Here is a 123,303-nt window from a genome sequence, read left to right as displayed (position 1 = left end):
AGCTGCACCCATCCCAAGGCCTACCCTAAGTCAAAGTTTATCTTTACCTTTCAAACTCCTGATTCCCCTTTGACTGCCTCTTCTTCTGGTAAACTCTCTCCACCCCAAAGATTCCCCCTGCCCAGCTGGCTGTCCAGTCCTGTCCTCCACCTTAGATTCAGAATCATAAGAGGCGTGTTGGAGTCCAACTCTGATACCCACTCTCTGATCTTGAGCAAATTATTTAAACTCTCTGAACTGCAACCACTTCATCTGCAAAATGGGCAGTCTCCTTACCCATCACTCAGGCTTATTGTAGGAGCAATAGGATATTGGATTCAAAAGCACATTATGAATGGGGGGTCCTGTTTATTTATTATATGCTGAGATGCTTACTGTTCCCAAGCTTGCCCATCCATCAAGATATAGCTCTTGTATAACAGATTTCCTCAGGGTCCCATGCCTGCTTGTGTGCTTGTGTGTTAACTCAAGTATTCACTGAACATCTACTACAAACCCAGCATTTTGAGGTAGGGTAACAGAGGCTTACCATGTTATCTAGACTTAGGGAGGGTATCTATCATTTTGGACAGAGAAAAGATACAACCAGTGGTCAGAAAATATAATAATAATACAAGAACATAAAACAATAAAATGCTGCTTTATTTGGTTTTAGACAATTTTTTTTGAGGTAGAGTCTCACTCTGTTGCCCAGGCTGGAGTGCAGTGATGTGATCAGTGCTCACTACATCCTCGACCTCCTAGGCTCAGGTGATCCTCCCAACTTAGCCTCCCGACTAGCTGGGATCACAGGCACATGCCACAACACCTAGATGATGATGATGATGATGATGATGATGATGATGATGATGGTTATTTGTAGAAATGGTATCTCTCTATGGTGCCCAGGCTGTTCTCAAACTCCTGTCCTGGGCTCAAGGGCACCTCCCACTTTGGCATCCCAAAGTTCTGGGATTACAAGTATGAGCCACTGTACCTGGCCTAGACAATAATTTTTAAAGCAAGGAAATAATCCTGTTTTCTGAGGAATTAACTAGATTGTGTGTATAATATCAAGAATTGTCCTTCCTATATCTAGAAGTACCCAGGCCTTGCACAGCCTAAGACTCAATATGCTAATAATGAAAATGATAACATAAAACTTCACTTGAGCCCCCAAGGGGCTTTAATAAGCAACAAAAACCGTAGAGAATATTTTCAGTAAGAAAATAACATGAGCTAAGATTTGGAGGCAAAAATGAACACAGAGTGTGTGAGGGATGGAAGAAGAGTCATTCCATGGGAACAGAGTTCATGATGGTGGGAAATGGTAGCCATCGGGATCTTGCTCTGTAGAACCTTGCCTGCCTGGCAGACGAGTTGCTTTTGACATATCATACGTGGACTTATTTTTTTTCTGACACTGATCAAAATTAATGCTATTGTTTAAGTTTGGAAATACAGTATTTGAGAGTGTTTCTAGTTCTTTTCAAAGACACAACTTAGACACAACTCTTCCTGAGGAACAGTGAGAGAGGCAGAGAATCCTAAATGCATGGTTATTTGGGAATTCTTTTTTTTTTTTTCCACTCTTCTTTGTACATGACAAACTCATCTTGCAACTTCACACTTTACACATATTTTCCCCTATATGTAATTTGTGTTCCCTTTCTTCTCAGTCTATCCAAATTCCACTTAACCTTCAAGCTTTTATCCAAAGTCTACATCCTTCAGAATATAGAACTGGCTCCTTCAATCACTACTAAAATACACCTAGGAGAAATTAATCCTGCTTAATTTCCTTAATTCTTCCTCTGGTTTACCTACACATGAGTAAAATAACTTTCAGTTCATAAAGAAATTAGAGGTACCAGTGCATAGTATGGGATCATTATCATTATTTTGTTGAGGTGCTATTTCATCATTGATACAGAATTACACTTTTTGCTGAAAACAGGCTATAGCAATGAAGCCATCATAAATATTTTTGCAGAACACTAACTGTACTTAAAATAATAAATGCAACACATAGTCATGACTGTATTTGTTCAGAGATGTGTTTTAGAGAATTTCTTTTTCAGTATTGAATGTGCCTGAATTACCTTTATCTGTATTGAATGTGCCTGAATTACCTCATTGTGTAAATAAAATAGAGTCATTTGTCGATTCTTTCCCTCTTTTACCTCCTGTATTTGAAGATTGCCTACCGCTCACAGTAGATAGATGCTGTCCTATCTGCCTTCCCAGGTGGTCAGGACCCTGAACACCACATTCCCCAGTTCCCTGGGATGGCATCCTGTGATCAAACCAATGGTTCCAAATCAGCTGCATAGCTGAATCTCTTATGTACTTATTTTTTATTTTTTATATATTGTTATTGTTGTATTTTGTATTGTAGCTACTCTTTAGGTACTGTAGTCTGAGTACAACTTCCAGAGTCTATGATATCATTTCCAAGAGGATCAAATTGTACTCAGTTTGTCGAATTTTGTAACCATGGAAGCTTTCCTTTCTTGCACAATATTTCATGGCACTATTGTTGGGGAAACAACATATGCGGGTTGGAGGAAAGTATCCTGTTTAAAAGTGGAGGAGAAACTAAATGACTTGTCAAAATTTCTGCTGAAGTTACGATTCTGTGAAAGATATAAATGAAATTTCTTGGAGTAAGTTGTATGTGATTATTCATGTTAGCATAATCCTTTAAGCCATAAAATATACTCCACTGCTCTCACATCTGCTAATCAATGGTCTTTTGGACCATGAATAAAGCTTCCTAAGACTGTTCTCATAACAGCTTATTACAGAAAAAGCTGAAAACATCCCCACTCTTCATCACCCATAAAAGTTTTTAATATCTTTTGAGTTACTAGAATCAGCCTTTTAAAATCCTCTATTATTCCACAATAAAAAATTAAAGAGTATCTTTAGATGTAGCCATAAGACCTCATGTCCGAACTGAATGGACTTACAAAATAGGTACAAGCAGATATGGGAAAAAGAGGGGCACAGGTTCCCCTCCTAACAGGAAATAAATGCAAGTTTGTATCAAAAAACAGAGTCCAATTCTGTTAGGCTCTATCTAGTCTGAAAATTATCTTCAAAAAAGATTTAGCATTAAATTTCCCATTGACCTGCTAAATTTTCCCTAGTTTAATGCAGGAAAGACCAAAAAGCATGGGCAGTGTGGAGAACCACTTATGTAAAGTATCTGACAGCGTCCTGCCCAAAATGGTCTTCCCCACTGGTCTGCTCTGGCTTCTGAAACTTTTGCCATTTTTTGCCTGAAGCATTATCACCAAGAAATTTCTTTCTAGGGATATATTATCTGAGAATATGAAATCTGAACCTACCAGAATCCATGAAAACTTCAACCTAGTTTCTGAAATTAGTTACTTGAAACCTAGTAGAAGCCAACAGACCTCAAAATAGGTGTGAGATGGTGCAGAGGAGTAAGTTGGAAACAAACATCGAAGACCTGGAAATGTCCAGGAAGCTAACAAAGAAACAACCACAAACTAGAGAAAAGATGTCCAAGAAAAATAAGCAGTTAATATTCAATAGCTAGAGCTAAAATGTGCTCAGTGTTAAGCCTGATAAAATGTAAGTAAGGAAACATAATTTACTAAAAATTTAGAAATCCTTTAGCTGGTTTACATAGGTCTTTATCAAGTGGGTGATTGTCCACGTCCGCTACTGTGTAAAAGGATTACCCACAATAAACCTACAGGAAAAAGAGTTTGTGGTCAGATTCATATTTATACCAACTTCAGAAATTCAGCCCCCAGGCTGGTGTCTGATGATAAAGACCAACTATTCAGGACTAAGCTTCTTTCACTCAACCCCAGTGAGTCAGCTGTCATCGGCCATGATTGTGTGCAGGGATGACCACACCGAAGACCAGCAAGTTTTTCTGACCGTCCAGGGATGACCACACTGGAGACCAGTCAGTTTTCCTCTGACTCCTTCTGCATGCTAGCCTCTCTCCTGTCTCTGTCGACCTTAAGATTTGATCTCCCCATTTGAGCACCACAGTGGTTTCAAGCATCTCCCCTTTCCTTTCCCATCAAACTGTTCTCTAAAAAAATGGAATTGATAAATCTCGTTGACATGGTACGATATTCATAATACACTTTGCGGAAAAGCACTAATTATCAAAGAGTTATGAAGCATTTTTAAGCGAGAAAAACTAGAGAAAGATACCTAGAAATATATATGCCAAAGGGTTAAGATATATTTTTATTATGTATAGTGTTAGCATGGTTATGATGTCTAATGATGTTAGGAGTAATTCTTTCTTTACTTTTTATTTGGAGAGTGAGGATACTTGGTAATAAAGGCACTTTTTAAATTGTTTAAAAATGGCATATTACTTTTGCAATATTATCTTTATTTTTAATAAAAATTTGTTACAAATTATAACATTAGTGAAATTGCTACACCCATCCATTTATTCGTTCATATATTTATTTACCATAGATTATGTGCAGGCCCCTACTCAGTCTATAAATTACTTCCCTTGGAAGTTTGCCATTAATGAGATGGCTTACAGAAGCTGAAATTGAAGGTTTTTCTGCGGAAGACCTACTCACAGCCCTGAAATCTCCCCACATAGGTAAGCAGCTCACACCTGTGCTCTAAGCATGTGCTAGCACTGCCTCGGATGTTTGTCAGCCAGAGGTCACAGCTTAAGGATTTTCTTCCTAGTAATTGTGTCTCTTCTTGCTCACGAAGTGTTCTATAAATTCAATATATTTAAGCCATGCTATTCATAATTATTTTTTTCTGTGTCAGCATCTACATATGCTTAACATGCAATAAGCCATAATGATACCAATACTGATATGTCATAGATAAATTCTATATTCCAGTGAAAAGATTTGGATTATTTTTGCATCTACTATATAAGGATATAGTGTTTTTCTTTTATACATGAAAAGAAAAACCTGAAAGCACCTTGGCATGCAAAATAGCAATCAAGAAATAAAATCAATAGTTTGGGGTCTCAAATACCCCAATCCAGGTCTCCAGAGGGGTAACCTTTACCTATTAGCTAGTGCTAATGAGATCCTTGCCTTCTCTACAGGGGAAATGTTCACAGCCACAAAGAAAACTAGTAATTAGCTGTCAAACAGAAATGCACATACACTTTTCGGGCTTTTTCTGCCATGGTTCAATGTGATATTAGAGGAGAAAATAAAAGAGTAGTATTTTTTTCAACATACTTAACTAAAAATATGGCAGAAAACATGGAAAAGAAGGGTGGGAGAAGGGAAGGGAAGTAGGAAAGCAAGAATCTTTTTCTCTACAGAACCAAGTCAGCAAAAGAGCAATCAATTCAATTCGATATTTTCTAAGCCATGTAAAAAGCGGGCAGAGTTGTCTGTTGAGAATAATAACCTCCATGCCAATTTATTCCTAACCAGTTCAGCTTGAAACAAATTGACAAATCTAAGGTAATAGGAGAATTATGAGAAATAGACAGACCTGCTCTAATATTTTCTTAGATTGATAATATTTTAAGTGTCAACTGTCATGTAATGACTACTATTTTATCCAGCTTCTGAATAGTAAGTTTCAAATTAGTTTATGCCCACACTCTCTCCAACCCACTTTTCTGAAGCAAAAGGGATGAGGTGTAAATTTCATATAACAATTACTATTGTAATTTCCAGGCCTCAATATTTCTCTTTCTCATAACAAGAGGTGCTTCCTACTCAAGTACTAGACAAGGTTGCCCACCTCCTGGCATGGTGTCCATTCTTCTATTTATCTCCCAGGGGGCCTTGCCTACATCCAAAAGTCCTTCTTAGCAAAGCAATCAAGTAACCCAATCATCTGCTGATAATGAAAGGGGCCACCTGATCTAAACACTGGCCTAAGAACATGCGGGAAACCATAAACCCCAGAGATGAAACCAGAACCACAGAATTCCCCACCGCGTTACCAAGGAATACCAGACCTGCAAATCCTTCTCAATCTGGAAGCATCTTTGGACACTGCACTTATTGTAGACATTTTATCTCCTCCTCAGCCCTCAAGAATATAAAAAGAAACTTGGACAATAATGATAATAACTTTGAAAAAAAGGGCTATAAATCCCTTAATTTACATCTCAAATTCAAATACTCCAGCTCCGAGCTCCTATATCCATACAGATCATGTTAGCTATGATTTATAATTATCAAGTTGCCCTTAGTAATAATAGTCAACATGAAACACGTGCAGAATGTTCGGCAATAGGATCTGTTCATTCCTCATCAAAAGGAAATATACAAGTTTACAAAAAAAACTGTGAGGAACAAATTGGCTAAACACCTGGGCAGAGAAACTCAGATTGCTTCAGAAAAGATCAGAAATTGCAATTTTACAGATTCTCACTATTTTACTGCTGGGTGCATTCTTTATTTTATTCCTGACGTGAAATTCTGCTTCTGAGATGTTTTTTATATGCGTTAGTTGACAGATTGGGCCTAAACCCAACAGGAGGAAAAAAATCCAATTAACATCATTAATTACAGTGGTTTTCAGAATAAAGGCTCAGAGAGAATAGCTTTAACTTGCTCTTAGTTCTCACAACTGCAAAGAAAAACAGAGAAATAAATTCCCTGAAAATGAATTAAGAATCATTGTTTATTTGCCTCTTGAATCATGCATAGGCTATCCTCATAATTCCTTGTAAATGACCATTCAATTCCAAGTCCTATTTTCCAGACAAGCAATCTCAGAAATTGTTGTTTCTTAGTTGGTTTAGCCCCTTGTTAAAACTCACCGATTTAAGAGCCTGCCAGGGGAAGTTTCTTTCCCTGGGCTTCTGGCTGGGTTTGCTCAGGTCTTGCAATGCCTTCCTATTGGTTCCTTCCAGAGCAATACTCTAGTTACTTTGTGCTTCAGCTGATTTTGAACATATAATGTTTACAAAATATAGTGAAAGGTATTCATTTGCTAGACTTCCCTGCTCTCTCCACCCCTTTGGCAAAAGGACCAATCGTATCTTTGGAAAAAGCAATCTCATCTTATTGAATTATGAGGAGAGATGCAATTTTTGGAAGCTTCACTTATTGGTGATTAAAAAACCAGCAGCAGCTATTTGGCCCTCATATTGATCAGAAACAAGAATAATGCTGTCTGCTGACTGTACTGTAAGACACCATATGCTTGATTTTTTTTCTTTTCAGATTTAAAAGTCTCGAATTAATCATTACATAATTTAGAATTAAATTCTAAAACCTTTATTATATATTTCTGATGTTAGGCTATTTTTTAATCAAGACATACTATACTTACCTAATATAACTGCTTAAGAAATACAACTAAGATAGAAAAAGAAAAACTCACACAGAATTTTTTACACATAAAAGTTAACACTTGTCCTAGCCTGGTTTACAACCCTAAAGGTTTGTCAGGATTGAAAATGCGGTTTTTGTTCTTTGGTATTAAGCCAAAGCCACACGCTGTCATGTCTAGCAGTGAATGACACTGAACCTTTGTCACTGGCACTGTGCTTAGGGTTTCACAGGCATTGTTTCATTTTAGCTTCACAACAATAATGCTGTGAAGAAAGTTACTGTTATTATTGCCGGTTTTTTAACTGACACCTAATAATTGTACATTTCGAGGGGCACTTAGTGATGTTTCAATACATGTAATGTAGAGTGATCAGATCAGGGAAATTAGCATATCCATCGTCTCAAACATGTATTATTTATTTGTGTTATAAATGTTTGCAGCCATAAAGAAAACTAGTGATCAGGTGAGGTTGACTGTCAAACAGAAAGGCATATACACTTTTATTAGATTTAGAGAGGTTAAGTTAGCTGGCACAAGGTCATGCTATTTAGCTCCCAGTGCTATTTCATTATATATTTGTTGACTATATCAATGAATAAGACTTTAACCAACCCATAGCATTGCTTCAAATAATGTTTTTCATGGAGAAAAGAGGAGACATTATATGTATGTGAGAGAAAAAATGTAAAGGGCCAATAAACACAATCACTTTAGGAAAGCCTCCTAAAAGATAGGATTATTTCAGAACAGCCCTCACAAGAAACGTTCCTAGCTTTTCCAATATAATCTCAGTTTTAAATGTCCTATCCCACCAACAGTAGAATTGTGCTTTTCAGATCACATGATCCCACAGTTTTTTAAAGTCTCACTATAAGTCATACCTCAGCTCATCTCCCATTCATTCACTTACCCTCCAACTATAATAGAAATAAGATGATGTGCTTTCAAAAGCCTCAATCTGGAGAACAGATTTATGTTTCTTGAAAGTTATATGATTTCTTTTCTTAAAAAAAAAGTCAAAAATTATTGTTCTCCAAAAAAAGATGCTTAAAAGAGAAAAGTAAAAGATGCTTAAATAATCGGGGTAGCAAATGGAGTCAGGAGGAAATAGAGCAAAGAGCATTGCCTTCCTTAATTTGCATGTGGCTTCTCTACTAATGTCTAGCCAGGCCTGTGTATGAATATGCGCCTGCCATAAAATTTTGTCTCTGACTGTGGATTTAGCAGACCCGAGTGCCAAGATTAATTATACTACTGACTAAGTAAATAATTTTACCCCAAGGTCATTGACATTTTCAACTCCAGTGAACTTTATTTCAACAATTCTCTTCTATGGTCATACCCTAGTCTTATACATAACCTTGTACTGTTCCACCTATGAAACAATAAATTCTAATTATCACACCCACTGGCCACAATGTCGTATTCTTCCATGACACCCAAGTGCTCTCATGCCTGAATCTCTATTGTATCTTAATTGATCACCTTGTTTTATCTTCAATTTGCTTGCCCTCTTTATATATTAATATCTTAGAACCTCAAGGTCTATTGCATTAGTCACTCAACAAGCTTCACAAATTTCTGATATCCTTAATTTCTTGCTAGACCTGCCCTGCAAAACCCAGCTTGAGAATTGTATTGGTCTGTTCTCACATTGCTATAAAGAACTACCTGAGACTGGATAATTTATAAAGAAAAGAAGTTTAATTGACTTACAGTTCTGAAAGTTGTACAGGAAGCATGGCTGGGAAGGCCTCAGGAAATTTATACACATGGCAGAAGGGAAAGGGGAAGCAGGCACATCTTCATATAGCAGAGCAGGAGAGAGAGAACAAAGGGGAAAATGCTACACACTTTCAAACAACCAGATCACTCACTGTCATGAGAACAGCAAGGGGGAACATCTGCCCCCATGATTCAATGGCCTCCCACCAGATCCCTCTGAAAACACTGGGGATTACAATTCAACATAAGATTTGGGTGGGGACACAAATCCAAGCCATATCAAGAATTTAGCTCTTCAACTTCTCTCCTACAACATTTCAGAGTATACTCTATGGAGCAGAGTCTCTACAAAACAGGTTTCTGTCATAAATTTAGACAACGATACTGTCTGGCTATCCCAAACTTGTTTTTCTGAAATATCTAGTTCTGAAACCAGATCTGTGAGGTAGCTTTGATGTGGGAAGGGAAAAGAGAGTTTATAGATATTACCAATTGTCAATTCAAAATAATATGGCCCTTTCTCAACAAACCTTTTTGAGCCCTCAGCTTGAATTGGACATTATCTTAAGTGCTGGAAATTTTTGCTTTCATGGCACTTGCAATCTGTATGAAAAGAAAACTAATGGCCATAGACAGTCAGGGTTATATCCAAGCAGGGGCCCAAGCACTGGGATTCTGAGAAGGGAGACTCTAACAGTTTGGAAGATATGGCATCTTCAATGCAATTTAGTGGTGTCCATATGACTGAGAAGGTTATATTATCTACCTAAAAGAAATCAGTAGGCCGGGCATGGTGGCTTATGCCTGGAATCCCAACACTTTGGAAGGCCAAGACCGGTGGTTGGCTTGAGCTCAGGAATTCAAGAACAGCCTGGGCAACGTGGCAAAACCTCATCTCTACCAAATTTATATATATATTAGCTTGGTGTGGTGGCACACACCTATAATCTTGGCTACTTGGGAGGCTGAGGTGGGAGGATTGCTTGAGCCTGGGAGGTCAAGTCTGCAGTGAGCCCTGTTCACCTGCCACTGTACTCAAGCCTGGGTGACAGAACAAGATCCTGTCTCAAAAAAAAAAAAAAAAAGAAAAAAAAAGAAAAAATGGAAAGAAATCAGTGTATCCACTATCAGCCAGAAAATCTGCTGGGTGCTGAGGATACAACAGTAAAAAGACAAACATAAAATTCATTTAGCTACAATTAAGGAAAGTATGTACCAATAAGCCACTCACAGAAAATAAAACTGTGTCCAAATATAGTGGCAGCAAATCCCTATTTTAAAGATGGACAATAGGCCAAGGCCCTCAGTTATCTCTTCTGCAAGGGGAAAGGATTTGTCATTCTCCTAATTTATTTTGCACATCAGCTTTCTTTGCAGAGACTGAGCTAGGTGCTCCATTTCTCATCCTTAGTAAAAGAGAAATACATCTCACCCAACTGTGCAAAACTGCCTGCACTGAGTCACACCAGCCCCAGACTCTAGTCCTGGGTGCTTACCCTGACTGTCCAAACACAGGGAAAGAGGAGACCTCCTTGTTAAGGATCTAAGTATCTTTAGAAAGGCTTCAAAGCCAGTTATTGCTTCACTAAATTCAGCCTCCCTCTCCTCCATTAGCCTCTCTCCTATGATGTTTTGTTTATCTACTTAGAAGTAATACTAATTGTTGTACCTTTTTTGCAACTACTTATCATTTATGTCTAAATACCATGCAACACGTTAATGATTGTTGAGTCACGTTATTAAATGTATATCAAGTGAACCATTTATTAATGCGTGCATTCATTTAACAAAATTTATTAAGCACTTCTCTTAGTCCTTTTCTGCTGCTATGACAGAATACTACAGACTGAGTGATTTTTGAACAACAGAAGTGTATTTGGCTCACAGTTCTCGAATCAAGTAAGTAGAAGGCCAAGGAGTCACATCTGGAAAGGGCCTTCTTGTTTTGTCATTACATGGCAGAAGGTATCACATAACAAGGAAGGGCAAGAGAGGGCAAGAGCATACAAGACAGAGAAAAAGAGATAATCGAACTTTCACGATAACTAATCCATTTCCACGATGATATTTCTCACAGCCTAATCACCCCTTTAAGACCCCACCTCTTAATACTGTCACAATGGTAATTCCATTTCAACACGAGTCTGGAGTTCAACATTCTAACCATAATAGCACCTGCAATGTACCTGGCACTCAGAGAATGAACAAATGGACAAATAAATATATAAAAAATAAAATGGTCCTAGTATAATGGGGAAAAATAGAGTACAAGGAAGAGAATAGAAAATGCCAGGGGCTGGGCTGATGGTAGAGAGTCATTGTTTTATTAAAAGTGGCCAGGGAGGACTCACTATAAAAGTGATATTGGAGCAGAATATGAGGAAAGTGAAAGGGCAAGCCTGAAAGATATTTGGAATATGAAACTTCCAGGCAGCGAAAGGAGCAAAAATAGTAAAAATTTCAAAAGAGTTAGCTACGATAAAACTTAAAGTTCACACTAATTTATGTATCAAATAATTTGTTATGTGGCAGTAAGGTTCAGAGTAATTCTTACCTAGAGCTTAAAATGATATAGATAAGTTCAAGTTTGTGCCTAGCTAACACAGAGCAGTCCTTTGAAACTGTGGACTGAGGGAGTATAGATACAGGCTAACATCCCAGGGGTTAACAAAAAGCTAGATATATTATTAGTTCCAGCTCAAGTGACATGTCCAATATTTCAGTTTAGTTGATGCACAGTATTTTTGCTTCCTGTATGGAAAGAAATTCATTGAAATGGATTTTTACAATGATCATTCCCTTATCTAAAAGAAGGAGCAATTCTTTATCTTTTCTGATACTCACATTTATATGCGAAGGCCCGAGGAAGCAGCACTGACTTACAATCATCTGCCCAGGTGTCACTGGTGGTAAATCAAAATAACAGACAGAGAAGATTAAGAAAAAATGAATGGACAAAAAAAATCTTTCTTTATCAAATCGGGAATCCAAGGATTAAGCAAGATCTTATATCAAAAAATTCTATTGAAAGATCAGACAAAAAGCACCATGACTAACAATATGAAGAATTTAGAAGCACGAGAAAAGAGATAAAAGTACCTAATTCCAACTCTTTTTTTTTTTTTTCATGAGGGAATGACACACTATCAAGTCTCACCGTACAGGACCTCAGCAATGTCAGCCTTCATCAAGACTTTGCCTACTGGTTACAATGCTAGCATGGAACTCTTCTTCCTTCATTCAACAAATATTTACTGAGTACCTTCTGAGTATGCTTCCAATACTGTGCTTGGCCCTGAGAACACAATTATTGAGCAAAAGATATGGCCTATATCCTAATTAATTTTTCTGTCAGGCAGCTGCAAGTTTTACAAAGGAGAAGTTCAAGATTACATGGGAACAGAGGGAGGGGAACATATATCAGTGAATAAATGGAAAAAGAAAATGTAGTCCATATACACAAGGGAATATTCTTCAACCTTAAAAAAGAAGAAAATTCTGCCATTTGAGACAACATGGATAAACCTAGAGGACATTATATTAAGTGAAATAAGACAGACATAGAAAGAAAAATACAGAATGATCTCACTTATATGTGGAATCTAAAAAAGTTGATCTCATAGAAGTAGAGGGTAGAATGTTGGTTATCAGAGGTTAGGAGTAGGGGAGTTGGGGAGATGTTAGTCAAAAAATTTAAACCTTCAATTAGACAGGAGGAATAAGTTCAAGATATCTATTGAATATCTTGGCGACTATATTTAATAACAATGCTTTGTGTTCTTGAAAATTGCTAATGAATAGATTTTACGTGTTCTCACGACAAAAAAAAAAAAAATGAGGGTAGTACATATGTTGATTAGCTAGATTTAGCCAGTCCATAATGTGCACATATTTCAAACGACATCATGTACATAATAAATATACAAAAGTTTTGTCAATTAAAAAACTTTCAATAAATTTACTTTTAAGAAAAATAAAGAAAAAAGGAAAGAAACCTGGAAACATAAATCACAAAGAAATAAAGAGCAACAGAAATGTAATTATATAAGTAACTATTATTTAAATCTCCTAGAAGTGTAATTGTTCAGGCAAAAATAATAAAAATATAGCATGAGAGTAATAGTGTGTGTGTGTGTGTGTGTGTGCGTGTGTATGTTCACTAAAGTGGACATAACACAAAGGAGTGAAATGAGAAATGCAAGTATAATATTGTGAGGTTCTTATGCCATATATGTAGTGTCTATGTAGACTGTGATCAGTTAAATATATATATATTAATCCCTAAAGCAACAACCAAATTAACAAAACAAAGAGTTGTAGCTAATAAGCCAACAAAGGAAATAAGATGATATCATAAAAGAAGAAATAAAGAACAAAGAATAAATGCTGTATCGGTCAGGGTTCTCCAGAGAACCTTGATATATATATATAAATGATATATATATATATAAATGATATATATAAATGATATATATATATATATAATGTGTTATAGTGTGTGTGTGCTACTTACACAGTGAGCAAGAAAGAGAGACAGAGAGATCAGTTTATTACAAGGAAATGGCTCATGCGTTTATGAAGACTGAGTAGCTCCAAAATCTTAGCAAGCTGGATGCCCAGAGAAGCCAATGATTTAAGTTCCAGGCCAAGAGCAAATCTAAAGGCAGGAGAAGACTGATGTTCAAGCTCAAAGACAATCAGACAGTCTTCCTCTACTCACGGGACGGCCTTTTTGTTCTATTCAGACCTTCACTTAATTGGATGGAATCCACTCCAATTAGGGAGAGCAATTTGCTTTACTCAGTCTACTGGTACAAATGTTAATTTCATCCAGAAACACCTTCACAGACCCAGAACAATGTTTGGCCAAATATCTGGATATACTATAGCCCAGTGAATTTGACACATAAAATTAACCACCATAGATGGGATAAGTAGAAAACAAATAGTAAGATGAGATATTTAAATTTAACCATACAAATAATTACATTAAATGTAAATGGCCCAAACACCAAAACTAAAAGGCAGATATTGTGAGATTAGATTAAGAAACAAGAGCTAACTACATGCTGCCTACAAGAATTGCACTTTAAATATAAAGACATAAAAAGTATTAAAAATAAAGGCTAAAAAAAGAGATACATCATGCTAACACTGATCAAAAGAAAGCTAGAGTGACTATATTAAAATCAGAAAAAGTAGATTTCAGAGCAAAGAAATTTACAAGGGATAAGGAAGGTCATTTTGTAATAATAAAGGGATTGAGTCATCAAAAAGACATAAATGCATAACAAAATATAGAAAGAAAAAAGCTTACATATCAATGACCTAAGGTGCCATCTTAAGAAACTAGAATTTTTTTAAAGGCAAATATAAACAGAAGAAAAAAATAAAGCTAAAAATAAGAATCAATGAAATAGAAAACAGAAGAACAATAGAGAAAAATAAATGACACTGTTAATGGTCATTAAAATATTTCTTGAAAAAAAAAGTCTGTGGAACCAGGAATTCAATGGAATTCTCCTCAGTAAATGATTGAGCCATGGGAATATGCCTGGGCCCCCCTGAGGATTTTTTAATTCAAGTCGGGTTATGTATATTTAAAATACCTCTGCTAACTCTGATGAAAACCCATCCATAAGTAAGAACTATTGACTTACATCAAATAAGACTATATTTGTCCTTGATTTATTTTCATATCAATGTGAAGATATAATGAGACAGAGTTCTAATAAAATCAATAATTCTTCAGAAATGGACATGTGTGAGCAGTGACAAAACATAAGAATAGTGAGAAATCATTAGCACACACAACTCTTCCACATTACAACATGCCCCCAACTACAATGTAAGAGGCCATCCATGACAACCCAGCATGACAATCCAGTGTCTTTCCGGTAATTGCTACAAGCATGATGGAATATGAAACACAGCAAAACATGGTTAGTGATATGTTATAAAACATCAGAAAGAGTCTCTAGGTTTTTAAATAGTCAGAAGAGACAAGTTTCTCATCAAAAGAAACCAAGATTAAATAGCACCTCATGGAGAGATTTATCATTACTGCCTCAAGGAAATGTTTTTCACCCAATGACTAAGATGATAAATTTTAAAACAATGGTGATGATGGTAAAATAACTCTTACTAAACAGTAAGTGGCTACTATATGCCAAACCTATACTTATGTGTGTATAGACATATATATAAATATATATCTAATATAAATATAGATATAAATGTGTATACATTTTATATATTATATAATATAAATTTAGATTACATATATATATAGAGAGAGAGAGAGAGGTGGAGGGAGACTGTATTTGCCTAATAGTGATGTTTACCTTGTAAGTATGAGTAAGGAAACAGCTTGGGTCTCAAAAGCTAAATTCACAAGGCTTTTTAATGCTAGATCAACATGCCAATCACAACCATATCTTACTTTTTTAAAAGTAATTATTTCTTGCTTAGACTCCATAAAACTCCATGAAATACCCTGGCTTATCAGTTGAAGACTTAATGGTGGGGAGAGGGTGGGCAGGAAGAAGGCTGTCCATGTGTTCCCTCCAACAATCCTAAATAAGAGCTTCTAAACCACTTGCAGAAGGGAAAATAAGTGTTTTTGACGTGTCATCCACCCACCTTCACTCTGCAAAGATTCCTGCCAGAATGAAGCAGTGAGGAAGACAGTGAATCAAAACTAGCTGATGTGCGATAGGCCCATTCCTGAGTTCTAGTGCAATTCCCTGGAAAATGTGTAAATGCTGAATGTGGTGATTAAATGACATACAAAGCAGTCAGTTAAAAAACTTGAAAAAGAACTGTGTGGGTGTGTATTTTGAAGGACATTTCTAAAAGTTCTTATCAAATTGGCTCTATGAAGATTTACAGGGGGCAAATTCAGGAATACTTCCTTTCAGCAAAGAGTTGCAATCAGGGAGAAAGTGAGCAAGGTGATAAATGATATTTTAAGACATGGTTATTTTAGTACCAACTGAAATTTCTATTCAGATATAATTTGTGAACCCCTCAGGTGACACTCCCATGCAATGAAATAATACTATAATGACACAATGACAGAATTTTCTAAATCTATCAACCCTTAAAATGTATTTAACAGTGAGCAGAATTTTCCCAACCTCTCTCTTGCCAATTGAGGGCATAAATACGACAGTTAGTCAGCTAGTAGCTGTGGGCATCAGGAACTACTGCATAATGATGTCTGAGCAATATATTTCATTTACAAATCTTATATAAACTTTGTTACAAATTGTTGAATTCCATACAGCTTATGCAAACATTTCTTGTTTCTTTCTGTTTTCTAGTTACATTATTTATATTGACTGTAATAATGTACATTATTAAAAAATGAAAACTGAAAATAGGAATAATCAAGAAAGGTCTCTAAGCACACACATAGATACAAATATGTGTATTACTGAACCTGTTAGATTAGATCCATGCACCTATTTACTCTGACTTTAGACACAGTTCTAACAAGTTTAGGTTTCTGGCTCCCTGCCTGAAGATTGTTGGAAAAAAGAGATTAAAAGTACAACCATTGTGGAAGACAGTGTGGCAATTCCTCAAGGATCTAGAACCAGAAATACCATATGACCCTGCAATCTCATTACTGGGTATATACCCAAAGGATTAAAAACCATTCTACTATAAAGACACATGCACACATATGTTTATTTCTGCACTGTTCACAATAGCAAGAGTTGGAACCAACCCAAAAGCCCATCAATGACAGACCGGCTAAAGAAAATGTGACACAAATACACCATGGAATACTATGCGGCCATAAAAAATGATGAGTTCATGTCCTTTTCAGGAACATGGATAAAGCTGGAAACTATCATTCTCAGCAACTAACACAAGAACAGAAAACCAAACAATGTATTGTCTCACTCATAAGTGGGAGTTGAACAATGAGAACACATGGACACGGGGAGGGGAACATCACACACTGGGGCCTGTCGGGCAGTTAGGGCCTGGGGGAGGGATAGCATTAGAAGAAATACCTAATGTAGATGACGAGTTGATGGATGCAGCAAACCACCATGGCACGTGTATACCTATATAACAAACCTGTACGTTCTGCACATGTACCCCAGAACTTAAAGTATAATTTTTTAAAAAAAAGTAGGCAGCACAATATTTATGTTAAACAAATTTAATTTAAAATTAACATTGAAAAGAAAAAATAAAGAGAAACCAAGGCTTAGAGAGTTTAAGTAATTTGCCCAGAGGAGAAAGGGTATAAGTGGGACTGGAACCAGTCATTTCAAACCTGGGTCAGTGACATTCTTTGGGGAAAAAGAAAAACAAAAAACTAGATCTTTGTCGTTGTTGCTGTTTTCAAAACAAAAACAAAAACAAAGGTAGCATAATGTCCTCAAGGTTAACCATATTTTACCATTTGATAGGATTTTCTTCTTCTAAATAAATAATATTCCATTGTATGTCTATACAACATTTCATTGATACATTCATCCTTCGATGGGCAATTAAGTTCTTTCCACCTCTTGGCTATTGTGAATAATGCTGTAATTAATAAATACGGTAATGCAAATATCTTTTTGAAATCCTGTTTTTAATTCTTTTGGAGAAATACCCAGAAGTGGAATTACTGGACCAAATGGCATTTAAATACAAATACTGCATGATTCCACTTTTGTGATGTATCTAAAGTAGTCAAACTCAAAAGAATGAGAAAACAAAATGATGGTTGCCAGGGACTGAGGAAAGGAAGAAGTGGGGAGTTGCTGTGCACTGGGTATAAACTTTTAGTCATGCAAGATGCGTAAGTTCTAGAGATCTGCTGTACCATTATGTGCATGTAGTTGGCAATACTGACTGTACACTTAAAAATTGGTTAATCCCATATTATGTGTTTTTTCTCACAATAATAATTTGTTTTGTACAGAAGTAAACTAGAGGTATCAAAGGCAGATGCAAGACCTGATTGCAACAGCCACTTTGGAAGACACTTTGGCAGTTTCTTACAAAACTAAATATACTTTTACCATACAATCCAGCCATTGTGCTCCTTGGTATTTGCCCAGATGAATTAAAAACATGCTCACACAAAAACCTGCACAGAAATGTTTATAGCAGTTTTATTCATCATTGCCAACACTTGAAAGCAAACAAGGTATCCCTTAGTAGGAGAATAAATAAACTGTTGTACATCCAGCCAATTGAGTATTATTTGGCATTGAAAAAATGAGTTATTAAGCCATGAAAAAATGTAGAGAAAACCAAATGCATATTGCTAAGTGTAAAAAGCCAATCTAAAAAGGCTGTTCATTATATGATATCATATTACATTATATTATATCATATTAGATTATGTATATTATATTATACATACTGTATAATGCCAACTAAATGACACTCTGGAAAGGACAAAACCATGGAGACAGTAAAAATGTTAGTTATTGCTAGGGTTTAAGGGAGGGGAGAGACACACAGGAGGAGCACAGAGGATTTTTAGGATAGTGAAACTACTCTGTATGATGCTATAATAGTAAATACATGTCATTCCACATTTACCAAAACCCATAGAATGTGCAATACCAAGAGTGAGCTATAAACTTTGGATGAATATAACGTGGCAATGTAGGTTCATCAATTATAAATGTACCACCCTGGTGTGGGATGTTGATAGTGGAGGAAGTTGTGCATATGAGAACTTTCTCTACTTTCCACTCAATTTTGCTGTCAATCTAAAACTACTCTAAAGAAATAAAATTTAGCCAGGCTTGATGGCTCATGACTGAAATCTCAGCACTTTGGGAGGCCAAGGTGGGTGGATCATGAGGTTAGGAGATCAAGACCATCCTGAGTCACATGGTGAAACCCCATCTCTACTAAAAATACAAAAAATTAGCCAGGTGTGGGTGGCGCACACCTGTAGTCCCAGCTACTGGGGAGGCTGAGGCAGGAGGATCGCTTGAACCTGGGAGGCAGAGGTTGCAGTGAGACGAGATTGCACCACTGCACTCCAACCTGAGCAACAGAGTGAGACTCCATCTCAATAAAAAATAAATAAATACATAAAATAAAATTTATCAATTAAAATATATTACATACAATGTATATAATTACTTATACAGTCTACTATATATAACAAAATAAATAATTTTTTTTTTTTTTTTTGAGACGGCGTCTCACTCTGTCACCCAGGCTGGAGTGCAGTGGCCGGATCTCAGCTCACTGCAAGCTGCGCCTCCCAGGTTTACGCCATCCTCCTGCCTCAGCCTCCGGAGTAGCTGGGACTACAGGCACCCGCCACCTCACCTGGCTAGTTTTTTGTACTTTTTAGTAGAGACGGGGTTTCACCGGGTTGGCCAGGATGGTCTCGATCTCCTGACCTCGTGATCTGCCCGTCTTGGCCTCTCAAAGTGCTGGGATTACAGGCTTGAGCCACTGCACCCCGCCAAGAATTCTTAAAAATAAAAATTCAGAGAGACTTAGGGTCAAGATCAATAGCTCTGCATATTGAGATGGACCCTAGGTGAATCAATGTATTACAGGACAATGCAATTATAAATAACTGATATTCACAGTCGCAGTTTTAACTAACCATTACACAAATATGTATTGAGCATTTTCCAGGTGACAAACACTGAGAAGAGAGAAGATGTGGCTTGTGTGATGTCAGTCATAGATAGGTGTTCACCTTTAGCAGCTGTATGGGCTTTTAGTCCAACAACAGCAGAAAAATTAATATGTACAGCACATTACACAATAAGGTTAGAAAATTCCAGTGAGTTCCATATGTATGATTCTTGGGAGCTCAACCTGAAACCACCAAAGACTGCTTAAGGTGAGATAATTTCAAGTGTGAGAATTTAAAGGATAGCTAAGATTTATTTTTTTTTTTTTAATTTTTTATTTATTTTTTTTTTTTGAGGCGGAGTCTCGCTCTGTCGCCCGGACTGGAGTGCAGTGGCCGGATCTCAGCTCACTGCAAGCTTCGCCTCCCGGGTTTACACCATTCTCCTGCCTCAGCCTCCCAAGTAGCTGGGACTACAGGCGCCCGCCACCTCGCCCGGCTAGTTTTTGTATTTTTAGTAGAGACGGGGTTTCACTGTGTTAGCCAGGATGGTCTCGATCTCCTGACCTCGTGATCCGCCCGTCTCGGCCTCCCAAAGTGCTGGGATTACAGGCTTGAGCCACCGCGCCCGGCCAGGATAGCTAAGATTTAAATAGGAGTACACTGTAGTGATTACTAGTACAGCTCCTGAAATCTGATATCCTGGGTTCAAATCCCAGCTCCACTACTTGCTAGTTGTATGCCTTTAAGGAAGTTACTTAAGATTAAATGAGTTAATGTAGACCAAATGCTTAAAATCGTGCATAGGAGAGTTGTCAGAATTTAAAAAGGAGGGCGATGACTGCGAATGAACCCAAAAGATATGTACAAAATGAATTATGTGATCCATGTCATCAGGCTATAGTAAACAAATCATTGTATATGTGCATCCACTCACACATGTCTGCATGCTAACAATAAATCTGACGTGTTGGAGAAACCTCACAAAACTAAATGGTTAAAAAGCAAATAGTGCAGAGACTATATACTTATGACAAGTACATGGGTTCCAATAACAGGTCTAGCTGAGTGAACTTAAGATGATACTGAAACTCTGTTTTCTCCATGAGCCAAATGGGTAACAATATAATACCTGTGTTATGGGGTAGCTGTGAAGAATAAGTGACATTTGACCTGTAAAGCACAGTGCTTAACAAAATTATTACTAATTTTCTGGTTAACTAAAGGAAGAGAATCTCTTTGATTGCAATAATTTTATTTAAAAAGTCCTTTGAAATATATTTATCTACGTCTTAATAGACTTGTAAGACTCAGCTTGCTGTCCAACTATACTATGCCTTTTGTCAGCGATAAGCTTTCTTTGTCTTTTCATATGAGGCTACTGATTTATTATCCTCTCTTTGTCCTCGAAAATCAGGTAAATGTCACCTATATGTAGCATTCCATTCTTTCCATTCTACTCCAACAAACAGAATCATTAGTTTCTCACTCTTTCTGATCCTCGTAAGTCTTTAAACCAAGCTATTATAAAATGTCTGTCACTGTATCTTAGTTAATCCCTTATGCCCTCATTCAATTGCATACTTTTTAAATGGTGAGATGCTAATCTTTGTACATGTCACCCCTTCACCTTTCCTTCTAATAAGCATTCTTTAAAAATCACCTTGAGTAAATAATAATCATAATTAAATTTTTTGTACTATGCAACACACCAGGGTCTTTGTTTCCACTCAACTTAATTTCTGAGGCTTTATCATTGACATCTACATATCATATGCATATTAGAAATTCATGGCCATAATAAGAACTTTGAGGACCTGACTAGTTAGATTTCAATAAAAGTTTTACCTTAACTTCATTTATTTAATTCATTAATAAAAGTTTTAAATAAAAGTTTTACTCCAACTGCATTTTTCTGATTCATTAGATGTGAAAAATGGAAGGTAACATTTGTTGTCCAGCAGCTTCTTTAACTTAATAATGCTTAGAACCCTGAGCTAGTTATTAGCATGATGTCATGGAGGAGGCATTCCTGGAAAGTAATATTACTCATCCTCATCACCAATGTACATTTAAAGGTCGAAATCTGAAGCTCATCATCTTATATGTGGGCAATCACCTTGGAAAGTATTGACTTTTCCCTCTTCCTTCTTCATTCTCAAACAATTGTTCTTTCCTAAAGTAACTTATCAAAGTTTAGCAGGACTCTTGCTTTTATTGTGGCACTATCTTTTGCATTAAAAACCTAAGATTGCATTAGCTGTTTGATTACAGCTATCATTTCAATGAGGATCCATTTAATTAAGCACCTGGGTTCTTTTCATGTCAGATCTGCTTGTCTCTTACTGTTACATTTTAATCTTTCAAAACTAAACTATAAATAAATTTATTAAATGAGCTCTCTCTCTATATATATCCCTATTAAATTTCCTTTGAATCTATCATTCTAAACCATAAAGATCATTCTTCGTCTGTTTTGCAGACTCACTACGTGCCTATAAAGAGAGGGTAACCCATAAATTCAACAGGAAGTAAATGATTAAACTACGGTACATCAATATCATGGAATACTAGAGGCCATTAATTGATATTTATGAAAACTGTAAAATAGCATAGAGAAATACTTATGATGTAATATGATACATACAAATTAAATCTTTAAAGTTTTATAAATGCTTTCACACATAATGTGAATAAATATTTGTGGAAGAAAAGACAGCAAAAAGTTGATTTCAGGTGGTCAAATTATAATTGCCTTTTTTCTTTTCTTGTTCCCTTTTCCCAAAATGTTCTAGTCTTCTACATTGATTTTTAAATTTTAAGAGAAATTAAGAAAAAAATAGATGGAGATTTTAGATTATTATTCAGAGAAATACGAAAAAGAGCAATTTTTCTAAAATTACATGGCTAACTCCTCAGTTCCTGCTGCTCTGCAGTGTTTCCAGCCTCACATGGAGAGTTTTTTTGCTATATATGGCCTCAAATTTGTTTTCCAGCTTCTAAGCTTTAGCACATGTACTTTAATCTGCACAAAAACATGTCTATGAATAGGAAACAATAAGATACCCAGTTCATTGGCCCATAGGTTTTCCATACGAAGTGAGAATCATCTGGAATGTTTTTCTACCATTACTCTTGTTATAATCTTATATAACATTCAAGTTTCATTTAAGAACCACCTCCTCCATGAAATCCTTTCAGCCTCCCCAGCTGGAGGTGTTTTTCCCAGCCTTTGTAACTTTCCTCTGAATTGTAGCCTGTGTTGCCTTACTTGTACATTTATCCCCTACGCTTACTCCTTCATCTCAACACACACACACACGCACATGCACACTTACACATTTAATGCACTGAGTGTGGGCAAGTATTTTGCTCTGGGAGAAAAGCTGCTAGAAGAGTTATTTAGCAGTGCAATTTCTTTGTTAATTTGTAAGATGATTCTAGTTTGTAGAGGGTTAATATGTTTATTTTGTATGGAAGAAAATAAGTTGAAGTTACCTGGAATAACATGAGTAACAACAAAAATAAAATTATTATTTTAGGCTACGCTGTTTGTCAGAAAAAAATCAAAAATCTAAGCTATAAACCAAGCAGTAGGGGACTTGAGCCATGTTTCTCCCCCACCCCACTACGAAGTACTCAGCTGTGAGTTTCATGAGCACAGCCACCCTGACACGCCATTCCCACTTTGCCAACCAATGCTGCTTTTTACCTCGGGTCCTTTCGTGTCTTTTTCCAGTGTCTGCATCCACACTCATCTGCTCCAATACTGTTGACCATTTACAACTCCTCTTCCTACTCTCTTTCAGTCTGTGACATTGACGAGTGACACATTTGTTCCCCCATCCCCCCACCCCACGACAGTCTCACTGTCTTTCACTCTCCATGCAACAAATGTTCCCTCAGGTGACGTAGCTCTTTCAGCCAGTTTTAGATCACTCAGGTCTAAGTAATTTTGGCCTCAAAGAGCAACCCTTCACTCTGAAGTTTCTCTCTCTTTCATTTCAGGGCAGTTCCCAAGTCCTACAGAATATGAGTCTGAAAATCTTCAAAGTGATATTTCCCAGTAGCCTTCTATGAACCCTAAGCCAATCTTCAAAATGAAATATCCTTTGACTAATCGCCATTCAAGAATGAGACCTTGCTCTTCCAGGAGCACAATTCTTCCCTTGCCCTGTATGTATGGGGCCTTACTCTTTCGAATTTCCAAGAACTTGACCTTGAACCCAAGTCCCATTTCTATATTTCCCCTTATCCCAAACTTTCTGGGGACCCCAAAGAAAAACAACATAACTGAGGTCCTGCTATGATGTTCTAGAGTTCCTGATGCAGCAATGTAAACTTAGCCTCTCAACTGTTCAAGGCTCTCTGTAATGCAGATATAAACTGGACTCCTAGAAGTTTGTGGCTATTGTGCATTGATGATTGTAGGAAATTGAAAAGGCAAACACTTGGAGTGGAAAAAAGCCCTAATATCTAGTGAGTTCCCTAACAGATAGGAATGAATTGTTTATTTATTATTGAAATTAGAGGTCCAATCACATTTTTAAAATCTTGCTGAAATGGCTGGGCACAGTGGTTTGCACCTGTAATCCCAGCTACTTGGGAGATTGAGGTGGGAGGATTGCTTCAGGCCAGAAGTTCAAGACTAGCCTGGGCAGCACAGTGAAACTCCCATCCCAGAATTTGCTGAAATGGTGACAATGGGTTCTAGGTACTCGGAGGTTATTTATACTATCATCTTTACTTTTACATATGTTCAAAATTTTCTAGAATAAAAAACGTTCAAGTGCAAATACAGATCTAAATTGTTTACCTACCTTAGTAAACTCCATGTCTAAGAACCTATCATGAGGGAGCAATATAAAATTGTATTAGTTCATTTTCAGGCGGCTGATAAAGACATACCCGAGACTGGGCAATTTACAAAAGAAAGAGGTTTATTGAAATCACAGTTCCACGTGGCTGGGGAGGCCTCACAATCATGGTGGAAAGTGAACAGCATGTCTCACATGGCAGCAGACTACAGAAGAGGGCTTGTGCAGGGAAATTCCCCTTTTTAAAACCATCAGATCACATGAGACTTAGTCACTATCACAAGAATAGCACAGGAAAGACCTGCCCCCCACGATTCAATTACTTCTGACTGTGTCCCTCCCATAACATGTGGGAATTCAAGATGAGATTTGGGTGGGAACACAGCCAAACCATATCAAAAATATACAAAATAGTATGCTATGTATGTTCATCATAGCATTACTTTAAATCATAAAATGTTAGAAAGAAATCTAACTGGGTTCATCCATAGCATTAAAATATGTAGTAGAATAATATTTACTGACATAAGGAAAGGTTTGATTTTTTATTTTATTGCTAAATTTAAATGAATCAGATAATAAAAAATTATATATAGGATTTCACTTAGTGAAAAACAAACTGTATACAATATATTATATTATAGAATTCATGTAATATATTATAATGTATATTCTTTATTATATATTGTATTATATGTTTATATAATACATAATTTTATGTAATTTATATAATGAATTTTAAATATATATATAGTTTTAGACAACAACATACATATTTAGTCAACCTCATATATATCCAGTTTTAGTCAGCTGGAAGTCAGAAATCAGGGTGCCACCATGGTCAGGTTCCATGAGGGCCCTCTTCCTGGCTGGCAGATGGCTGCCTTTTTACCACGTCCTAACATGTTGGGGAGACAGAGACAGCAAGTTCTCTGGTGTCTCTTCTTATAAGGGCACTAATCCCATCATGAAGGGCCCTCCCTTCATAACCTAGTTATCTCCCAAAGGCTCATCTCTAAGTACATCACATTGTGGACTGGTGCTTCCACATATGAATTTTGCAGACACAAACATTCAGTCCATAGCATGTATCAATATTAAAATAATTATCTCTGGAAGATATATTCTTTTAATATTTCTGGGTCTTCTATGTTTACTACAACAAATATACATTTTTTTTTTAAGGGGAATAAATCCACAATAAATGCGCATTTCTATGGCTTGGAAAGGCTTCTGTTTTTGGTTATAATAAGAACCAGTTCTCCCACTGAGAATAACTTTAAAAGTTTGTAAAATACAGAAAAACAATTTAAATGAAGCTATCAAAATGGTACCAAGGCAGACAGGTTTGAGAGGCTAAGATCATGGAAAGAAAACTCAGAAGTGATTCTGACATTTTTCAATGCTTTCCCCTTCAACACATTTGCTAATTCATAAGTAACGTGGACAGAAATGCTAGAAGCTGAGCAAAAACTGGAGAGGTGGAGAAAATTTTCTGCAGTCTTAGCAACTATAAAGACACACTTGGAGTTTAGGGCTGCCAACAAAGTTAGGACTTGAAAGTTCAAGATCTTGTCCAGAAAGGAAGTTTGGAAAAGTTAACTTGGTACCTAGGGTCAACAATAAGTACCTGCTAAGGGCTAAAAATCTAAGCAAGGCAATTTGAAATTTCACTGTGCTGAGCAGAGAAGACATAGAGTTAAATGTCTGCTTATTTGGAAGAATACTGATAAGGTACCTAAGAATTCTTGAAGAACTGCACCCTAGAAATTAAGGTGAAGTGGAACTAGATCAGGGCTTTAAACAGACAGAAGTTAAGCTTAGAAACCAATTAAGCCCTGGTTGAAGTAAGGTGATCTGCTGTTCTCTGGCAGAACAGAATCATGCAGAGCCTATACATTATTTCATATATGATGTCTGATAGTCAATCAAAACCTACCAGGCATATGTATCAAGAGAAAAGAACAAGATAAAGAACAGTTGTTAAGAACAGACTCATAGGGATGCAGGTATTGAAGTTAATAAACAGGGCATTTAAAATAAACTATAATTTACATGTTCAAAATTTTACAACAGGATAAAGAATTTCACCAACTAGAGTTAATAAGAAGAAGTATAAAATGGGAATGGGAACTCTAAAACTGAAAAATACAATAACTAAAAAAAATGCAGTAAGTACATTAAATAGCAAATTAGACACAGTTGAAGACAAAATTAGTGACCTATAATTTCAGTACATAAACGTATCCAGTTCTAAGATTAACACGCATATCTGTGGTCCCAGAAAAGGACAAGAGAGAAAACAGGCAAAAGCAATTTTTGAAGTTTTCAAAAATAATGAAATACATCAAACCACAAACTCAAGACAAATTATGAACTCCAATAATATCAAAGAAATCAATTTCTAGGCATATCATAGGAAAATTAAAGACAAGGAGAAACTCTTTAAAGGAGACAGAGGGGGAAAAAAAAAGACAACTTACTTTCAAAGCAGCAAGAAAGTGATAATGATACTTGCTGTCTCAACAGAAACAATGAAAGTTAGAAAGCAAAGTTTTGTCTTCAAAGTGATGAAACAAAATACTTTCTAACCTAAAATTCTATTCGAAATAAAAATATACTTATAAATTAAAACAAAGGTTTTTTAAAATAATAACAATAATAGTTTCTTGCCAGTAGAATTGCATAAATATAGATACTGAAAGGCATTCTTTAAGAAGGAATATAATTACACAGAAGGAATATAATTATACAGACATCGAATAGTAAAGAGCAATGGAAAAGGTAAATACGGGGTTAAAGCTAAATAAATTTTGTCTTATAAAACAATAATAAAAATGCCTAGTTGACTTTAAAATACATAGAGTGTCTCTATGTTGTCTCAGTTGCTGACACGCCATCCAGAGTGAGAAAGACCCAGAAACTTTGGGGCCATGTGAGCCACCGCCACAGCCTCATCAGCAAACACCAGAAGCACTTGGAAGGTAGTAGAATGCTGGTGGCATGCATCACCACAGGATCAACCTTGACAAATATCACTGGGGCTACTTTGGGAAAGTTGGTATGAGGATTACCACTTAGAGAGGAACCAGAGTTCCTGCTCAACTGCCAATCACGATGAATTGTGGACTTTGGTGAGTGAGCAGACACAGGTGAATGCTGCTAAAAACAAGACTGGGGCTCTCCTACCATTGATGTTGTATGATCAGACTACTACAAAGTTCTGGGAAAGGGAACGCTCCCAAAGCAGCCTGTCATTGTGAAGGCCAGATTCTTCAGAAGAAGAGCTGAGGAGAGGATTAAAGTGTGTTGGAGTGGGGTGGTGGTGTGAAGCCACATGGAGGGAGGTTTGTTAAACGCTAACAACTGCTACAAAAAAAATAAAAATAACAAACCAAAAATATATAGAACATTAAGATATGACAAAAATGGCAACCAACAAAAGATGAAAGGGAGGTGATGAAGTTAAAGCATCCCAAGGTACTAACATTGTTCAGGAAGTGGCAGAAATAGTGACTTATGGTGAACTGTAATAAGTCAAGGATGAATATTTTAATTTCATGGTGAACTGTAATAAGTCAAAGATGAATATTTTAATCTCTACGAAAATGATAAAAGAAGGTATATAACTAAGATCATTGAAGGGCTAAATGATATAATAAAATTAATTTTTTATTATAAAGTAGATGAGACAGATATAAAACAAATAGAAAAAGAAATGTGGCCGGGCGCGGTGGCTCAAGCCTATAATCCCAGCACTTTGGGAGGCCGAGATGGGCGGATCACGAGGTCAGGAGATCGAGACCATCCTGGCTAACACGGTGAAACCGCGTCTCTACTAAAAAATACAAAAAAACTAGCCGGGCGAGGTGGCGGGCGCCTGTAGTCCCAGCTACTCCGGAGGCTGAGGCAGGAGAATGGCTTGAACCCGAGAGGCGGAGCTTGCAGTGAGCTGAGATCGGTCCACTGCACTCCAGCCTGGGCGACACAGCAAGACTCCGTCTCAAAAAAAAAAAAAAAAAGAAATGTAAACCCAAATATTTCAATGATGACACTAAATGTAAAAGGTATCATATCATAATTAAATGAGAAACACTGTAAGACTGGGGGAAAAAATATGCTCCTTTCAAAAGCACCCCCCGCCCCACACCTTAAATATAAGGACACATAGAGGTTGATGGAAAAAAGTATACAATCAGTGAGGTGTTGAAGCAGACTCACACTAGCTCATGAACATCAATGGATCAAATTTTTGGAAATATTGTGAGCCAATTAATGTCATGCTAGAAGCTTGAAATCAGTGCTGGTAAGAGTAGCTACATCATGGAAGGTGACAAATGCCACAAATCAGTGCTTCCCAAGCTTGGAAAGCTAATTGTTAAAAATGTACAACATACATTGTTATATAATGGAAACAAAACCAAAAGAAAACAGATATAGTTATTTTAATATGAGTCAAAGTAGACATAAGGCTAGTACTAGATATAAAGAGGGACATTTTAGAATGCTAAGAAGGCAATACACTGGCCAGGCATGGTGGCTCATGCCTGTAATCCCAGCAGTTTAAGAGGCCAAGGTTGGGGGATCCCTTGAGGCCAGGAGTTCAAGACCAGTCTGGCCAACATGGCTAAACCCTGTCTCTACTAAAAACACAAAATTTAGCCGGGCAATCACTTGAACCTGGGAGGTGGAGGTTGCAGTGAGCCAAGATCATGCCACTGAACTCCAGCTTGGTCGACAGAGCTAGACTGTGTCTCAAAAAATGAAACAAAACAAAAACAGGCAATACACCAGGAAGATAGAACAATTCTCAAAATGTCCATGCCCACTAACATAGCTTCAAATATACAAAGTTGATAGGATTAAAGAGAGGAATAGTTTCCCAATCATAGTAGGAGATCTTTTTTTTTTTTTTTTTTTTTGAGGCGGAGTCTCGCTCTGTCGCCCAGGCTGGAGTGCAGTGGCGCAATCTCGGCTCACTGCAAGCTCCGCCTCCCGGGTTTACGCCATTCTCCTGCCTCAGCCTCCCGAGTAGCTGGGACTACAGGCGCCCTCCACCTCGCCCGGCTAGTTTTTTGTATTTTTAGTAGAGACGGGGTTTCACCATGTTAGCCAGGATGGTCTCGATCTCCTGACCTCGTGATCCGCCCGTCTCGGCCTCCCAAAGTGCTGGGATTACAGGCTTGAGTCACCGCGCCCGGCCCATAGTAGGAGATCTTAACACATCTTTCTATTTTTAATAAAACAAAGGAAAAAATTAATGAGGATATACAACTGTGCCATTCAATATGAAAGCCACTAGGCAAAGGGGACTATTAAGCACTTAAAATGTGGCTAATGCAAATCGAGAATGGAATTTTTTATTTTATATATAATTTTAATTAATTTAGTTTAAATTTTTAAAACTGAAGCACTGTAAATTTTTTTATTGTTAAGCACAATCTTATTTTTTTGGTAGGGCTTCATTTCACTTTCATTATTGAGGACTAAACTCTAATTTTTTTTTTTTTTTAATCTTGCCCAAATTCTTATCTAAGGATTCTGGGGAGTCATGCCCTACAAACCATAAATTAACATCAGATGACATTATTTAACCCTATATATCATGACTTACTTTCCAATCTGACTCCAGCGTAACAGGGAAGATGCAGAAATGAGTAGAGATACAAAAATTAGTACTATAATCAATACAATAACTTTTTTTTTTTTTTGATACAGAGTCTCACTTCATCGCCCAGGCTGGAGTGCAGTGGCAGGATCTCAGCTCACTGCAACCTCTGCCTCCTGCTTTCAAGCAATTCTCTGCCTCAGCCTCCCGAGTAGCTGGGATTACAGGAGTCTGTCACCACCCCCAGCTACTTTTTGTATTTTTAGGATAGACAGGGTTTCACCATCTTGGCCAGGCTGGTCTTGAGCTCCTGACCTCATGATCTACCTGCCTTAGACTACCAAAGCTGATACAATAACTTTTTAAGAAGACTGAACATAAGGATGCTGCAAATTCTACAATGAATGGCAATTTTACTTTTCTGTGACAAAACAGAGCAAAAAAAGCTATTTGTTGTGTAAAAATATTTTTAAGGATTAAAGTGAAGAATATTGTTACATTTTTATCATTATGTAAGAAGTTTACTCTCAGTAGTCAAAGAAAAATTGGCAACACTGTCTGCCTCAAATCAGAATGTAATGTCCAATTTTAAAAAGTTAAACAATATATAACAAGATCCAGCCTTATAACTTAGTCCATCTATGAAACAGCTTGGATTTTGCAGAAAATAGAAAAACATTTTGAGAAAGTAAATTCTAATTTTAGAAATGGAAATTTTGTTAGAAAGTTCTGAGAAAAGTAAAACAAGAAGACATTTTACATTCAATAATCTTGTAAATATCTTTGGTTGAGACACTAAACCAGTGATCACAGATAACAAAACTTTTCTAAAACTACCAAAGATTAATTGACTGAAAATTTGAAAAATTGCAAGTACTTTTCTTTTGCTTTACTTGAGTCATACAGGGTCATTCTTTAGCTTTAATGAGTCATACCCTGCTGAATTAATATTCGGAGTATACAGTGTCTTGGATGTTCCAATTGCCAAAAAAACAACAAACAAAGGTGTACATTTGCAACCTAAAATTTTAATTTTTGGCATAGATATTCTTTAATCTTTTATATCTGTCAAAGAAGAATTTCCACTAGATACAAAAAAAATAGTTTCTATCACAACAGATGGTGCTTCAGTTATTTTAAATCAAAACTCTAGATTTACTAGTATTTTAAACCACAGACTCAAGTTTTCCTCCTACTTCATTCCAATATGTGATACATATTGAAAATATTTGTGCTCATCTTTCTGAAACAGTCTCTATGAAGAGTGTCAAGCATACTGTAAAATTATTCAGTATGTAAACGTAAATGTTATGAATCATCCATTTGTGGAACGATTAAAAGAAATAAAAGACAATGAAGGTAATTGTCTTATGTTCTTTGCCAATTGTTGTTGGTTGAGTTGTGGAAAAGTTTTACAAATATTTATTGCAATGTTGAGTCCAATTCTAGAAAAGTTTTTGAAACTAAAGGCATGTCTGTCAAATATTAAATAATCAAAGAAAAAAAAACCAGTAGTTTGATTTGTGTTTCCTGATTGGCATCACACTGCACATGAAGGAGCTAAATTTTCAAGTTCCAAGGAAAGAAAAAGCTATTGTAACCTACCTAGACAAGTATGTGAATTTATATTAACAGGCAATATTTTATATTACAATCAATAATGATTTTTTTTACATTTTCATAACAAGAATCAATATATAGAAGATTTTAATTGTAATAAAAACTATGCAAATTGGTAACAAACACTATAGGAAATTTGAGTAAGGCTTTCTCGATACTGATAAATTTTAAATTGCTTTCAATTTTCATAATACCCCTTTGAAATTGATATTAATTTGTACATGGTAGTTTGTGTAGCTACTATTATGAGTTATTTTTGTACTTATTTTTATTTTAATTTTACGAATACCCTTTAGAACAAGAATATTCTGTCTTGTCCTTCAGTTTTGTTTTTAATTATTTAAAGCATAAGTTCTTTGACCAGGCTTTATTTCTACCTTGTGAAATGGTAACTCATATATTTTACAGGATTCTATTACAATAAATTCTATTTTATGATACAATGTAAAAAAATTTAGTAAATGTACTTAACTTGTATAGATGACTTTTTTTTTTTTTTTTTTTTTGAGACAGAGAGGAGGAGGAGGTTGCGGTAAGCTGAGATCGCGCCATTGCACTCCAGCCTGGACAACAAGGGCGAAACTCCGTCTCTAAATAAATAAATAGATATTATGTGAAAGGACCTTAGGTTATTTTAGATATTATTATCAATAAAATGGTTAAAGACTATTTTTAAACATGCTTTTTATTAGTTTAGAAAAATGAGGTCTCAGTCTAGTAGTATTTCTGAATAACAAAAAAATAGACACTGTAGCTTGATGAGTAACAATGTAATTTGAACTTTCCAATGAGACCTTTTTCAAGACTCAACTTAATTTTTTTATTCACAATGGTGGGAATTCTGTGTCGCGGTATTTACCCACAAAACCTGGAACTTCCTACCACAGGAATATAATAATGGGATTGACTTTGTAAGAACACCATTATCAAATGAACAATTATGATTCATAAATATATAAAATATACTTTTTCTCAATTTCCAGTACAATTAGTGGATGGTCAAAAGGGATATCTTTTCTTTTCCTTTTTCTTTTTTTAAAATAAAATAAAATAGAAGCTACTTTTAGGAGAAAAAAAAATGAACCATTCAGGTTATTTGGGTTCAATACATGTAGAAACAAGATAGAAAACAAGCCATTATAGAAACTGGCACTCTGCTTTATATTTGCACGTTCAGTACTTGTTTCGCAAAGACTAAGAATGTGTGAATATTGTCCACCAGTTGGCTGATTTAGAAGAACTGTGCTCTAAAAGTCCCTAGTAGCCTAAACTTTTAATTGGACACTAAAAAAAAAATCACTTGCAGTAATCAGAAAGTTCAATATTAGGAGTAAAAAGGATAATAAGCAAGAAGACCTCAAAAAGCTATATTTATTTAAGGAGTAAAGACTAAATTGGCTTGATAGGGAGGGTAAAGTGAATTGCCTGTAAACTCTTCCACACAGCACTACACCCCCATTAAACATGTTGGAAGAGAGTCTTTGTAGGAAGAACCACAGAACACTTTTCTTCTCTCCAAAGTAGGTTTGCTCCCCAAAACTACAGGATGGTGAAGAACATGGATTCCTCAGTTTTCTAAATTTCCCTCTGTCTGACTTTACTGTTTTACCAATATTTGTTCTAGTGTTAATTTTTTTTATTGTCTTCTTGCTTTAAGCAGTCTCAAATCCTTTGTGGAATAGCACAGCCATTCATGAAGAAAAACAATTTTTAAAAGGTTAAAAAATATCACATTTTCTACCTTCTTCATTGTCAAGATCCTGTAATATAACCTGTTAGCTATGTTTCTCAATCGATCATTCTTAATTTCCTTTCTTCTTACCTAGGTTGCTGGGATGGCTTGTGTCTTCATATGTAATGACCAAAATGTCCTGCAAGTTAATGAACATGGTTATCCTCAACCTAATGGCTGGTACCTCCTCTCAGATTCATTGATTTTTTTTTTTTTTTTAGTTCACGAAAGTAGGAGGCCTACTTAAAAGCTATGGAGAACATTGTCTAGCTACTGGCCTCCTGTACTGGCAGAGTGTAAGCCTCCTACAGGCCAGCATATCTGTTGCTTGTCATGGCCACTGAGATCTGGAGTTGGGGGCAGAGGTGAGCATTAGGCCAGAGCTCAATGAATAAGCGGTCATCACAGGTAGACCGATGGAACTGGGAATCATATGCAGAAGAGTTAACAGAACATGGAATAATGAGGCTAATATAAATAGTATGAATTAGTTTAGAAAGAATTGCCCCATTCACAGATCTACAGAGTCAAATGTAAAATTTAATCATTTCACCTCGTTCAAAGCACTAGTGATCTTTATTCATGTACTTGCTCTGAAACATACTTACTTAAAGTCATGGCCAAGTATTAATTTTTGTCTTTGATGCTCTGAGGTGATAGGATTAGGTTGATTATCCTTACTAAAATCTCTGTAAGGTTTTCTAAAGGATGCTCCATAGAGTGCATACAGACATGGACTCACACTTTCCCAGAGGTAGCTAATGGCATGAAAAGTACTTGCTGTTCCTGACACATTGAGCCCATTAAAATCTGATTTCAAAATCTAATACAGATTCCTTCTAGAAGTTTAAATGTAAACAAATCTTGAAAGTTATATGATTTATAAAGATAAATGTGCTGAAATATATATATTGAGTCTAGCAGCCACTTATGGTGTCACTGAAGCCTTGCAAGGAAGCAGCATGCCTGGACTCCCTCCCACAACGTTACTGACATGAATACAGGCTATTTCTATAACAATAATGACATTATACAATTAGCAGCTGACTTTTTAAAGTCAGAGACTTGTTATACCTTATGGGTATTGATAGCATTAGTTTTTAAATAGAAGATAATTTAACCAAAAACAAATAAACAACAAAAAATATAATGAACTTGGAAGTCAGACAGACCTGTCACCTTTCAACCACTTGACTTTGGAGAAGTTTCATGACCTCACTGGGCTTTGGTTTCCTCAGCACCTGATCATTAAACACATTTCCATCTGCTTTATTTCTTCAACCATAAAAAAAATACTGATGAAACTTTTCTGAACTAGCAAGTCATGAAGATAGGATACAAAGTCAAATTATGTTTTTTCTATCGTAGCCAGCTGAAAAATGGCTTCCCAAATATGTCCGTTTCCTAATTCCCAGATCCTGTAAATATATTACCTTACATGGCAAAAGAGACTTTGTAGATGTCATTAAATTAAGCATATTGAGATGGGAGGAGTATCCTGAATTATACAGGTAAAACCAATGTAATCACAAGGCTCTTTAAAAGATAGAGACAGGCAGGTCAGAAAGAGAAGAAGATGTGCTGATGGAAGGAGAAATTAAAGAGCAAGAGAGAGATTTGAAGATGCTATACTGCTGACTTTGCAGATAAAGGAAGGGACCACCAGCCAAGGAATGCAAGTAGTTTCCAGATACTGGAAAAAACAAGGAAGAAATTCTCCCCTAAAGCATCTGGAAGGAATGCAGCCCTGCTAACATCTTGATTTTAGGACTTCTGACATCCAAAGTGTAAGATAATACACTTGCATTGATTCAAGCTACTAAGTTTGTGGTAATTTTTTACAGCAGCAATACCTCTTTCAACACTGATTCCACTCTAACAATTTCAAAGTGGATAATGTGGCATTCTGCCCAGCTAGTGGTAAGTTCCTTGGGAAAAATTGCAACATTTGTCAACAGACTGAAAATGTGTTCATCATTTGACCCAGTCATACCACTTCTAGGACTCAATTACAAATAAACAATGATAAGCTTGCCCAGTGCTCATCCTGTTACTATTTATAACAACAAAACATGAAAATAGCATAACTATCCACTGATAAGGGTGTGGCTGCATAAATTATGCAGCATGTAAATTATGTATGAAACATTATCAATTTATACATGCAATACATCCTCAATTGCATTTTTTAATGCCTGGATAAGAATAAAATGACAATTAATAGAAACTATAACAAAACGTATAAAGAAGTTATCCTCTAGATGGTGAGTACTTTTTATTTTTCAAACCAATATCTTTGTGTATTTCCCAAATTTCTATAAAGATATATATGATTCTACATATGATTCAATTATTAAAAAGAAGTGTTACACTATGTTGGTAACTCATGCCACAATTCAGTATGAAAATGGATTATTAATAGGAGATTCCCAACATAACAGAAAACGATCACCAATCTAAAAAAAAAAAGAAAAATAATCTGCACATTTAAAAATTTCAACATATTTTTTAGGTACGGCAATATCTAATTCATCAAGCAAAAATATGTTGCACGTATGTAACTTTTCTGGATAATTGAAGCCATTCATTCCCTTTAATTCTCACCATTTCAGAGATCTTAATACCAGTATGGTGAAAAATTTTGAATCGTGTGTTACATATGTCTTTCTTTCTTTCTTTTTTTTTTTTTTTTTTTTTGAGACAGAGTTTCTTGTCACCCAGGCTGGAGTGCAATAGCACTATCTCAGTTCACTGCAACCTCCACCTCCCAGGTTCAAATGATTCTCCTGCCTCAGCCTCCTGAGTAGCTGGGATTACAGGTGCCCGCTACCACGTCCGGCTAATTTTCTGTATTTTTAGGAGAAACAGGGTTTCGTCATGTTGGGTAGACAGGTCTTGAACTCCTGACCACAGGTGATCCACCTGCCTCAGCCTCCCAAGGTGCTTCCACCCGCCTGAGCCTCCCAAAGTGCTGGAATTACAGGCATGAGCCACAGCGTCCTGCCTCATGTGTTATATATTTCTACCCATCCTTAGAGCAGGAGTCAACATACACGATTTGTAGGATCATTCGATACCGGGTGCACCACTTAAGATGTGTGTATTTCCAATTCCTTACCTATAAACTAGAAATAAAAATTCATACTCTGGCTACCACACAAAGTGTTTGGGGGGTCAAATGAGATAATATGTGTTTTAAAACCTTCAAAACTGGAAAATACTATACAAAAACAAGAAACGTGAATTATTTTTGTATTCTAGGAAATTCAGAGCTATTGTTGTAAACATCAATATTTGTTGGATGCTGCATTAGATGATGCTGCGTGAGTTGTCTAAATATTCAGTGCTAATTGTTCCTCATTTCATAGGCCAATGTCCCATGTTTTTGTGAATTAAGTCTTCTTTTTAGAATCTATGCCATAATTATTTCTTAAAACACATAAAATGAATGGGGGAGAGAATCTGAATATACAGGACTAAAATGTATATGTATACGTGTGTGTCTATGCATGTTTATATATATATATATATACAGGCAAACACATATATGCACCCTCTTTTTTGTTTATCCATGTTTTAACTGTATTTGAAAAGCAGCAGTTCTCTCTCCTTTTAAAAAAATCACCACTCTAGTTTTCATATAGTTAAGACTTTGGCTATACATCTTAAAATAACCTACCCTATATCCTCATGTCAGGAAAAATGCTCTAACTTCTAGTCCCGTGAGACTTCTTTCCCTGCCACCCAGATTCAATCCTCTAGCCCTTCTGTTTCTTCTATACACATGGAAGATAAAGACCTCAATTCTGAGAAGAGAAGCTATGAGAAAAATGAAACAACCGCTGACTCCTCAGGGTTATTTTATTTGCACTTTCTGAGTCATTTTGATTCACACAGGTAAGAGTCAGGGTTTAAATTAGACAATTTCTGGCTGGGAAAGTTATACTGTTCCTAAAATGGAACGTGGAGAAAGGAGGTGTGACCATAGTGTAAAATGACTCATCGTCAGCCACAATTAGACTCTCTCCATTGCCTGCCAAGTGCCCAACAGCCCTGGGCTCAGAGCTGCACAGTCTCTCTGTTAAAGGCCGCCTTGGCTTCTGGTAATCTTCCTCAGTTACTGAAAATTATCGATCCTGTTTCCACACATCTCAATGTTAATCGGCTTCTCCTGAAGTGTCCCCATGGACACCAGAGACCAGCTTGACCTGTTAAATAAGCAGAGTTGATTCCTATTAATATTTTCTCCTTTTAAGTTGAAGAGTTAGACACCACCAACTGAGGCAACTTTTAATTTGTTCTTAAAATAGGACAATCATTTCTGGATGACCCACCCACATGAGTCCCTATCACTGATAGTGATTCAGCAGTATAACTGGTACCAAGAGAGATGGCGGGACAGGGCAAGCCTAGATGGAAAGAAAAAAAATCGCACAAGAGGTAAAATCATATGGACATAAGGGCTTTAGAATCAAATAATTCAAATCCTTGAGCTATCACTTCTCAGCTATTTACAATTATCAATAAATTGAAATATAAAATATAGATACTCAGTTCTCAAAATAGTCCTCTTAAGAATGCAAAGAAAACTTCCATCATGGGATGCTGGCATTTCTGGTTGCAGCATATATGTAATCTGCATTTAAAAACTAATAAATTTAAAAATCCAAGGTGCCTACAAGAAAACAATACAAGGGAACAAATCAATCTCTATGTTTGCGGTTTTGGTTTTGGCTTTTGATTTGCTAATGCCTTATGAAAATCAAATTCTAGCTCAACAGAAGATAGATTTCAACAACTTCCACCATAGCCTGTGTTCCTTGGGACAGCACTGGCTTTATATCGAATACTTTCCACTGTTTTTCAACTGAGTCTGCTTGAAGGACACACACTGTGCTTCACTGCCTTGTTGCATATCCTGTGGCACCCTGAACAGTGTTAGGCACATAGTAGATACACAATGAATATCAATTTAGTGAAAGAACTCACGATTCTATCATCCTCAGTGCCTCTGAATACTTCCTATGACAGTAATGCAAATGTTTGTCTCTTTCTGCAGATACCATCAGTTAGGTTTGCCCTTTCTAAGGGAACTCAACTGTTTCCTGGAGTGCTGCTATTTGAATTTCATACTTTTCTGTTGTGGAAACAAGATGATGCCCTCAACCCCCATTATTCTGAATAAAGACAGGTGCAACCAACCTGCTTCTCCAGAGATCTCCCAAGACATCAATAATGGGGTCGAAGGAAACAGACACCCTTGAGGTAAGCCCCACTGCCCCACAGAGGAAGCGAGAACTGGTATACTTGCTCTAGGAACACACCTCCCATTGACCTACAACTCTACCTACCCCCAGCATCAGTGTAAAGAGGGGGCTCTAGAAACTCACCCTCTCTGGCCCCCTCTAGTCAGAGGCTCACCCCACCCTCTCCTTTGGATCCACCTTATTCACTTTATTCTTGTTTATGAAAACCACCTCAAAAGCCCCAAACTGCAAAGCCACCCCTCATCTCCCACATTGTAAGGGTCTGCTGACCCCCATTCTGCCCATCTCTTCCACGTTTCCCCCAATCCTGAGATCCTTCCATTGTGCTATTTGGATTCCTAGCAAATCACAGAGGACAAATCCCCCTTATTGTCATCTCTTCTCTGAATGTTCTCTCATTTTCTTGTTGTTCAAACAGAAATCAGGTCCTGAGGAGTCTTGCCACCCCACTAACACCCATGATTCATAGATTCTTAAATCTCGTTGCTGTCCACTGCTCCTGCCCTTCTTGATGGTTTCACTCCCCTCCTTACATAGCTGTAACTCCATAGTTAATCCTTTGCATGTACCCTTTTGCCGTTAACCCTTTCTCATTTGCTCCCACTTCCTTGGCAAACCACAAACTTGGCTAAATCCAACATTTCATTCCCTGAAGCCCACTCTAGCAGTGGTTGATTTTCCCCCAGACCTGGAAGGGAGTAAGTGTCCTCCTTACCTGCCCACAACCTCCATTGCTGCTTTTGGGCTGTTCTCTTTCCTTCAATTCTGAATTTCACTGTAACTGTCATCTGCTGCCCCCAAGTCCTGCCTCCTTATTTTCCATGGGAACTCTTGGTTCACTGTCACTTCGTACTGTTTTGGTGCTAATCCTTAGTCATTTCAATATACGTGTAACTGAGACTTCTAATGCCTGGACTACCCCGTGGTCAGACTCTAAGACTTCATCATTACCATCCTTTACAGAGCTGTGCACCCTTCACAGTCTCAGGTGTGCACATCCCACTCTCTGCCAGCTGCCTTCTAACTGCAACTCACTCCCTCTAATGCCTTATGCCAACTGTCTTTCCACCACACTGACACCCAATATTCATTGATTCTTAAATCCCTTTACTGTTCACTGTTCCTTAGCTCCTTGATGGTTTCACTCCCCTCTTTACACAGCTGAAACTCCATAGTCAACCTTTGCATGCACCCTTTATGCCCTTATCCTCTCTCATTTGCTCCCACTTCCTTGGCAAACCACAAACTTGGTTCAATCCAAATCAGCACCTTTTCTGCATACAATCTCTTTAAATTTGTGACCACTAAATCAAGTGGCCCCTTTTATGCTGCCCAGCAGTCATAAGATATCCCACTTTCCAAAATGACTATTCCGTACATTCTCTTTCCCTCTCAAATTCCACACTTCCTCCCCCATTCTTATTCTCAGCCAATGATCTTTCTTTCTATTTCTCTGAGAAAATAGAAGCAATCGGAAGAGAACTTCCACAAGCTCCCACCATCACTGCTTCCCACCACTAGCATCTATATTCAATGACTCTGGGTTTCTACCTGTTAACCAGAGCTAATCCTCTGCAAAGTCAGCCTTGACCCCTGGGTACTAGATCATAGCTACGGGAAGTTTTACATTGCAACTCATTAATTTATCCTAGCTGCAAGGAGGTTCTAAAATAATTTGAAAAGGACATTTCATAACAGTTTGTCAGTACAGGATATTTTGCTATTATTAATATACACAACAGATCACATTGAAGGAAAGACTTGACTTGGGTGGCCATTACAGCTGACTCTGGGCAGCTGTGAAGTAATGGAAAGAACACCAGTTAGGTGTTTCAATGCTAGTGCTTTTAAAGTGACCTTGGGAAATAATTCCAGAGTTATAACAAACTGAGTTTGAATCATAATTCTGCTACCAACTGGCTTTGCTATTTGGACAAGTTATGAAATAGCAAAGGCCTTTAGTTTCCTGTACGTAACAGCACTGCCTCATATGTTGTATTGAAGTCTAAGCGCATAGAATCATATAAAATGTTCGTTTTTAAATTTATTTTCGAGATGGAGTCTTGCTCTGCTGCCCAGGCTGGAGTGCAGTGGTGCTATCTCAGCTCATTGCAAGCTCCGCCTCCCGGGTTCATGCCATTCTCCTGCCTCAACCTCCTGAGTAGCTGGGACTACAGGTGCCCGCCACCACGCCTGGCTAATTTTTTTCTTTTTTTGTACTTTTAGTAGAGACGAGGTTTTACCATGTTAGCCAGGATGGTCTCGATCTGACCTTGTGATCCGCCCACCTCAGCCTCCCAAACTGCTAGGATTACAAGCGTGAGCCACCGCACCTGGCCTAAAATGTTCTTGAAATATGTAATTTTCATGCTTAGTTTCTTCTTGATGTGTTCATTTTACACTGTTAAAAAGTAAAAACATTGTAATATCATTTCCATGCTGTGGAAGGAAGAAAAGTGACCAAACCCTGCCCCAGCCCCCAAGATGTCCATGTCTGACTCCCCAGAGTCTGTGAATACATTACCTTACCTGGAAAAGAGAGTTTGTAGATGTGATTAAGGATTTTGACATGGAGAAGTTGTCCTTTATTATCTGGGTGGGCCCAGTGTCATTACAAGAATCCTTAAAAGTAGAGGTTGGTGCAGTGGCTTACTCCTGTAATCCCAGTACTTTGGGAGGCCTAGGTGAACGAATCATGAGGTCAGGGGTTCAAGACCAGCCTGGTCAATATGGTGACCCCTCATCTCTACTAAAAATATAAAAATTAGACAGGTTTGGTGGTGCGTGTCTGTAGTCCCAGCTACCCCGAGGCTGAGGCAAGAGAGCTGCTTGAACCCGGGAGTTGGAGGTTGCAGCGAGCCGAGATCATGCCACTGCACTCCAGCCTGGGCGACAGAGCAAGACTCTGTCTCAACAACAACAACAACAAAGTAGAAAAGGTACTCAGAAGAGTGAGGTAGAGGAAGATTGACTACAGAAAAGGAGGTCAAAATGACTCAGCGTGAGAAAGACTCAGTGCATCCTTGCTGGCTTTGAAGATGGCAGAGCAGTGCCAAGGCACGTAGGCCTCCTCTGGAAGCCAGACAAGGCAAGCAAGTGTATGCTGCCCTAGAAGCTTCAGAAAGGAACACAGCCCCTCTGACATAGCCCTGCTGACACTTGGATTTTAGCCCAGGGAGATCCATTTTAAACTTTTGACCTCCAGAACTATAATATAATAAATATGTGTTGCTTTAAGCCACTAAATTTGTGACAATTTTTTTATAGTGCTATAGGAAACTAATACACTTGTGTGTTCAGTACAACCTATGCCTCACCCCACCTTGCCCTGCTCCTAATGGCAACCACATTTACCACTTTCTGCTTTATTCTTCCTGTGGATATATTTTTAATAAACAAATACACATATGTTTACTCTAGCTTTTTTCTTTCTTACGCAAAATATTCTATACTACATACAACAACTCTGCTCCTTGGTGTTTTTTTTTTTTTACTTAACAATGCACATTCTTGTTCTTTCTTTACCCTGCACAGTAGTCCCACCCATGACCCAAGTTTTTGCAATCAAAATGTCTCCAGACCCTGCTAAACATCCCTCCCGTTGAAAGCCACATTTGTAGATGGAATAAATACCTCAATCTAGGGAAACATCTTTATGGGCTGTGAGTACAGAAGAATTTATTTAAACACAACTTCAAAAACACAAACATAAGGCAAAGTGTGGATCAATTTTATGACATCACTCAGGCGATTGTATTGAGAATTAAACAGTAAGGGGATAAGAGCTGAATCCAAAGGACCAACCAGGCAGTTCTTAAACTAATTTGGGGAATCCAAGGCCACACAGCAGGCAAACGGTAGAACCAGAATTCAAACCTGTAGTGTCTTATTTCATGCACACACTCTACCTCTGCTTAATACCTTTCTAGAGTGTCAACATAAGGAATATTGCAGGCTGGTAAAAGGCCTAAAAGAGTTAAGTTGGCTCAAGTACTGTCAAGTTTCCTTAACAATAGGTTATGTGATGAAGTTCAGGTTCTGTATTTAGAGGCTTTATAAAGTTATACATGTTCTGAAAAATTCTGATGGAAAGATCTGGGGATAATGTGAACACATCTTTATACCAGGAGGAAGTGACTCATGGCTGGCGGGAGAATTGAACGTTTTCAATGAATAGCAGAAAATCAGAAGATGGAAGGGTAAAGCTGTGCTTTAGTAGTTGTGTCATATAAAAATTGCAAAAGAGAGGCAATTCTTGGGACCGTCTGAAGAAGGCTCACTTCTTCAGATGTTGACCCTGTTCAAATGCCACAGCCTTCAACCGGCCTGTTCAGTGGACAGGGACGTTCGTGGTGCCTCAGCCAGAGGCCTATATGGCCATTATAAGAGGGGATTCACCATCCTTCATTCTGTCCTGTGCATGCTCCACTACCCTGCATTTTATTTTATTATGGTAATAAACACATATTATAAAATTTATTATCTTAACCATGTTTAAGTGTATAGCCCAGTAGTGTTAAGCGTATTTACATTGTTCTGAAAGAGATCTCCACAAGTTTTTCATCTTTTAGTGCTTGAACTATATATCCATTAAACTATATATCCATTAAACAATTCCCTTTTCCCCTGTTCTCTGGTAACCACCATTCTATGAATCTAACTACTTTCTAGACCTCATATAAGTGATATTTTGCAGTGTTTGTGTTTTGCGATTGGCTCAAGTAGGATAATTTTCTCAAGTTTCATCTATGTTGCAGCATGTGACAGGTTTCCCTTGCTTTTAGGATTGAATAATAGTCCATGTTTATATATGCGTGTATATATATATATATATATATAAAATATTCCATACATGTGTGTTGCTTCTACCTCTTGCCAGTTGTAAACAGAATTGTTATGAGACCCCACTTTCAATGTTTTCAGATATACACCCAGAAGTTGGATGGCTAAATCATATAGTAGTTCTATGTCCTATTTTTAATTTACTGAGGAATTCTCATACTGTTTTCCACAGCAATTACACCATTTTACAATCCCACCAACAATGCACAAGGGTTCCAACTTCTCTGCATTCTCGCCAACACTTGTTATTTTATGTTTTGTTTTATAGTGGTGTAAAATCAAAGAAAAATGACTGAGGCAAGTCTAGATCAATTTCAAGGTTTATTTTGCCAAGGTTGAGGATGCACAAGGGAAAAAGAGACACTAGCCACAGTTGGCTCTGCAGCCCATACTTTTGCCGAAGAAGGTTTGGGGACTTCAGTATTTAAAGGGGAAAGAGCAGACAGTAGAGGAAAGAGGAAAGAAAAAGGAGGACAGTAGATAAAAGTGGTAATCGGTTGCATTCTTTTGAGGCTTTTGATCACTGTTCACTGAATTCACATTTTTACATATGAAAAGAGGAGCTAGAGAAACAGTCACCTACACATTTGTATGGCCTTCTGCTCAGTGAATCTGCATTTCGACATAAGACAAAGTAAATATAGAGTAGAAGAAGCAGTCAAATATGTATTTGTCTCAGGCAAGCAGAAGGATGACTTCCAATCCTGTCCTTGTCCCAAAACTATGAATATAAGTTGTTGATGTACATTGTCAGGGTGAAATTTAAGAAAATTTCTGTTTTAGAGTAAAAATCTTGGAGCCCACAAGGAATTTCATTGTAAGCAAATTGTGAGGGAGGCCTCCTGGGGAGGTAAGTGGCCTTGCATCTTTGTAGCTCTCTATTTGGGAACAAAACAAGAGGCAGTTTTGCACTATTCAGTTTCCAAACTTAATTCTTCCCTTTGGCATAGTGAGTTCGGAGTCCCGAGATTTTATTTTCCTTCCACAGCAGTCATTGTAATGGGTGCAAGATACCTTGCACTTTTGAATGGCCATGGGTGTACAAACAGGCTCAGATTATGTATAGGAGAGGATTAGAGGTGATTTCTGGTTGAAATAATGTTACATTTGCATCATACTTTATATATCAGTTGAGAAAATGTAATTGTCCATAACTAATATGGAGAGAATGGAGATTTCATAGACTTTGTGAGATAAGGTTTGGGTGGAGTGAAAGTTCTCCCAAGTCACCTATCACTGTCAAATGATGATTCCTAAGCAGGTCTCATTGGCTTCGTGTTTTCTGTCATGTGTCCTTGCCATAAAATGCTTTATTCCTGAATGTTTACAAGCTGAGCTTCTTTCTTCATTGTATCATCTGGTGACCCAAATAAATCCTTCCATCTTTTATTTTTAATCATTTAACCAAAAACAATAAGCTTAGTATCATGCTGGGAGCATTTTACTTCTACTGCTTTGGGTAGATGTCATTTCAGCTGTCACTCACTCTAAGATTTCAACCACCAGGTGGCGCCTAAGTGTTTATTAAAATCAATTGTCTGCCCTGTTAGCCAAGTTTTAATTTGCCTAATAAGTTATTTATGACTCTAAAGTCACAGTTACTGTATTAGTTTTGTATCATTGCTGTGACAAATCACCAAAAACTTATTGGCTTAAAATATCACAATGTATTATCTTACAATTTTGCAGGTTAGAAGTCGAAAGTGGGCCTCACTGGATTAAAACCAAGGTGTCAACAGGGCTGCATTCCCTCTGGGTGCTCCAGGGAAGAATGCTTTTCCTTTCCTTTTCCAGCTTCTAAAGGATACATGCATTCCTGGACTCACGGCCCCTTTCTCCAATCTCAAAGCCAGCAGCACAACATCTTTATATCTATCTCGTCTCCCTCTTGCACTTATAAGAACATTTGTAATTATATTGGGGATACCTGGATAACCCAGGATAATCTTACCCACGTTAAAGTCAGCTAATTAGCAAATTCAATTTCATCTGCAACCTTCATTCCCCTTTGCCATGTAACCTAACACAATCACAGGTTTCAGAATATGTCTATCTTTGGGGGTCATTACTTTGTCTACTACTGCTACCATAAGTTCTGGAACTTTTAACTTGTCTTAATTTTTTTATACTCTGCCCTGACATGCTGAAGTCAAACAGCATCAACATTTTTTTCTGGAGTATTCAAAGGATGGATGAATGGATGGATGGATGGCTAGATGATTTGATATTCAGACAAATGTGAGGTATTAATGTGTTTCACACATACAAATCCCATTTAACTTCATGACCTTCTCCTGCACCCCACTTGAGCTGATAGATATGAAGTGGACATCAATTCCAGCTACCATAATTACCAGGCTCAAACATCCAATTCCTAGCTTTTTAATTTCGAAAATACTAGTCTGTGAACAAGACAAAAAGTTTTAAAATAATACTTGACGAATTTTTTTTCCAGATTCAAAATGGGTTTTGGCATTCACAAAATAGGTTAGGATTCTCCTGGCTGGAGGAGAGAAGACATGCAGAAGCAGGAAAACCATTTGCTACTGGCAAAGGTGTCTAAGACAGGTCCTGAGCTCTGAGGTTAGATCCCAGGTTGGCAGAGAGTGTAGGGAGAAAGCAGATGATAAGTTTGGGGGACCAAGAAAAGAGGAAACTTGTCCCCATCCCTACCTGGGATTTTGGAATATGACAGACAGACTCACAAACATTCAACACACATAGTGGCAGGGGGTGTAGAGTGGAAAAGACTGTGGGAGCTATTAGGGGCAGAGGAGGATAAGCAACCTCACCGTGTTTCTCATGACTTCAGAGACACATGAGATACCACCTGTATCCTCTCCACACACTTGAGAAAAGGACATGGAAATTAGGAGAAAGAAAGGAGGAGAAAGAAGTAAAACAAGCCATTTGTCTAGATATATTCATAGAAATCTCAGCAGATGCTAGGACAGAGTGATGACTATCCCCAAAGACCAGATGGTACAGATCCAGGGCAGATGCCCTCATAAATAGAGCAGCCTAAGATTTGAGACCTCCTTTCTGCTGATACACAAAACTATGGAAGTCCCTGGAACTTAAATGGAATCTTAGGAAGAAAAGAGAGGGAGGGAATAAGGAGGACAAATCCTGAACTAATAGAAATTGGCCTAGAGAAAATGAGTTTATTTTGAATGGGCTCAATTTATACATATATATATATATATATATATTTGCTAAAGGTGAAGCAAGGTTTAAAATTAAGTTGAGTTTTTTTAAATTCTATTTCTTATACACATGAGTACATGACTTGAAACTATATGTCTACTAAATACAGATAATGTCTGTTAAATAGACCGATAATTAGAACTGTTAAGCCATATACCTCAATTTTTTGCTCAAAACTATGCAATCATATTAGTGTACTGGGTGAAAAATGATATACTTGAGAAAGTTTCGTGCTTGTTAGAAAACCTAAATTTTGATTCTCAGTCACTAGCCCCAGTTTTCTATCTATAACCTTTACCATCTTCTTCATAGAAATAAGTGTTGATGTTTATGTGCATTTTTCCATATTTTAATGGGCAATAAAGACCAGTCATGAAGTCAAGAAGTTATTTGGGTGAGTATATGTCTAATACCATAAATCTAAAAATCTGAATTATACAATGTATAAACTGTGTAAGAATCTTAATCTTAGGCCTCTCCACAATTGCTCCACTAATAAAATACAAGAAAAACTTAAAGGGTGAATACCAGGATTATCATTTGGGGTGGGGTATCAGTATTTGGTACCCAGCCAAAGACAAGCTTAAGTAAGATTACTAATATTTTGGCTCTCTGATTTGGGAGCTGGGTTCTATTTTGAACCTCTCCCACATAGGAATAACTGCTGGCTTCTTCAGCATAGGAATAAAGCAAGGATTTCATTTCTCCAAAGTTAATTATGACTTAATTTCTAGTTCCTACAGTGACACCATAAGCCTCACAGTAGTGTAGGGACACTAGAGAGGTTCTCAAGGCATCATGGCGGTGCTGGCTGCAAAATAGGACAATAAGGCTTGGAAAAGCTTTTTAACAAACTCAGTCTCTCTCTCTCTCTCTCTCTCATTTTTAAGGTGTTGTTTGTGCACAAAGAAATAAATACAAGGCAATACTAATAAGACATGACTGCTGTGAGCTACAGAGAAAAGAATGAAACCCTTACTCATAAGTTAATCATAGAGGGAAGCTCTCCAAAAACTACATAGTTCCGACTGTTAGCAACTCTGGTGGCATCCACTCCTAACTCTGGCTGACAGCAGAGTGTAGAGTAGTTAAGGGTCATTGCTGAACAAGTCCCAGTTTTAATCTAGTAAAGAAAACAGAAACTTGAGAAATTAGTCAGAGAAAAATACATCCTATGACATCCTAGTTATTCATTATTTATTCAGATAATTAAATGATGTAAGAATAGCAGAACAAGAAAAATAAAGATGTGAGTATTCAAAAACAGGGAGCTGTCTTTATTCATTTAACACTAGATTGTATACATAGAAAAATCTACAACTAAGAGATTAGAAAATATAAGTAAATTTAGCAAGGCTGCTAGATGTAGGAGCAATACACAGAGAAGGGAATTTTTTTTTCTACGTGACAGAAAAACAATTAAAACTGAATACTTTTAAAATAATAAAAATATCAAAAAACACCAAATACCTAAAAGTGAAAAATATACAAGACATACAGAAAACTACAAAACATGTGGAGAAATTAAAGAAAACCCATTGACTAAAAGACTAAGATGGAAGGGTAAACTATGTTATGAATTAAAGACAAAAATTTTACAAAAATATTAACTTCCTACAAATTTAAATTAATTCCAATCGAAATTCAGCAGATTGTTTTTGTGTACATTGACAGACTGTACTTAGACTCATCATTGCATAAGGTTAGGCTTAGGATAGTAAAGTTTTACACTTTGCTTTAAAGTTTAAAGTTTAAAACTTTGCTATCCTATGTGACCCAGACCAACCAACTTCACCTATCTGAGCCTCACTTTCCACTTCTATTAAAGTGGAGATAATAACGTCTCCCTCACGGGATTCCTGTGCAGATAAAATTGGCAATTTAAATAATGTTTTTCAGTGATCTGCTCCTCATATTTCCTATTTGTCTCGCTCCTTCTGTAGACTATAAGCTCTTTGAAGACAGGAACTGGGTTTTGTTCACAATTAAAAGTCTAGTGAAGATGCTCAATAAATGTTGCATCAATAAATGTCTTTTGAAATATACAATAGGAAATAGATGGTATTTCAAGCAAATGTCATGCAAGAAGGAGCTCCTGTAGGAGATAAGAAGGGTTTCCTAGTAAGTGGGCAAGTATGTGATTAAGGTATCTGGGAGCAGACTCCTACTCAAGTCGGGGAGGGATCTGGGAATCAGTCCTTGGGGAAAAGGAAAGACTGGAGCAAGGTAGCAAGGTGAAGGCCCAGATTTATATGGACTTAAAATCAGAAAGGACGATCAATACATGGCACAGAGTCATTATTAGAGCTGGTACAATTTGGAAAGTTGGTTCCAGGAGCACGGTGGAAGCCCCATTACAACCAAGGCATATGATCAAAGTAAGCAAGGAGTTTCATCAGATATTGAATCACCCAGCTCATAATGAAAAAGACTTCTTATACTTCCTTCTGATTAAGGTCAAAATCAGTCCTAAAGCCTAAGGCAAGGTTGATCCTGAAGTTTAAGATGAAGTGACCTTCACTGGGGAAAAACAGAATCATTACATATTGGAGACCCTCATTTACACATTGATTAAAACATAAAATAAGATTTGAAATAATTGGTTTGTTTAACGCTACTGAGGGGACTTTTTATGTGCAGATCTTCTCCACTTAGCTCCCTTTGGTGACAGGGCTGGATAGCAGCAGCAGGGGACGGCAAGGCAGGGGATGGAAGAAAGAAGCAGCTCTTCCTTGAAGTTTTCTGAGACCTCAACAGAGGAAGCTTATGGGAATGAACAAGAAGCTGGACTGAGCTCACTTACCTAGAGGACTGGTCCTATGTGGAGTGAGCAGCTACCCAACTCTCAGAGCCCAGAGAGGCTGAGTAGCCAGGGCTTGACTTGGCCATGAGCACTGCCTAAGGGGTCTAGGATACTTCACAGGGTATAGCAGCCAGACCAGGAGTAGTGATCTCAGGGGGCTGACCAATGGAGCAAGGTTCAGCCAGAGCATGGGACAGCACCCAAGAATGAAGCTGCCCAGAGGAGGTGTGAGAGCTCTGGTCTTATAAGGTACAACTCAGATTAGGACACTAACCACAACATGACAGCTGTTTAGTAAACCAGACCCTGCCAATACAGGAGATAAAGGAAACAACAACAGGCTGAAGACACCCAGAACCCTGGACTCATCTTCAGCTCGCCTAAACCAGGTTGATGGTAGCAAATCCCAGGTCCTCATCACTGCTGTGCATGAAACTCTGAGCATGCTTTCCAAATTATTGGCATTGGCTCAAAAGTGGGCAAAGTTGATAAAAGACCTCAGTATAACAGTGCAGAGGCTAGGAGGTAAGGGCTAAGGTGAAGATTCTAGGCAGAGAGCATGATTCAGAGGTGACTCAAGTAGACTGCAGTAGGAAACCTTAAGCAGGAAACCTTGAGTCTGCAACTTAAGCCACTGCTTCAGTGTCTACAGAGAAAGATTCACTTATACTTGAAACACTTTTCTTTGAAAACAGAGAGCGAAGATTAGAGAGGAAATAAACCAAGAAAGACATGTGACCTTACCCCAGAAAGACAAAGGTGTCCTTGTAGATCCCAAGTGCATGGTCCAGCCCTGTTCACCAAGACTGACTTCCTCATGGGAATATTATTGCACTAAGAAGTCCTTGTGAAAAAGAGACATGATTGAAACATCCCCTCTGCAGTTCCTGTTTGTGGCAACAGCAGATTAGGGACTTGGAGATTCAGGATTGATTGTAGCCCATTTTTCCACTCTGTCCATGGTGACAGGTGAAGAAACAGATGGACAGAAGAGTTATGACTTTCCCTAGGTCACATGACTGGTGGCACTCAGGTGTTCTCAGAGCTCAGAACATACTCCAGAGCCTGATTTATTTCCTGATTTCTTTATGATAAATCACTCTGAAAACCAAGAACACTAGATCATAGACTGCTTGTGCACTAATATCAGAGCTCCTTCAGAAATGGGTGGCCCATTCCTGGGGTGAACAATCATATCTCAAGGTGCATTTATCCTGGGTAGCCACAGTCAGCCCTGTGTTTTCTCTTTACATAGTTCCAGCAGCCTGCAAGGTCACTAATGGGCAGTCCCCTAATAATGGCTTAGTAACTCAAAATATTTGGATCCCAGATTTATTTGGCTGCTATGTGGCTTATTTTTTTTAAGTGAGTCCTACTTCCATTGAGCACGTGTTCTCTAATGTCAGAAAATTTTCGTCAACATACAGTCTATCATGCAAAACATTCAGACTATCAATTACTTCCACTTACTCTGAGCAAAGAATATCATTAGTATACCAATAAAAATAGTTTTCTATGAATGGCGTCCTTGTTCACATTCCCTGGAGAGCAGAATCTGAGATGGAAGTTTAGTTGCATAAAGTTTATTGGGGAGTGTTTCTGTGGGTGAATGAAAGCAGCCAAATGGGGAAGAAGGAAGAGTTGAACTATGAAGCAATGAACAGTGGCCACTGCTGATCCCACAGGAAGCTCTGGAGATGGGTGGTCCTTCAGAAATATTCCAAACTGAGCAAGGCCTTTATGGTTAATGTCATTCAATCATTACATGCAAGCTGACCTTGGCATGATATAGGGAGAGGCAGTTTACTTCAGTTCTTATAGGACAATGCTTAGGGTGTGATGTGGTTTGTCCCCACCCAAATCTCATCTTGAATAGTAGCTCTCATAATTCCCACATGATGTAGGAGGGACCCAGTGGGAGTTAATTTAATCATTAGGTGGGTCTTTCAGTGCTGTTCTCATGATAGCGAATAAGTCTCATGAGAGCTGCTGCTTTTATAAAAGGATGTTCCCCTACACAAGCTCTCTTGCCTGCCACCATGTAAGACGTGCCTTTGCTCCTCATTTGCCTTCAGTCATGATTGTGAGGCCTCCCCAGCCATGCTGAACTGTGAGTCAATTAAATCTCTTTCCTTTAAAAATTACCCAGTCTTGGGTATGTCTTTATTAGCAGTTTGAGAACAGCTGTAAGCCATTAGCCAGCAACACTCCTGGAAGCTGGGGGAATGAGTGACTTGATCCTGAAAGGAAGGTCATGGTAGTGCCTCACCATATCCACTATAATTGGTTTCTTCAAGATAATTGCTTTGAGAATATAAATGGATGGCCATTTTCACAACAAACTCCTTGCAGTACAGCACTGCATCATGTTTGTCTTTATAACTACTATACTATACTAGCTGCTCTCATGCTCCTTGCAAATAGCTAACTTCAACAAATATTTAGATTAGAATTGCCTGAAATAAAATCCACCCTATTATTGGCATATTATTTTGAAAATGAAAATAAAAAATCTACAGTGGAGCTAAGAATAAACTGTTTGTGCAGACTTGTAATGATAATAATGCATTGTATCCACTTTTTGTTCCAAGAAATAAATACATATTCTCATGAAGCATTTCATTCATCTAAAAATATCTCTAGGCATATATTTTAGCTTGCTAGGTTTGTCATAACAAAGTACCACAGACTGGGTAGCTTAAAACATAAATTTATTGGCTGAATATGGTGACTTACACCTGTAATCCCAGCACTTTGGCAGGCCGAGGCAGGCAGATCATCTGAGGTCAGGAGTTCGAGGCCAGCTTGGCCAACGTGGTGAAACCCTGTCTCTACTAAAAATACAAAAATTAGCCAGGCGTGGTGGCAGATGCCTGTAATCTTAGCTACTTGGGAGGCTGAGGAAGAAGAATCACCTGAACCCAGGAGGCAGAGGTTGCAGTGAGACAAGATTGCACCATTGCACTCCAGCCTGGGCAACAAGAGCAAAATTCTGTCTCTAAAAAAAACAAACAAAAAAAAACCACACACATAAATTTGTTATCTTATAATTCTAGAGGCTGGAAGTCCAAGATCCAGGTGTTGGCAGGGTTGACATCTTCTAAGGTCTCACTCCATGGCTTGTAGATGGCTGTTTTCTCCCCGTGTCTCCACATGGTCTTTCCCCTGTGCTTATCTGTCGCCTAATCTCCTCTTCTTACAAGCACATCAATTACATTGGACAAGAGCACACCCTAACAGCTTCATTTTAATTTAATTCCCTCTTTAAAAGCCCCATCTCCAAATGTATGCACATTCTAAAGTAGTGGGAATAAGAACTTCAACAACAGATTTTGGAAGAGACATAATTCATCCCTTAACAACATATAGGAAGGGCTCATGCTTCAAATATCATTTTATAGATAGATAAACCAAGACAGAGATGCTGAATGTCTTGAAGCACAGGTCATGTTACCTATCCCAAAGGCTTATCTTCTTAATTTTAATACACCTGTAGGGACATCACTCCAGCTAGAATTTTAGCATTCAGAGAGCAAGCTTTTACCACTAATCTCCCCCAGAACTTGCTTTGCGTTGAACAATTAAGTTACTAAAATCATTCAAGAATGGAATTTGTCTTCTCCACACAATTGGTTCCTCTGAAAATTAATATTATCCCATATAAGGTTCACTCTCTTGAACCAGGTTCAAGACACAGATATATATATATATATACATATATATATATATATATATTTTTTTTTTTTTTTTTTTTTTCTTGAAGCAGTTCCTTGCTCTGAAACTCTTTCCCTTTTCCTATTCTGAATCAGGCCTAATCACTAGAAGGGCATTTGGAGGTTTCTTCTAACTCTTGCTCTTGAGCCTAATAAAAGTCTTAATACATAAATCCCGGATTCCACTTCTCTAGTACTGCCACTATCCCCTCATCCCCAGAAAAATAGAGATATGGGGAAGGGGGACTAACATTTCTCAGATATCTACCATATGTTAGACATGAGAGCAGATGCTTTCATAGCTTCTTTACTCTAAACCATACCGTAAGGTGTGTTTTATGTTATCATTTTATAGATAAACATTTAGACTAAATATTAGACTCCAAGAGCCTAAATACCTTGCCCAAGTCACCCGTTGGAAAGTGAAAAGGATAGAATTGAAATGCCAGACATGCCTGACTCTCCAAAACCTAGCTTCTTTCCATTGGCCTACAGTGCTTATGTATAATGGGCATCACAGAGACAAGCCCCAATCCAGCCCACTCTCTCCAAAAGTCCCCAGGTCTAAAGGTGTAGATGTTCATAGTCTTTACTCCCTGACTTTCATACCCCATTTATGTGTCTGAAAAAAGGTTCTATCCACTGTCTTAAAATACCCATATCATATAGAAGGGTGGCACTCTTCTGCACATGCTTGTTTCCTGTTTCATGAGCTTCAACATTCTTCATTTGTTTTATCAGTTAAAGTCTTTTCTTTGCCAGCTCATCACATCCTGCACTGAGGGCTGTTAAATCTGCACAGGCCCCCTCCCAGAGGAAGTTGTGGGAACTGGGCAGAATGCAAGCTCCCTTCTCCGATTGCCTCTTTCAGGGGTGCCACTCAGTGACTGACTGTTTCCCCAAGGTCCTGTGACTCTGAAAACCAGTTCTCCACTCCCCAGGCAGATTGCTATCTCTCAAAGAGCTGAATTGCAAAAACAAACCTACATAAAAGCTGCCCCTTCCATTTACAATACAAACTTTCAGCCAGATCTGCCAATGGAATGAATGAAATGAGTAAAGAGGTAGAACAAGATGACAAAATACCACCTGGCCACAGTATGCAGGTAAAAATTGATTTCTTTTTAAAGAATGATATAGTTTAGACGTTTGTCCCCTCCACGTCACAGGTTGCAATGTGATCCCCAATGTTGGAGGCGGGCTCTAACAGGAGGTATTTGGGTCATAGGGATGGGTCCCTCACAAATAGCTTGGTGCCCTCCCCATAGTAATGAGTGAATTCTCACTCTATTAGTTCACATGAAAACTGATTGTTAAAACACACCTGGCACCTCCTTCTCTCCCTCATTTCCTCTCTCACCATGAGACACACCTGCTCCTCTTCGCTTATGCCAAGCTTTCTGAGGCCTCACCAGAAGCCCAGCAGATACTGGCACCATGCTTGTACAGCTTGCAGAAGCATGAGCCAAATAAACCTTTCTTCTTTACAAATTACCCAGTCTCGGGTATTCCTTTATAGCAATGCAAAATGGACAAATAGGAAAGGCTATAATGGAACAACAACCATTGAGTCATTGACTTGTGACATTTACCAGGAGGGAGAAATCCATAGCCGTAAAATTTACCTTCAAATGAGTGGCTCAGGGCTGAGATCTTTCTGCCTAGGGTTCATGCCTGGATACTGGAATCACAGCAAGATAGTCATCCAAGAGCCTGGGCAGTACCTGCTTAACAGATAGCCCCTTCACTCCACCCTGTCATCCTCTCCACATTTCTCTGAGTCTTTGGTTTCCTTAATAAGACTAACCATTGTTCTCCAAAACAGAAAGCTGTGCAGTAAGCAGTATTTATGATCTTTACTGTCACATAGCAGATCCAGCCCCATCACCCCCACCAGGTATGCTAGGCCTTCCAGAATCTGACCTACTCTCCTTCTATGGCCAGGATGGCCTCCGCTTTGGTTAGGCTGCTGTCTGCATGGTCTCCCATGAGTGCCTTCTTTACTCTTTACTTCCCTCTCTGAAGTGCTCATGCTCTCCTCCAGGCCTAGAATAAGCATCTGTTCAAATCCTTTCCAGCCATTAGGCCCAGCTCAGGTTCCACTTGCTCTGAGATCACCATCCAGTTCCACAATTCTCTGATATATTCATTACATCAAGTCTTTGTGTAATAATTCAATATTGGATAAAACTGTTTTATATCATCTTTTTCTGTGGATAGATATTTGGTCACAAGCAGAAGACTAAGAGAGACTTCATTTTCTCCACTTGAACCCCTCAGTGTAGGCACATACAGTAAGAAACCAATAACTATTTATCTGAATTAAACTTATTGAGTGAGAAGTTTCTCTTTCCTCGTTCTTCAACCTAGAAAGGTTTTCTTTTCCCCCCTTTTCAAAGACTAGTTGAATCAGACTCTCTGGGGTTAAGGCTCAGGGTTTCATGGTTTTAGAAGCTTTCTAGGTGGTTTTTAATGCGTTTCAGTGCTGGAACTCACTGTTCTTTATGGTGGTTCACCACGAGATACAGTCAGTTCTGCTATAATGCTTGTTTTGAAAACAAGAATTTGTTCTAACTGGATGGATATATTAGGGAATAATTTGAACATAACATGAATTTCATGTTTGCTAATATGTGATACCATCTTCAAGAAACATTAGGTGAACCCAGAAAACTGTATGTACATGAATTAAGCAATGTAGGAGTATACAAAACATGCACACATGCACGCACACACAAACTTCAAACATCTACCAGCTCTCTCAATTCACTGCTTGTGTTATAAGCTATACCAATTTACTTCTGGTGTTACAACTTTCTATCAATGTCAGATAACCTTCCTTCACAATAACTAACAAGCTGCAACCTTTTTGACAACCACTTCCAAAAGCAAATTTCAGATCTTTTTCAATGAAAAGTATGTGTGTGTGTGTATATACATATATATATATATAGTTGTATTTATATATTTCTTGACCACTTAGCATGAGTAAAACTGTGCTATAATTTTTATTCAGTTATCTTTTTTAATGTGTCTCTGACAAAGTTTTGCATGTGTTATCTCCAATCCATTTTCCCCATAAGCTCTGTGGTTTTTATTGCCTATTTTGCATAGCGAGGTGATTTTTGAAATGCGTATGTGGCCTTATTGCAGAACTGACTGCACCCAGTACTACATTTCTCTTACTATGTGCTACAAAGATGGAAAGCTTTGGAAAATATGGAAAAGAAAGAAGACTAAATGGTATTAGCATATGGAAATTATAGATTTGGCCTTGTTACAGTATCAAATAAATCTACTAAACCAAAGGCAATTATTTGGCTTGGAATTGCATAATGCTCAGGAATTTCTGGATTGAGAGAAATACAAGTTGTTTTTATAGTGGCAAGAGTCAGAAAGGAAATGTGAATCAATAAATTAATGCTAAAGAACTTTTATACATCTAAAAGTTAAATTCATGTCTCTCTAATGGACATTTTATTTTCATTTCATGAGAGGAGAAAAATTTGCAATTGACTGAGAATTTTCACCCTTTAAATAATTACTATTTAGTTTGAAACCAGATCTTATCTTGTTTCTAAACCAATACTACAGATTTTGACAGGAGCCCTGCAAAGAGATATTCATTCAGTTGTTTTGTTGTTTGTTTTTTGAAAAAACATGACCACTAATCGGCTTTTACAACTTGCACAATTTGAACAGAGTGCTCTACCCATGCGCATACCCATCTTCAGTCCTGAATGCCTCACTATAAAGCCAAATTGGTGATAGAAATTTCGTTGAGAATCCCTGAAAGACGCTAGTGCTCTTTGCTAAATATTTCCAAGTTCCCGCCCTGTGAACGCATGGCAGGACTGCATTCTCAGGCCTCCTACAGGTATGGTCAATGCACTGAGGTGGACTGATAGCAGCACTGGTGCCCAAGAATGTGTGGTACCAATGGACAAGCTCATCTCAAATGAACTCACACATGAGCAAGTTGTGAAAGGTACATATGTTCATTTTTATGTCTAAAATAACAAACAGAATCTTCTTTATATATAGTATTTTTAAAAGACACACACACACACAAACACAAATACATGCAGGTAGACTCAAACACACAAATAGTAATACCTACAAGAATTTTTTTTCCTGTTTCACAAATAAGGAAACTCGGATCCTAGAAGCTAAATTAGTTTACTCAAGGTCTAAAATAGACTAAAAAAATCAGCATATTAAACAGTTTTCTTACTTTTCTTCTGTTCCCTATCTTTAGGAAACGTACCATGACTTAACTGTCTCCAAAGCAGATTCATTGTTCCTCCTGCCACCCCACGCTCCCACTCACACCCCCAACCCTACTCCTAAAATTGGATCTAACCCTCACTGTCTACAGTACCCAAGATCCACGCAGAGTGATGGAGGACTGAGCTATGGAGCCACACAGCAGACCTCAAGAGTGAAAGACGACCAAGCCCAGCAGGGCCCCACAGCCCCCAGCTGGCCAACGAGACCATAAAATGGCTTGCAGGTTGACTCTTAATCTAGCCAAGATTGACCAAGAAGCCAGCCTCTTGCAGGGCACGGGTAGGTCAAATGGTCCATAAATCACCCTCCTTAAAGCTCAGTCAGCAAATGATATCCTCAGTTTTTCTTCAGCAGACCAAGAGCTTTGGAGTCACTCCTGACAAGAAGAGAAAGTATTCCAAGAAAGCATGACCATTCCTCCTCACTCCAGCCTGCTTTCCATGTCCTCTTTCTCCCAATCTCCCCACTTGGTCTCAGGACGTCCATCAAAAACGGGGCAGCCTGGGAAATATGGTTGAAAAACAATTAATAGCAAGAATAACAGCTTGCACTGGGCTTTTAATGTGTTAGCTCATTTAATCCTGAAACTGTCTTGGGAGGCCTGTACTATTATTAATTCTGCTTTACAGAAGATGAAATGAAGCACAGAGCCATTGAGTAATTTCCTCAAGGTCACACAGCAAAAAGGCAATGCTCTCAGCTGCAATTTTTTGTGCCTTTGCCTTCCCTGGGCTGCTCCTTCCACCCTAAACTTGGTGCTCAGTGCCCTCCCTCCTCCTCTGCTGTTCGAACTTGGATTCTAGAATGCCTCTGCTGCTGTGAATTTACATTGTAAACCGTGTTGCTTCCCTCGGGGTATTTGCTCAACCAGTCTCATTTATTATTGTGGAGTGAAAAACTCTGTATCCTTTTAGTGATAAACCAACACTAAACAGGCATAAACAAATATGTGGAAGACACTGGAGGAACCCACAGCCTTCCTGGTGCCCCTGGATTCTAACAGCCTGCTTGTCCTGCCTTTGATATGAACAACAGAGGGTGCTGTGGAGCTGTGGCCTCCAACAGAATGTCATGGCCCTCTCTCCCCTGCCTCCCAAGATGGGGTCCTCCAATGAGAATCTATACCCAAAGCTAAGTTCCCTGTTTCTCCACCTATGCAGTCCTCCTTCCCTGACCCTGGGACCACCTGACAGACCTATCTCAACTCTGTTTCTAAGAACAATTCTGACCTGCGTCCATTGGGATATGAGGAGGGTCCCCCAACACTGGAAGCCTCAATTCTCCTTGCAAGTCCAATTCTGACCTCTCAACCCATTTCTCAGATTGAGAGGCTGAGACCAGGTCAGCCTTCAATCCTGTATTCTTCGTGAAGGTCTGGAACACTGCCTTCCCCCATGGTTCAGCCCTGCCCTGGACCACCACCACTCCTGGTGCTTACCAAATTACCCGAGTGTGCCTGGGGTTTTGCCCTGAACCCTGTGCATGGGGCCCCTCTCTCTGCTGAGGGACCCCCCTGGTGCTGCTACCCTCCACTTTGGACTTTGAAGGATGATCTAGTGTGAATTTCTTAGCCCTGTACTGTAATCTTTGTTGGGTCCTCAACACGGTCTACCATGATGCCATCTGTGATTATAGAGCCCTTCTGATACCATGTGAGTCCAGATGTGAAAAGCATAGGACCCAATACTGAGAAAATTCAATAGGCACAGAGCCACCTACAAGGAATATGCTCAAAGAATCCAGTCCTCAGTTCCTCGCCTACCTCTTACAGCTTCAAAAATAGTGCAAGTTGATAGTTAGAGAATTACGTGATGAAGTCTTCATCATGGAGTATTGTAAGGGCATTCCACCTCCTTCCTGGACTTCCTTCTAATACTGGCAGACTCCTTTGTACATCCCCAACCCTAGTTAGTGTAGCTCCTGATCTTGACTTCTCCTGTGTTTCTCCAACACGGACCACAGCCAACTAAGGATCCCCAACCAGCTGGAGATAAGGCCTTCACTACGCACTTCTTCCCTTGAAAGGCTGGACACAGTATCCCCCAAAGGCAGGGCCTCCTCCACCTGAGACAGTTCTGATAAACCTAAAACAAGCGGTTGTTTAATTAGGACCTTAATAGAAAGGCCAGCTGTGTTTTTAATAGGTCATTTGAATTAGTGACTCTCTATTAGTGGCAAATTAAGAAATGTTAGAGAGATGTTTCATCCTGGAGGAAGCTGACAGACTAGGAAATGGGCAGCGAGCAGGAGGATCAACCTTTGTAAAGTTCTCCCATAAAATTCCAAATATGAGGACAATTATTAAGGGTAACAGGCCTATGTTTTCCTCTCCCCATTTTCCCAGCACTCACACATGCCACTCCATGTATACGACAGAGCCCTCCTCCTCTCTCTCCCTCTCCCTGGGACTGTACCTCCCATACCAGCACAGCATATGGTTTGCAGGGTCTGTAACATGGATGTCCCTTAAAGGTTTTTCCAACTCAGAGTGTCTTTGGTTCCATGAGATTCAACCCCTTGTTTTGGCCCGTTGCTCAATATATGGACCATGACTCAGAAAAGGAAAGAAATATAAAAAGGATGTGGCTGCTGCCAAATGGTATTTTGTTTGAAAGTCTGAGACTCTTCTATAACAATGCAGAAAGGCCATGAAACCTCTCCAAGCAAAACCATTCCCAAGGTTGATCATCCCTGCCCACATTCCCCCAGTACCTCTCAGGCTTCTGGCTGCCATTTTTGTGACTTATTCTCCTGCTTCCTGGCTGCCTAATGTGTGCTCTCCCCTGGTTTCACCTGTGTAGAAATATGTCTCAGGGGTTGGCTATGAGTAGGTAGCTAATTTGCCACAACCCACCCACACCCTCTTAGGAATGATTCTGGATTCCACTTCATTAGGAAAGACAGACCTGATGCTTTGTGATTCCAATCAATCAAGTGTTCTTTTTCAACAATGGGGCTATTATGAGTGTTACTACTCACTGACAAGATGGAATTAAGGTATGTGAGTACTGTGGACAGCAGGTGTGATGGGTTTGGTCATGTAAGCTGAGATGACATAGGTTTTAAAGAAAATGTACATACTTTCATTTATGTGCTAGACAATCAAGATGTTTCCATTCTCTGAAAAATATGTCCCCCTGTTCCCCTCCTACCTCATTCTGGCATCACATAGCAGGCAATAGTGTGGTCACAAGGGGCACTGGTGGATTGATACAAATTGCAGGTGAAATTTCTCTTTGTATTTTTAATACTCACATTTCATCCTTGACGATTCATTAATTTAGATCCATTGGTTGGGCTTAATGATGCATTCTAAGTGGGGGAAAAATAACAGTGGTGGTAATAAGTAATGATATTGACTAAATGTATATCCCTCTCTAGAGATAAACATGTGAAAATGAATACATGAAAAGGAGTACCCACACTGATATAGCTACACAGAACCAAATTATCATATTTCACTGAATTGAAGTGTAAGCTACATCATTATTTTTATGTTCTGCTAAAAAATAAAAAGAAACAAAACTTTCCAATTAAACTATGACATGCCATTGAATATAAGATACATTCCAATTTCAGAAACATTAAAAGATGAAGAAAATGCCTACCTTAGAATAGATAAACTATGATACTAAAAGTCACACTCAATGCTATCTAACTATAAATGGTAGTTATCAATGTATCCAAAAAGTTTTTGTTTTTAAGGAAGGGGCTCCTAATGTGAATCTGTAAGTTAAACAAATAACTTCTAATTAATAAAGTAGTATCAGCAATTTTACTTAGTGCTTTAAGAGACTGATGGCAAAGCTCAAAGTCTTCAAGATCTGTAAATACACAGATACTCCAATCCAAGAGAGTATGGTTTACTCAAAAAAGTCTCAAGGAGAATGGAAAGAGATTTTAATGCCAATTGTTCCCTGTTGTGATTCTGCTACTGATTAGCTGGGTGGCCCTGTGCCCATCCCATAAGTATTCTGGGCTTTGACTTCCATACCTGTAAAATGAATGAGTTGGACTAGAATCTCATTTCTAACTCATTTGTCATTTCACAGTTCTCACATTTTACGAATCTATGATCCTGAGTTCATGTGGTCCCATCTTGATGGGTTCAAATGTCAAGTTGAAATACATCCAATATGAAGCATTCTCTTGAAGGGTATATTCCGCTGACCTTCAGTTTTAGCAGAATACTCCAAATTTATCGAATGAAGAAATGAATGAAGTATGCTCTGTTGATCCTCTTTGCCCGCAGATCCTGAGTACTGAGCTACGGTATTTGTCTCTGCATAACTGGTGAGGACACGGACCCTCCAGGCCTGAGACTAAAAGGGGAAGGCTTACCTCAGCTGCTCTTGATTTCCCCTTCAATGAAGACATCCTCATCCTCAAAGCGTCTCTTATCTAAAGAAGCAACGACAGTAAGAAGTACCACACAGATGTTGGAAGAAACGACAGAATGGCCAGGGCTCAGATGCCTGTCCTGAAACTTTAAGACCAGTAACCCTGGCAGAAGCAATATCAGAGGACTTAGCATAGTGACTGGCAAGTAACAAGATTTGGATAAAAGCTAGCATGCAGTTATAATTAGATTTCGGATTTGGTATTAACATTAAAATTGTGATTATGATTTCCATTCTTTTCACCAGCAATACTCCTCCTGTTGACTTGATAAAGAGCCTCCTGTTGACTTGATAAAGAGCAAGAAATGACAGAATATTGGTTTTGTTGTTTTTTTTTTTCCTTTTCACAGCTGATTCCTCAAACTATCCTCACAAACTCAACTCCCCTGGACTATGCTCTCCAATCAAAACTGCTTCATCCTCCTGCTTCCCCCAGCCTCATGCAAATCACTGATAAGGAGGAAGCAAATTCAAATTACCTTGTGATCCATAATGGTTCCAAACAGCAGGATGAAAAAACCCTGTGGCAAAATTCAACAGACTCATGAGGGATGGTTTTTTGAAAAATATCTCAGCTGTTATTTTTATACCACTCTTCTAGATACCTCCTAGGGCAGTTATTGGACATTAGAAACTTCAGTTTCCACTAATGCAGATAATAATGCACTGATGGGTGTTCCTTTGAGTCTGCCCCCACCCTTGGAAGAGGATCATCGCCTGCACAGGAATGTGCAGGAGGGTTATTGATATTTATTGAATGACTACAGATGTAGGACAGTTTTCAGCCTTATGCAGTTATGTTACTTTCTTCCCAAATATAGAGGTAGCTGTTTCTACTCATGATGACAGTAACATGTGACAGAAACTTGTAATTCAAAATCACAATCATGGAAGGTGTCTTAAGAAAATGAAACTTATATTCTAGTCTACTTTGAGTTGGAGTTAAAAGTCAGTAAATAGACAGCCAAGGCCTCTAAGCTGGTGGAAAAAAAAAAAAAAACATTTCTACATAAAAGCAGAGATTTATAAGGCTAGGGTCTTTTCACAATCAATCTAAGGGGAGTTCATGGTGAAGAAACACTCATCAGATTAAAATTTTAGATGTTAAGTCACAGGGAGAGCTTGTTGAGAAAAGAGAAATGTATATAACTAGAAACATTTGGGTATTTTTCTGTCAAGAAGAGAGAAACACAAATGAACTGAAAAAGAAATACACAGCAAAATTTCCTGGGGTTTAATTAAGTTGCAAAGTAAGGAAGGATGAGATCATTACTCACCAGAGTAACTTCAAGAGTGGGGTAATTTATCAAAAGTCCCAGAGGCTTTGATTTAAAAAAAAAAAAAAAAATCCCTCATGTCAAAGATTTCACTGTAAAGCAATGCAACAGAAAGAGTAGAATAAGTGTGCTCCTTAGTTATTATAGAATTATGAGTAAGATATATAATTGATCTGAGTTGGCATTTCTTTAAAGGCTGCTTTCTATTTTGTATCATGCTTTTAAACAGAATAATACTGACATGTTAATAGGAATACTTTGCTGTTTAATTGGTTATATTATTTAAAACAGTAGTGGGGAAAAAATGTACTGCAAAGAACCAAATAGTAAACATTTTAGGCTTTCCAGGCCATACGGTCTTTGCTGTGACTACTCAAGTTTGCTGTTGTAACTCAAAAGCAGTCAAAGGAAAACTGTAAACAAACGAGCATGACTGGCTACCAGTAGAACCCTACTTACAAAAACAGCCTGCAGGCCATAGTTTGCCAACTTCTGATTAAAAGCATAATCAAGAAAATGGACTCATCAAATTTTCTATTACTTGTGGGCATGAAAAGCAGTCTGGTCAATGATAGCCTCCCAAAAGTGTAAGCTTAGTAGCCAAGAGACAGTAAAACAACTTTGAGAGGAACAATCTTGCCAAACCCAGTATGCTGGAGTAGGAAAAGACAATAGAGATCATTCTAGATGCCTATCTTTATTTTACAGATGAGAAAGTTGAAGCCCAGAGAAAAGTGTCATTCCCAAGATCAGGTAACATATGGCAAGATCTGTTTCTATAAACAGATAGCTGTTAGCTGGGTGACCCTGTACCCATCCCATAAGTATTCTGGGCTTTGATTCCATACCTGTAAAATGAATGGGTTGGACCAGAATCTCATTTCTAAATCATTTCTCGTTTCACAGCTCTCAATTTTACGAATGTGACTAGCAGGGAAGGGGTATGAGAACTCCTGACTGGCTAACACCCAAAGTGAGTGGCAAGGCCCATCTTTTCATAATATAGAAAGTGGTTGTTATTTCACTGAATTCCCAAACCACTGGAGAAAGGATAAAAAATGTACCTGTTTTCAGGCATAACATGTAGCTTCACATATCCTTGACCAAACAATAGTCCTCTATAAGTGAAGGTTGGCTTCTTCTAAGATTGAAACTTTAGTAGGGATACAGGTGGATCAGTGAGGAAAGAAGGAAGGAGATTTCCACCCAACTACCCTGGTCAGCTAAATTCAATTTAACAATCAACAGTCAGAGATGCCATAGCCAAATAATCCTAAGATATAAAAGGAAGTGGAGAGAACATTTTGTGTTCTATAATTTCAGATCATAGTCATTTTTTGTGGTGTAGCCAGAGTAACACAGAAATCTCTCTCTTGGAACTTACCTGGAAAGCATTGAGCAAGGCAAAAATTACATGGAACGTCAAGGAAGTGCCTTCTATTAGAGTGGCTATTCCAAAACCCCAGGTTAGTCCCAGCAGTGGGGTGAGGATGGCAACGTTTTTGCTGATCCTCATAATTATGGCCACATCCTGAGACTTGGAACTGCCAATAGAGGGCCTCTGAGTGTTGACGGCAACAACCAAAACCACAATGAGATTCACAGCCACAATGACCAACGCCGGGATGGCAAATGCTAAAAGGGCTTTGGTATTGTCCCAGTTAAGCCAACAGGCCTCAGGTCTCATGTAGCCGTTCCCTGGCTCTGTGATAGCAACTGTGGTGACAGCAATGATCAATGGGCACCCATAGCCAATGGCAAAGCCAATGACCATCATTCGGGCCTTCATCATCCTACGGAAAATGACCAATATTCCATAAATGATAAGCAGTGCTTTGAAGAGCATCCAGAAAAACAGAGAGAGGTAGAAAAAGTGGCTGAAAAATGTCACTGCAACACACACGTTGTAGTCCTGGGCCTTAATGTTAAAGTTAGAGCCTATGATAAACCACACATTGGCAGTCAGAAGGGACACTGCTATATTCACGATGCACACGTGACGCATGTATGATATCTCCGTCACAACCACCCGGGACCACACCGTGGCTTCAACGATCAGGCAAAGAACCAAGCTTAGGATTGAGACACTGAGCCCAATGCAGGTGATATAGTCCAGAACTTTGTCAGTCATTGATTTGGGGGACATTAGAATGGAAAAAGACATCACTGTACTGGTGTAGTTACAGCGGCATTTCACTTCGTTCTTGATATCCAATATCATTTGGCATGCTTTCTCATCCCATCTCCTTTTCTTGGAGTGCCAGCCAACACACTGGGCTCTGGCATTGCGGCTTTTATTGATCTTTTCAAAGGTGAGCACGATTTCTTGCAACCTTTCTGGTAAAATCACTGATAGGACCAGACCATTTACCGGTCTGGGAAGACTCACATTTTGCAAGTGGGCTTCTCTCAGGATAGCTCCCAAGGTTGGGAAAGCTATGCTAATGGCTCGGGATGCATTTGGCCACAGCTTCCTTAGCTCTTGCCTGGGAATCTGTACCATTCCTAAGATATCTTCTGTGGTATTGTTTGTGCTCATGGAGAAACTGAGGCTCTTCTCTGAGGTATTATGGTTGATGTGAAACCCTTTTGTCTGAATGAAGAGTTCATTCACAATGTTCTCAGATTTATTGTGGATGTGGAGGTGCCTGGCAAACAAATTCACTGACTGCAAAAAATCCGAGCTGGCATTTTTGTTGGGAATGAAAGCCCAATTTGAAATGGCTGCCGTGTCCAGGATGTGGTTGGCCACTTCACTATAGCTCTGCAATGGAGAAAGGTGAACGTTTTACTAAGGATTTACACACTGTTGTACAAAGTTGATTTCTAAAACCTGAAATTTCTAAAGATCAAGTTACCCAATCTTATTTGGCATATTTCTCTTCAAATTCCCTGTGTATTAGAATCCCACATTAGTAAGGCCACACAGAAAGAAGAAAAGTAAAATAATGCAAAAAAAAAGAAAAAAAAATCACAACTAAGGTTTGCCTGCTTTATTATTGCACCCAGGGCAGCATCTTCAGACTGCAGTGTGTGTAGAACTCAAGTTTCCCATTAGATTTTAATGATTGTTTAATGGAGGAGAGTGGAGGTATGTTCTCTGGTCATCCAAGCTTGATAAAGACTGCACACCCTGTCCCTATCTCCCCTGCCTTACAAAGAATTCCAAAGTTCATTAGGACATTAAACGCTCTGACAAGTTGTGCCGTACAGAAACCTGCTTAATTTTGTTTAACTCAGAATTTCCTACAACTGATGTGCTACAGATCTCCCTTTTAAAAACGGAATCTCCATTAACATTTCTCAGAATGGTTATGTTCTACAGCAGTGGTCCTCAACCTTTTTGACACCAGGAACTAGTTTCATGAAAGACAATTTTTCCATGGACTCTGGGTGGCGGAGGTGGGGATGGTTTCAGGATGAAGCTGTTCCACCTTAGATCATCAGGTATTAGATTTTCCTAAGGAGCAGACAACCTACCTCCATCTCATAGGCAGCTCACAATAGGGTCCCTGCTTCTTTGAGAATCTAATGCTGCAGCTGATCCAACAGGAGGCAGAGCTCAGGTGGTAATGTTCGCTCACCCTCCGCTCACCTCCTGCTGTGCAGCCCAGATCCTAAGAGGCCACAGCCCGGTACCAATCCACTGCCCGGGTATTGGGGACCCCTGTTCTAAAGAATATAGTTTTAGAAAGGTACAGTCCATCTTACTCACTGCCATCACTAGACTATGTGACATTTTCTTGAAAATGTGAAGTGTGTACAAAGATAGGTATTCAAAATGTTTTAACTTCTTGAAAACTTCCATAAACTAGAATGAATCAATATCCCAAACCGAAGTGAAATGCCTGCTGTTGCTGTGATGGTTGCTGTCATTGTAGTGTTTGCCCTGGAAAGTACATTTGAAAGTATTCAAATGAAAATTTTAAGAGAAACATCATTTTTTAATTATTAACAAAGAATACCTTCATTTTCTCTCGAGTAACATCATCAGACAAGTCTGTAGAAATATTTTTTAATAACTCCACTATAAATGCAATGTTTCCAGATGTCATTTCTGATGATTTCACAACATCAATGATGCAGGCATAATCAAGGGGGCAGTTCTTACGGATTCCTTGAGCCACACTCTCAATGGTCTCAGGAGCTCGAAAGTCTAGAATGTGCAGAGGTATAGATGCTGCTGCTACAGAAAGGCGAGATGCACCAGTTGAGTCCTGTTTAAAACAAAAGTAGTTTCATTAAAAAATGATTAAGTACTTACCATGTGTCAGACTAAAGGAGCTAAAACACAAACAATCTACATGGGGAAGGCAGATGAAGAAGTAGAGTCCTAAAAAGTGGATTTGATGCAGAGTGGGGTGGAGAGGATACAGTGGGGTCAGAAAGAGGCAGAGGATTTCGCTTGAATTAGCAGGGAACAGGATATTGACCTTTACTATTGGAATTTGCTTTCAGGACATTGATTTTTAACTCAAGCATTATAGCACGATAATTTTCTACAGAGAAGGGAAAGAAGAGCCACATGGAATTTCATGGGGGAGTGGATTTGGGAGGTTGGCAGGTCAAACACAGAACGCTAAGGAATTACAATTTTGGACTTTAGAGTTTACTAGTTAGAAGAGGTGATTTGCTCATTTTCTCATTCTTTTACCTAGACTCACTCAGAATGTGACTTTGAATAAGGAAAAGCAATGATTTACTTCCTTTCATTCACTTTTGAGTGTGACCATAGTTGCAAGGACTTCTATGTGATTACCTAGGCTAAGTGACAGAGAAGCCAGCTGCAATCCCCTTGTAAAACCACTGTTAACATTTTAGAAAATGCAGAGATCCATGTGCTTCCATGGGATTGCAGGGGAGGTAGAAGACAACAGTTGCTACATGGAAGGATACAAAAGAGATTTTAACTTTAACTGGATGTGTATGCATTCAATTTCTGTTCCTCTAGATAGAGCACACATCTCTCCTCTCTTTTGGTCAAGAGATTGAAAGTATTAAAAAGAGATATCAAGGTCCGGCACAGTGGCTCACGCCTGTAATCTCAACACTTTGGGAGTACCAGGCGGGCAGATCACAAGATCAAGAGACGGAGACCATCCTGGCCAACGTGGTGAAATCCCATCTCTACTAAAAATACAAAAATTAGCTGGACGTGGTGGCAGGTGCCTGTAGTCCCATCTCCTCAGGAGGCTGAGGCAGGAGAATCGCTTGAACCCAGGAGGCGGAGGCTGCAGTGAGCTGAGATTGCACCACTGCACTCCAGCCTGGAGGCAGAGCAAGACTCCATTTCAAAAACAAAAAAAGAGATATCAAAATAAATTTGATTCTAGACACATTTAGTTGATTAACTGATTATCACAAGAGGCATACAAACCCACCATTAGAGCTAAAACGTAACCTCTAAGCAATCATATGCACCATAGTGTAAATGAGTTTCATGTCTTTGTTTTTTTATTGTTGTTGTTTTTTGTTTTTGTTTTTTTTTAAGAAAAGATTCTTAGTGGTAGAAATAGAGAGTATGTGGAGAGGAGGGAGAGTATCTGAAAGTTTGGGTAAGGAAAGAAGGTCAAGAAACAAATTTAACCCACTCTGTAGATTTTTCTAAATTTAACCCACTGGGTAGGTTTTGCAGATCTGAGACTTTTTGTCATGCTGAACAGATCACGCTAAAAATGCCTCACTTTCTCCTGGGGGATTGACTTCTGTCACCAATAACTTTTGAATGCATCACCTTAAAGAGTTTTTCCACAGAAAGACTTGTACATGTTTCGGTTGATTTTTGCCACTTTTTTTGATTACATGTAAATCCTATTTCTCCACGAAAGTCCTTAGCACAGGGCTGGCTGCAGTTGGAAGGAGAGATGCAAGGTCCATAGCATTTCTCTAAAAAAAAAAAAAGAGAGAGAGAGAGAGACAGGAGCCCAGTTAGGATTTCCATACTCTGACACATGCATCAAATTCATTCTGGAGATTTTTGGATTGCTTCCTGGAGGAAGTGACGTTGAACTGGGTCCACGGCAATGAGTAAGAGCTGCCAGGTAGATTGTGAAGCCGGTGTCCAGGCAGAGTGAACAGCACGTGGAAAGGGGAATTTCACATCACTCAGAAAGACTAGTCTAGAGTACCTGAAGGGGGAGTGGCAAGAGATGAGGGTGGGAAGGAAAGCAGGGGTTAACTCACACAGGGCCTTGAATGCTGTGCTAATGTGGGAGTTACCAGAAGACATGATTGGACTTGTTTTTGAAAGATAATTGATGATAAGATAGAGCAGGAGTCCATAAACTTTTATGTCAAGGAACACGTGAATGGAGTTGCCAGATAAAATATGGGAATCCCAGTTAAATATCAATTTTATTTTCACACACAGTTGATTCTCATTATCCACAGGAGTTACATTCTATAAAGTCACCATGAACACTAAGTGTTCTGAACAATCGCTCCCAGGGTAATGTAAGATTAGGGTCCTACAAGCTTCTGCTTATAGCATATTCATCAACTAATCAATATATGACCTCTTTAATGTGTGTTTCTATATAAAGATATCTTATTTAATATATATTGTTGATTCATTAGCATTGACCTCATGGCCAATAGCACTGTAGCTCATACCTGAACAAAGCTTATCTAACATATGCATTTTCTCCATAAGACACATTCCAGCCTTTTCTGGCTTAGGAATGCTAGGCAGTGCTTCAGCAGTATGTTTGGGGGCTATTTTAAACAGCAAAATCACCAAGAAAAAGCACAAAAATGCAAAAAAAAAAAAAAACTGTGATGTTGTGTAGACTAGGAAAGAACAGTTGTTTATAGTAGGAGAGCAAGAACAAGAAGGTAAAACGTCACCTTGTCCAGCTCCTGCTGAAAACATATGCACTGGACAACTCAATTTTTTGCTGCTCTCTGCATGTCTGTGAATGACCACAAAAGCACTGCGAGTATTGATTTAGGGATTACAGATAAATTTCAGCATTAGGCAAATTTGCAAATATAGAATCTGCAAATAATAAATGACTGTAAATGCTCAGATAAACAACAAATAGTTTTCAGTGTCTGTATGATGCATGCACTATTATTCATTATTTATCTGAAATTCAAATTTAATCAGGCATTCTATATTTTTATTTGCTAAATATGGTAACTCTAGCCAGAGAGTAAATATTTTCAGCTTTGCAGGCCATATGGGTCTTAGTCACAACTACTCAACCCTGCCTTTGTAGTGTGACAGCAGCCAAAGACAATATGTAAATGAATGGGTATGGCTATGTTCCGATAAAACTTTATTTACCAAAACTAGTGGCAGGGCCAAATTTTGCCCATGGGTCACAGTGAAGTCACTTTGGATAGGAAGAATGAGCCTGTTGAAATATTCTCAGGAGAAGTGCCTTAAGATAGCAGCTGGGGAATGGAAAGTAAATGATGCTGAAAGCTATTAGGGTGTTCAAATCAATAAAATGAGGTGACCCGTTACATGCGAGTCACCTTTTGTGGCTTGGACAGCTCTGTGATGACTGCATTCACTGGGAAAGGGAACAAACTTTGCCAAACCTTGTTTGCAAAATTTGCATCAAACCTTGCTTGCAAAATTTGCATCAGTTTTTGCAAGTTCATTAACCAGAATAGTTCTCAGTTTCTTCTTCCATATAGATTGAATATGATGCCATAATGTTGTTATAAATATGGATTGAGACAGCATCTTGTACAACACTTAGATCCGAGTTGTCTTAGATACCCGGTAAATGTTAGCTACCTTTCTCTCTGCTTTCCTTTCTCACCCACAAATAAGGATGTATTTGCCACCTGGCCATGATTGTGCAGAATCCAGTTACTCCCCACTATGTGAGTGAGAACCACATGATTTCACTGAAGTACTATTAGTGATTACCCCCTTAGTTTACTTCTCACTTCTTGAGAGTGACCAGTCTCATCACCCATGATGTCCATCTTACAGTGCTTTAATAGACTTCTCAGCACCAGAGTGTTGCATACATTTAAGCACCCTGAAAATCTCTTTGAACGAAGGAAGGAATAATCTTGTCCTCTTTCCTTTTCTGCTTCCTGTTAACTCATTACTTTGAACAGATTTCTCTTTGGGATTTGGAGATGTACACTTCTCTACTATTCTACAGCATATGTGAATATTTGATAACTCCCTTCATTGACTGTGCCACTGGTAATGGTATAAATGTAAGAAAATCTATGAATACTGGTAAGCATAGAGAACTTACTGGAGATTGCTATTCAGTTGGAAAGCCTGTGGTCTGGGGACAAGTTTGCAATACCAGTGCCCTTCCTTTATTCTTCCCTGTCTTCAAATGGATGAAGACTGTTCTATAGCCACATACCTTGGATCCTTCCAGTCTTGGGTTTCCCTTCAGGGCTTTGAAGTTTATCTCCAGCCTGAAAAATATAAATTCCCAAAGGTCCTCTTTACGGTGGGGCTCTGCTCCCTCATCTCAGCTGAGAGGCTCCATGTGAATATGAAAAGAAAATGCGTTCAGGACTAGAAAGAAAACTGCAGCAGATCCACGTGCTGGTATTGTGGGAACTTGCTGAAGGAAACGTGGGTGAGAGCACAGGGAGAATGCACTGCCCTCCGATGAGGGATAGAACCTTGACGGTGGCCACTTGGCCTTTCTAGGTGAAGTTAGTAAAGATGATACATCTTTCAAGAAGTTTAAGCATCCAGGGAGAACAGAACACACATGAGAATTAAACCACTAATCTGTTCTCTGCCTGTATTAACTGTAAGGATGAAATGAAGTTAATGTGTTCCACCAGACACTGTAGATCCTTAGAAGACAGAAATGAATAGATACTAGGAATAATCACTAGATCACAATAATAGAATCACAAATCTCTTATATCCATAACGATCTATAAATAATATCTTTAAAAACTTCATCTTATAGATAAGGAAATTGGGACTCAGAAAAGTGAAACAACTTATGCAACTACTGGGGAACAAAATTAAGATCTGAATCTCCATTGCTCAACTGCCAGGCGAGTACTTTCTTCTCTCAGCAGCAGTCTATCTACATTCTATCTACATTTCCCATCGCAAAGTGATTATTCTACTGTACTTTCGCTCTCCAGGCAAGTCCCTGCCACCTCTCAGCTTTTCTTTGTTCCCTTTTTTAGAAAGTTACTATCAGCAAGAGTAAAGTTGTAACCATTTGAAAATGTGTTTAAAGTGGCATCTTATTTATCAGAAGTCTTGCCATTGAGGGCAACTGAGAGATTTCTCTTCGGATCACATAGGAATAGTTCAAACTTACTTTTAGGTGAATCTTGGATCTATAGTGGGAACATTCTGTGGACAGAAAGAACATTAAGCAGCAAATCATGGTTGCCTGGGACTTCATTTTCATACATGAGGATCTTTACCTGCAATAGAGAAAGAAGGCATATCCATCTGAAGGTGATACCTTCACGCAACTAATAATACTTATCAGGCTAACCAACTCCTTAGTGAACCCACTGGATATTCTGAGATAGTCACACCAAAGCAGCTGGCCCTGGAAAAGCACACCAATATCTATTTTCAAGCCAGCTAAAATGTATGAAAAAAATTAATTTCTCTCAACTGTTAACTTTTCTACAGAAGAAGATAGAATGATGGAAGAACCAGGAAGGATGTAGTTTCACCAAAGCATCATTCCTTATTATTTAATTAACAAGTTTACATAATAGTCATATTTATCAAGAATATCTATTTGCCAATAACTAAGCACTGTCTTTTATAAACTCATTTAAACCTATGATGTAAGATGCTATTACTATCTTCGTTTTATCACTGGGGAAAGTAAGGGACAAAGAGTTGAGCAACTATGAGCCCAACATCACTCCGATAAAAAGTGGTAGAGCCACGAGTTCAACCCAGATGGTCCAGCTGGACAGCCATTCTTCATCTCTATAACAGGATTTCTCTGTGATGGTGCTGTTGACATTCTGGGTTGGATAGTTCTCTGCTGTTAGGGGCTGTCCTGTGAATTGTAGGATGGTTAGCAGCATCCCTGGCCTCTATCCAATAGATGCCAGTAGCACTCACTACACCCCCTCAATTGTTGTCAAATGTGCCCTTGGAGGAAAAATCTCCCGCAGTTGAGAACCACTGTCCTATAGTGTACTGTCCGTCTAGGAATACGGAGACAAGTAACTTAAAGTGAAATTAATAAGCCTAATTGTCTGCTACCAGAGCAAGCTCTGAGACTCCCTCTTAGCAATGGATAAACTATACAGATAAACTAGATGCACAGGAAGATAACTCTCTATTCTTTTGCTATATCTCTGTTTCTTGCCTTTTCCCTGAGAGTTCTACCTTTCAAGGCCAAATCTCCAAAAAAAAAAATCCTTACAATAGTTGAGATTTATCAACATCATCATGATCATTACTATGACACCTTCATATAGGATAGTGGCAATTCAGACCACTTATTGGTAATAAAGTTCCTTAAAATGATATTCCTGGAAATCCAGATGCAGCAAAATAAAAAGATCATTGGTTTTAGAATCAGCAAGAGCTATACTATAATCTTATGTCTGCTATGGATGAACTAGCCTGTTTTTTCATCCATTTCATAAAATGTAGATGATCATTCATTCTATCAACCAACATTTATCAAGTGTCACTCATTTGCTAGAAATTGTACCAGATGCTGATCATACAGAAATAAAAGATACTGTTTTTCCTGTAAAAGATGTTCAGTGGGTAACATAGACAAGTCAAACCAACAGTGAGAAAAGAGATCACGTACCCATCGCATTCCGTGAACACAGCCAGGCAAAGACTCTCCTCAGCAAACATAAATTCCCTTATGATCCAGTAGAGATGACCTAGGCCCTGATCCAGCTAGGTCCATAAGGCAATCGGTGACCAGGGAGCAGACAGAACTGACTGATCTGACATCAGCAGTATGGGTAGCTGGGTAGCGTCAAGCATAAGATGGACTTTCATGAGTCCAGTGAGCCTTCAGCTGAGATGACAAGCCACAGGCACTTACAGGAATGCTTCCGAATTATCTTTGAGTTTAAAGTTTCTAACCAATGAACAGAGTGGAAAGTATGTTTATTTACAACATCATCTGGTAGAGCAAGTCTGAGCGAGGGAAAGAGAACATGGCAGCATGACAGGCAAGATGTGGTAATGGATTTGATAGGGGTTGGGATTATGAATGCAGAATTGAGGATCTTACAGTGTGGGTAGAAAGAAGTCACCATGTAGGCCATAAATTGATGAATGGGCACACTAAGCAATTTGCAATATGAATATTGTCTAGGATAGATGCTTAACTGATCATCACTAAAGAAAGTACCAGAAGAACCAGTATAAATTGTTTTAAAAGTATCCATATGTTTCACATATACGACTTTGGCTTACAAAATTTTTTGACAGGCCGGACATGGCGGCTCAAGCCTGTAATCCCAGCACTTTGGGAGGACGAGGCGGGCAGATCACAAGGTCAGGAGATTGAGACCACCCTGGCTAACATGATGAAACTCCACCTCTACTAAAAATACAAAAAATTAGCCAAGTGTGATGGCGGGTGCCTGTAGTCCCAGCTACTCTGAAGGCTGAGGCAGAAGAATCACTGAAACCCTGGAGACGGAGGTTGCAGTGAGCTGAGATCGAACCACTGCACTCCAGCCTGGGTGACAGAGGGAGACTCCGTCTCAAAAAAAAAAAAAAAAAAAAACTTGACAATAACACAATAAAAAACAGATCTCAAGTCTCATATTATGACTTACTATGCACAGCCATACATAGGTATGTATCTATGCATGTATATCAGTGTCTATACATAAAACCAAAAAAAGTAATTTTTATATTTACAAATTGTGTGTAAAATAGTTATCCTTGCTACCTACAAGTAAGAACTCTGATACGTCCAATAGTTTTATCTTATATTCTTCTCCATTCTATTTGACATTCTCTCAAATACTAGTTGTCACCCACTAAGTTTAATTCACAAGCCTCTAATGGATTGTAACCTGCAGTTTGAAAAACAGACTATAAGATTCATTTTGATTATCAAGCTGAAGACTGTTCACTTCTCTCATTAAAGTGATCACTTTAATCCTTTCTCTTCGCTAGTCTTCACGATTATACTGAAGTCTCCTTCACAGGGTACATGTGTCAAGGAGAAAAGAAACCTATTCTCAGGGCCAAATAATAGGACCAATGCTGAAGGCAAACCCAATTCCTCTCCACATTTCAGATCATGGTCGGAAATGTGCGCTAAAATGGGTGACGACGAGATGAAGGGAGGCATTTATAAAGAACAGCATGTGCTGCCGGGGGCTGTGGCTCACCCCTGTAATCCCCGCACTTTGGGAGGCTGACGCAGACGGATTATCTGAGGTCAGGAGTTCGAGACCAGCCTGGTCAACATGGGGAAACCCCATCTCTACTAAGAATACACAAATTAGCCGGGCATGGTGGTGGGCACCTGTAATCCCAGCTACTCGGGAGGTAGGAGAATTGCTTGAACCCGGGAGGAGGAGGTTGCAGTGAGCCGAAGTCACATCATTGCACTCCATCCTGGGTGACAAGAGCGAAACTCTGTCTCAAAAAAAAAAAAAAAAAAGAGAGAGAATAGCACCTGCTGTCTGAGGCTTCAGGAGAAGGGTCATGTTTACTGTCTATTACCTTTAATATAGGAGTTGTGCTTAAAGCTAACCTTGTTGAAAGAAAGTCAGACATTTGGCATAATGATGTGATGTCATTTGTGAAGTCTAAAAATGTCTCCAACTAGTGCTAGGCCTCCAGCTGCACACAGCTCCTGAATGTGTTCAGGGAGTAAAAGATCCAACAGCTATGACATTTTCTGTAAATCATTCTTTGTGGAACAATATTGAATAATGATGTATTTCATATATGTATATAAAAAAAATTTTACTAGCATAAAATATATATGTAATATGAAATCATAAACATGACCATAAAATACACGAATTTGAACTAAGCACAATTGGCTGGAGGGTTTTGATTAATTAATTTGCTACTTGATCATTCACATTACTATAGCCTGGCATATGTAACTATATACCATTTGGGATGGTAATTTATATAGCAAATTTTCTTCAGTTATTACAAATGTTGGGGGAGAATATTCAGTGACACTACCCAAGAGGAATCATAGCATTTTTATTTTAGCCCAGTTTGATTGGCAGGGATGGATTAGATAGACGTTTTCAGGTTGGCCCTAATTTGGTTGGTTCTCTTCTCACCAGAAAGAGTTGAATGGGATCCCTCCTGTCAGAATTCAAATGTAGCTGAGGCCAAAAGTCAGAGTCCTCTGCAGAGAAGAGCTTAAGGACTCTGAGAATGAAGAATTTAAAAATGTCTAAAAAGGTTTGGCAGCATAATTTATCCTCCTAATTCATCCGTGGTTGATATTTTATAGAACGTAATGGAGGAAACACACGTCCTTACATCTACCACTGATAAAGACTTAATAATTAAAGTGAATCGGAGTTTTTCAACATTCCAAACTGAAAAGTTTCAGTAAATACAAATATAGTATCTCTCTAGCATCTAGCACATGTCTATATGTAGTGAGTAGTCTCCCAAAAGGATGAGGGAAATAAAAGAACAAGCATGCAAAACCTAAATATTAAATTAAATGTAACAAGAACAGCGAGAATTATCCAGATGGATATAAGCAAACCATGGCCAATACCTAAGGAAGAAGCTCCCATACAGGAGACTTACGGGGCTAACTCACCCAGGTGAGGGACATGCCAGTTCCTGGTAAAGAGTGGGGAGCCAATGCTAGATCCTATCCTACGTGGAGAATCCAGACTTGTTCCAAGCATATTCTCCTTAAATTACTTTTATTCCATTTATTGACTTCTGGTTCTACATTGTGTTCAGATTATCAACAAAATTGTGTATTCTCTTTGTGTGTGTGTGTGTGTTTCATTATGCAATAAATATTGTGGGTTTTTTTATACTTTATGTTCTAGGGTACATGTGCACAACGTGCAGGTTCATTACATATGCATATATGTGCCATGTTGGTGTGCTGCACCCATTAACTCATCATTTACATTAGGTATATCTTCTAATGCTATCCCTCTCCCCTCCCCCAACCCCACAACAGGCCCTAGTGTGTGATGTTCCCCTTCCTGTGTCCAAGTGATCTCATTGTTCAATTCTCACCTATGAGTGAGAACATGTGGTGTTTGGTTTTCTGTTCTTGTGATAGTTTGCTGAGAATGATGGTTTCCAGCTGCATCCATGTCCCTATAAAGGACATGAACTCATCCTTTTTTATGGCTGTGTAGTATTCCATGGTATATACGTGCCACATTTTCTTAATCCAGTCTGTCATTGATGGACATTTGGGTTGGTTCCAAGTCTTTGCTATTGTGAATAGTGCCGCAATAAACATACATGTGCATGTGTCTTTATAGCAGCGTGATTTAGAATCCTTTGGGTATATACCCGGTAACGGGATGGCTGGGTCAAATGGTATTTCTAGTTCTAGATCCTTGAGGAATCGCCACACTGTCTTCCACAATGGTTGAACTAGTTTACAGTCTGTGTATTCTCTTATATTCCCTACCTTTATAAACCCTCTGTGTATGGTGGCAGAAAAACACTTTGTTGGGAAGAGATGTTACCACTTAAATTAAGATTCTAGTACCCAGTGAGGGGAAACAAAAATGGCAAACAGTAATCATGACAGAATAATGCTGGAACGAGGCATATTTATGTTTGAGGTTGATGCATGTTATCCACCATTTGTTTGCCAACCATTTGTAGCAGGCACAAAAAGGTTAAAGAAAATGGAACAGAAGAAAAATTAAACCTTGAGGGCATTTGTATAGACTGGCCTAATTTTCTTTGAATTCGGGGAGTGGGACTGCTCTACTTTTAGTAAGCAAACAGTGGAAGCTTTGGTGTCTACTGTATTTGACCAAGGCCTTGTGTCCTCACGTGGGTTGCTGTGGAACGCTGGTCTCATAAAAGACAAAGGGGTGCCATGGCCAAATCAGTTCGGGAAACAATGTGTAACACTACTGCCACAACTCCCCCCAACACACACAGACACACACACACACACAGGCGTGAACACGTATCAAAGGTTCTGAGATTTCTTGTAGTAAGAAGACTGTTTCATCCAGGTTTTACAATTCACTTGATAATCAGAAATTCTAGGCCAGGTGCAGTGGCTCACGCCTGTAATCCCAACACCTTGGGAGGCCAAGGTGGGTGGATCACCTGAAGTCAGGAGTTCGAAATCAGCCTGAACAACATGGTGAAACCCCGTCTCTACTAAATACAAAAAAATTAGCCGGGCATGGTGGTGCATACCTATAACCCCAGCTACTTGGAAGCCTGAAGCAAGAGAATCAAATCGCTTAAATCTGGGAGGCAGAGGTTGCAGTGAGCTGAGATTGCGCCATTGCACTCCAGCCCGGGCAACAAGAGTGAAACTCTGCCTCAAAAAAAATAAAAATAAAAATAAAAATAAAAATAAATAGATAATCAGAAATGCTCTGGGGAGTTTCAAGCTGCAATTCCATCACAATATGTTATCTTGGAGGGAAACACATTAATCTATCCAGACTTAGGCTTCACATGTATTTGCTGGGCATCTACCTAATGCCCGTCCCTGTGCTAATACATTCATGGGAGCTCTTTAAGTCATTCACAGCAAAGCTTGGGTGACCAAAAGAAAGAGATCAGTTTCAGAAATGAAGAATCAAAAAGTGAAAGAGAAAACAAGAAGCAAAAGAACTCTTGCCTGAGGTTATCTGTGGCAAGAAGGTAAATAAAGAGTTATCAGTTATTTATAAATTCCCTCCAATTTCTATACTAGTCACTCGATAAGGGCAGCTCCACATCTCTTTCCCAAGGTATTTGCAAGATGACTTATTTCAGAGATAAAAGCAACTAAGCCACCTAGAATGGCAGCTTCTCAGGACCTGCAAAAGTCATGTCCCGGGTTCCTTCTCCTCCACTTCCATAACCCGCCTCTTTCTGTGCATGATTATAAAAGTGTTAATTACCCACTACCATCCACCTTTGTTTTTCACACAGTACTAAAAAGCAATTCAAGCCTGCTGAATGGAGGCCAGGCTCCCTGCTCTAACATGTTCATCACAAAGAAAAAGATAACATTTGCTGGTCATTACAAAGAAAATAACATTTGCTGGCCTCAGAGACTTACAGGAAAACGCAGCTAGACCTGATTGTCCCAGGGGGGATGTGTCTAAGGATCTACCTCTCCATCAAGTTTACAGTAATCAGCAACTTTCACACTGCTGCCGAAATTCTAATCACAATGGGTCAACAGAGCACAACAATTTGTGCTTTTTGCCCCAGAGCCTCAGAGAAATTAGGCCACACCTAGTGAAATAGACAAAAAAAAAAGGTCAGGTTGTCATTAGTCAGAATGTAAACACCTGATGTTTCTCTATCCTCAGCACCCAGCAGAAGACACAGAATAGACACTCGGTAAACGTTTGTTGGGTAAGTGAATGAATTGGGAAATGGTCCCTGCAGAGTGACATCAGCATCTGAAGCATCTGAAGTTTTTGCTTTATAATCATGAGGCAACTTTTCTATCTCAGAGGGGCAGGTGAGCATATTTGCAACTCTAGATAATTTGGGAACCTGGTGTCTTAAGTAGAAACGCTCCTAGATGCCAGTCCAACTGTGGACCTCCTCTTTATTGTACTGCCTGGAGCCTTATGTGAAAAAGACTTGAGCAGGAAATAATGCCATGCCAGGTTAGGGATGTCCACCATGGGCACAAGAGGGTGTCATAACAATGCATGTGTCTCTTTCCACACTGTCTCCACAAGTCAGAACTAATTAAACCCTGTTTCTCTGGACAGACCCAGATGACCCCAGCTGTTCTGAAACACCTTCTCCTATTTGTCTCATCTTCCTTGTACCTGGAGCAGATTTTCTGAATGAGTTGGAATTTAAAACTGCAGTGAGTCTGCCTGGGTACTGGAGCTCTTTTCTGAAACATGCTAGATGGAATTGTAGGGGATGACTCACACAGACTGAGTACTCCCTACCCGTCTGAACACGCTGAGTGCGGCCTGACATCGGGACTCCCAAAGAAAATGTTAAAAGGTCAGCCGGGAACTGTAGAAGGAATGCCTTGGAAGGTGTGATCTCACAAACCTATTCATGCAAAACACCCTAAGGTGAGTGGCCAAGAATATTTGTGAATCAAGGACACACTTTCCCAAAGGGTTCCTCTCCCTGGAACTGTACCACAAGGTAAGAGGGAGCGCCTATTCTCACTTGTTTGCCAGTCTTCAAGGTGGTAACTCACCTCATACTGCCAGGCCAGACCATTGTCTGATGAGAACAACCAATTCAAAGAGATTAACTAGAGGGCAAGGAACCTAAGAGTTAAGTGACCCACATTTTGGGGTGTGTGTGTGTGTGTGTGTGTGTGTGTGTGTGTGTGTTGTTCCCCTAATTCTAAAACTGTTTCCTCTGCTCCAGTAGTATAATTAGAACTCTGATTATAACATCAGATGGATAAATGAGTTGTTTATGTGTTTAAGACCCAATATCTCTGCCCTCAATAGTAGAATCTATTTAGTTACCCTTAGCAGTTCTCCCTTGCCATGGACAAAATGCTTCACATAGAGCCTTGGGGGAAAGCAAGATAGAAAAGAACTATTAGAATCAGAAACATCTCATCTCTGGCTATTTTAGATGGCTTCCAGCCAATCTGTTGGTAGCCCAGTATCTTTTCTAAAAATTGGAATCTGGATTTAGATTCTGATAGGTTTCAAGAATCACATAATTTCAGAGTTGGAAGACATCCAGATATCTCACCATCTTGATACTTATAAAATTTTAAAGAAATTGATAGGCCCAGCAATTGCCTCTGCTCCACGAAGAAAGCTCATGGAGTGCTGACACTGAAAAAAAAAAAGCAAAAACAAACAAACAGCACCTAATGATGCAACACTTTAGAGCTCTCACAACTGTCTTCAGAGTATAAGGAATATAGAATTGCAAGTGGTATAGAATTGGCCACTTGAAACAAGGGAAGTTGCAAAACGTGTTGGCAGGAACTGGAGAAATATTTTTTAAAATTGATACAATGACAGCTTTGTCAGGCTCACTAAAAGAAGAAACTAATAAAGAATGCTTTTAAAACAACATCCAGCTTGACATTCAGTCTAAAAGACAGGTATTGAAATGTATCAAGTAAGGGGACAATGCAGGGACAGTGAGTTCATTTACCTGACAGGATACTTTGCATTTTCACTCCTAGGAGTGAGCCATTAAAGCCTGACAAACGACTCTTAAAGAAAAACAAACATAAAGGCAGCTTAGGAAATACTCCAACCTTGAGCTAGCCAATTTCTAAATCATGTTACAGAAGTTTCTGGAAGAATCGAGCATTCCAGAAAATACCATCATAAATCACACATTTCCCCCTTCTGGAATATGTGCAAAAACAAGCCTTTCTTCAACAGGAAAGTCGTGTTGGTGTGGGACATGTACTCACGGCATCCAGGAAGCAGATCTAGCAGCCCTGAGGTGGAGAATCACCCGGCAGGAAGGCCAGCGCTCAGCTCCCCAGCATGCTGCCCCACCATCACGTGGCACCTCCCACAGTCCCTAGTCAGTCAGTGGCTGTGATCTGTCTTCTCCATTTTTGAAATGGAAGTCCAAGGGGCCCAGTGAGAACTCACTGCCTGTTGAGAGAAGCCGATCTGAGAACTGTAAAGTTGCCCACAGTTTCAAGGCTTGTGCAAGTCTGTGATTCACTCCACTATGGGTCCATGAAGCACGCCTAAGAGAAATTACAGGTTTCTCCTGTCTGAAGCAAATCCATTAAAGTGAGTCATCTGTTTGTCTTTCAGTTCTTCATCCTTATCTCAGATGATTGCATGAGACTCTGCTTGCATCTGCTGCACTGGGGTAATTGGAATGAGGGTGATAAAATGCAAGGTTATGCCACTACTCTTGATGATTTTTAAAGGCTGATACTTTTTTTGTTTTTTTGCCTGTTCTGATGTTGAACTTGGAAGAAATTGGCTGACAAACTGATGCATAAATTGTGATCTAATTCCTAACCTAGAAACAGAGAGATTTCTGTTTTATTTTTGTAATGACCAGGACAAGGAGTTCTTACTGAGCCACTACATGGCTGTGGTAACTCAGACACAGAAGACACTGTGGGGAACGCACACGATTTGACTTTGGACAGGGGAGTCAGTTTGCATTGTTCTGCTCACCACCAAACAGTCCCACACACTCCAATTCTACTGTTGTCTACTCACAGTCTTCTTCCCCGCAGAGATCTAAAGCAAACCCTCATTTAGATATTTCCAGGGGAAATGTGAACAGTAAGGAGAGGTAAGTGAGGAGGCAGTTTTGTTATGGGTTTTATAGTAATGAAGGTCAAGGAGGTGCTGTTTATGGAAATGGGTCAGTTCCATTTAGGTCGATAGTTAAGAACTGGCTCATTTGGGAAGTGGAAAATCCAATATCAAGCCATTGTGTAATCAAAGGACTTTTTATTGCACATATTTACCGAACATATTCTATGTACAAGACACCATGATCTGCACTATGGGCATACAAAAGTGACTAACAAAAGTGAATAACCCCATTCCCCAAACATATACATATGCACACAAAAAGACCAAAAGGAAATAAACAATACAACACAGTAAATACAAAAGTAAAGTGAAGGACACAGATTATTAATAATTTAAAAATTATTAAATTACAGGAAATCAGGTGGGGAGAATCAGTACTTCTGGTTGGAACAATCAGGGAAGACTTCTCGAAGAAGGCGGAAAGTGAGGGTGAGCTCAGGCACACATGCAGTGAGCAGAGCTCTGTGATGTATACTCTTTCCTGGCCAGGGAACTGTGTATTATGACCACAGTAATGAATGAGAGGATTTTTCAACGGTAAGCTCAACAGGTTTTGCTGACTGATACCCCTAATGTCGAACAGACCAAACCAAATGCTTAACTCTTTAATTCAGAAGTCAATGAACTAGTTCCCATGAGGGTGTCTACAGCCAAACTTATGCATGGGGTCATGGCTGTGTGTTTGCTTGTGTTTATGTGTAGGTGGGTGGGTTCATATATTCACAGGACTCTAATTAAAAAAAAAAAAAAAACTAACATTTGAATTTGAATGAGCAATTATTATGTGCCAAGTACTATACTACTTTAGCTACATTTATCCACTTAAAGTCTAAGGAATTTAAATGGCTTTCCCAAGAATCATTATGTATTAAGTCTGATACTTACAAATCTGCCTTGGACACTATCAGTACCAATTTCTCCTAGGGTCACCTGACCAAATCACTTTGTTGGTGGGGTGTCAGCAGGAAACTGAATGTGTCTCTACCCAGGGTCATCCAGAGTCAAACTAATCCATACAGTTCCTTGACATTTTTCAAGATGGTGTAGAGTGGGCTTTGGGATGCAGGAGAGAGGGCATAGCTTCCAGGAATTCCCAAATAATTCCAGAGTTTTTCTCTCAGCATCCTGGGGGTTTTTTGGTTAATGATGAGGCTAAGATGGGGTGTCCTTCCCACCATACTGTCTCAGGGAGTGAGTATAGCTGAGTAGTGAGTACTTCCATACTAGATGTGACTGCTCAAGGCACAAAGCAAATGTGAAGCCAATCCCTCCCTCTCTCCCTAGTGCTCAGAGCTGTTATCTGTGAAATGAGGTAATTGGAGTTAGTCTTTTATAAAATTTGTCCAGATTTACCATCCTATACCTATATTTGCTTCATGAAATTCCATTTTCACTTCAATATATGGACTCTGGGTAAGTGACATTTCTTTGTACCTAAGCCTGCACTGAGGAAAACCAGGACTATGTCTATCTCACCCCTTCTCTTGAAAAGAATGTACAAATATATTGGTAAATGGTAAATTAAAACCACTCTCTGACTTTATTTGTGAAAGATGCTTTTGTTGTCCCAAGATAAACAATGCCATTTGAAAAATGACTCTTTCTCCAGGTTGATGCATTTTTTAAAACTTCAGATTGATGCTTTTTGTCTGCTCAAACTTTCCTACTTATAGGAAGATAATTTGTAATAAGAAAGAAAAGAAAAGGAAAGAAAGAAGAAAGAAAGAAAAGAAAGAGAGAGAAAGAGAGAAAGGAAAGGAAAAGAAAGGAAAGGAAAGGAAAGGAAAGGAAAGGAAAGGAAGGAGAAAGAGGGGGAGGGAAGGAGGGGGAAGGAAGGAAGGAAGGAAGGAAGGAAAGAAGGAAGGAAGGAAGGAACTGCACTTATACATGAAGTAAGCCCCATTTTCTCCTTTGTAATGAAACATCATCAATACTGACTTCTTGTTGGGACAATTAGAGGCTGCCCATTGCCCCTTTGCCTTTACCCGCTAGTTAGATGCTGCTACAGTCATCTGTGTCCTTGCTTTGTAAAGAGGCTTTTTTTTTTTTTTTTTCAAATAGCTTCTACCTGCAATACTGTGCTATCAGGTAACACCTGGTTGGAATGTTGAATTTGTTTACATACAAGTTAAGAAAACGAGCAGCTCTGAATTGGAAAGGTGATTTTCCTCTCTCCAATCCCAGGTATCAAAAAAGCATATTGTTGGTGAGGATTGACCTTACATTGTCAGTGTAGGCAGAAGATCTTTCAGTGGCTACACGGTCTTGAAGAGGAAGTGCAGGGCTAGGAGCCAGCAGACTTGGGTTTCTACCTCTGGCTCAGTCCTTGATTAGCATTGACTCACAACTCCAGGCTTCCATCTCCTTAACTGAAAATAGTCATCTTTCTGTCTCAAAAACTTTATGCTTTTCCCCTTGGTTCATGGCCAAGGAAGTTGTATCTAAGCCCAAACCAGGTTGACTATCCAATCTATTTAAATTTTAAAAAGTAGAATATACTGGCAGTGGATTCCTTTTGAAAAAAAAAAAAAAATCAGCAATGACCTAGTTAGAATCAGCGCAACTCTTTGTGACTATTCACGAGGCTCCTCCCTCAGCAACACACAGAATCCAGCCAGGTGAAATCCCAGGCCGCCTTTCCCAAGATGAGGCAGAACTTACTTTCTGAAGACAAATGTGACCCAACAGCATAGAGGTGGAAAAACCCCAACAAAAACCACGGTCGTGACCCCCTTTGTCTTTTTGTTTGCTGTGGCTGCTCAGCATGATATATATGTAGCTATGTACAGTTGATGGATGAGAAACGTTTAGTAGCACAGAACAGCTTAGACAGAGGAGGCTTTCATCCTTTCTGCACATCACGCCCTCCTCCATCAGCACCACATGTGTGAGCTTCCTACATATTCTCCAGAGGCAAGAAGACAGGAATGAGCACATTTCTCCTTTGGGCTCTGCCATTCCTGGAATATACAACCTTGTCAAGAACAGAAGATCACAGCTTTAATGTACAAGTAGCAAGATTCATAGGCTTTATAACATCTGCATTATAAGCTCACTTCTTGAACAATGAGCCCATTTGGGTACATCCCTTATGGCCGATGGAGAGTCTTCTTCCTTTAAGCCACTTTGGAATCCAGAGAACAGTTTTTTCTGTTGCCCACAGATGCTGAATTACACATCTTGTCTTTCTCTAAGCTGGACCACCTCCTTTGCATTGTAACACGTCTTGAAAAAGACCCATTTTTTATACAAGGCGCTGAACTGCTGCAGAATGCCACAAAGGCTGCTCGAGCCTGGATGTGTTGGGATGAGGGGTGGGAGGCCCTCTCTACATAGCTGAGTGTATCTGTCTCTGTTTCTATCTTTGTCGTGCTGTATGTGTCTCTGTGAGTCAAACTCTCTGTTTTTGTTTTTGTTTTTGTTTTTGTTTTTTCTGCATTTCTCTGGGGCTCCCAATGCATCTCTTACCCCCTCCCTGCATCTCTCTGTCTCTGTCTTATTATGAATGTGGGTATCTCAGTGTGGGTTCCTCTGTCTTCCTCTCTTTTCTGTCTCTAGATCCAGAGGGACATCGAGACACAGGATTGGAAGACTTGTGTCTGCACATGTCCTTGTATCTACGTGGCTCTCTTCTAGTCATGAGTTACCATGTCCCTCTGTCTTTATATATCTGAATCTCTGTTTTCCCCTGTGGCTCCTTCCTCTACTTCTGTTTTTCTATATATCTTTGTTTATCTCTAAGATATCAAATGTAAATAAACTTCTCCATCATCCCTGAGGCCTCTCACAGATATTGTTTATCATACCTTGATCTTTTCAGGCTAGGGAAAAGAAAGGGGCCACAATGGGAAATTTGGGGATACTACTGATATCATGTAGGATGTCCTGGGATAGAGAACTAGATAGAAGATTGAAGAGAGGGAGTAGTTAAGTAGAGCAAGCAGCTCTCCTCACTCCCATCTAAAAGTCACCCAGGCTAATTTAAAAGCATTTTCAGACATGTCTGCTTAATTTTCGGGGCCAAAAAAATTTCAGTAGCCTAAGAATTTGAAGTGTGAATGTATTTCCAACCATAGCTAGGTGAGAATAGACTGTATAGGAGAATCATTTTAATGAAGAAAAAATCATTTCCAATTATAATTAATCAAATTGCAATTTTAAAAGAAATGTCACATATATGACATATATGGGAACCCCTTGCTTTGCACTCACCTCCCAGGTTAGGGATGTAGCCTGGTTTCTTAACTTGGGCCTTTGATGGGATGACAAGATAATTCAGAAGAAGCCTTCTGTTGAAGACAAAGTATAATTGCATTTATTAAATATCATTATTAGTCTGTTTTCAATTATCACAATTATTCAAAGCACCTGGGAAATTGTGATCCACAGTAATTCCTTTTATTCCTTCACCTTATTCCTCTCCTCTCCTTTTCTTTCTTTTTTTTTTTTTTGAAACAGAGTCTCACTCTGTCGTCCAGGCTGGAGTGCAGTGGCATGATCTCAGCTAACTGCAACCTCTGCCTCCCGGGTTCAAGCATTTCTCCTGCCTCAGCCTCCTGAGTAACTGGGACTACAGGCGTGCGCCACCACACCCAGCTAATTTTTGTTTTTTTTTTTTTTTTTTTTTGAGATGGAGTCTCGCTCTGTCGCCCGGGCAGGAGTGCAGTGGCCGGATCTCAGCTCTCTGCAAGCTCCGCCTCCCAGGTTTACGCCATTCTCCTGCCTCAGCCTCCCCAGTAGCTGGGACTACAGGCGCCTGCCACCTCGCCCGGCTAGTTTTTTGCATTTTTTAGTAGAGACGGGGTTTAACCGTGTTAGCCAGGATGGTCTCAATCTCCTGACCTTGTGATCCGCCCGTCTCGGCCTCCCAAAGTGCTGGGATTACAGGCTTGAGCCACCGCACTCGGCCTTTTTGTATTTTTAGTAGAGACAGGGAATCACCAGGTTGACCAGGATAGTTTCCATCTCTTGACCTCGTGATCTGCCCACCTCGGCCTCCCAAAGTGCTGGGATTACAGGTATGAGCCATTGCGCGCGGCTCCCTTCTCTCCTTTTTTATATTGGAACCACTGACACCACAGGAACCGATTACTGTGAGAGATCTTCCTCCTCCTTGGCCTGGTCTGGCTCCACCTACTGAAGGAGCCCCAAATTTGGGAAGATGGTGGATAGTGGAGAAGCCATTGAGTGGCATGAGAGAGAGAGACAGACAGCAAAATGCTCCAAGCTCTCAAACAGCTCTCTCAGCTGGTCTGCTGAAATCTTCAGCGTTAAAGCCATCCCCTTGTAATGCGCCTGTGTCCAAAGGATGTCCTTGTGTTTTAGGAATGCGTTGCCTAAGGTAGGTAATACATTAACTCACTGGTAGAATTACTACCACATAAACATAGGCTAATTCATCACATCAGATATGAAATGAACACAGACAAGCAAATTTATTATGCTGGCTTTGGGAAGCAGGATTGACACTACCCAGGCAGGCGCCATGAGGAGGGGAGTTGAATCTGGACTACAGAAGATTGCTACCTAGGAATTAGAGGCCTACAAAGCAGAAAAGAAGAGCACAGATGAGACACCTATTTGTCCTCTGAGCAGAGTTCACAAAACTAATTGCAAGCAGTGACCTAAAGTTAGTGAGCAAGAAATGAAGGGGGAATGGCAAGATATTAGGATAAATTTACATAGTACCTAGGCCAGTGATTGTTAACCCAGAGAGCACATTAGAATCACTGGGGAGCTTTAAAAAATGCTTAGGCCCTACCTCCAAGAGTTTCTGATTTAATTTTTCTTGATTAAGGCCTGAAGTGTCTGTTGTCGTTGTTGTTGTTGTTTTGAGATGGTGTCTTGCTCTGGCACCCAGGCTGGAGTGTGGTGGCACAATCTCCGGCTCACTGCAACTTCTTCGCCTCCTGAGTTCAAGCATTTCTCCTGCCTCAGCCTCCCGAGTAGTTGGGACTACAGGCATGTGCCATCTGGCTAATTTTTGTATTTTTAGTAGAGATGGGGTTTCACCATGTTAGCCAGGATGGTCTCGAACTCCTGACCTCAGGCAATTCGCCTGCCTCAGTCTCCCAAAGTGCAAGGATTATAGGCATGAGCCACTGTGCCCTGAAGTGGTATATTTTTTAAGCTTTCTAGGTGTTTCTAAGGTACAGCCAGCATCAAAAACCACTGATTCAATCAACAACTGCTCATAAAATGCTGGATATTATTTTGACTTACCAGTCAAATAAAAACACAAAGAGAAGTGGGAGAAATGACTAGGATTTTATAACACTGAAAGGCAGAATTTCTCTATGATGACCTGAATGGATCAATTCTGAAACACATAAGGAAAGGAGAAAAGCTAAATTGGAAGGGATTGAGAGAGTCAGGACTCTCTCCTGAGAGCACCACAGCAGACCAAAGTGAAGGAGGAGACTACTTACATCAGGGATGCCTGTTGGAGACAAATACTCACAATGCCAGGACACTTCAGGGAGACTTCAGATGAATGACCCTCAACCTTGACTGTACATTAGAATCACCTGGGGCGCTTTCAAAATCCCCAAATCCAAGCCACACTCCAGACCAATCAAATGAGAATCTCCAGGGGTGTGACCCAAGCAGCCCCATTTTTTGAAGCTTCCCAGTTGATTCTAATGTATAGCCCAAGTTGAGAACCATTGCTTTAGACATTTATTAATGTCGTTTGCATTAAACTTTTGCTATTTTTTTTTTTAAGCTGAAAGGGGTATGGAGAAACCAGCAGATTCCCAGGTATGGAGACAAAAAGACTAAAAACAAGACCAAAGGTTAGGTAAGAGTAAGGCAAACGAGAACAGAAAAAGAGAGGGAAGAAAAAGAAGAGAAGAGCAGGGCTAAAGAAATCAACAGAGAGGGAATGGAAAGGCAAGGAATGAGGATGGGGCAATGCTGCTCTCAGGGCCACAGGGTACCCAGCCCCATCAATTAGCCTCTCTCCATGCAGATCCCCTAAAGCCCCAGTCCGTGACAGGGGATGTGGACCCCAGCAGACATTGGCGTGGGAGGCTCTAGATCACCTCCTCGCTTGTTGTGGGTGTATTCCTTGGGCCAACCCTGAATCTCCTTTTGCTGCCATTTAAAAGTTTTTTAAAAAATTGAGCGTCAGTTTTTCCCTCACTCAAAACAGTTCACGGCCCTCATTCTTTGCATAACAATACATTGTTTCCAAGTCACAGGAATAGAAGATAAGTTAGAGGCCCTGTTACAGTCCAGCCTGCTGTCCAATGACTGAATCTTCTCTACAGCAACCCTGAGCAGGCCCCAAGCCCACTTAAGCCACTGCAGCAACCATGGCAGCTGGCCCCTCTTGAGTAGTTCTTTGTGTAGGATCAGAATCTGTTTCCCTGCAGTTTTTACACTTTGGATGTGGGTCAACTGATTGGAGTCATAGAGAACAAGTGAGATATCACAGGAACCTAAGACTTATCTCATTTCTTTCATCACCTGCTCTCCTACTATGTGGTTTGAGGTTCACCCTCCAACGCCAGCCACCTTGTCACTCTCCTCTAAATTCATGTAACTCGACTTGCATCTCTTTGCATCCCCATATTCCAGAAAGAATCTGAACTGTTTAAGAGGCACCCAGCACTTCTGGGAAATCCACACTGCAAAGTGTTAAAGTGAGAGTGTTAGCAACACTCCATATGCCAGAAACTCCAAGATTGTTATCTTGTTAAACTTTTAAATGCAAAAATGAATACGAAAGCTTTACCTCTGATATTGTGGAGCTCCTTTTTGCAGAGGTTACTCGACCCTTTAAAGCTTCTCTTATCTGGATATTTAACAAAAGAAGTTAAGAATTAGAAGATCATATGCTTGGGCCTGGCTGATATTGTGGCCAGGTACTGTGTTAGCAGCTAGGTTCTGTTGGAGGGATATGGAGGGATCAGTGACCTGGTGGAGTAGTCTTGGAAAAGGTGGAAAGATGGGGAGAGACAAGAGAGGTGGAGGTGGCACAGGATACTCACTTTCAGGGCCTTAAATATGGACCCAATGGTTGAGAAATACAGTTTGCCACAAGTTTGAGGGTTCCTCGACATAGCTTCTTCTTTTTTTTTTTTTTTTTTTGTTCTTGAGACGCAGTCTGGCTCTGTTATCCAGGCTGCAGTGCGGTGGGGCCATCTCGGCTCACTGCAACCTCCGCCTCCCAGGTTCAAGCAATTCTCCTGCCTTAGCTTCCCGAGTAGCTGGGATTACAGTCATGTGCCACCACGCTTGGCTACTTTTTTTTGTATTTTTAGTAGAGACGGAATTTCACCATGTTACCCAGGATGATCTCAATCTCCTGACCTCATGATCTGCCTGTCTCAGCCTCCTAAAAGTGCTGGGATTACAGGCATGAGCCACCTCACCTGGTCTAGCTTTGGCATTATTTTTATGGAGCACTTATGTAATCACTTCTCACAATTTGTCAATTATTCAAACAACCTTTTCTAGAGGAAGAAAGTACTATACAACTGGACATGGTGGCTCATGCCTGTAATCCCAGCACTTTGGGAGGCCAAGGCAGGTGGATCACTTGAGGTCAGGAGTTCGAGACCAGGCTGGTCAACATAGTGAAACCCCCTCTCTACTAAAAATACAAAAATTAGTCCGGCATGGTGATGGGCACCTGTAACCCTAGCTACTCAAAAGGCTGAGGGAGAAGAATCGCTTGAACCCAGGAGGTGGAGGTTGCAGTGAGCTGAGATCATGCCAGTGCACTCCAGCCTTGGCAACAGAGTGACATCTCATCTCAAAGAAAAAAGTACTATACAACATAGCAACAGCCCATGAAATTCATCTTCCCTAACTAAGTCATCCTGTCCTTTTCTCTAAGTCTTGCCTGCTGAATACAGGCCCTCTTCTCATTTCTTCTATACAAAATATTATTCACCTTCCAAGGCCTTGTAGAAGCTCTGTGTTCACAATTCATATATGCCAAAGCCCTCCAGCTCAGGGTGGCTTCCCCTTTCCCTGCAGATGCCGTATTCTTTGTCACACACAGACCGCAAACCACCCATCAGGGATGGAGGACAGTGTGCTCAAGGGCCCACTGGGATTTGTAAAGATATATTGCCACTTCTGCTTACATTTCTTTGTTCTCACCCTTTTTCACTTTTAGGTTTCACAATGTACGTAACACTTTTTAAGTTAATAATGAACACATCTAGGGATATGTGCTCACTGTGTTTTACTAATCCTAAAAGTTTGAAGACTACTAGTATATACAACTTTTGGTCAATGAATCATGTATGGTCCTGTGACACTTTTGAGTATTTACCTTTCATATCATAATTGTAAAGGTAAGAGGTTTTGATCTTGATAGAAGTTACCATGGCTTGGAGTTCTTTGCACATCTCACCTAACACTGGTAAACTAAGTAAAAATGCAGCTGCTGGTACTCTGGCTACAGATACTAGTTGTGATTTTACAAATAATAGAAACATAATCCTGTGGCATATGACTGGGCAGTACCTTAAGTGCTTTGTGTTTTTACCTACAAAATTGCATTTGTTCTTTGCCATAATCTAATGGAGAAGGCAGAGAAAACATTATTATCTCTGCATCCCAACTGGCTCTGTTGCCAGGCTGGAGTGCAGTGGGGTGATCTTGACTCACTGCAACCTCTACCTCCCAGGTTCAAGAAATTTCCCTGCCTCAGTCTCCTGAGTAGCTCAGACTACAGGCACATGCCACCATGCCTGGCTACGTTTTTGTATTTTTTAGTAGAGACGGAGTTTCACCACATTGGCCAGGATGGTCTCTATCTCCTGACCTTTTAACAAACCTTTGATATTAATTTTATAGAATATTACTGGCAGTAGGCTGGGCGCAGTAGCTCATTCCTATAATCCCTGCACTTTGGGAGGCCAACATGGGTGTATCTCTTGAGCTCAGGAGATCGAGACCATCCTGGGCAACATAGGGAGACCCCATCTCTACAAAAACATTTAAAAATTAGCTGGGTGTAGTGGCATGTGTCTGTAGTTCCAGCTACTCAGGAGGCTATGATGGGAGGATCACCTGAGCCCAAGAGGTTGAGGCTGCCGTGAGTCATGATGGTGCCACTGCACTCCAGTCAGAGTAATAGAGTGAAAGCTTGTCTCAAAAAAAAAAAAAAAAAAAAAATTTAACATGTCCTTTTCTCTAAGTCTTGCCAGCTGAATACAGATGCTCTTCTTATTTAGTAAAAAATAAATAGTAAAACATAAATAAATAAGCAAACAAACAAGAAACTCTGCAGTGAAGGTGGGGTGCTTGGGGGAAGGAGTAGATTATGTTTTTTGTTTGTTTGAGGTTTTTTGTTTGGTTTTGTGAATCCAACCTGGTACTGCTCCTTTTTATTTTTATTTATTTATTTACTTTAATTGACAGAAGGGTTTTGCATTTATATCTGAGAGGGTTGTTTGCTTTACTTTTCCCAGAAGGTAGTATGGTACAATGGAAAGAGGGTGGTTTTAGAAGCCTGAATAAACATTTGAGGGGTTGCTACTTTGCTTGGTTTTTATTTGTTTTCAATGCTCATCACTTATCAAGACTCATCTGTATTTGAAGAGTTTCTTTTCTTGACTCCACTGCTGTTCAAGACACAAGTAGGAACTCACACTTCCACCCAACCTTGCAGCTAAGACATGACCATGTGACCTGAACTCAGCCAATCAGACATGACAATGAATAAATGTGGGTGCTGGTGTACCAGACAGGCAGGGTGAGGCGATCTCCCAGGCAGCAGTAGCAGCAACTCTGGCTTAAGTGTTTACTGCCTGACATTGGCCTGGTGAGCTGTGCTATCTGTGTCCAGAAAAGCGGGGAAGAGCAATGGTATGTCTTGTGGAGCATTTCTGTGGTGTGCATTGGTAACTATTCCTGGAGCAGAGCCTCCAAAACTCCAAGCCGAAGAGACCCTCCCAAAGATAATACTGCAAGATTTAATAAGTTCCTTTTCTGCTTCAACTAATCAGAGTTGATTTCTGTACTGATCTTGAGCAAGCTGTTCACTCTGAGTCTCAGTTTCCTCATCTATAAAATTGAAAATAGCAATACCTACAATTGTTTTAAGAATCAGCACTAACGTACATAAAACATTCATTCCCATAAGAACTTGCAAGCTGGTCAATATCATTTGCATTGTAAAGAGCAGTGATCCAGGCTTCATACATCTGTACAAATGACTGAAGTGGGAGCTTTTCAATAAATAGCCTTTACAAGCCTTTACATGGCCAAGTACCGATAATACAGAAAAAGCAACAAGAAGAATTTACATTCAGTACCTTTGGATCCAGGATGGTTCCAAACACTAGAATGAAGAAGCCCTGGGAAACACAGAAGAGGGAAAAAGAGTCATTTACAAAAGAATGATGATGATAAAACATACTCTCAGTTATTACCAATTCCTATTTTGATAAAAAGAAAACAATTTTATGAAATCTCTTAATTTATCATCCTTAGATCACAACACCTAGATTCATTCAATGAATATTGATGAGTGTCTTCCATATGCCAGTCACTGTAGAGGTACCTCAGTAAACCAAAGAGACCAAGGTCCCTACATCATACAGGAATATTTTTAAACTTTCCTTTTAAGTTGAGCAAATTAAAAGTGTTTTCACTTAGCAGGAGCTGGGCCTCTGAACTGAATATAATGATCCAAGAAAGAGTCAGAGGAGGTGTTGGGCAACGAATGCAGGCTTGCCGTCCTTGAACAGTGAGTAAGATAAGCTTCCACAGAAAAGAGCAGAAACAGCTGTTGCTCAGCTTCCCATAACACCTTCAGCCTCCTTCCTCATCCACTACAAAGAATATTATAAAACTTGCAAAGAAAAGTCAAGTGTATACATCCTCAAAAACTTAATGACTTTAAATAGATTGAGTTTCTAAGCACATGACAAGTATTCCCAATATGATGATGTAGAAGGAATTAATTAGCTTTCATATCTTTTATTTTCCATACCAAATATATATATATATATATATAAAACCCAAAACAGTTTGTTCCTCTATAGCTATAGTCCATTTGAAGTTTTTACTTCTGTTTCACATACATTGATACAAAACCCCCCTTGAGGAAGGAATGGCAAGTTGTAGTTGCATTTTTCAGTTAAGGAAAAGGAAGTTGAGATTCAGCATTCAAAATGTGATAGACAGGAACATTCATCAGACAACAATTTCTCCTAAATGTGCAGTTACTCCATCCATGGCTCACCTGAAAAGGTGAGATATGACCTTTCATTTAGGAATACCCTTGCTAAGCTGCTCTGACTTCATAAGTGAGTGTGAACTCTTACCTGATCTTACCTACCCAGAAGCCTGTTAAGGGGCATGGGTTTTATACAGCTGGCACCATAAAGATGTTACGACCTGGTATTCATTGCTGAGAACAATACCAAATCTACCACTATTTGGTAAAAGCCCAGATGAGAGGCGGAGAACTTTACAGGGACCAGCGTACATCCTTGCAGCTAATCCAGTCCCCCAAACACACTAACATACACCTTTCTATTCAGCCAGTCCAACCCTCAAAAGCTTAATCTCCATGTAGCTTTTATGAGATTGTTCTTCTGTGTATGACTCTGAACCTACAAGGTAATTATTAAAATCTCTTATTGTATCTGCTACAAAAAAATTATTGTTGTCATGGTCCATTAGGTTGCAAAGTTATCATTCTTATAAGGCCCCATTCTGGCAAATATATTCCAGCCTGATTTTGGTACTAGGAATACATTTCAAGTCAGGATCTCCATTAATTTGGCCCAGGAATTATATTTTTTAAAGATCTGGGAACCACAATTCTAGCATGCTTTTTTCTACAAATATGCTGATGGCTAATATTCTTTGGCTAAAGAACTAAGAGGAATTTCTCTCCTTGTAAGATTTTTAATTCCTTGGGGTTGGTCTATCTATATTTGTATCTGCAACATTAAGCATAATGCTTGGCACAAAATAAGTAATAAATGTGGTGTCTCTTCATTTGAGTGTATGTATGTGTTTAATTTCTTTATTATGCAACCTGCACTTTTATTAGTCATGTAACATGACTATAAACATGAGTTTAACATGACTTTATAAACATGTAACAGGGAAATACTCCACTAGGATCACTTTTCGTTGGCCCGTGCCATGTTAGATAAAGTTATGCAAAATATCTTTCAGAAGATTTGGATTAAAAGATTGGCCATAAAGTTTAGTATCTGGTTGAGAAGGGAAGAAAGAATATACCTAACAAACAATTCACCAGTAGCAGCTTTTTTGCATTTCTTTTAGTAGGTAAAGCACAGTTTGGACAGGTTAATTTCAAGGTGTTCTCCCAGGTTTTGGTATATGTGCTTTATTTTTTCCCACCAAAATAGCTATGAGGGAGTCCCAAAAAACTCACCCAGCCCACAATCACTCTTAGTAAATACAGGAGTAGGATGCCAACCAGAAATTATGGATGGACAAGGTGGGTAGTCGAGGCAGCAACTGACACCATAATAAAACCTCTCTAGTAAAGAGGATGGGTGAGTTTTAAAACTACTGCAGATATTCCCCTGGGGCTAAGACCAGGAAATCTTTACAAGAGTCTTCTTCCCACATCCTCTGGGCCTCTCAATATGTATCAGAATCTCTCCCCTCTGTCTGTGCTCCATCAGCCTCTGCTGCTGCCCCTCATCTCATCCTAAGACTCTACTTCTCCTGCTTTTTATACCCAGTTGGTTGTGTCTCCCATCTCAGTAGATCCATGGCTCCTCTCTCTCCTCCCTCAGAGGATGCCCTGATCCAGTGATATGCTAGTAAATGGCAATAAACTCTCCTTATTTGTAGTGTTTGCCAATCTCTGTAGTTAATAACCCCCACCATGGCCTATTTGAATCTTGCCCTGTGACATCGTTGAGCATGGATTTAGGAAGAGGTGGGCAGTAGCACATCATTGTACAGATTTTCCACCATGCAGACACAATAGAGGCAAGTAACCTCAAGAGAAAAGGTAGACAAATAATTAGGAAGTGATGAGTTCTGAGGATACATGACCTTTACTTTTAACCCAATTTGTTTAATTGCAAGTCTATATGATTTAATTGTTATTGATGACTGTGTTCACAGCCAGCTCAGAACAATCCTGAAAATACAATAGGCAGCTCCTTGTGAGTCGATACAGGCCAGCACCAACACAGCACTGCCCAGTGCCCCCCACTGGCCTCACCAACACTTTGTTCTCAGCTCCTCACTGCCCCATCTGCATTGGCGTTTAGGTAGGCCCCTCCCTGCTCCTTACTGGGATTCAAGGCAGAAATGAAATTGAAAGCACAAGTGATCCTACAATGACAGGTAAAGGTGCTCAAGATATCAAAATGCAAGTGCTCACAGCCTTGTCCAAAACAAACCTCACAGGGAAGATGGCCCTAAGGGAGACAAGAGAAGGAAAATACTGTGGAGTGAGTTATGAGCTCATGAGGGGTTTATGAAAAATAGGGTTTTTACCCAAGTCTTTTCAATGACTAGTTTTGTAAACATGCATAAAGCAACTTATAACTACCAAAAGCTATACAAATGTAGGATACAATTAATATTTTCTATAAAAGTGCAGAAAAAGTAGAGACTCAAAATATGAGATACTCCTATTATTATTAACTTTGTTCTTCAAGACATCAAAGTGTTTATTATAAAGTGAAATCATTTATACATAAATTCTGAAAAAGGAAAATGAGAAGATACTTGACTTAAGATATCTGTTAGCAATTAGGTGAAGCACTTACTTGAAAATAGTCTTACTGGCTACCGCATACATTCAGATAAAAAGATAATGTTTTAGATATCTTTAGAAAAAAGCTTGCTTTTCAATTAGTTGCTATCTACATATTAACATTCAATATAATAAACTTTGGATCATTCACACATTATAACATAAAAAAATGGAAAAAAACCAAAATTTCAATCAAGAAGGAAATTATTGAATATGGAATGCTATGCAGCCATTAAAGACATATTCATACATAATGAGCTGGTAAAATTCTAGCGCATATTTTTAAGTGCAAAAGCAAGTTACACAATAATATACATTGTTTTAACCCCTGTGTTATGTGAAAATATATTTGTATGACCATAGAAAATTTGGCAAAGGATGCACATGAAACTGTGAACATTGCTTAATTCATCTAAGTGTGATAAGAGAAGAGAGGAGAAACTATCTTCCATACTTCTCTGTATAGCTTGCCATGTTAAAATAAGATGGTTTCCAATGGTAGCTAAAAATTCTAAGTGGAAGGAAATGTAATAAATGTGCAAACTTTAATACCTCCAGTTATATACCTAAATTTTGGGGAAGGTGTTATTGCTTAATTTTTAAACCATAACAACTTAGCCTATTACTAGGCTGTCTATGGTCTTTGGATCATTTTAGTACTTGATCCTTTCCCATTCACCATTTAATTTCATTTTCCAAACACTCCCATAAAGTATACAGTATTGCACTCATTTTATATGTGAGGAAAATATGGCTCGAAAAAGTTGAGTAAATATCCCAAGATCACGTTATACATTATTAGTAAACGAAAGAGTCAGGATCCAAATCCAGGTCTCTCTGGAACAAAAGTTTATTTCCCCACTCCATATGCTATTCCAGATCCACTGACTTTTACATAGAAATCTAATGCCACAAGCTCCTAATCACAGAACATCTTCACGAATTCTCTCACTTTGGACTTGGTCAGAAGCATCTGGACTTACCTGGAATGCATTGAGCAGGGAGAAGATAATGTGGAAGGCCAGGGATCTGTCATCGATGACGGTGGCTACTCCAAATCCCCAGGTCAGTCCCAGAAGTGGTGTGAGGATGGCAATGTTCTTGCTGATTCTCACAATGGCTCTCACTTCCTGAAACATGGAATTGCTGATGGCAGGTCGCTGGGTCTTGACAATCACCAGTGTGACTGTGATCAGGTTTACTACCACGATGGCCAAAGCTGGGACCACGAAGGCCAGAAGGGCTCTGGTCATATCCCAGTTGAGCCAGCAGGCCTCAGGTCGTAGATAGCCTTTGCCAGGTTCAGTGGCAGCAACCGTGATGGCAGCAATGACCAAAGGGCATCCATAGCCCACTGAAAACAGAGATGCCACCAGGACTGACTTGGGCAAGGTATGGAAAACAATCATGATTCCATAGAGGATAAGGAGTGCCTTGGCAAACATCCAGAAAAATACAGAAAGGTAAAAGAGATGAACAAAAAATGTGGCTGCCACACATCCCTTGCGGTGTGTTATTGGACCACTAAGAAAGGAAGCTACAATGAACCACACATCAGCCATCAGCAAAGTGGCTGCAATGTTAACAATGCACACATGGCGTAAATAGGTGATCTCTGTCTTTGTCACTTGGCTCCAGACTAGGACCTCAATGGACAAGCAAACGATCAGGCTGCAAATAGAAATGCCCAGGCCTACATATGTGATATAAGTCAGGATCAGACTCTCTAAGATGTGAGGTGACATAAGAATTGAGAAAGAGGTAAACAACTTGCTTGGCCTACATTTGCAAACAGCTTGCTGGGAGTTTTCTTGAATCATTTTGCAGGCCTGCTGGTCCCATCTGTTCTCCACAGAGTGCCAGCCAACACACTGTGTCCTCCTCTCCTCCGACTTGCTGATCTTTTCAAAAATTAGTGAGATTCTTTTAAGTTCCTTGGGCAAAATGACAGACAGGACAAGCCCATTTATAGTAACATTTTCCAAAAGACTGGCTTCCAAAAGAGCCCCAATAGTTGGAAATGCAATGCTGATGACCTGAGAAGGGGAAGGCACCTTCCAAAGTTCATCTCTGCTGATCAACACTCTCCCAGTGACTTCATTGCTGATATCATTAACTCTCATCGAAAAAGTGAAATTTTTTCCAATGTTATCTCCAGATATGGTGGTGCCCATAGTATGAATGAAGACATCTGGTATGTCAACGGGATATTTATCTATGAATAGCCTTCTTGCAAAGGAGTTGACTGAGTGTAGTAGGATATAGCTGCTGTTTCTGTCAGGAATGAAAGTCCAGTTGGAGATGCTTTTGCTATTAAGAATGTGGTTGGCTATGGTGCTGTAACTCTGACAATAAAGAACCAGTGTTAGTACTGAGCCACTCTCTCAAACTGCCAGCACATTCAACACTCACTTTTATAAAGCATGTTCCTCCAACCAGCAACCTAAGCATACTCTGGGGACTTCTTAGCAATAGAATCTCAGATCCCACCCCAGACTTAATGAATCAGAATGTTCATCTTAATAAGATCCCCAAGTGACTTGCATGTACACTGAAGTTTGACTTAGATGATAGAGCTACAAAGGAATTGCCTCACCATGCCCTCCTCCATTTATGCAATGGCCTCCTGTGAGCCAGGCCACTGGACAGCTTTCCACATGCTCCTGTCCATCATTCCCTCCACATCACACCTAGGCGAAACTAGCAACTTGCTTACCCTGCTCAGAGAACCCATCACGTGTTTAACCTCTCTTGCATCCCAAATGTGTTGCAGAGCCCTATACAAGAATATAATAAATTGGAAATTCACCCTGGAGTCTGAATCTACTTTTTAGTATCTTTGCTTTGAAGATCAAAACCAAGCAAAATGGACCCAGTTTTATTTCATGTTTCTGCAATGGATAGGCATGGCTGTGTTTTTTTTTTTTTTTTTTTTTTTAATTCAATTATTTTCCATTTTAGCAACCTATCCTAACTCACAAATGAAAATAAGAAAAGTCTTTCTCTCTCCAAAACAGAATATTTCTTAAATGTATTCAGTAGCCAAAAGATGCATTGGTAAATCATACTCCAAAGTTCACTACAGTACCAAGTAAGTGCTCTCTATAAATATTTGTTGATTAAATATGTTTACTTTCTCCATTCATTTATTCATCCTTTCTTTAATGAATATTTACTGAACACTTGCTTTGCTAGACATTAGAAATACTGATGTGAAAGAATGGTTCCTAGTCCCTGAGAAGCTCACATAATACTCCAACTAACCTGCATTCCTTTCCCACTGAGATAATGTTCTTCCAAGTATTCAGGAACACTCACCCGCATCTTTTCCTCATCAACACCTGTCCATATTGCTGTTGATATGTTGTGTAAGAGCTGCACAATTATGGCAATGTTTCCTGGTATCCGGGGTGACTGCTGAATGCCTCTAATTACACAAGACAAATCTGTGGGACACTTTTGTAGCAACATATCTGATATGGTCTCAGACTTTCCAGTATATACACTTATTTTTATATTGTCTTCAAATGGCTGAACCAAATGTGAATCCTCCTATGATATGGCAAAAAGAAAGAAATTTTTATAATTTTTATTTTTGTGTTAAATGTAAAAGTACCTTTACTAAAACTTAGGACAGCCTAACATAATGTTTTTATGTTTTACACATTCAGAGTCACATCTGCTGTCAAATAACTTGACCATTACCGAGTTGCATGAACCAGCAAATAAAAGTCCCTACTTCCCATCTACCTATTCTTTAATCCCCCTCTCCCCAAATAACAACTGTTATCTTCAGCATACCACTTCAGATAACCTGTATATATAGAAATTTCTGGTACCATTTAAGCTTATTTGTAATATTTATGAAGGGCAAATCATGAGTGATGAGTCTATCTTAAAAATAGAAATTTAAAACTCGATTTGGATGAATCAACTGGAACACCAAGACTGAAAATAGCAATAGAAAGTATCTCCCATAGATTCAGACTCTGGTTCCCATACTTTAAGGCAGGGGTGGCAAACTATGGACCCAGACTGGCTGCCTGGTTTTTGCAAATAAGGTTTTACTGGAATGCAACCAGCCCATTAATTTAAACACTATCCACAGCTGATTTCATGCTACAATGGTAGAGTTGAGTAGGCACGACAGAGACCATGTGACCCACAAAGCCTGAAATATTTCTGTCTGTCACTTTACAGAAGTTTCCTAACCCTTGCTTTAGAGGACCCCCTTCTGGCCCTCCTGCAGCCTGCCCCTTCACATGACCAGGAGTCTATGAGCACAGACTTTCACATACTCCAAGTTTAGAAGGCTATTTTTGCATAGAAAATGAGACTAGTGGCTGCTTATCTGTTCAGCCATCCCTACACGCTGCTCTGCCACATGCTCGTCCTCTCTGTTACTGAGGGCAATATCCACTGCCAATGGGAGGCTCCACTGTGCTCATACAGTGCACATCAGAATCCATATTGCAAAGAAAAGATATTACCTCAAAGATGTTGACGGCATTAAGAGTCCGACAGGTGTCAGTGATCTTGTGCCATGTCTTTTTCCTGCATGAAAACCCCATATTTCCCTGAGTGTCTGGAGGGCAAGGTTGAGTACACTGGAAATTGTCTGTACAGACACCATTGCATACACCTGGGAAAATGAAAGGAGACCGTATCAGATGGGAAGGTCTGGGCTCTGGGCCCATTGGGCCAGTCACCAAGGTGTCACTGCCAGTGACAGCATATAAATACTGAAGACATCAGTGTCTTCTCTTCCTAAAGTGGAGGAAGACTGAAATGGATCAGTGGTCATCTATTTTAGCAACAAAATTTTATTGTTTCCAACAAAATCTTATCCTGAACTGCAGTGTATAAAATAGATAAAAGTGGAACATGGCCAGGTACAGTGGCTCACACCTGTAATCCCAGCACTTTGGGAGGCCAAAGTGGGCAGATCACGAGGTCAGGAGTTCGAGACCAGCCTGGCCACATGGTGAAACTCCATCTCTACTAAAAATACAAAATATTAGCTGGGCATAGTGGCGTGTGCCTGTAATCCCAGCTACTCGGGAGGCTAAGGCAGGAGAACTGCTTGAATCCAGGACACAGAGGTTGCAATGAGCTAAGATCGTGCCACTGCACTCCAGCCTGGGAGACAGAGTGAGACTCTGTCTAAAAAAACAACAACCCAAAAAAATCTGGAACTGTCCCAGGTAAAGTGAGAGGGACAAACCCATAATGCAGTCCACTAGGTCACTCTTACACCCTCACAGGAACCCCTGAATACTTCCTCCGACCCCTGAAGCTCCCCAGATCAGCTCTAGTTGGAATCTACTGCTTCCAGTGTTTTCTAAGAAGTCTCTCAGCTCAGGAACTCTATAATATGTTATATCATCAATGACTTCTCACAGACCTGTTCTAGCCACTGGACCAGTTTGAATGGGCTCAATCCAAAGGATCTATGGCAAAGAATTCTCAGACAAGGATGGAGCAGAGGGTACTGGGAGGAGAGAGGAACAGGGTAGGGTGAAATGTACAATTTACTACCTGGTACTATGCTCACTACCTGGGTGGGATCATTCGTACACCACACCCCAGTGACATGCAATTTGCCAGTGTAACAAACCTGCACGTGTACCCCCTAACGTAAACGTCAAAAAGAAAAAAAAGGCAAAGGTACAATTTAATATGAAGGAAAAAAATCAGAGTCCACATGCAAGTCATCAAGGATTCCATCTGCCATGCCACAGGACAGAGGGCTGAGAATGGCCCTCTATTACAATAGATGGACAGCAAAATTTCCATGTTTTAAGTAACTGCTGCCAACATACCGTATGGCCTGGCAGGCACCTTCTCCTTGCCTTTGCTGGCAGCCTAGAAAGGGAAAATCAAAATGTGCATCAAAATCAATTGTTGATATGCTAGCCTAACAGCTCACTTTAGTCACAAACAACCACAGTTAAATTAACTATGATACCAGCATGGCCCACCCAAAGCTGAGTCCATGAATTACGGCTCCTCCGTGACTCCATTTTCCCTTCAGCCTGGACCACTTTCTCTCCCACTGCTACCCAGTAGGAGCACTCCTCTCTCTCCAGTAAGAAGAGTCTATGTTCTATCCAGGAAACACGTTATGAGCGGAAGTGGATTGAGAGGGAACCTGATGAAAGTTAAGCCTCAGAGAGCCTTGCTCAAATGGGACCTTTTGAAGCCCTGGGAAAGGATCTAGCAATGAGCAGATTGCTCTCCTCTCATGCTCAATGAGCAGATCATCTCATGTGTTCTTGTGATCATACATTTTATTAAATTCTCAAAAGCAAAATGTTTTAACCACCTACCATCTGTTAAGATCATCATTTTGTGCCATTTCAGTTCTGCCTCCTTCATACTCCCTTTCATTTGGGGTATCACTAGAGAAGCCATATCTACTCACGGATTCTGGACAAGTTAAGCTGGGATACATTTAGTTTGAATTTAGTAGGATATAGTTATGTAGTTTCCAGTCACTTCTACATTACAATAAGAACATCAACACTTACGTGATATCAATTCCAAGAACATTTACAATTATTCACAGAACAAGAAAATTCTAAGTTCCCTGATACCTTGCAGCTCACATATGAAATAAATTGGATAGAATTTTCCCAAATTTGATAACAGTCCTACATGCTTACATGCCATTACTAATAATAAATTAGAAACTGAAAGATACTTTTCTAAACTAGGAATAATAAGAAACAAATTTGATCAATAATGCTGGAGGAAAGACTGAATAATATTTCTATTCTCTCTATAGAAGAAACAATAAGATCATGCAAGTATGCAGTCAAAAATGTAGAAACTAAAAGGTGGGCATTTCATTAATAAAAAATATTGTTTTATTACTGAATAATGCTAAATAACACTATCCAGCATTTCTAAATTTGAAATTTGTTGTGATTCCTTTTCTCATTCTAAATAAATTTTCACTTTCCCCTTAGTTTTGTATGTGTAATATTGCATTTTTTTTCCTTAGGAGAACTCCCCCAAAACCTAGCTCCCCCATACCATGAGCATCTCCATCAGTCCTAAGTAGAACCCCCTCTTTGTCCCATCCATTGAGACCATATCCGACCCTTCACTAAGAAAGTGCCACATAGTGGTCAAGGGATGTACTCTGGGAGTAGACAACCTGGGTTCAAATCTCAACACCAACATCTGAGACCTTGGGAAACTTTATCCCTCTGAGCCTCAGTTTCTTCTTTCATAAAGTAGAGTAGGAACTATAGTACTATAATTGTATGATACTTGCCCTAGAGCATGTTTATGAGGAATAAATGCGCTCATCTATGAAAAGCACTAGGAATGGGCTCTAAGAATACTATAAGTCTATTTAAGAATTTACTACTGTTATTACTCTGCACATAAACTTACGAATGTCAAACGTCAATTACATACAAAGCTCAAGTTTCTCCCTTCCAAGAGATCTTTCCTGATCCAGTTCTGTACATGATACATCTTTTCCTCTGGCTCCTACAGGGATCATCATCCATACAGCCATATACACATTCAATGCTTGGCATATTCTCACCTGACCTGCCATTTTGCTATCTAATCTTTTTTATAGAAGCATATTAACTCCTCAATTAAATCACAAGTTCCTTAAGAACATGTACTGTGTATTGTGCTTCAGTATATTCCTCCAAGTAGCTAGTTTAGTGTCTTGTGCATATGTGTGTATGCATATATACATTTTAGTATGCATATATATACACTGACATATATGTTCATGTGTGTATATGTGTGTGAGGAGAGAGAGAATGACTCAGTTTTCTTGCTTCTGCACCAGAATAGTGTTTCCTAGTGGAAACACTATTTCCTAGTGGAAACTAGTGGCTGAGAAGAGCCTTGGCCCAATTACTGCAACTTGGGCTCCAAGTTCTAATCCATTGAGGAAGAAATTGGATATTCACTGACACAGCTCTGTGACTAACTCTTGGGGTTCATGCCAACTCATGGGGTTCTTCTTCACAACCTTACTTCTCTTTATGTTATCAAGAAACAAAGCTGAATATTCCCTCTTTTCTCTACTGAATAAGAACTTGTGGGGTATCTGAATTGAGCTTTTGGGATCTCTCCGAAGTCAAGAAAGTATCACTGAGGATTCATATCTGTGAAATCACCAACAGAAGATGACTTTTCATTTTCTAGTGCAGAGAATCAAGCCTTATTTTGTAAGTGGAAGAATTAAAATTCTTACACCAAACAAGAATGCTAAAATAACATCTTCAGAATTTTGGAAGACTTTATAGATCATCCAATCCAGCCCTCTTATTTTACAGTTAAGGAAAATGAGGCTTGATATTGCGGTGATTTGTACAAGTCCATGCAGGAAATGCCCCTTACAGCTAGGATGAGAACTTAGATCTCCTGATCCTACAATATTGTTTTTTCTAAACAGCCAGCCTGTGTCCAAGGGCAACAGGCAGAGGGGATGAGTGGAAGGAAATACAGGCATCTCAAGATACTCAACACCATCTTGATAGGACCACGGTGTTCAATGCACTGTGATAAATGCACTTATAGGTCAACAACTCTGGATGATATTTGGTCCATTAAATAAACTCTAGTGAAGTCACATTATATTTATCATGTATATGGGCAGAAAACCATGATATTCTGTTTACTTGTAGTTCTGAAAACTCTGCCTTCTTAAGGGAAGGATCTGATTAATTTCTTCCCATCTAATTTGCAGAGCACATCACATACTCCTCTGGTTATTTCATTTCTAGTGTAGCATCCAGTATAGATTACTTTAGCTTGGGATACCAACCGTCCCCAACCTAATACTGTGAAAAAGAGAGGCTTGCAAACCGGCAACCTGCTGAACCTGCTGAGCTGCCTGGGTGCATAGGCAGGTCAGGAGCCAGCAGTATCAGCAGCTCAGCAGCTCAGCACCCAGTAGCTTGTCTAATGAGAAGAGAAGGATAGAATGTTCCCAGTAAGGTAAATCCCAATGATCAAGAGAAACAAAGCCATCCTCCCATGCTCTACCTACTGTCCACATTCTGTCTTGTAGAAAAGTGTGAATGCGGAAACGGAATGAAAGGAGGAATTAGTAACAAGCTGTAGGGTTGACAGCCTTCAGGAAATGGTCTTTCCAAGAGTCTCTAACTTCTCTCAGAAACCAGGTACCTGTTTAGTATTAATGGGGAAGGGGAGCCATGCAGAAGATTCCCATGCAAAGACAAACTAACTTGAGGGTAAAGTAAATATCATTTGAAAAACTCTTGGAAGGAACTTCCAAAGTCTTTTTTTCCTAAAAAGGATCTTGTTAAGAAGACATACATTGAAATGGAAAGATCAAGAAGCGGAGAATCTGAAAACAGGGGTTCTGGCCTTGGCCCTGTAACTGAGTAAGTATGTACTTCAAGCAAATCACATCTCACACCATGGGTCTCCATCCCCTCAACTGCAAAATAAGGGAGTGGAGTTTCACCAGTTGATCTCAAAACTCCCTTCCAGAACTTGCAGTCAAATAATAGTACTCTCTTCAGAAGATGCTCAAATGTTTTCATGTATCCTCTCTCAAGTGCTCCTCCACAGCTTATTTTAAATGAGTAACTAACAGGGAAATTAAAATTACTTCCGGTGTCAGGAAAAATCTTTCAGAAAGAGCCATAGGGCCCCCTGTCCTACAAAATTTAAAATAGTCCATTGCCAGAAACTCTGTACCAGTGAGACCTCGCTTAACCACTGCCTGAGTTGCTCCTTCCAGCTCCTTCTAGCTCCTTCTAGCTCCTCATTGCTCCTTCTAACCCATTCATGGTTATGGTTTCTTATGGGAGTTTCTTCAAGTTTCTTATGGGAGATGTTTCTTATGGGAGTTTCTTCAGGTTTCTATCAGGTTTCTTATGGGAGATGCTATTGCCATTTTGGATGGGACAGTGCTTCATTATGCCAGGCCATTCCTAGGCCCTACCTCTAAATGCCACTAATACCTCCTGGTCATTGTGGCAACCGTTACCACCCCCACATTTTCAAGTGCCCCTAGGAAATGGTACCACCCTGGTTATGAACAACTGAAACATTCACTATCAGAAGATATAGAACAAAGTATTTATTACTCTTAAATCACTTGAGCCTCATTGCATCTCAGGAACTCATGGGAAAAGGCTGAGAGAAAAACAATGTGTAGCTATTGTCTAAAGTGGGTTTTGGTTAGCTGTAGTTATAATCACTTCCGGCTGGGCCACTCTATCACCATCTTTTCCCTATACTTCAGCTCTCTGGTAACTGAGAGCTGGTAGCTGATGGATTTTTTTTTGTCCATTTGCTTTCCCCACCAGTTCATCCTCCACTCCTTCCCCTTTTCTTACCTGGGACAATGTCCTACATGACTCTGTGGGCAAAAGAAACACCAAGCAGTACAGCAAAAGTGTATGAGTCATTGTCTTCCACACAGCTGACTTTCTTGTTTCTACAAGAATAAATAAAAAGGCAAAATGTCTCCAATTTGAAGCTTTCATAGGTTCCATGCCACTGCAGACCCAATCAGTTCACCTATGAGACTGGGCAGTCTTCTTCTTCCATGCTGCCTACTCAGTCCTTTCTGCTCCAGAGGCAGTGTCCTGTGGCCTCCCATTGACTTCGTTCTCTAGGAGGTTGCAGTGAGAGCAGAGGCAGCAGTGGGAGACACAGGCAATTGCTGAGATATCCCCCACCCTCTACCGTTAGCTTGCACGTCACTCCTAACATGAGAACCCCTCCAAAGGAAGCTACTGCCTGCCAGATTTCACCTTGCCCGCATGGATATAATAAATAACAGCCTGTATTCAGGAGCAGGAATGATACTTCAGTCTCTGGGTTAGGCAGGGCTGAGAAGTCTGTGAATGGCTACAGTAGAAGATGAGCTGGGGTTCCTATGGGCAAACTCAGCCTAGAAATATCTTTTGAAGAGGCTTGGCCTATTATTCCTCACTCCCACCTAACTCTGGAGCCGTATGTTCATAGGTAACTGGTGATTTCTTCAAAACTGATCTTGAGCATGGTCTGTTATTGTTATTTCTACCAGGACTGATATCAAAACTAAACTGATTCCTCAACACCTAGAACAGTGCTTGACACATGGTTGGCACACAGTATATTCAGTAAAGAAGGAGGAAGGTAGGGAGGAGGGATGGAGGGGAGGTGGGTGGGAAGAGCTCATAATTTGTATCAGGGTCTGTGCTCTACAGGGGACTCACCTAAGCTAAGAAATTTAGTATTATACTTTAATAATGTTAATATATTTCATCTTGAGTTGAGATCATCCTTGAAAGTGATTTGCTGTTTCTTCACTTTTAGTTAAAAGGATTCAGAAGACTTGAATGTAATCAACAAAGGCCAGAAGCAATCACAATGGTTTATATTTGCTATTTGACCATTTTTAGCCAAGAAGAATTCTAGCCCAATCACGCATAATTCCATAGGAAACAACGTCATTATTTTAAAGACTAGGCACAATTCATCTTCCAATCATGTTTCCTCCATTGAAATACTTGTCTAGCTAAAATTCCACTGAAATTCAGTGATTATTTAAAATAGTTTGTATTGCCTATCTCAGTCTAGTATTAATACAGCTGTCCAAACATTTGTAGTTCTTACTTAAAGAGGCTACTTTGTTATTCATCATTTTAAATGTATTTTGTAGCAGTACAGAGGGACACACAATTTCAAGTAAAATTGTCAGCCATATTTTCATCCTTTATTCCTACCTAAGTTATTCAAACAGATGAAAATTATGGTATAAAAATCATCAAACTGACCTATCAGAATCATCACCAATGCAATTACTGCTTTGGGCAAAATAATCAAAATTGGAAAAAATTAAAGCCATTGATGAATTTGATAACATAATGCTCATGAAACTTAAGGATGACTCCATGTTTTTCTGAATCAAGTTGATTTTATCTTTCAAAACTCTCCTCACACAGAATATTCTTTTTCTTAATTAAAACTAATTCTAGAAAATGATTTAGGGGATGACACAAGACAACAAACTTTCATAATGTTAGCACTACACAGCACAGAAGCTCAAGTAGATATTTTTTTTAAAAAGGTGTATGATCAGCTGAGTTCTGCAAATCAGGATGAAAATCATTCTGTTTGCTTAAAATTTTAATGTACTATGTTGAAAATCTGTTTATTAAATTGCCATTTTGCTTTGCATTGTAAATATAGTTGCTATAATTTTTATGAAAAATGCTTTTGATTATTACCAAAATTACATTTCCGTTATGTCCAAATGAGGGCTTTGTGATCTCCGTGGAAGTGACCTTCATTATACTTTGCAGTATGGCCTTTTTTGATAGTTATGCTGCTGCACAGAGCCCAGAAGTTTTTAACATTTTCTTTACTTCCCAAGTCTACCTTGTAATAAAATAACTGAGGACCACAACTCTGACATGCTGTCTTTTTCCATGTTTCAGCAACAGTGTGATTTTAATTTTTAGCGTATTTTTCAGCTTTATCTAATTTCTTTTAACTGGAAGAAACATTTCTTAAAGCTGACCTTTTAAAAAACTTAGCCGATAAAACTGATTGCCCTTTAAATTAAGTAGCGTGTTTTAATCTGGGCTTGAATGAAATTATTTTTCTTTCAGAGTTGCTGACATTAAACCATAGTCATTAGCTTTTTTCTAGTTCTATGAAGCAGAAAGTTTAAAAGAAGCAAAAACGTGTAGCGGCAAAACAGTAGTGTGACTCTAATCTTTTGAGCACCCACCTCCTATTCACCAGAGCCTCTGTCCTCATTTTCTCGTGAAAAGCCACAGGCATCTAGTGGTTCTGACCTCCCTCCCCCGGGTCAGCAGGGGTAACTCTAGTATAACTCTTGCCTCTCAAACAAATGTTTGAAATGTTGGTTTACCATGTCCTAAGCCAAAAAATTCATTATAGACATTTATTTCAGAAAAGGTTTACCCATCAAGAACATACAAATACAACCTAAACATAAGTCACTTCATGTGATTCATATTAAAAAAAAAATCATTAGTATTGCAATTTCCTAAGGTGATATGTGCCAAATACAAAAGCATTAGAAATTTTTTAAAATAAAAATTAAGAAACTGTTTTCCCTCTCCCTTATTTAGAAAAAAAAAAAAAAATGTGGGGTGGGGGGAGGGGAACAAAAAAGGAACAGCAAAGTATACTAGTAGGGCGGCTGCATCTACAAAGAAATAACATTTCCAACCCTCCAACCCATTCTCTGCTGTCTGCTTTCCAAACCTGAAGAAGCTACTTAAGATGTTAATCTATACGTTTGTTCAACAAACAAAAAATGAGCGCCTTATGTCTGAGCAATGTCCTAGCAGTTAGAACAAGGATGGCTTCTTTCCCACAGTCCCTCACAACTCTGGGAATTCACGGTGTGACAGATCTGATGCACACCCGGGGGCGCTGGGAACTTGGACCAGGGCTTTCTCCCTAGAGACTGTAAGACTCTGAGAATCAAAGCCAAATGAATCAACATGACAGGAAGCATTCCAAAATTCCAGATTCCACAAATCGAGTCTCATCTTTGTGAGCCACTTAATTACAGAATATCTCTTCCTATTTCTATGTAGAATTTCTTCACCTAAAAGCCATACAGTTGACTGACTACAGGCCCAGCTTCCTAATGTAAGACAAAACAGGCAAAAGGAAAACATGTGAACTGCAGGCCGGGACACGTTCAGTGTTTGGCTCCTTTAGAAAAAAAAATTGCTTGACTGAAACACACACACACACACACACACACACCAATAGAGACAAGCAATTTTACAAGACAATTTTAAAAAGAAATTTTTAAAACCTCACCTCTGACTTAAGAAAAAAAAAAAGTATTGGACTAGAAGTCACAAATCACAGTAATCAAAAAGGTAAACAAAACTCCAGACAGAACTTTATCAGACAACCAGAAGGATTTCAATCACCAGCTTGGTCAGCTCACAGTCTGCGGCTGCTACTTGCATAATTAGACTTTGTAATGAATTACTGAGACTTCAAGTGAGATTTCACAAAGTGTTGTAGAAGTTCCCAGACTGTGGGTGTACACTTCAGATGATCTCAGGGGTGGAAGATTCCACAGCATCTGTCATTAACCATCCCTCTGCTTTCCCTTTAGTTAATGACCAGTCCATCCCTCCTGCCTGAATACAGACATTATGGAAGGGAAAAACAGAAGAAAGCAAACAGTTATTGTCTGTTGACTATTTAGAATTTGAACTCAGGTCTGTAACTTTTTTTTTTAAGTATGTCATGTGGCTTTTCTAAAATAAGAAAGAGCTGATCTTTGGTTGGTTGGTTTGTTTTTTGTTTCTTGTTTTTTTTTGTTTTTTTCTGTTTTTTTGAGACTGAGTTTTGCTCTGTCACCCAGGCTGGAGTGCAGTGGAGCAATCTTGGTGAAAGAGCTGATCTTTGAATGGGGTTTAATTTTTTCAGAGCATTTCCACACACTGGCATACCTAGGAGATATTGTGAGTTCAGTTCCAGACCACCGTAATAATGTAAGATTGCAATAAAGCAAGTCGAAATAATTTTTTGGTTCCCTAGTGCATGTAAAAGTTGCGAGAACACTATACTGTTTTCTATTAAATGTGCAATAATAGTATTATGTCTAAAAAATGTACATACCTTTATTAAAAATATTTTATTGCTAAAAATTGTTACCAATTATCTGAGCCTTCAGCAAGTCCTAATCTTTCTCCTGTGGAAAGTCTTGCCTTAATGTTGATGGCTGCTAACTGATCAGAGTGGTGGTTGCTGAAGACTGGGGTGGCCAAAGCAATTTCTTAAAATACGACTGTAATGAAATTTGCCACATTGATTGACTTGTTTTCATGAAAGATTTCTCTGTAGCATGTTACGTTGTTTGATAGCAGTAGAACTTCTTTTAAAATTGGAGTCAGTCCTCTCAAACCCACCTGCTGTCTTATCAACTAATAATGTAATATTCTAAATCCTTTGTTGTCATTTCAACAATGTTTAGGGGATCTTCACCAGGAGTAGAGTACACCTCAAGAAACTGCTTCCTTGTCTAATCCATAACAAGCAACTTCTCATTCATTAAAGTGTTTTCATGAGATCGCAGCAATTCAGTTACATCTTCAGGCTTCACTTCTAATTCTAGTTTTCTTGTTATTTTCACCACATTTACCGTTACTCCCTCCACTGAAGTCTTAAACCCTCAAAGTCATTCATGAGGGTCAGAATCAACTTGTTTCAAATGCCAATTAATGTTGATATTTCGACTTCCTCCCATGTTCTTAATGGCATCTAAAATGACAAATCCGCCAGGTGCGGTGGCTCATGCCTGTAATCCCAGCACTGTGGGAGGTCGAGGGGGCAGATCACCAGAGGTCAGGAGTTCGAGACCAGCTTGGTCAACATGGTGAAACCCTGTCTTTGTTGAAAAAAAAAAAAAAAATTAGCCGGGTGTGGTTGTGGGTGTAATCCCAGTTACTTGGGAGGCTGAAGCAGGAAAATCACTTGAGCCTGGGAGGTGGATTGCACCATTGGACCCAGCCTGGGTGACAAGAGTGAACTCCATCTCAAAAATAAAACAAAATACAATACAATGACAAACCCTTTCCAGAAGGTTTTCAATTTACTTCGCCTAGATCTATCAGAGGAGTCACTATCTATGGCAGCTATAGCCTTACAAAATGTATTTCTTGAATAATAAGGCTTTAAAGTCAAAATGACTCCTTAATCCCTGGGCTACATAATGCATGTTATGTTAGCAGGCATGAAAGTAACATTAATCTCCTTATACAATTTCATCAGAGCTCTATAAGTGACCAGATGCATTGCTCATTGCTATGAGCTGTAATATTTTGAAAGGAATCTTTGTGTCTGAGCAGAAGATCTCAACAGTGGGCTTAAATATTCAGTAAACCATGCTATAAACAGATGTGCTATCATCCAGGTTTTGTTATTCCGTATAATTATACAGCACAGGTACTGCAGATTTAGCATAATTCTTAAGGGCCATAGGATTTTCAGAATGCTAAAGGAGCATTGGCTTCTGTGCAAAGTCATCAACTGCATTAGCCCCCAGCAAGAGAGTCAGCCTGTCCTTTGAAGTTTTGAAACCAGTCACTGAATTCTCTCTGGCTATGAAAGTCCAAGATGTCATCTTCTTCCAATAGAAGGCTCTTTTGTCTCCGTTGAAAATTCATTGTTTAGTGCAGCCACCTTCATCATCCCAGAACTTTGGAAGGTGGGGGTGGGTGGATCACTTTGAGCTCAGGAGTTCGAGATCAGCCTGGAGGACATAGAGATCAGCCTGGACGACATGGCAAAACCCTGTCTCTATGAAAAACACAAAAAATAGCCAGGTATGATGGTTCATGCCTGCAATCCCAGCTATTCAGAAGGCTGAGGTTGGAGGATCAATTGAGCTCAGGAAGTGGAAGTTTCAGTAAGCCAAGATTGTGCACTACACTCCAGCCTGGGAGACAGAGTGAGACCCTGTATGAAAAAACATAATAAAAAATAAATATTAAAAAAATTTAAAAACTTTAAATCATGTTCATTGGTTCCTCTGAGGATTGGCCAGTTTCTCCAAAGCTTCTGTATTGGACACTTTCCCCTTTATGAATGCAGGTTTCAGCTGAAGCCAGGTAATAGATGATGACTCACATCTGAAATGTAAACAGTAAATAGGGATGAGCATGTGCAGATGGCAGCTGTGTCAGGCACTTGGTGAAGGTATGCCTGGGGCTCATCCACCTTGTGACTCACCAAAAAGCCAAAGAGAGAATTTCATCTGACTGTCAGAGGCTGCCAGGATAAAGAAACTAGGAAAATAAACAAAACTGGGTAAGGAATTTTAAATAACCAGGTAAAGCCAAACTTTTACGGCACTTGCAGCACTTCTAGAACTGTGTCATATAGAAATAACTGGAAGCACAGAAAAAATCAAAAGGTACAAGGCTGCTCATGGCAGTTGTATACAGAGTTAAAAAAAAAAAAGAATATGGAAAGTATAGATGTCAAACAATAATAAAGTAGATAATAAACTATATAAAGGAATATTATGCAAATATTAGAAACCTTTATGAAGTGCTTTGATATTATCAGTATGAGATAGTAATATTAATAAGAAAAGCCGTCTTTATCAGATGCTTATCCATAGAGAAACACTGGTGGGATTTCTCACCTACCCAGTAATGAATAAAGAACATTTTCAGCATCTAACAAAATATTGAAATTACTTTAATTGTAACAAAATGAGAAAAGGGACAATCCAAAACTACTAAAGAAAAGAAATCAAAAATTCTGAAATGGAGTAGAGTGCAGCAGCAGAGCACAGATCCTAAAGTTTATTCTCCTTTTCTGTTCCCTTTAACCAACTATAGAGTAGACAAAATCTTTAGAAATGTTACTAATACCTAGAAATCTAGAAAGAGGCAAAATACAGTAATTATTTTGTTTTTCCTCATCTAGCTAAGAACTTTAGAATTGGATGTTAGGGGTACATTGTGAAATCAGGAGAGGGAACAGTGAAACTGCCTCTTTCTGGTATAAATGAAGACTTTTGGGCTATACCTAGAGTCAAAGAAACAAGTCAGAACCTTAAGACATCTGCCACTGGCATACACAACCCATGAAAATGGAGTAAGTCCTGATACCACGCATTTAACAAAACCGCCGTATCAGAGAGCTAAGCCTAGGTGGGTGGGTTGCCCTCCATTTGTCCCTATCACTCATTGGAGTTATTCTCTGTTCTTCCACATCCTACTCTCTGCCCCAGGAAGCTGGCCTCTGCAGACTGTCTTGACTCTGGCTTCCAAGTGGCTTATTCCAATGGGAGTCATTGGCAGGAGATGAGAGGGTGGGAGGATAGAGAGATGAGGAGATGTATTCATTTTCTCTCCCTGCATGGTCACATTCCTGGCAGCGGCTGCTTTTCTCTGACCGCAGTTCCTGTTAGGCATTCTCTCTTATGCCTCAGTTGGCACCTGGCTCTAGGAATTCCCTCCTCTGGCCTCCCGCCTCCTCAGGCCTACAAATCATAATGGCTTTCCACTCCTGAGGCTTCCTGTTGCTTGTCTTGTTGAGTCTTTTAGCCCTTCCTGTATCTCTGTAAAAAAAAAAAAAAAAATTCTCTTCATTAAATTCTCTTCTTTTCAGCTAAATCTTCTTCAGGAAAATCCTATGGAGAACGCTGACTATTTGTTCCTGGAGCTTTCCCGATATACCAGGTGTCAGTGCTGCTGTAGAGCACCTCTTCTGCCTGGTCTCCCCCTTACACTGCAGAAAAGGAGATACAGCACAAAATGCCCCTACCTCAAACCTTATCCTGGTAAAGAATGAAGTAGTGTCAGATACGGAGAGAAAGGAGTCAAGAAGTCACCTTCTGTGTATCAGAGTAATTTAAGCACAAGGAAGATGAAAGGGGATGCATCCCAACAATGCAAACATATTATAGAGATATGTTTTGAAGAAAAACAAAGCAGAGCTTGTGTCAAAGAACCCAACATAAAAGTTAATATCACACACATATGCACATACACATACACATTTGCAAGGAAATTCTTCACAGTTAAAGATACAGAACAAGATAATACGAGCGTGTTTTTTATTACACATGAGTTCAAAGAAGAAAAGATAAAATAACAGATCAAGATAACTCTTGAAAAATCAAAATGCCATCATGAAATTCATAAATTAATTAGGAGCTTGAAGCAAAGAGACATCAATAGAAGCAAAGTATCAATATAAAGTGAAGATTTGAGGTAATCCAGCAGAAATATTTTAATGACGGAATCAGATTTCATTTTAGAAAGATTATTTTGCCAACAGTGCAGTGGGTAAGTCAGAAGGCAGAGGCCAGAACCGGGACGTCAGCGAAGAAGCCATTCCTTAGTTCAGGTGAAGAGTAACAAGGACCTAAACCAAGGCAATGACAGGGAGATGGATACAAAGAAGAAAAATGATGGGACCCAACGCCCAAAAGAGCAAGAGGGAGGAGTGAAGAGCAGAGGCTGTTATTAACTTTGGAGAAAAAGACAATAGTTTAGTGGGGGAAATGCATATATGAAAAGGGTAGCAAAAAGAGATGACATTGATGTTTTTAGAGTAAACTGTTCTGAGGCCGTTAATTAGGAGATGAAATAGAGAAAGAGGAGCAGTCTGGAAACAAAGAGAAATAAGGGAATTCAGCTGAAATTTGGGTAGTATTTAGCCTGAAATATTTGTTTTGAGATTTATGTATTTTCATTATGCAAATTTTTTCCTGAAGCACTTCTACTATTGTTCAGATTTCAATAGGCTTCCATCTTATTTTTTCTATAAAAGCCATGTTGTTATCACAACTGTAGGACATGTTAAGCCATGATGCCTCCTACTTTTGCAAAAGTACCCCAGCACTACGTCACTCACAAAGTCCAACATAAATACATAATAGTTCTAAAAATGCATGCAAATATGTATTTGTAAATATTTGTACATATAACGGTTGCATGTATAACAGTTGTTCTGGAGAGCTTATAACAGTTCATCTCAAAAGAATGATTTCTGACCTACAGATGTCTCTAAAAATTTTACATTTGAATGTTTACATAGTATAAACTATCATAACTGTGTTCATTGATGAGTAATAACTATTTCCTTTTTGACAAAATGAGGATATTGAGTGAGAAATTTTAGGTAGCATCTCTACTCTGATCGCATAGCTGTAGAGGGATTAAAAATGTGGACCTCTTGCCTCAATGGCTTAAATAATTACACTAAAATATGCATACTCACCCAACCAGTGATCTTTTAAAGCTATTTTACAAGTTGGAGTTTCAGATTATTTGTGAACTTTAGCTCCAGTCCATGTTTGGGTTCCTCTCTCTCTCTCTCTCTCTCTCTCTCTCTCTCTCTCTCTCAGTAGATATAGATATAGGAGCACTATGAATAATTATTTGTGATTAATTACTTCATAAATGAAGAGATAAAAATGTCCCCAAATGGATATTCAGAAGTAAAAAGCAATATGAAAATAAGGGGCTATCTAACCCCTAAAACCAAAAGATATTTCCATCTTCTCCAGTTCTCCATATTGGAGCCATATTTCCTCCTTTGGTTCCTTACTTTTTACATTCTTTCTAGTATTACATCTCTTTTCTCTCTATTTGCTTTACTTCTTGTTAGACTGCATCCTTTCAAACTTTTTAAATGAACATCTGTGGTTGAGAACTCTCTTAATCTTGGTATGTCTGAAAATACCGTATTTTACCCTCATTCTGGATAGCTAAACAAATGAGTACATGGTCAAAGTATCAGTGTTTCTATTCTAAAGGTGACTTGTTTACAATTTGGTTCTTGAGCAGGAAGAGAGTTTTGCACCAAAGAAGTTTTGAAATGGTTTTTCCAGCATGAGATGCCCGAAGGACAGCAGTGAAGGAGAACTGAGATACAGAGGCTCAGGGAAAAGAGAGCATTTCAGAGGCACAGGCACATCATTTTGGAGGAATACATGGCTATCTGAATAACCCAACTAAGAATCCTTACTTAAAGTCTAAACTTATGACAAGTACACACAGATTATGATTGTGTCTAGCAGCCATGAAACTAGTGAGGCATGAATGCAAATGTTTTTGTTTTTGTTTTATTTATTCATTCTTTTTTTTTGCATTATAACCCATGCAAGGTAACACACTGACTTTCAGTTTAAACTAGGTCTCTTCTGATTAATTCAGAATTTCCTCCTTCTTTTCCTCTTCCTTTCTCTCCTGGGATAATATTCTGGTGTCAGGAGAAAGACATCCATGGATGAAGCCTCCACAGTGGTAGCTTCTGCCAAGATGTACAATCATTGCTGGCCTTTGGGCATCAGTACTCAGCCCTGCTTTGCCCACACTGAAATAGCCATGTCCCACTCTCCTCTCTGGTAACCAGGTCCACATAGATCACACGGATTCTTTGTTTTCTCAGTGGCCAAAGACTATCTGCCTGGGTCAGGTCTGGTCTCTACCACTTCTCAGGGATGTGGAAAACTGCCTGTCCTTCATTCTGTGCTCTTCCTTCTCTCTCTTTTTGCTCTGATTGCTTCAGAACTCATAGAACCTTTTGTCTCCCAAAGCCCAGTTCTTGCTACAGGAAGCCCAGTTCTGTTTTCGGAAACAGCTGAAAACATGTCACGACTTAGGCATTTGGCATCAGCATTATGCTTCTCTTGTCTTCCCTTAGCAATTCCATCCCACCAAAGCATGTGATTAACAGCCCTCAGGAAATGACTCTGGGCACAGATACCAGTATCTGGAGAATCTCTTAAAATTGTGTGTGTGTGTGTATGTGTGTGTGTCTCATTGTTATAGAAGAATGGGCCAATGAAGAGGTATCTTTTCTGAACATTTTTTAAAGTTCTGAGCTCTCTACCTCAAAGGGTTATTACAGGCTGTTGTGATACACAATCAAAGAAGAAATTGCTAAGTACCCAGAACTCAATTCCCACGCAGGCTTTCGTTCTTGTACAAACACCTGGCTTAAGAGGTGTTCCAAATACTGGAAAAAGATAGGTATTTGGGGCAAGGAAGAAGAGTTTTCCTCCTGGTATGGGAAAGGGAAGAGGTTATATAAACTCCCTAGGTATCAGTTCCTGTACCACCAAATGCCTGTAGAAGTGAGAAGATATTCATGGATGACTCAGCATGTGAAGAGAACTGAACTTTGAGATCAAAGGCATTAAAGACCATCATAAAATGTCTCCATGCCCAAGCCTGCACAGAAGGGATAGTGTCACTCTCTTCCAACTGCAATGATGACTTGAGATTGCTTTAGACTCTCCAAATTCTTACCAGATCCTTAGTAGGAAATAGCCTCTCCAAACACAAAGCCAAGATAGAATTTCCTGCAAAAAATATTTGTAGGAAATCAAAGGGCGGTAGGGAGGACTCGTCCTATTAACTGATTTACAACTGATTTAGAATCTTTGAGGAAATGTGATATTTTAAAAGCCAGATGTATTATGAGATAAAATTTATAACTGCTACAACTAGAACATTATGCCAAGCACAGTATTTGCTAATACACATCATCTAATGCAGAGCAACTTTTACAAGTTCCTACTCTAATATGGATAGGATTTTTGTTTTTGTTATCAAACATGTTTAATTTGTATTTTGCAGTACAAAAGTTTCAAATTAACAAAGACCAATTCTCTATTATTCCATTCTTTTGAAATAGACATAGTTTGAGGAAACGGCGGTCATAATAAGCAATGGCTTTGTCTTATCAACAGCTGGATGTTCTCAAATTCAGCAGTTCAGGACTCACTTTGCATTTCTGTTAGAGGAATACACTGGACTCCTATTATCATTACACTTATTTTCCGAACTAGCCCCTCAGCCCACCCATGCCTGTCTGGAAACTGCTTACCCGGTCCATGTTTCCTGTGTTTGCAGCCAGCTGAATGGTGTACCTGGCCAGAGCTGACTGCATTAGGGGATGGCAGCTGATCCAACTGAACCCATCCATCCTCACCCCAGGAATTTTGAAATTTGGACAAGAAGAAAGAGATGGGACTCACTCTCTTTGTCGAGAGAAGCTGAAAAACCCAGCAATCCATAGCAGTAATTTCCACCTTCAATCGCCCATCGGGATTCCCAGAGGAGCTTTTAAAATGTACTCGTGCCTGGGCCCCACTTCAGAACCATTGAAATCAGAATTTCTGGGGCTGAGACTCAGACACTAATCTGTTGCCCCAAACTTTTCATCTCGAATAATTTAATTACAACTGAAAAATGGAAAGAACAGAACAATGAACATTGCATTTCCCTTCACCTGGATTGTGCTGTTAACATTAGGATAAATGATCTTTTAAATTCCACAGATGATATTAATATACATAACTGAGAAAAAAAAAACCCTAGGTGATACTAATATGTGATTGAGAACATCCCAACTGTAGAAAGAAGGACAGAGCAAAAGGAAGCAGATGCACCAAGAGGGGCAAAGATCATAAAGAGAGTCCCGAGGCGTCTCTACTAAAAAATACAAAAAAACTAGCCGAGCGAGGTGGCGGGCACCTGTAGTCCCAGCTACTCGGGAGGCTGAGGCAGGAGAATGGCGTAAAACCTGGGAGGCGGAGCTTGCAGTGAGCTGAGATCCGGCCACTGCACTCCAGCCCGGGAGACAGAGCAAGACTCCGTCTCAAAAAAAAAAAAAAAAAAAAAAAGAGAGTCCCGAGGCAACTCAGACCCCTGTGTCTCACACCCTGGGTTCTATGAGATCTCTGAGTATTACTAAAATGGAATCACCTTTGGGGCTTTAGCTAAGGAGTTGTTCATTGCAGTCAAAAGACTTCGGAGTTGTTCATTGCAGTCAAAATATTCAGGAATAATAGGCAGAAACAGTAGGTTCTATAGCGTCATCCCTATATAAAAATAAAATCAGGGGTTTTACTGGCCTGAGAGATGGCTCTTATGTTAAAAGAAATATATAAAAATAACAAATTCAGAAGCCATCAATTCCCAAGATAATAGGACTGATAGACTATGTGCTAAACTATGGTTCTTTGGAAGTAGCCACTGTCTCCTGAGATAGACTGTTGCCCACTATTGAATTAAGTCAAATCTCACACACACACACACCAGCAGTACCAAGTGGGGAAGGTGGCTGTGAGCCTGGTCTGCCCATATCACTGACCCATATCACTGACATGGGTTAGAATTACCAGAACATGCTGATGATAAAGAAGACTGATTTTCACTTGGTTCTATTGTCTTTTAGACATACTTAGAAATATTACCCTCTATAGGAACTGCACCCTGTTAATGCTTGAACCCAGGGCACATGACTTCCACTGACAAACCCTGTGCCCTCCTCCCATGTCCAATTTTAGAAAGAGCAATCAGTTACCAGGCCTGGTAACTGAATCCCCTGATCTCATCTGTGAAGAAGAGGTCTGATTTCTGTTTACACATTTCTATTCATTTTTCAAAAAAGACAATGATGTTATAACTCTATATTATGCAAATATTGTTAGAACAGGATTGTGGCTACATTATTTTAGGATACCATCGCTAAGGACACAAAGTACAAGTCTTGCAGTCTTTTAAGGCTAACCACTTGCCCGAAATATATTTGCAATTATGTATTTGAACTACGAATAAGTGGATTTTTTGAAACTATAGGTCTATGAATGAATTTTGAAAGAGGAAATGTAATAAACCAAAATGTGAGAAAAATTCAAGCCTCACTTTCGTCTGTCAGTTCACTTTAAGAGGCAAAAACACATTTTGTCAAATTTCAAAGGATAAACATTTTTAAGCAAAACTAAACTTTTAAAATTCACATTCAACAAATACTGACAAAGAATCAGAAAAAACAAATGAATGAAACATCAATTATACTATTTTAAAGAATAGTATGAAAAACAACAGAACTGTAGTTACATCCCCACAATACAAAGAATGACACAATGAAGACAAGCTTAAGAACCGAGAGAAATCTCCCGAAAGTCTACCTTCCTCTTGAGAAAGTCTCATCTGAGAAGAATGTGTAAGGCCAAGAGTTTTCATTGCCATAGGTTAGTCGTTGGCGCAAGATTTTTTGAGAAGGTATAAAAATATTCCTCAGTTTCAAGAAGGATTTGAGGCTAGTGATATCTTCATAATAAGCCAAAATTGTAGATAAAACATTACAAAGTCTGATGAGGGAAAATAATCATAAAAATGTTCATTAACTTCTGTATTTACACCTAGTAACTTGGAGATGATCAGAAAAAAAATGTTATTTAGAGGTTCCCATTTCCTATATACTGATCTTTGGATAAAATTAGTGGAGCACAGAATAACAGAGAAGAATAAATGAAAACAAAAATATTTTTATACAGACTTGTGCTCTTATTATATAAAGTGCCTCGAAGTTAACAAATTCCTTCTTATTCACTGTACATGTTCCCTTACTCACTGTATAAATTCACTTATTCACTACATATGTTATTAATTAAACCCCAAATTACCAAAGCCTCATACATACAGAATCATGAGTGGCTGGTCATCTCTGAAATTCCCCTCCAAAGGAAGTCATTGGAAGAAGGAGGACCTAGGACTACTCACTGTGGCTGGCCAAAGACAAAGTCACTGGCAAATTTGCCCCACTCCCTGGCAGCTGGAGATATGGACATTACTGGCTCTCCTCTGTCATACCTTGCTACAAATCAGCAGGCTGGGCTCTTGTACGAATGAGAGTCAAGTTAGCCCCGAATGGCAGCTCCCCAGGCTGGGCCCTGCGTTCCCACAGGCAGTCAGCCCCATGTGCAGGAGTGCTGCAGCCTGACAGACAAGTCCTGCATGGGAGTAGCTCCTGCAGTGGGAGGGGCACTGCACTGGAGAATGGATGAGTCACACTGGGTGACAGACACGGACTCTCACAAAAAGCAAAGGCTCCTGTCTTGGGCAAGGGATTCAAGACTGTGGTGGTAGCACAGGATATATGAACATGGCTATAGCTCCTTTGTTCTTACAAATCAGGCTGAGCCTAAAGATGAAATTTGGAAAACACGAGTGCCTCTGCTTTGGGCTCTGGTACTGACTGGCTGGCTTTCTGGTCACTAGGATTATGGTGGTATGGTTCCCTAATCATTCCTATCAGTCCCCAGTTGCAAGCACAAGGTAGTATTGCGATTTCTCACCTCCTTGTGGTCAGTGGGGCATGCAAGTAATTCTGCATGGTGCCGGCAATTCAGAATAATAGTTACTCCATTAGACTGGGTCCCTGAGTGACCGTGACAAGAAGAGGTCCCTGCTAACACATGATGATCATAAGAAAGGATTACTTCTGGCTGGGCACAGTGGCTTACACCTGTAATCCCAGCATTTTGGGAGGCCAAGGCAGGTGGGTCACGAGGTCAGGAGATTAAGACCATCCTAGCTAACATGGTGAAATCCTGTCTCTACTAATATATATATATATATATAAATAGCTGGGTGTGGTGGCGGGTGCCTAGAGTCCCAGTTACTCGGGAGGCTGAAGCAGGAGAATGGTGTGAACCTGGGAGGTGGGGCTTGCGGTGAGCCAGGATCCCACCACTGCACTCCAGCCTGGGTCACAGAGCAAGACTCCATTGCA

General features: G+C 39.2%; 2 protein-coding genes across 5 annotated transcripts; both read right to left on the bottom strand.

Annotated features, from left to right (window-relative positions):
* Positions 1 to 37,202: 37,202 nt before the first annotated feature.
* Positions 37,203 to 85,090, bottom strand: ADGRF4 (adhesion G protein-coupled receptor F4). Of its 3 annotated transcripts, none has more exons than XM_033217397.1 (10): positions 81,638 to 85,090; positions 72,416 to 72,524; positions 71,483 to 71,537; positions 68,872 to 69,023; positions 67,103 to 67,354; positions 64,522 to 65,901; positions 62,340 to 62,381; positions 61,802 to 61,861; positions 60,716 to 60,772; positions 37,203 to 37,546 (listed from the first exon to the last, which is right to left on the bottom strand). In XM_033217397.1, the coding sequence occupies exons 2-9, from the start codon at positions 72,506 to 72,508 to the stop codon at positions 60,719 to 60,721; spliced, it is 2,088 nt and encodes a 695-aa protein (XP_033073288.1). In that variant the 5' UTR covers positions 72,509 to 72,524; positions 81,638 to 85,090; the 3' UTR covers positions 37,203 to 37,546; positions 60,716 to 60,718. The 3 variants fall into 3 exon arrangements, with proteins under 3 accessions (XP_033073288.1, XP_033073287.1, XP_033073289.1); XM_033217396.1 differs by lacking the exon at positions 37,203 to 37,546 and adding an exon at positions 57,146 to 57,961; XM_033217398.1 differs by lacking the exons at positions 37,203 to 37,546; positions 62,340 to 62,381 and adding an exon at positions 57,146 to 57,961.
* Positions 85,091 to 85,335: 245 nt separating this feature from the next.
* ADGRF2 (adhesion G protein-coupled receptor F2) lies at positions 85,336 to 122,695 on the bottom strand. Of its 2 annotated transcripts, none has more exons than XM_033217399.1 (10): positions 122,382 to 122,695; positions 107,595 to 107,695; positions 103,068 to 103,110; positions 101,736 to 101,887; positions 100,564 to 100,797; positions 98,229 to 99,590; positions 93,797 to 93,838; positions 90,256 to 90,315; positions 86,730 to 86,806; positions 85,336 to 85,491 (listed from the first exon to the last, which is right to left on the bottom strand). In XM_033217399.1, the coding sequence occupies exons 2-9, from the start codon at positions 107,664 to 107,666 to the stop codon at positions 86,759 to 86,761; spliced, it is 2,013 nt and encodes a 670-aa protein (XP_033073290.1). In that variant the 5' UTR covers positions 107,667 to 107,695; positions 122,382 to 122,695; the 3' UTR covers positions 85,336 to 85,491; positions 86,730 to 86,758. The 2 variants fall into 2 exon arrangements, with proteins under 2 accessions (XP_033073290.1, XP_033073291.1); XM_033217400.1 differs by having other exon boundaries at positions 85,411 to 85,477.
* Positions 122,696 to 123,303: the final 608 nt, after the last annotated feature.

This window comes from Trachypithecus francoisi, unplaced genomic scaffold, assembly GCF_009764315.1.
Source record: "Trachypithecus francoisi isolate TF-2019V2 unplaced genomic scaffold, Tfra_2.0 Lachesis_group10, whole genome shotgun sequence".
Taxonomy (NCBI): Eukaryota; Metazoa; Chordata; class Mammalia; order Primates; family Cercopithecidae; genus Trachypithecus; species Trachypithecus francoisi.
The sequence above is the reverse complement of the archived record's forward strand: the minus strand, read 5'-3'. Positions and strand labels throughout refer to the sequence as shown.

Excerpts from the sequence above, each read along its gene's own strand:
- ADGRF4 (XM_033217397.1), bottom strand. The coding sequence starts at position 72,508 with ATGAAAATGAAGTCCCAGGCAACCATGATTTGCTGCTTAATGTTCTTT. Across the intron at positions 69,024-71,482 it reads CAAGACTGGAAGGATCCAAG|AGAAATGCTATGGACCTTGC; the intron begins GTATGTGGCTAT and ends TTTTTTTTTTAG. Across the intron at positions 65,902-67,102 it reads TTACTCGAGAGAAAATGAAG|AGCTATAGTGAAGTGGCCAA; the intron begins GTATTCTTTGTT and ends TCTCCATTGCAG.
- ADGRF2 (XM_033217399.1), bottom strand. The coding sequence starts at position 107,666 with ATGACTCATACACTTTTGCTGTACTGCTTGGTGTTTCTTTTGCCCACA. Across the intron at positions 100,798-101,735 it reads ATGCCGTCAACATCTTTGAG|GAGGATTCACATTTGGTTCA; the intron begins GTAATATCTTTT and ends GCCATATCATAG. Across the intron at positions 99,591-100,563 it reads TTGATGAGGAAAAGATGCGG|AGTTACAGCACCATAGCCAA; the intron begins GTGAGTGTTCCT and ends CTTTATTGTCAG.